The sequence below is a fragment of the Solea senegalensis genome, linkage group LG20, assembly GCF_019176455.1.
Source record: "Solea senegalensis isolate Sse05_10M linkage group LG20, IFAPA_SoseM_1, whole genome shotgun sequence".
In the NCBI taxonomy this organism is placed as follows: domain Eukaryota; kingdom Metazoa; phylum Chordata; class Actinopteri; order Pleuronectiformes; family Soleidae; genus Solea; species Solea senegalensis.
Window position 1 is genome coordinate 12,280,781 of NC_058039.1, and position 144,179 is coordinate 12,424,959.

Genomic DNA, 144,179 nt, shown 5'->3' on the forward strand with positions numbered 1-144,179 from the left:
TATTTTTAATGAACTGATCCTAATGATTCAATTACACTGAAAACAACTGCTTTACAAACTATTTACTAGTTTGTGTGTTTGTGTAGCATATAAAACAAAGTCACGGCAGTTTTGTGCAGCCGCGCTATGATGACTCCGCCCATGCTGAGGAGGTACTATACTGTAGTAATGGAAAACCATACAAAACTGAGTAGAGTTGAGCTGGAACTGTATAGTGGAAAAGCACCAATAGACCATTTTCATTTTTACATACAGACTGTAAATAAAAACCCTACTATAGCATTTCAGTTTCACATAACGTGTCCTTGTAGTAATCGTTAGTTTGCAGAAAGTATGTATAAAAAACTGGGCCTGAAACTGGGCTTCCCTTCTGTAACTGCCACTGGTTTCACAACAGTCCAGGGATTATTGTCCTTAACGGAGTCCTCCTTTTATACAAACATACACAAACAAACACTGAGACCACAGCAAACTGTGATAAACAGTGCGCTGAAAGGCGCTTCTGGTGTTTTTTGGACTCTCCAACTGTTGTTGAAAGTATGTCAGTGGGTTACACTGACACCAGTGCAGAGCTGTGGGGAAGAAGGGGGAGGAGCCACTGACGAAGTGGGTCACATGGTTACACACTGCTCTCTCTCTCCCTCTCTCTCTCTCTGCACAGACCACAGTCCTCGCCCTCAGTATAGTATCTTTGAATGGAACAGTCTGTGGAGTCAGACTGACCAACGGCTGCTTCCATTTAAAAAAATAATAACCAGGAGGAAAACGCTGCAGCTCTTTATTTGACAGCTGACTCCTTCATTTGACTTTATTGAAAAGCAAAACAAAAAAACGTTTCCGGTAAAACCGCATCTTGACACAGTTGAACCCTGTGTGCATTTTTTGGGGGGGGTTTTAACGTCAGCGGTAAAAATCGGTTTAAATGTTGTAGTTATTTCCCTGCTCGGTCTCATTCAGCGACTCTCCAGTTGCTGAAAACACTCCGGACAGAAACACGGCTTCTGCACTCAGGTGACAGGAGGAGGACACACACAAAAAACCTCGAAAAACTCACAGGACATGGAGTCGACCAAAGCTGGTGAGTCACAGAATTATCTGCTGCTTCATTAGTTCTCACTGACATTTGGTTCAGCCTGAATTAGCACGACTTAGCACAACGAGAAAATGGTCCCTATTCTTTCTTTTTTTCCCCTCTCCCCGCCATTTTAAGTGTTAATATTGTTTGTACAAAAATTTCCAAAATGGTGTCATTTTAGTGTCGTGTCGTGCCGTGTGAGTGTGTGTTAAAGTGGGTTAGCAGTACCACTGGGGTTGTTGTTGTTGCCCAGGCATTTTGGCTCCGGCAGCACTGCAGTCGCCTCAGCTCACATGGACCCGTCCGCCTAGCCATGTGCATCTGTGTTTACGCTCCTCGTGCGTCGCCGCTCATTGGCCGCGCGGCGCCGTGACGTCAGCGTTGCATAATTTGCCTCAGCCTGACGGCGTGGGGTCTGTCCGCGGATACACGTGAGGCATCTCGCGGCAGCTCGCGGTGACCCAGTTTTCCCGGGAAAGCGAATGCATGCTCCACGTGGGGGCGCTTTTTTTCTCCTTTTTTTTTCCCTCCCTTCTTTTTTTTCACTATTAAATATGTAAAATGGCGACGGTTTAACCAGTTTCTTTTTGTAGTGTTCCGCACGGGAAAAATTGTTCCAGATTCAATTAAAATGTAAATGTATATATTTATACAGCCCTTTACAACAACCCGCAGGTGACCAAAATGTTTATAAAACGAACAGTGTAAATTTCATAAAACATAAACTGAAGCATTAAAAAAGAATAAAAAATACTTTTAACTGGGTCAAAACTCTATTATTATTAAAATCATTTTTTGTAAAAAAAATTACATCAGTGCTTTTGTGTATTAGTGGAAATTATACATATATATACATATATATATATATAAAATAAAATGTATGTCTTTTTGAAGTAAATTCTAATGCTACTGTCTGCTGACTTGATATGACATGTATCAATTTATATTTATGATTGAAAAGTAAAATCAACCCATTTAGATGTATTTTGCTTTGCTGTTATTGTGTGTGTGTGTTGAGGGGGGCAGACTAGACTACCTAGTCCACACACCCGGTGGAGCTGTCTGGTTATGTAATGGCTGTTACCTAATCAGTGAGTGGTTGGAGACATCAGGTCAGCCCGTGTTCAGGCTCCGTCTGCCTGTTTCTTACTGGCTGTGGAGGCTTGTTGTCGTATGATGACCTGCCCTCTTTATGTTAAGCTTGTTGGTTTAAGCAGAAACCAGTTTGCAGCTTGAGGTGGTGGTGGGGAGGGGTTAATTTTCATGTAAAGGAAAAGAAGGCGGTGGGAGCATGAGCAGTGATGGCCACACACACACAAAATCACATTTCACAGTCTGATAGGCTGGTGGTTATTTGGAAATTATATGCTAAAAGAAACATTGAAACTGGACTGGAGTTAGTCATCCGTCTTTTGTAACTGGTTTGCAGCCTTTAGCACCAAACCCAGTCATGTCTACTGCACAGTCTGTCAAATGTTTCATTTTCTTTGTATTTCTTTTGAAACATCTCTTCTGTTGTTGTTGATGTTGCTGTAACAGCATGAGAAAATGCTTTTGCCAGGGTCTATTTTTAAAGAGCTGCAGTAATCAGTATTTTGGCGCTGGTGAGGATTTAAGAATGATGTAGCTTTGAGGATTAACACACACACACACACATACTGTACATGTGCATTTATCACAATATTTTTTTTTATAGTTGGAAATCTGACGCAAGGGGATGGAATTAACCTTGACCTCACAACAATTCACATCTTACATCTAGCTTGTAATATCTAACGAATATTTAAGTAGTTGGTCCTGAAAACGTTGAGATTTGTTGGTCGGTGTTTTCCAAACCTGCAATTAATGATGTTCTCAAATGTCTTGTTTTTTCCTAAAACCCAAAATGATTCAGTTTGAATGATTTCTTTGTTAAATGGAGCAAAGAAACCAGAAAATATTCACATTTAAGAAGCTAAAACTAACTTTACCTAGGACGTCACAAAAATAAGCCTGCGCTTTAATCTACAGTAGATTAGGCCTAACTGGGTCAGTTTTTGGCAAAAAACAAACAAACAGGACATACTGCAGTGTTTATAACTAATTTCTCCCTCTCTCTCTCTGTCATGTAACACCAGGGGGCGTAATAGCCTACATTAGCTCGGCCAGCTCTTCCTCCAGCCCGGAGTCCTTCCACAGCGACTCCTCCAACGGCAGCTACCAGTCATCCTCTCCGCCTCACGGCTCCTCATCCGGCCGCCGTCAGCTGGCTCAGCCCTCTGACCCCGCACTCATGGCCAGTGGTCAAAACCTTCCAGGGACCCAGAAAAGCGGACGCCAATCTTCCTCTGCTAAATGTGGAATCACAAGTAAGACGGCCACTGATTGCGTTCGTCCTCTCAGTGGCTATGTATGGGACAACAAAGCTGACAAAACTGATTTTTTAAAATAAACTTGTGTTACGTCCTTAAGACTCCTCTGCTCTTTAAAGTGTTTTTTTTTTTAAAAATCACTGAATTGAGATCACAGAGTAGAAAAACGTGTGATCAAGTATCAAAATTGTCACAGAGAAGCAGGAAAAGTATTTATTGTCATCATTTCCCCTGAGAGAACATGTGATGTTTTTTTGTAAATGCAAAAATCTGTGGTTTTCCTGCTTTTCAGTTGAACTGAAAGAATGTGTGTTTTTTCTTTTTTTCCTTTTTGTTTTAACCAGAAATCAATGGCCTGGTGCTGCTGTGTAAAGTCTGTGGAGACGTGGCTTCTGGTTTCCACTACGGCGTCCACGCCTGCGAGGGCTGCAAGGTGGACGGACACACACACACACACACACAGATTTACACAGCTATTCTTCTCAGGACTCTGCACTGACTTCCATTCATTTGTTCAACCTTAACAAACCACTATTAAACTGACATTAACTGTAGCCAAAGAATAATTAATAAATAAATAATTAAATAAATACAATTTCCAAACTGGGAATAATGAATAGGAAACATGAGTTTAAAAAAAATGTTTGACATCCTTCACTAATGGCGTATTTCCACCGGCTCCAGTGAAAAGCTCTTATCCCCAACTATAAATAGTTATTGCTCAACTACCTAATGACGTTCTACCTCATTAGGACCAGGTTTTGATCTCCATGTGGACTACTGGTCCTGACAAGGTCAGTGATTTTATCAGATAAGGTCCCGAGGAGGTAACAAAAATTAGTGCACACTAACTACACTAAAGAGACTCTGAGTAAAAATGTACTGCGACACACCAACGTGGACTTGGAGTGAAGTGGGTCACTGCGGGCAGAGCCATCTGCACGGCTACAAGCAGACACTGTGTGAAAGTAGCACACACTCCCCCCCCCCCAACACACACACTCAGCCATCCACCCACCACCTACCCATACTTCACATTGCTGCATGGCCTAGTTAACTGTGGGGAGCAGTTCACACTGACAGATGCAGCACAGTATGTACGAGAGCAGACAGACACACACACACACATTTATATATAATTGTACTTGTATAAAAAAACCTTTTAGTTAAGATTTATGTGTGTGTTTAATTGAAATAACGTGCATAAGTGAAGGTGTAGTTCCATCTTTAAAAGGTGTTTCGTGTTTGGGATATACTCACAGGCATTTGGTGGTGGTTTTGTAGCGTCTGACCCACAAGAATCAAACTTAAAAAGACTCTAAAATCTCAATATTTAACAGAGGAGTCTGGTGCATTTAGCGACAGCACTGCTGAGAGCCGGTGATCGCGAGCCAAATCACAGCCACGTCACGGCAGTTTTGTGTGCTACGACGACCCCGCCCATGTTGAGGGAAACTGAGCAGAATGGTTGTGCTTGAACTATATAATGGAAAAGCGCGAGTCCATGGATGTCAGTGCAGGGCCGTGTGAACGTCCTCTGAGGAAGAGAACTGAGCTGACCAGAGCAGACACACACAGGGAGTGGAGAGTTTGACACTGGTCTCCGGCGTCTGACACTGCGCTCTTTGTCTGTGTGAACACACAGGGCTTCTTCAGGAGGAGCATCCAACAGAACATCCAGTATAAGAAGTGCCTTAAGAACGAGAGCTGCCCCATCATGAGGATCAACAGGAACCGCTGCCAGCAGTGCCGCTTCAAGAAATGCCTGATGGTGGGGATGTCCAGAGACTGTGAGTATCACACACACACACACACACACACACACACACTACTTCTCTAATACACCGCTCACCCTTCTGCACCAAAGTCCATAGAGAAAATCAGCACTTTTAGCCTGCAGATACACAGGAACAACCCCTGTGTGTTAGGAGGTAAAGTCACTGTTTTTCTCAATGGACTTTGGTGGACGGGACTGAGAGCATGTCCACTTAGATATAGTGATTGTGATAAATCCAGCTCATCGTGAATCATATCCTCATCCAAAATCCTCTCTTCTCTGCTCAGCTGTGCGTTTCGGACGAATCCCCAAGCGTGAGAAACAGCGCATGCTTCTGGAGATGCAGAGCGCCATGAACAACATGATGAACAACAGCCAGCTGCACAACCAGCTGCAAAGCACCCAGATGCTGCCCATCGCCAAGCCGCTGCCTGTCAGTGCCACAGAAGCTACCTCCGAGGAAGCTGGCTCCGCCTCCTCCTCCTCGCCAAGCCCGTCAGACTCCAGCTCGGACCCCGAGCCCACCGTGGCGATGGACACCAGCCCCAGCTCGGCCTCGCCAAGCGCGTCCGACAGTGGGGAGGAGGAGGTGATCGGCTCGGTGACCAGGGCCCACCAGGAGACCTTCATGTACAACCAGGAGCAGAGCAGCCTGACTGCTGAGGCCCCGCCCACCGCAGGCCCTGTGGACAACGGTGCCGATCCAAACGCGGCCAAGCGCTGGAAGGAAGAGCAGCAGGACTCGTGGAACCACCACAACAACGTGGCCACCACCACCATGGTGGCACAGGACCCCACCCCCTCCTCCTCCTCCTCCTCCAGCCTGGGCCCACAGGGTCCACAGGACAACAGCGCCACCCACTGTCCTTTCAGACTGTCGCGCACCACTGCCAGCCACTGTCCGGCCTACACGCATGGAGCTTTCAGGGTGTCCACTGCGGAGGACGTCGCCACCACAGCCCACGGTGGGCACCAGTGGAGGGAAGGCAGGAGGATGCATCTGGTGAGAGGGGGGGGGTCAAACCTGCTCATCTACATCGCACAAAAACACAAAAGCTACACAATGACATTAAAATACAACGTTTAAGTCCAGGACAAAGAATAAGAGTCAAATGTAGTTACTTTGTTCATCAAATAATAATAATAAAACCCTGCATGCTAAAATTGGAAATAAAATGTATAAATACAACGTTTAGGTCATTTATGCTTAAATTTGACCACTTGGGGGCAGCAGAATAATTAGAAAAATAAACCAGAGTGATAGGATATGTGGGTTTTTTCTACAAGTATAAGATTTATCAAATTACGCATATTTTGAATTTGCAAAGATTAAAGACAATGTTGGACTTTTGACCTGAGAATGAGGAGACGTTTGATATTATCGCAGGTTTGCTCATAATTCTCCTCTCTATCTCGTGTCGTTAGGTTTGTCCGATGAACACGTCTCCCAGCGTGGACCCGCAGAAATCGGGCCACGAGGTGTGGGAGGAGTTTTCCCACAGCTTCACCCCGGCTGTCAGGGAGGTGGTGGAGTTCGCCAAGAAGATCCCGGGCTTCAGAGACCTGTCGCAGCACGACCAGGTCAGCCTGCTGAAGGCTGGAACCTTCGAGGTAAGACAGGCGTCACTTTTCTGGAATCACATTTGTTATATCATTATCAGCTTTGTGCAGCTGTTGAAGCCTCTGGTTTTTTTTTAACCACAGGTGCTCGTGGTGCGTTTTGCTTCACTCTTTGACGTGACTGACCGCACCGTCACCTTTCTGGGTGGGAACAAGTACAGCGTGGACACTCTGAGGTCCATGGGCGCCAGCGACCTCCTTAACTCCATGTTTGACTTCAGTGAGAAGCTCATTAACCTGGGACTGAGCGAGGAGGAGATGAGCCTGTTCACTGCTGTGGTGCTTGTCTCTGCAGGTGTGTTTTTTACTTCACATTTCATGTTTATAGTTTGTGTATTTTCACTCTCTACATTTTCTTTAGCTCTTTAACAGTGTTATATTATTTTTATTTTATATAGTGTTACATTTCTTTGTCTAAATCATTTTTGCCACGCCACGTTATTATTTATCTGCCTTTTGTTGTTTTTTTCGGACGTTGAGACCTAAAAGATCTAGAATCTTAATATATCGTTTACTGGCTCAAGCACTTCCGATATATTGGCAAAAAGTCCAATATCTTGCTTTCCTTAAAGATCTAGAATTTTGAATATATCAGTATCGCCTCAAGCAGTCCAATATTGTGGTTATTTTGACCACTTTTTGCTTTCATTTTGCACCAAAAATTGACTTAGTGTTTGGTGTTTTGCGCCACGAAGCTCACTGACCCCTCCCTCCCTCCCTCCCGTTGTTCCAGATCGCTCTGGCATCGAGAACGTGAACTCGGTGGAGGCCCTGCAGGAGACTCTGATCCGCGCGCTGCGCAGCCTCATCACCAGGAACCACCCGAACGAGTCGGCCATCTTCACCAAGCTGCTGCTCAAGCTGCCCGACCTGCGCTCGCTCAACAACATGCACTCGGAGCAGCTGCTGGCCTTCAAGGTCCATTCCTGAAGCCTCCTCCAGTACTTGACCCTCCTCGCCTCTGCGACACCAGCGCGACTGAACGCCGAGGCTGGAGACCCACAGCCACACTTCCCACCCAAACCTCAGAAAAAAAAAAACACACAAAAAAAACAAACAAACTCCACCTCCTTCCACTTACTCATCAAACTCTGAAACTCAAAACGTGACATTTGAAGGAAGGAGGTCGACCATGAAATGTTATTGTACTGTAATGTAGGGCCTAACAGCCTGTGTGTGTGTGTGTGTGTGTGAGAGACGGTCACGCTTGCGTACAGACACACTGATCGATGTACATGTTTCCTGTGTTTGTGTGTAGCATAACTGTGCGTTTGCGACCGTACAAACGTTAGAAGCACTTTTCTGTATAGCGTAGACTGGTATTTTTTTTCCTTTTTGCATTCATAGTGCAATATGTGACTGCTTTCTGTTGATTTGAGCTGTGCAGCGACGAGTCGACGAGCTCGTGGACATTCTCTCGGATTTGGAATGAAAAAAGTGCTGCGCTCGTGTCACAACCGAGAAGTTGTAAACCTAAAAAAAAACAAAACAACAAAAAAACTGAATAAGTGACGACGTGGAAACGACAATGTGGAAGAATGTGGTTTGATTTAAAATGATTTAAAAAAAAAAACGTCTTATTTAGAGGCTTTTTCATGCAATTGTGTTCTGTGTTTCTCTCAGTCGTGGGATATATATATTTTTTTCTAAATTATTTGGGCATTGTGACAAATCAAATGTATCCCGTATTGTTTTGACACACGGGTGGAAGTGGAAGTGTTGAGACACTGAACAGCTGAAGAGACATTTCCACCTCATTTACTCACATTTATGTGTTTCTTTTCTCTTTAAAAAAAACAAACAAAGTCTGACACCAGTGTCTGCTGTCTACTGCTGACTTGGTCATGCTGTTTCCTTATCGGCCACCTGATGGCGCTGTTGGGCACTGACCAGCAGGAAAAGAAACTGTCTCGCTTTCACCAGCAGCTTGAATGAACTTCATTTGTTTTCTCTAATTTCTTTCCATTGAATAGAACTGTACATATTTAAGCTTAGTTGAACTGAATAGATAAACTCTTGACTGTAATATCACACACGTGATTGTGACTTAAATAAGCTGAGTGGACGTGACACATGACACACGTGTGTGTGTGTGTGAGTGTGTGTGTGAGTCGCTGGTGTTTTTGATGCCATCGCTTCCTTTCAGAACGTCCATCTGTGTGCTGACGTGGCTAAAAACGTGGCTCTGTTCTCCGTGAAAAGGACTGCAGTTCGCATAGATTTCAGTATAAATATGAATATATATATATATATACATAAACACACACACATGCTATCATACATACATTACTGTATAGATGACTATATCTATATAAATAAATTTTCTAAACGCAGAGGTTTTGTTGTGTTGTTTCTCATTTGAGTTAATCACATCCTGCAGTGTGAAAAAATGTTGATTAATTGTCTCATTTCCATGGTTCTCAAACTAATGGTGGTACGTTGAGCTTCCTCTGGTGGCACTTGGAGGAAAATCAGAAATAATCTACTGTATATAAACCAGGGTTTGTGATCGAAATGAAGCTGAGAGAGTTTAGACCAGGGTGTGTAGAAAATTAAATCAAATAACAAAAAATTACTACTAAGAGATCAATATTTTCCTCAGGTCGTAGTTGGTGTAAAACGTTTGAGAACTGCTGATCTTCTTAACTTAGAAGAATCTACACAGGAGAGACTGAATGTGTCTAGTTAATTACTTAAAGTTTATAAAAACCTACTATAAAATATAGAACCAGATGAAGGTTCATTTTTAAGACAGAAGGAGAAATAAAAACACTTCACCCTCATTTACACGTATAACAACAGATCAGGGCCGGCCCAAGCCTTTATGGTGCTCCAAGCTGAATTTGATTGACAAAAAAAAAGTAAGCATTTGTAACTGCAGTTACAGATGTCTCGTCAGTCTCGTCACAGTCTCTGGTTCCAGGAGAAAACATGTTCATATCTCAGTGTTTTATGAGTCTCACCTGTGTCTGTGTCTGTGTCGCTTCACGTCATGTTGAAAAAACCTCCTTCAGTAGTTCAGGTAACAGTATCCATCTTTAGAGTGCAAGACAAGGGGGCGGGACTATAAACAGAGGCCAAATCACAGAGGAGCACACAAGAAGTCAGCAAAATAAAAGAACAAAAACAGACCATAATAGATTAAATCCATCGCCTATTTATCTAACTATTTTGATAATTGACACTGTTAATGTGTAAAAACACTGTTCTAACCTGAAGAGCTCGGCGTCACTTTCACTTCTAATGAAGCCACGTGCACGGCAGCCATTTTGTGTCAGCAGCTCAGGTGTTACTCGTTGTGTTGATTACGACCTTGAACACGAAGCTGAGGTCACGCCTGGTTTGGGCTCGGGAGGGGGACGACCATCTTCGAAGACCAGGTGCTGTAAACTCAACACCTCAGTGACGGAACCAGCACGAGGCAGCTAAATGGAACTCAGCCGCCATTAATTCAATTATTTACACCTGTGATTTTTTTTGGGGGTGGGAAAAGCATTCAGTATAGTTAAAGTAATACAATGATCACACACAGTGAGGAGAGAGTGGACCTTAACAGACAATAAATAAACAACAGTGTCATGGGAAAAAAGAGAAGCAAATTGACATCTAGAGATAAAAGTGAATATTACAACTATCCAAACACTTACATTACAGCTAAATTACAGCGTGTCAGTTTGCATTAAAACATGACACGTGTTTTATGTCCATTCCGGGCTACTGTACACAAGGGAGTATAACATGGTGGACTCTGTGGAGAGAATAGTTGAATAGTAAGCAACATTTATTCTTTTTCAGGGGATAACAAATTAATAGAAACACATTTGTAGATTGTAGATTATCCCTCTTGTTGATTAAAGAGGAAAAACACCCACAAACAATAAAAACATGAACGAATATCAAAATACAAAGAGAAAGAATAGGACAAAACCACGTTCTCTCAAAACCATCTTTATTCTCAAAAGCCAATTCACATTAGCTGCAATCATCGTTCAACCATGAGCTTGTGTCTTCACTCTTTAGTCGTCCACGCTCATGTCAAAAGTTCTCTGTCCACAGCTGGACGATGGATCACTGGAGCAGACCTCCAGTAAAATAATGCAGAGTGCAGGACAGCAAACCAGGACGAGACGCACCTGCGTCCTGCGGTTTAACTGCTACAGGTTCACTCCTGCGCCTAAAAACACTTTATTTACCTCTCCGACGTTTTTCCTGTAAGTGTTGAACAGATGAGTCGAACAAGAAAACACACTTAAACACACAAGGAGAAAAATCTGTGTCAAAGGTGGACGATTTTTTTCTCTGATGCTGGTTACACTCTGACCTCTACAGAAGAGGATTGTGACCATGTGAATTTTTTTTTTTTAAACAAAATAAAATATATATAAAAAAGCCACAATTCTGAGATTAAAGTCAAAATTCACAGGATTCAGACTTCAATCTCGGAATTCTGACTTTTGTTTTTCCAGAATTCAGACCCTTTTTTTTTATTTCAGAATTCTGACTTTAAATCTCAGAGGTCCTCAGCTGTGGTTTTGGTGGAACATTGAAGTCCAGCTAGTCTTTATTTTTTTTAAATCAACATAGTTTTTCTCAGAATTCAGACCTTTTTCTCTCTCAGAATTCTGACTTTAGTCTCACAATTCACACTGGTTTTCCTCAGAATTCTGAGAAAGGCCAGAATGTGGCCCCGATCCTCTTCCGTAGTACGACCTCAGCTGTGTTTTCGTGGAGCAGTGAAGTCCAGCTACAGTCTTTTGATTTTTTAAAATCGTAAATTAATGTTGCACTATTAATTTTTTTTGTTTTAATGATTCATAACGTCTTGCTGACACTTTCTTTTTTTTGCAGACATGGAAATGCATTCCAGAGCAAGAAACCTTATCTTTTTTTATGTTCATATTATGCTAACATCCGTAAAAAAAAAAAGTCTGAAAATATACATCCTTTTTCCTTTGTACTGTAAAATAGCTTTTCTATGGTGCAACTCTTGTTATAGGTTTATAACTGAGTAACGTTAAGGGTAACAATTCGTGGGAGAGATAACGGTGTACTGGCACTTCTCCAGGAACAGTAAACATGTTTTGAACCAGCGGTTAGCATTGACCATGTTTACACACACCAACAGTCACTTTGATCGTTCAAGTCGCTACGATTCTGTCATTCACGCCACTTTTCATACGTGTAAGTTAATGTTCTAATTCAGGTTTGTGTGTTTGATTTAAAGCTACGCTAACTGCATTTAATTCACATTTAAAATGAACAGCGTTCTTGCTCAGAGGAAAAATAATCAACCAATGGGGGAGGCTACTAAGTCCTAAAACTGGCCTGTAAATCTGCAGCCACTTTCAGACCGTAATGTGTCAGAAACTAGACGAAACAGGGAACAATATCATGTGTAAGAAATATATAATAGTGATAGTGAACTTTCAGCTTGTTACTGGAAATTAAAGCCTAGTAAAATGAAATAGGATTTTTTTTATTTTTTGAAAACCATTGTACATTTGCTTTAACACTCGACACTTGGTGCTAAAGGTGGCTAGCGGAGTTAGCAGAGCAAAATCTGTTGTGGCTGAGTTCGTAGCAAAAGTTGCTAAAGCGATAGCTATGAGGTGTCCACCGTGTCCAAATTTGACAAAAACACCAACAATGCGAACAGTCTTATCTTGTCCCAGAGCTTCATTTAGACGCTAAAATGCAAACAGCTTCTTCGCTTTCTTCGCTAACTGCCATTTTGTTTTGCAGCTCCTTTGTCTTTGATCTTTGAGCAAACACACACATTTTGTATTTTGTTTAGGTTACAAAGTAATCCAAATTAATAACTAGCTTTAAAAAAATGTTTTTGAGACTCCAATTTAGAGAGTCCAATTAACCCTGTTAATGGGGAGCAATAGGGAGTGGGAAACCCAGGCCTTGACCTGTCAGGATTCCAACCAGCAAACTCTCTGGTTACAAAAAAAATGAGGTCAGGTGTTTTCTCCAGGACTTGGTGGACACCAAAGAACTGCGGTGAATATTGCATTTCTTCCTCAAATCGAACTGCTTGCTAACACATGTTGACACCCCCTAGTGGCAAGAACCCCCAAAAAATGCTGTAAAATCACTCACTTTTTTTTCGTGGAATTGTCTTATAACTTAATCTCTTGTTGTGGCCTTTTCACCTGTGGAGGGATCCAGAAACTCAGGAACTGAACTTGCATTTGGACCAGAGGAATGTTGCTCCAGTTCCAGTTCCGGTTGCCAGGCCACAGTTACAGTTTGCGTCGTCTAAAAAAAAAAAAAAGGCCTCGCTCGTGAGGTAGAATGTGGTCTTAACAGTACTGTATGTCAGTGACCGGTCAAACACAAGTAGCACGTATACAACTGTCATCCAGACTGCGAGCAAACGAGCTATAGTTGCTGCTAGCATACTGGGGCGTTTTTTTCTTCTTCTTTTTTTAAAAAAAAAAAAAATGTTATTGATGTTGTTATGCAGCCAAATTCCTGAGACTAGTCTTGACGTCTAAAAAGTTTTAAAAAAAGAGGTAAGATAGCGCAGCTCGGCTTTTGATTCAGTGTTGTTACATACAAAACATTTAAACAGTCACGCAGTTAGACACGAAAGACAACCAGATTGTTATGATCTCACTGGATTTACAGAGAAAAGAAATGCAAGTCTCATACAAAGTTGTCACCTTTTTTCAGTCTAACTTGCTGATGTGATGATAGGGCTGTCACTTTTACCCACACTAATGCTTTGAAGATATTCGCAAACATTACCTCCGTACACGCAAACAAGTGTGACATGAGGCCTCCCCCGCTGAGCTAAGCTAACAGATAAGTCAGCATCTTTGCTTGTAAATTTGCTAAAAACCCGAAATACTACCATGCATTACTGTCGTTAATGTCCGCTCCAAAAAACAATTTATTTCATATTTTCCACTTCACATCAAGACGTCTAAATTTTCTGATGAGGCTAAGAGGGTTTTCAAAACAGGTCTACAGCCAAACTGCACACACGGCGCCCTCTACTGAACCATGTGATACTAGGCTGTATATTTTCAATTATTATTTTTTGGTTTTAGGTTTGAGTGTCATCCCTTCACCGCAAATCCAAATTTCAAACAAAAAGTGACAGCCCTATGTAATATTTCTGATCTTTACGGCTCTTCAGACGTGATTTAAATGCAACACAATGCAACAAAGGTACTTTTTAGGTCCTTCTTTAGTTCCTGAGTTTAGTTCCGGGGACTTGTCCGAGGATAAAGGCCGTTATGCTAATTCAGAATTAATTGCGATCTATCCAACTGAACCAAATTTCAAATGTAATATTCTCTCCTCGTCGCATTGTGGCGTGAACTTTGACAGGACTGTGGAGCTCATGGTGCGTGGAAACATGGCCAGCGTTGCGTTTTCCCTGGCTCAGAGTGGCCCGGCGCGACATGCTAACCGGACCACCTGAACCTCCGGGTGCCAGGTTCCCCCCGTTCATCTCTTTCCCTCTGATTGTCTGTGCATTTATATTGAGACTGTACAGTTTGCGAGGTGTGTGTGTGTGTGAGGTCCGGGTCATTCAAACACTGCAGCAAGTCTATTGCTTTGATAAAAGGCATCACTTCACAGAAAAGAGAGGAGAAGAAGGAAAAAACAACAACAACGACAACAAAAAAAAACACAAGCGGCTTTGAGGAGTAGTGTGAAGCTCGGAAAAAGCGAGATATACAAAGCAAATGTATGTCACGTTGCAAACAACAATACCATAGAGAAGCTTTTTTTCTTTTTAAAAACAGCAACAACAACAGGAGAGAACGATTATTGGCTAAAATAAAAGAACGGATCGAGCGCTACGTTTTTTCACAATCTCACCAGCTCCCTCAGTGTACCGTGCTGATGATGAATCACACTGTTTTTGGTCCAGCCAAAGGTCACTGGGCCTCAGATCCCACTGTTTGGTCACAGTGGAGGGTCTGACCTACATGTTATATAGGGCACATGCATATATATATATATATATATATATATATATATATATATATATATACATATACATATATATATATGCATATACATGTATGTGCATGTGTGTACTGCATATGTGCGTGTTTGTGTAAGTGTATATGCATGCCATCATTAGAGGGCGGTTGGCTTTTCCATCAGCCATTTCCCCGACCGTAGCACCATGACGTCACTGTTTAAACGTTCAGCCTCCAGCGTGCGGCGAGGCGTCAAACCACAAAACAAAAGAAGAACGCTTGAGAACACTGTGTGTGTGTGTGTGTGTGTGTGCTTGTATACATATCTTTGTGAGGACCAAAAAAAACCTACAAACCGGAACATTTTGTCTCTGTATGTGTTTAGACCTGGTTTGAGTGTTGGAACTGGTTTTTTTTTGTGATGGTTAAGGGCTAGTGTCCTCACTAAGACAGCTGTACAAGAGTGTGTGTGTGTCTCGAGTCTGGAGCGGGACTCTGCCGAGTGGTGAGCGCTAACGCTAACTAGCACAAGAGTCGGAGGGCATCATTCACTTGGGTTTGGCACAGCGTGTGGCATCGTTACACATTAATAAAAACAAAAATAAAAAACCCGACTACAACGTGATTGTCTTCTCATGACATTAGTGTCATTTGTGTGCTTTAGTTTAGTCCTGACCACTTTGCGGCGATGGCTGTCCGGTGCCTTTTTTAAATGCTACCACTGCATTCCTGTCAGTGTCTGAGTCTGAGTGGACAGCAGGTTTACGCAATGTTTATGTGCTGGCTAAGGACACAACTGCTGCTATTTTGATTACCGATTAACCTAATGATTATTTCCCCTGTTAAAAAGATATTCAGCTCACCATCACAGTGAACGCTCTGTAATTTGTTGCATAAAAAGGCCAAACTAATGTAATTAGCTTCAGGCTAATAAGACGCTCGTAAGACCATAGACTACATTAACCTCATGCAAAATAATTTCTCACTTTGTTAAAGTTTTTGTCATGAATTATTCTTGACATTGCTGCCACATTTACTGCCATTTGTGGGGTCCCAGAAAAAAGGGTGTAGATACATTCCTCTTGGCTTTGTTTTCTTTTTTGACTACTTGAAAAGCAAAAACATATACTGGCATGGGATCATGGTGTTATTTAAAAAAATTAAGGGATTTCTGACAAAATTGTACCTTCTTTGCGCTAACACCGTATTCCCATTGGTCAAAAAACCCATTTAAACCCCGAGTTAAATCAAATGCAGTGAGTGTAGGTTTCTATCGGCTTCAGCTCCGATAAGCCTTGGTGGGAACTCAAAACCCGGAAGAACAAGCTAATTTCTTCTTTGTCTTCTTAATTTTTGGCATCACGTTAGCATAGCTGTTAGCATAGCTGTTAGCATAACCATTATCCGTGAAAGCCTGTATTGAACCTGACTGAAGAGAAGAGGAGACGGATGTTGTTTTTCTTCTTCTCGACAAGTTTTCTGATTCACACAAAGTGAAAGACAAAATAACCACGACAATTGTTATGGTATAATTTGCATATTTTAACTGGGCTCTAGACTTGCTAATTATTGTGTAAAAGCTTAAATAATTATCCTTTCTCCAGGCTTTCTTTGTAAGGCGTCTCTGTTATGCTGCTGTTACACAGGCGCTAACGTTTTTTTCAGTTTGTAATGTTTCAAAAATCAAATTTTTTGACATCCCAGGAATGCAGCGTTAGCGTCGAGATCGGGCGTCGCTGATAACACGTCATGTCACAGTACAATGGCATAGAGCAGTTCACACACTCGCCACACGGATGACACACTACATGTCAGTTAATAAACTCAAGCCGGCAGGGGGCGGGGCTAAAAAAATAAATCACGAATAAAGTCCTATTTTTGTGGTTCGGGTGAGCAGCCGTTTTGAAACTTTTCAACATAAAAGGAAGGAAAACACAACATCTGCATGGTTGCTAATGATAAACAAGCGTCAGTAAAACCACCATTATGCCAACTGTACAATCATCAACACAAATCCGAGGTGAGAGGTTATATCCACAACAATAACAACAACAAAACAAACAAAAATCATAAAAAGTACCCGCACTGTAAAGGAATGGTTCCATCCAAAACTAGACCAGAGAGTTACTCCTAACCTATGGAATGAAGTGACACTCAGTAGTGCTCATAGAAAGTTCATGTGATGGCCCTTCTCCTGGTTCCACCCCTGAGACCACCAGGGTGCCCAGGCGCTGACGGATGCACACATACACACACATACACATAGATAAGACGCACGCTCACACACGCACACACACATACACTAAAATCCATCGGTCAGTCCTCGAAGACCTCCAGGAAGAGCGGAGGGAACAGCTCGGTGGGACACTCCACTTTCATGTGAAGGAATCGGCTGGCGTGGCAGGCGCCGATCATCCGCAGGTCCGTCACCTTCATTAGCAGCTTGGGCCAGAAATGAGCCACTTTGTGTTTGCGGTAGTTGATGTAATGTTCAAAGGCCAGCAGGAACTCCTCTTGGCAGCGTTCAATTTGCTCCACACTGCTGAGGCCTGGTCGATCTGATGGTGACAGAGGGAGCGTGTCGTTAGTTAGAGACCTGCAGGGGGAGGAGCCCATGTAGCTGCGTGTACACTTGCTACTGTATTTACGTTTATATCTAACAATTTGACCGCTTTATAATTCCGTTTGTGTGCTGCCTTAAACAGACTTTAAATGTGTTTCTTTAAGATCAGGTTTTTGAAATCCTTTGATGAGATTTTTAACGTTGAAAAAAGTGACAAAAACCTGCAAAACAAAGCCAAATTAAACCAGTGTAACAATGATCTAAAAACACTGGTGCAGGAGAGTGAACGGTTAACAATATTCTACCTTTTCTTCCTTCTCCTAAAGCTGTTTTCTTTTTGTGTTTACATGTATATTTTGCATTTATCTTATATTCAAAATCCATCCATCCACCCTTCGCTCACCAGATGAAAGCAGGATGACGGCCTGTAGCAGAGCCACCTCCGAGTCGTCCAAGTTAAAGGAGGACAGCGAGACGCCGAGGTCAAAGATGGCGTCCGAGACGACGCCCAGGCCTCCGTTCTTGAGTTGACCTCGCGTGACCGCCATCTCCCCGTTCAGCGTGAGCGTCTCGCTCTCGGGGTCGTAGCGAACGGCGGCTCGCAGCGACATGATCTCCATGCAGCAGCCTTTCAACAGAATGATCTGGTCTTCACAAGGCAGCTGAGCACCAGGAGACAGAGGGGACAGAGAGGACAGAGGGGACAGAGGACAAACAACGTCAGCCATGTTGTTATTTATCAGTTGAAAATTGATCGATTCAAACATAAATACTGTTCAAATTGAGATTGAGAAAAAAACAACATTATTAAAATCCTCATTTATTCACTTCAGGACTTGGAATTTCCGAGGTCATGGAAATCGGAAAACCGCTCTGAGCTCTAATGTAAACAGAACGCAGCATTATTCAGTGTATATCTATCAATAATCTATTATTAGGACATTTTGACGTAACATTTCTTTAAATTCTTTAGTCTGTTTACTCTGCGGTTTCACTTATTTTTCATGGCTTCATGGGTTGACCAATTAATAAAACAACAAAGAACACATTGATCAAAAATTAAAACAATACATACTAAAACCAGTTACATATTTTGTTGTTTTTAAAAAAATAATTTTAGTAATTACACATTTCTTTAAAGGGAAACTAAAATATAACAGGCCACTCCACTGATAATAATTTTTTTTTATCACATCTTGACACTTTTTTTTTAGATTTCTCCTTGTTTTATTAATTTAATCTGTACATATAATGTGTCATTGTACCTTTAAAAAGCAACACAATCTCTAAAATTAATTTAAACGAACAAAATGTTGAAAATCTACTTTTTTTTTTTTGAGTCCTACTTCATGTTACACTTCTGAGATCTGAGGGTGAATTTACATTAAAGAACATGTGGATTCTGTGACCAAATGACTTAAAATATGGCGTCGTGAATGAATGAATGAATGAATGACAGTCACGTGACTCACCTCACAGAACATAGGCAGTTTTTTGGCAAAGTCCACCACTCGGGTTATGGCAGGGGTGATAATTTTTGTAAACTGACTGAAGGCCTCTATGTCCACTTTGTTTCCTTCAGGTGTGTTTGCCATCGACGCATGACCAATATCCTCAGGCTGAGGAGACACAGAGCGAGGGAAGGAGCGGTCAGAGTCTGAAGGAAGTCGCCGTGTTTGTATAAAAACAATCAAACAGCACTTTGTTTTCTGTTAAAAAACGCGACCACGACATTTTCAAACCCTGACAAACACGTGTGAACACTTAAAATAACACTAATGGTTATTATATAACACTTCGGTTTTTTTACTTAGTTAAACCTGTGTTGTCTAATTTAAAAAAAAGCTGAAATAAAATGCCTCTATTTTAATTCTGGCACAAATTTCTAATTGTTTTTGTTTTGTTTTTTTTATTTCTAAGGCAAATTACAGTCTTAAGTTAAGAATTCATGCCAAGCTAAATTTGCTTCAATTAAAACAATTTCAATACATTTTAAGAATATGTGGCAACAAGGTTGTGCTTCTGACAAGCAAAGAAGTTCTGTCACTGGATAAATGTTAACTTTAAACGTGTATTACTTTTCTTTTCTTTAAGAATCCACACTTTAATTATTCTTAATTAACTTGTGTACAGTATATAGCTGTAGTCGTTTATCTCGTTTTCATCTTGTTTTTCTTATGTATATTTATACTTCTTATTATATTTCTTACCTTTGCTTCCTTCACCCCCGCTGCACTCTGGTCAGAAGTATAGAATAAATTACATGTTATTTCATTAAGAAGCATTGCTTCCTCGACCTGTTGGATAATCAACAGGAATCGTGAAGTTTTCAACGGAGAACTCGTGTCAAGGCGACTAAAAAGAAAACATGTTAAAAAACTGAAGACAGATGAAAGAGAGGAAAACAGTGGAGGACAGACGTCCAACATGGGTTTCTATGGCAGGATTCAGTCTGAGGACGCGGTGTCAAACCGCTCCTCACAAACACTCCTGCGGCCACGGCCACGCGGGATCTGATCGGCGTTTGAACAAAAACAGAGTTTCGGTTTTTTATCGTATCGACTTTTTATCCACACGGAAACAAGGCTTTGGGAAGAAGCTGGTCACAGAGTGTTGTGTTCTTGCGTTTCTGTCGTTGTCGCCGTCGTCTTTTTCTTGTGTGTAGAGTTTGTTTGTTTGTCCGTCCGTCCGCTTTATGACAACTTTTAATCGATTTTCAATTCTGACCAACTTTGACTGGATCGTCTTCAAGCTTAGACGATCCAGTCACGACGCAGCACCACACACTCACACGATTGCAGTTCTCACAGAAACTCGTGTGATTTAACGTGACTTCAGAACGCAAAGAGACATGGAGGCGGACTGTCTGCGTCGTCAGTTAATAGCTGTTGTGTGTGCGCAGCGTTAAAATCGTGTGTGTTAATCCCTCACATTTCAGGATAATTTGGCCAGATAATCCGTTCGAATTAGCCTTAAAATGGGAAGCACCCACGATTGTCGGAAGGACCCGATCTGGACCGAAATCTGAACAACTTTCCTCTAGTGTGGGGGGCGGGGCTTTAATGACTTTCTTCATTCTGTCTTTGTTTCTGTGTTTGTTTACATTACTCATTTGAATAAAGAATAAACTTTTTCTTCACTGTTTTTGTTGCAGCAGTGTTACAGCACCACATACAGGCCGGGCATATGTACTACAGTGTTTCATGTGTATAAAAAAGGTTTTAAAAGTGACACAGAAACACAAGATCGTCTGTTTCCGTGTGGATAAGACTGTGTGTGTGTGTGTGTGTGTGTGTGTGTGTGAGTGTGCTCTGATCACGCCATAGAAACCCAAAACAAAGTCGACAGCCGACAGACTCTCAATCAGCACAGAGCGATCAAACTTCACAGAAAAAGAAAACGAAATTAGTCAGAAAACAAAATGGCGGGTGAGAAATCGAACAAAAGCTCCAAACAGAAAGATAGAAAGAAAAGTGAAACAGCACCAAAAAAAATTAAAAAAGCAAGTCATTAGTATAAGGAGTTAGGGATCATTGCACGGTAAGACATAAAAAAACAACAAAAAAGATGTTCCATTTTAAATTAGTGCAGCTGCAGAACTGAGGAACACACTTTTCTCCATCGTCCAGCTAATTCTCTCCACTCTACAAGGAGATACAAAAAAACACATGGACATATTAACACAGGGAACAGTGGCACAGTGGAGGGGGGAGGAGGAGAGGGAGGTCAGGGGAGGGGTGGGAGGTGAAGGTGTGTGTGTGTGTGTGTGTGTGTGTGTGTGTGGACAGGATAAGGCAGAGTAATCAATACAGTAAAGGCTGGTGGTCAGGACGGACGCACGCACGGAGGGAGGGAGGACGATGTCTCACCAGGAACTTCCGCTTCTGTTTCCAGTGGTTGCCCTGGGCGTTGGTGGCCATGTGGGCATCAGTCACCATACGGATGAGGTCCCACTCCTCCTGCGTGGGCTCCAGCCGGTCCCACGCCGTCTTCTGCAGCTCCTCCCGCCGACGGCGCTCCCGGTTCTCCTCGATCAGCTTCCGCTTGGCCAGACGCTTGCTGTCGTCCAACACCACTGGAGCGGAAGAGGGGAAAAAGCGGAGACAATGAGAGAGGAGGAGGAGGAGGAGGAGGACACACGACAGGACAAACTGGGACATGTTGAACAAACACTTTCAGCGTGTACAGGCCTTAAACCCGGTTGTTTTATAGGGCTTCTCCCGTTGTCGACACGTCAACATATAAAGGTGCAGAAGAAAACATCAAGGTGCGAACACTGAAAAGACAGAACCTAAAGAAGCAGAAAAACAACAACAACAACTCACAGTCTGTGGCCATCCCCACAGCGATGCACTTCTTGAAGCGACATTCCTGACACTGGTTCCTCGTCACTTTGTCGATGACACATTTGGCCTCAAACTTGCAGGCGTAGGTCGGGTTCAGATTCTTCTGGATCGTCCTCCTGAAGAAACCCTGCAGAGCAGAGGGACAGCCACACTTCGTTCACAGCATGACGACGACAGACGATGAGAGGGTGAATTCACCGCGACTCTGTTGCCGTTTTTTTTACCTTACAACCTTCACAGGTGATGCAGCGATAGTGATAGCCTGTGGCTTTGTCCCCGCACACTACACATAACTCATCCTTGTCCAGGTAGCTTGGTATGTACCCTGCAGAGGAGAAGAAGAAGAAGAAGAAGAAGAAGAAGAAGAAGAAGAAGAAGAAGAAGGAGAAGAAGAAGGAGAAGAAGAAGGAGAAGAAGAAGAAGAAGAGGTTTTTAATGCAATAAAACAAAGAAAAAAGAAATTTTTACAGCATTTTTTCCACATGCTCAATTTTCTCTTGTTGAGCTGATGTTAAAATGACGCTAAGTATACAGGCTGACTCTTTGCTGACACCTAAAGGTCATACTTCCTACATCTAATGCAGTGTTTCCACCATGGTAAGGTGGTACATCAATTTGGTACAGCACAGTATGGTTTGGAACGGTAAAGTCCTTTGTTCCTGCTCGAGTTTGTGGCCGTTTGTCTCAATGAGACGCCAAACTTTGTACTAGAATAGACCGAAGGCGTTGGAGAAACACCGATCGCAAGGGACTCCCGTTTTTCTGTCGCACCCAATCACCTGACGGAAGGAAGGGTACCGTACTGTACCAAACCAAACTCGATGGCAACACGGCTTGCGTGAGCTTTAGATGTTTCTCAGTCCTGGTCCTCAGGGACCAACTGTCCTGCATCTTCAAGATGTTTCATGAAACCAAACCACAAATGATTATCAGACTCAGGTTCCTGGTCATTTCAGTATAAGATCAGTCTGAGAGCACAGAGCCTGAGCAGAACCTTCTAGATCTGTATAGAACTTTAGCTGCTTGTAGAAAACATCCCAATCTGTGAAGATGTTGAAGAGATACATCTGAACTTTGTTAGCTTTCAAAGCCGACCAGTTTTAGATTGGATTTCTTGAAAAGTGTTATTTTTTGGTGACGTCACCAGTGAGTAACCATGCCGACGACGACGGATGCGGCCGAACCTGACCTGAGATCATCGATCATTTATGCATTTTTGTCCGTGCCCAGCCTGACTCGGTAGGTCAAAGGTCGTAAATTTGGCCTAAGGGCATTTGAATATCGGGCAAAAACACTTCATTTGTTTTAAATTTAAGAGATATTTTGGTTTAAAAAATGTCTTAAAACTGCTCTTTGACTCAGTTTATTATCTTTTTATAAATCTCAGTTTTGAATTCATCTACAGGGCCGGATATTAACCGTGGTGCGTGGGCCAGTTTTGATTCCCGCTGATCACACTGCTGCGTCCAGATGACCCACTGACTTAACACCTGGCTTCTTTTTAGGCTTCAACTTAATCAGATCAGTGCTTTGACAACAGGTTTATAAACCGATCAATACTTTTTGGGGAGGAGGGTGGTTTGTGAAGAAAGCAACAATCCATCATTCATTCACTCATTCATTCAATGGCCTTCTGTTGCCTCAACATCAATCAATAATCAACCTGTCATCTGCCTCAAAACCTGCTCACAGACTCTGCTAAATCTTGGATTTATGCTCATTAGATTGAAATTATAAATCCCAGACATTGATCTATTGATTGAGGAGTGGTCGTCGTTAAAGAGAAACAAGGGCCACAACATTTAATAGATTCAGTAGTGAATTGTCAACTATTTCTGATTCAATTCATCAGTTTGAGTGTTTTTAATTTAAATAAAGCAATTTCTCTGATTTTTCAGCTTCTTAAATGCGAGTATTTCTTTGCTCCATATATCAAAGAAATCACTTTAAACTGAATCATTTTGGTTTGTAGACACAGTTTCTTGAGAGGTCTTGGAGACAGTGATCAACATGTTGTTTTTCTGACATTACAAATCAACAGATTATGGAAATAATCTTTAGTTGCAGCCCTAAAGACAACAAAGAGACATGTAAATGTGAGGGCTGTGAAAAAGGACCTTCAAGTCCAGGATTAACTGAAAATGAAAAAGGAAAAACGTCGGTTTAGACGTATTTTCAACGCAAACGATCCTGAAAAAATGCTATTACGACATACAACATCACGTACAACAAGAAATTATAGAGTTATAGATGAGTAAACATATAATAATATAAATAAATAGATAAAAATAGGAAACAAACAATGAAATAAATAATACAATGAATGTATGACTACAGTTTTAAAATAAATCAGCAGAAAATAATAAGCAGAATCAAAATAAACAATAATAAGTTGATGAATTAGTGACTGAAAGGCAACAATACAAATGATGTAAATATTCTAAGATATAAATCAAGGGAAAACTACACAGAAAAAAGATTTTTTGATATTTTCCTTTAGTTAAAAAAAGTTTGAAATAAATTACATTATAATAACTTCATTCATTTATTCAATAATACTCACAATCTGTGTTTTACGTCAGCACTGCAGTGAGCTGATATATTTTAAATAATGTATACATGAAATATTAAAAACATGAAACACGATTACGGACACACGCGACTTTGTCAAATCAACTTTTAGATGAATAAATAAGGTTTTAATGACTGTTTTTTTTTAGCGCTATTGTGTACCACAGTTGCACTTACAGTCTGAGAACCACGGTTCTCCAGGCTAAGGATGGAATAAAACTAGCACATCTTTCTGTCACAAACCTTGGAAATAGTATATGCATTGTTCTATTTTTTTTAGAAATAAGAAAGAGGCCTTATTTAGTTTGGTGATTTTCCTGTATCAAGTGTTTGGGTATCAAACAGTGACGCTGACTCTCCTGGCGTGGTACCTTTCTTGTGCGCCTCCTGCATCCACTGCAGGTGTGAGAAATCCGCTTTAATGTCGGGGAAGAACTCGGGCTGATGGAGGCAGTGACTCAGGGTGACGTCCATGTTGTAAAAGTCGTTCTTAAACACGGACGCTCCCCCGGCGTACGAGCACGAGTAGTTCTGAGGCGGCTGCCACGCTTGCTCCACGCAGGGCGGGTGGTGCAGGCGCTGCGGCTCGCAGTGTCCGAACCCCTGAGCCTCACCTGGACACATGCACTGATCCAGCGCGTAGCCTCCTCCCATGTTGACGTGAGGCATCTCGTACATGTCTGACACGCAGTAGTTCATCGTGGAGAGTCACAGAGGAGCAGCACGCAAAGAAGACTTCTCCAAAAAAAAGAGTTTCAATCCACGTCGGAGTCACTGTTGGACGTTTCCTGACGTGGGGAACATTTTCAGTCAACACAGTGACTTCACTCCTTCACTCCTTCACTCCCTCACTCCCTCGCTCCGACTCCTCCACCTGCCTCCATCCGGCTAATTTGAGAGGCAGAGATTTATGACGACGTCCAGCTCTAATCTTGTGCTCCACAAATCCCCGCGGTGCCACAGACAGCGGTGATGTCACAGATTAAGACGCTGAATGTTGGACATAGCATCCCATAAAATCCCCAGGAGTGAATTAACAAAGCAACGTTTAGTTCAGTTTAAAAATAAAGGAGGTAAAGAGTCTGAGGAGTGTTGTTGATGTTGCTGGTTGTCTTAGCGCCACTGCCATCCTCAGCCCGACCTTTGACCCCTGTGTGTGTGTTAAACCGTCTTGCTTATCCAGTGAGTGTTTCAAATGAGCTTGTTACGTTCGCTCACACAAAACTATCCAGTTATGACACTAAGACGATTTGAAGCAGGTGCTTGTGTTCACACGCAGACTCTTCACTGACACTAAACTGAGACATTTGCTGGTTTCTTTGCTCCATAAAACAAAGAAAACATTAAAACTGAATACATTTGGTTTCACATATTTGTAATATGTTAATACTTTCTCCCATATTTAAATTTGTTGTTCTTTTTAGATTACATTAATTCTTTTTTTTGGTATTTGTGATTTAGCTGTAATCTCATCTTTAATCTGTAGTTATGTAAAATAGACACCAGGGAAAATGAACCACTATTATGAAAAAATGCGAACATTTTAACGTTATCGCGACATACATCCTTATATAGAACATGCACTGTTTCACATTACAAGCACAACACAGTTTTCTATCATTCACTACAGTACAGTGATTATGAATTAATAAATTCATGGCCAAATATTTAGATAATTAATGAATTGTTTGGAGCGATTATTATTTATTTATCTTTTAAATAAGTGAAACACGTTCTCTGATAGTCTGGTTTCTTCGCTCCAAATAACAGTGTCTTTTTTGTCCGGCCTGAAATCATAATAACGTGAGTAATTCTGCAAAAATCAATGCCTTTTCCCGCGTCAGAGTCAGACGCTCGGGCGACATGTTGAGTGACACATGTTGAGCGACACATCGCGTGTTGTGTTTCAGATTATTCACAGATTATCTCACACACACTGGCTGAACTCAGCCGGATTGATTATTAGGCCTCCTGATCAATAAAGATCTGCCTGCAGAGATTCACTGTGACATCATCGACCACACTGGACCAGGTTTTGGTCTCAATGACAAAGTCAGTCTTCATAAAGACGTAACAAATACAAACACATACACACCATCATTAACTAATTGCGTTCCAAACCCCTTTACCCTAAACCTAACCATCACAACTAAGTGCCTAACCTTAATCCTAACCTAAACCCAATTCTAACCCTAACCCTAAAACCAGGTCTTAACCCTTGTGTTGTTGTGGGACCCAGACAAATGCAAAAGGTCCTAAAGGTCCTAATAAGGTTCTGCCTCATTAGGACCAGGTTTTGGTCTTAATGAGGACGATCGGTCAGTGTTTATAAAGAGTATACACACACACTACTTGTCCATGAGGTCCAGTAGTCCTCATGGGGACTGGTAGTCCTGATAAGTGTAGTGTTTATGATAGGAAAGGTAACAAACACACACACACCTGGATTTAAGAAGCTACAACTTCCTGTAATTGGGGACCTTAGGTAAATAAAATTTGGTGACAGAAAAAAACTGTGCAAATACAATACTAAAAGAATATTTGATCAGTGGAACCTTCATATTATTTACAATAGTTCATTTTTGGTCAAAAAACACCGCTGGGTTTAACAAACAATCACTAGTCACAGTCTGTAAGTACACATACTTTTTTTGTTTGTAGTTTTTCTGTAATATTTCATTATATTCTTCCCCTAGAATTTTGGTTTATTTGCTTATTGTAAACTTTCTATTTTTCTCTAACTAATGCAAACAGTAATATTGTATTATAAGACAGATATTACTAAGTTAGATATTCTTTTTTGAAACATTTTGATAATTTTTCTAGTTCACAATTTGGTTGACATTATTTTTATTTTTTTTTTAATCAAAAAAAGGATAATTATCCCAGAAACTAGGTTTATTTTACTTTATGTTGTTCACATGTGGCTCTGATCCTCTTCAGCCAACCAAATGCTTCTTCGCAATTAAAAACAAACTCTAAACTTATTGTATAGACACATATGTGGTATACTAATGTCTATCAACAGTCTCCTGAGATCACATGTGCTTAAAGGACCAGGCGTCACGAAAAGACGATGAACTTTTCGCCAGTTCGTTGACATCAAATCAGATTTTTTATCTTCTTACTAAACTGCCAGACGAAATGAAGACTCAGACACGCGAACATGTTGCTGGGTAACGCGTCGCAGTGAGGGGACATGTGAACAGATGAACACATGGCACAGTGGCAGCTGAGATGCGTGCAGTTTGGGCTTTAAAATCCCTGCTGCTTGCACTGGTGTGAACTCTGTGAATCACAGGTGGTCTGCACACCATCGATGCTCCTGCTGAACGGGATTATAAAGAAATGCAATTTATCACGCACAGGTTTTTTTTTTGTTTTTTAAAAAAAAAAACAACGTTAATGCGTTATTGATTCATGAGGATATTTCAAATCAGTCGTGCGACAGAACAAGTCTCTGTGTAAACTGTGGTAAATTGAGGAATTGAAGGTTTATGGAAAATGCCACAAAAAAACTGTAGTAAAGTTCACAGATGGTAAAAATTCCAAAATAAGGAACACCATCGCTTTTATGATGCTGCTTACACGCAGACAAATATTATTACATTAAAAAAATAAAAATAAAACAAGGAAAAACAGGACAAAATTTGAAGGAAGTTGAACTTTTTACACACTTGTTTACTTAATTTATCTTAATTTTAGAATTTATGCTTTAGAATTTCTTATATTTCCATTGTGATCGCTACTATACAAACACACCAATGTGTGATTGTGAATTTAACTTCTGTATTAAACACAAACTTACTTAATAACTTATTTACAAACTCTGGAAATTGAGGAATTGAAGGTTTTGTAAATGCCACAAAAGACAAAAATTGCAGTCAATTTCACAATAAGGAAGGGACTTAAGAACATAGTCTCTTTTACGACACTGCTTGCACACAGACAAATATTATTACATTAAAAAACTTTGGACATTACCTACCTAAATTAATTTTGTGTCAAACTCAAGGCCCGTGGGCCACATCTGGCCCGCCATACAATTAAATTTGGCCCCTCAATATAATATGTTACATCTTTCCTGTTTCTTTCCGACACTTAGTATACTGCTGATTTCTATATACTGTAGAAGTATTTCACTTAAACTTACCTGTTCAGACATTTCTTTGCTAAAATGTTGGAAATTAACGCACGTTTTCAGGATTTCTGAGTCTTTTTAACGGATCGACAGTTCAGCACACTCATGACTCATCAGTCTGCCGACATCACATATCAGAGAACAGATTCTGAGTCCAGTTACAATATGACACTTAACGTGACACGTCAACCCACTTATGCTGAAGTGACACTTGTGACTGTGGAGCAGCGGCTCTTTAATCCCATTAGTTGTGGAGAACCAGGTGAGCTGCGTGACAACGATACGTTTCTGCGGAAATGGATTGAGCAAAAATAGTATGACACTAAAAAAAAAAAGGAACAACAAAAAACTCAAAATAAAACACTGAGTCTTAACGGACCGTGGAGATGTCAAGGGATTCAAACGTTTCCTCATGTATTTCAAATTACAATAAGAAAAGAACACCTTTGTTTATTCTACTAAATTTAAATAAAGAGGCAGCACAATTTTAAATATTTAACTATTTGGAAGAAATTTACAGAAGAGGATTACAGCCAGGTCTGGTCAATACCGATATCGATACTGATACCAATAATCACGATACAACAATAATCAACGTATTGCAGGACAATCATGTAGCGTTAATTCCTGATATCTGTCTAATTGAGGAAAACGTTCATGTGAAAAGTGCAGGATTTCTCCATTTATTCACAACATAGAGAACCAAGTGCATAAAGTCTATGTATTGAGCATCTCTTAACGTATCTTTCTCCACTGTTATCCCGCTGTAAACTCCCTCTTCTACACACATGAAGTAGTGAAACTGGCAGGGACTGTTCATTTGTGCATTAAAATACCGATATCATTTACTCTGGCGTAACGATGATCGTATTGCACGAGGAAAGGACGAACCAGCCCGAGTAAGGAACGCTCAAAGACCTCGGATTTCCAACTCAGAAACCCGGAAAATAATCGTAAATGAAATGGTGCAATCCGGCCAATTAATGAGCAATCAATGCGTACGCGACATAATCTGTTCAGACGAACAGTTAAAAAGGCTTAAACGTGGATTAAGGACTTCATCCAATAATAAGTGTGAGTGTGTGACAAGTAGATGTGATCAACCTGCAGCAGCTGGTAAAGAGGCACTCGCTGCCCGGTAAATCTGCTGGTAAACCGGGGCCTGATACCAGTTTAACTTTTTGATGAGGTGACGTCCTCGCGCTGCACTAATCTCATCCCAAACAACTGCGGACAAAAAACGCCTCGGAAACAATCTGTTGTCTGAGTCGACACAACAAACACCTGCGCTTCTGTCTTTAGGAGGTCAGACGCACAACGATCAATTATATCTAATATAAATTATATCTAATATAATTATATCTAATATAAATAAAGTTATAAATGCGATTTATTTTAAACCAATTTAGCATTTTGTTCAGTAGCACTTTGTTTCTTCATTTGCATAAAAACTACACATTTGAATGTATTTTTTTTTTTACCATTTTAAAATCACTTACCTCAACTGTATTTTTCTTTAAAAACCCTTAAAACATAAATGTTGGAAAAGTACGTCCAGAAGAATATTTCACATTTCTTGGGCTAAAGTAAATTGGCTCCTGCAGCCTCAAGCGTGACATCCTTTTCTATTTAAAATCACCACGGTTACCACACTTCACAACACTCACCTGACTGACGGGAGCAGGCTTTTACACACACACACACACACACACACACACACACACACACACACACACACACACACACACACACACACACAATTTATGATTGATTATTTGAGGATTTGGGGTTCAAAACCGGTCATGAACAATGTGTGGACGTGTGTGAGGAGACGCTGTCCCTGAGACGCATGTCCCCGGCTACTCCGTGAGGACACATTTGTTGTGTATGGTGAACTTCGAGGGGAAAAGTTCAGCGTAAGCTCTGGGGAACAACAGGAGTTTAAAGGTTGAGAGGATAATCCTTCACTGAAGGAATGAATGAATGAATGAATGAATGAATGAACGAGAGATACGATGACAAAAACTGTAACTTTTTAATTCTCCTGCTACTGTGACATGTTTATTAACTCCACTAACAAGGTCATGTTTTCATAATTTTGTCCTTATCTTATCACAATATACCTTTTTACATCATTCGATATTTTTATTTAGTTATTTATTTATAAATTTAACCGAGAACCTTAATTTCCCGCGGAATCATAACAAACGTATGGACCGTACCACAATGTGAGGTTATTGTTTATCTAACTGATCTATCTCTAATAATCTACTGATAGAAGATAAATAACTTATATGTGCAGCTACTGAAATTAGGTTTAATCCTCCAGTATTTACAGTAAAATATTCCCCTGGGAGTAAAGTTTAGTGAGTGATGGATTAGGATTAGAAAACAACAAACTTGTCCAAATGAATCATAATAATAATCCACATTACCTGATGTAAACACAACCAATCACGTCATTCAAGGCGTTAAAAAACAAGATGACATTGGCAGGAGAGAGGAGGGAATAAATAAATAAATAAATAAATAAATATCTTACCATTTTGAAGGGCTTCATCTTTCCAGCGGGGGGAGCAACTTTCTGCTGGCTCTAAAAAAGACGGGAGAGGAAGTTTAAGAGACGAGCGACTCTGCTCAGTGAATCAGAGGCAAAAGTGACGCCTCAGTTCAAAGGTCAGTGTGAAGACAACCTTCATTACACCAAACGAGGTAAATTATTGGGATATCGAGGCTTGTTTTCTACAAAAAACAAGATCTCACAAGATAAGAAAAATGAGTGCGTTATTACAAGATATCAACAACCAGCGGGTCAGCAAGGCCCATGTTCTCGTGATAACGACATTTTATAGATAGAAAAACAACAAGTTTGTTCTATCAAGAACAGTTTTCTTGAGATATCGAGGCTCGTATCCTCGCGATGACGAGATCTCGTGAAGACGAGAAAAATAAGTGCGTTATCACACAGATATCATTATAATTGTTCTTCTCATGATAATAAGATAAATGAGAAACAAGGCTTGTTTATCGTTTTATTGAACGATTGCGTTATATCGGGATAACAAGGCAATTTATCCGGTTATAATGTGGTAAGCAAGGTAAAGTGAAATCATTGCCAGCGTTAGATTCCGTCGAGTCTCTGCTAGAAATCACTAGTAAACATGGAATAACCTTCAGTTTTCTGTTTTCCTGTAATCATGAGAAAATGAGCTTTGTTATCCTGCGACAAACGAGACGATTACTCCGTGATCTTGATAAGACAGAATGAAAAAAACAAAACAAAGTGGAGAGAAATGTTTCACATCTTCACGTTTAAACATGATCTTGGTTTATGCTGCTGCTTCACTTTTATATATATATATATATATATATATATATAAGAAAAAAACATATAAACCTGCTAAAACATGGGAGTATTTATTATTTTTGACATACAAGAGTCTGAATATGCACCGTGTGAGTGAGGCTTACCTGACATACTGGTGGGGTTTAAGGCCGAGGCGTCATCCTCAGAGCCTCCTCAGACGTCTGGGTACATACCTAACTGGAAACACATACACGTGCTCGTCACTCACTCACTCTCAACAGCAAGAGGAAAGTGACCTGTGCTCTCAGAGGAAACATCTGATGTAAATCAGCTGCTTCTTCACCTGATGAAAAACTACTTTTTTTTCCCCCTGCATCTTAGTTCAAGGATAACACACACACACACACACACACAGGCTCTCTCAAGTGTTTCATTGTTATGCCCGGGTGACATCTAGTGGTCACTTGTGAAACTTCACACAGTCTCACAGCAGACATGAGAACAGTTAAAGGTACAGTGTGCAGATCTTATAGTGGACTCATGAAAAACAGTGATTCCTACAATCGACGATATAAAATGTATTTCATCTCTTTTATCTGTATTTTAACATTTAAGACGATTCTATAACTGCAATGTGTCGTCTCTTCAGCTGTCTGTGGTTTCCTTTAATCAGACTCCTATATTCTATAGATCCTTGCTTCTCAAACTGTGGTGTGTGTACCACCAGTGGTACATGGGCTTCCTCTGGTGGTTCTTGGAGGACAATCAGAAATACTCTTCTACTGTATATACCAGGGTATATATATATGTTTATATATAGTATGATCTAAAAACATGAAGGCTTAAAATCTGAACAAATGTATTCATATTTGAGAATAACAATGATTAGGTGAAAAAAAGAAGCTAAATGAAAGTAGAATACATAATAATGTATCATATTTTCTATACATTTGCTTATAAAGAGTACTTTTGTGTGAGAAGCTTCTCAAAATCAAAATGATATTCCTGATCAGCTCCAGCACTTTCATCAACAATGCTGGATCTACTGAAGTGTGTCCACGATCAAATCAGGAGAATAATTGATTAGAATCATAAAAAAAAAGGGCCACAGCAGCGGATGCACAGTCCATTTACCAGGTAAATCTGTGACAGGATGGAGCAACGGGTGCGAAGACAGCTGAAGCATGACATCCGACTGTTACTGGTATGACAGCAGCAGCAGCAGCAGCAGCAGCAGCAGCAGCAGCAGCAGCAGCAGCCATGCTGTCCTCCTGTCTGTAGCGTAACAGTCTGCAGTAAACTGAGAAACCAGGAAGACGTCCTTGACCGACTGTCCGTCCTCCTGACTTCCTCCTCCTCCTCCTCCTCCTCCTCCTCCACAGACACACGAGATGACGCACACTCACACATGCAGACACTCACGCGACCTCTCACTGCTCAAGCTCCAGGTTCACGTTACACTCATCCCATTGTTGCTGCGGTGATGTGCAGGCGACGAGCCCGGTCCTGCTCGATCACACCGTTTCTTGTTTTTTGAGATCTCTTTTAGACCTCATCAACAGTGTGCACGTGTGTGAAAGACTAAAATAAACGTTATCGCTCACTGTGATTAAAAAAGGACTTACATTGAGATAATTGTGTTGAATTTCTATTATCGGGATAATCGTGAATAAAGTGAAACATTAAAACAGATTTTGTTTTGTGCCACAATTAGGTTCTAAAACTAACTATTTTCCCTTTAATCAGTTACTTGTTTGCTCCATAAAATGTCAGAAACGTTGAAAGATGTTGATTATGATGTTCTCATATTGTTTTGTCCCAAAACTTTAAAAAAATGCCAAAGAATTGCGCTTCTGGCTTGTAAACCTCCCCTGCACAACCTCTTTTATACAATGTGCTAATAAACTAAACCAATTACTGTAATTAACCACAAAAACTGATTTGATTATCAAGAAAGTGGACGATTAATCAAATAACCCTTGCAGCCCGAGACACAATGGGGAGCTGCATCTTTCCTCATGATTTATTATGATCTGATTAAATGAAATATGTATCCTATGTTTCACGTCGTCCCACGCCTAGTATCCGTGCTAAATAATGCTAAATATAACCGATCTTAGCATCTGTACATTGCAGAATAAACTGTATAAATGTATGTGGTTATTTTTAACTTGCTTTTTTTGCTGAAGCGGGAGGTATTTTCACCATGCTACAGATCTATACTGTCAGCTCGTTTCCCCACAGGTGAGACGAATGTTTAAATAAATCCACTTTTCTACAGAAACCATGTTATAGTCAGAGTCAGACAGAGAGAGAGTGTGGAGTGTAATTTGTCCTCGGGGGAACCAATTTGCCTTTCAGGATAGTTAAAGGAAAGAAAAACCAAGAGCCATGGAGTGTTGGCGTATAGTGAAATGATGCAACACACACCATTACATATGGAGTCATACGGGATAATGAATGCAGTGCTGAGGTCACACGTGGGAGAAGTCACACATTCATCTGTACGCATAGAAATGAGGCAATGAACGTTGTTGTTAAACGGGACTCATGAATATGGAAGATCTAATTCATTCATTTGAATTAATGATTTAGGAAGACTTGTTTTATGAAAACAGAGCTCTCTTTTTCCTTCTCTGCTCCTCCTCTTGGACTTCCATAGTCCCGAATCAGAGTTCCAAAAAGTAGGAGAGAGCTTCTGTGGTTCATATTGGTCCCAATAATTTGGGTCAAGTGGTTACACATGCAGCCAGATTTCGGTCCCGATTTCTGACACTTGTGGGTGTCTTCTGATTTGAGGCTGATTTGAACAGATTGAGGGATTAAGCGGTCGCCAAGGATAGTCATCCGAGCCTGAAGCTGGCGACCCACGGACCGGCTGACACCGCTGCCCCACGGGCCTTTCATCTGTGAACCAGACGCGTCTGAGGGAGCTGTAGCGTCGTTCTCTTCTTCTTTGGTAGGAATGCGTCCAAACTTGTACCGCTACCCGATGGTGAAGTGGGGTACTACAGGAGTGGAAAGGGAACTTGACTTGTAACCGGAGGGTCGCCGATTCAAATCCCCACCCGGCCAAAAAGGGCTGGGGTACCCCTGAGCAAGGTACCCAACCCCCAATGCTCCCCGGGCACCATTCAGTGTGGCAGCCCACTGCTCCTAATTCTAGGATGGGTCAAATGCAGAGGAATACTTTCCCTAAGGGGATTAATAAAATAAAAATTCTTTAGATGCGATGCGCATGTCTTGAGTATACCAAGGCCTTGACTCCCACTTGTTTGTTTTTGTATTTATTTTTTCTCTGTGTTCGTTTTACATCTGTATAAAGGAAAAAATGTTCAATAAAAACGAAATTCTTAGAAAATAAAGTTTAAATTCGAGGTTTGGGAACATTTTTTGGATGAAACAACTTATGGCTCAATCAAGAAAAGAATTAACAAATCAAATGATTATGAAAATAATCGTTACTTTTATGTCAGAAATCGGAAATAATCGTTAAACACAGTCTGTATGTGAACCTCGTGTCACATCAGCCATCATTGAATATACTGCATTTACTGTAGCGCGGCCTTTTCAGGTGAACATTCGCCGTACGCCATGACCTCGGCTCACTCCGCTCTCTTTAGCTGCTCTAACAATGAAAATGATATTCACTGCAAGTCTGAGAGAAATGAAACGCTGATTTATCAACTATTACAACAACCAACCACAGACTTCCAGCAAAGTCTTAATGAAAAAGTATTACAGCTGTCATAATTCCTCCATGCTGGAAGAACAGCTGGCTTGAAAAGCATTATGGGAAACTGTACTGCGGTTTTCTGCTTTTTTACCCACGAGGACATTTACTATCCAGACACATCCAGTTGGTGAAAGCCTGAACACTGGTTCAGCCACACAACAGTTTTCTGCAGCTCTAATGAGGACACAAGACTGATAGATGCTCAATGATCGTCTGGCAGGGACAAATGTGATAACAGGTGGAAGGAGGGAAGAAGAAAAAGAAGAAGAAGAAGAAGAAGCAAAGTGAACAGACAATGCTGTTACATACACACAGACTGAAGGGGGGGAAGAGAAGAAAGTCTGTAGGTCACAGTAGGGCGTTGGGATAACGAGATACATCAGATACTCAGCAAAGTGAAACTCCGCCAGGGAACATTATTAATAACCACCGATCTGATTTCTACATCACAGACAGCAGCGAGATCTTTTGTCTGGAGGAACTGAACAGTTGGTACTTGATATTATGAGTTTACAAAGCTCTTCCCTGGATCTGGTTTCAGGGTTTTGGTAAAATATCCAGACTTGAGAAAAAAACAAAAAAAACTCTGGTCCAACCCTCTTGGAAAATGTCTGACAGATAGACTAAATAGGAGAGTTTTTTTTTTTTTTATCACTGTGAATGTGTGACAGACAAATGCAGGAAACTTGAATGAGTAGAATAAAGAGTTTTACAAATCACATTAAAGACTACTTTGTCTACAAATATTCAGAGATTTTTTAGTAATTACATTTTAAAAGAGAACAGAGACATATTTTAAAAGAACCAAATTCATAACTATCAGTTAAGTTCATGTCCAGACTGAACAGAAGGAAAGGGAATCAGTCTGTGGAACAATCTTGACAGAAAAGCCAAAGAGTCTAAATCAAATACATAATGACATAGGTATGCCAAGGTTGTCTTCTCTTTTTGTGTAGAAGAATATGAAATGTATCTTCAGAACTAGGATCTGACGGTACAGGGTCGCACGGGAGCTGGAGCCAATCCCAGCGGACATACTATGATACTATCATTGAAGAGCTTTGAGCTGCGTTGAGGAACTTTGAACTGTTTTAAATAACTTCGAACGGCAGACAGCATTGGAATTATTGGTGTACAACCTTCACAAAATTATTATTAGAAGAACAACATTGAACCATTCCAAGAGGAAGTAGTTCCAGAAATGAAGAAGCCTCTTTGATGAGAGGTGAAACACTTTCAGAAATGAAGAAGTTCCAGAACTGAAGACACATCTTGGATGAGAAATGAAATGTCTTCAGAACTGAAGACGTGTCTTGTCTCCAGGTGATGTGTCTCCAAACTTAACTCGAGCAAGTCCAGTTGCCTACAGCTAACAACTGAAGAGGACAGAGAACCTTCACAGACAAACCTCTGGGACGAGAGGTAAAGTCCAGTTGTTACTGGTCCAATGTTTTTTATGACCTTGATGAAGGTCTACACAGACGTCGTTTCTAGAAAGCATAACAGTTTCCACTCACATTAGCAGTGGAAAGTGAACATTAAAGCTCGGAGACTGAAAAAGTCTTACTTGACAGTTGAATGGTAATTGAATTATGTCCTCACATTATCTTTCGTTTGTATCGTTGATAATTTGGACCCAGAGTGAAACCCTGGAGGCCCGGCACACCGTTTCACACAAACAGCATTAGTATTTTTTTTTTCTAATGCGAAGTTGACACTTTCTCCTCTGGAGATATGGTCCATCTAGAGTAAAACATGATTCAAATTGGGACAACCTGGCTCCATCACGTAGAAGGTCCACAGATGGCAATTTATTTTCAGAGGGGAGAAAGCAATCTTACAGCTGAGTGCTTTTTGTGGCTCTCTAATTGCCATTTCTGCACATTAGTGTCCCAAATAAACATCGGTGACAATAATGGACTTCCACCGCAGGCATAAATTAGCTGCAGAGGCAGAAAGCAGGGTTGTATCAGTCCACCCTTCCCATTCTCACTTTTAAATATAGCCTTTCTCTACTTCCTTCCCTGCTCCTGATCAGGTTGATCTTTGTTTAGCCTTTGCTGAGCAGGTCCAACACTGTCAGACTCTACTGCTGCTTTATGGTAATTAAAACTGCAGATTCATCCAGTCCAGGCCACTACATTTCCAAAGAAGGCGAGTGGACTCAGTGAAGAATCTCCACTCGTCCTCAGCTGAAAGCCTGTATATTTATTTGCCTCTGAGAGCACAGGCAGAGTTACAGTGTGTGTCCCACTTTTTCAGCTTGCACTGTGTGTGTGTGTGTGTTTATTGATTTCTACCCTTCACTTTCCTGGAACAGCCAGGAGTCCAAATGGAGTCCTGAAAGAATCCACATTTTTCCGTGATGACAGACTGCTGAGTTACTTTTGGTACTTTTGTGTCAATGCATCTACAAAAACTACAAAATCATAGTCTCGTCCACCGCAGGAAAAGGTCAGGGATAAGGTCACATCAACGAAACATCATACTGGTTGTTTGGAAGAGAACAGAATAGAATAGAGAGCCTTCATTGTCAGTTCCACAGAGTGGAGGGGTTCGGTTTGGTACATTATGGTACGTATTCCGTTACGAATAATACCAAAATAACCAGCCCCAACTGTTTTTTTGGCTCCCTTCCCTTGGGAACCAGAGTACAATGGTCAGGTACGGTCGAGGTGGAGCTAGACCTGCTCCACCCACGACAGTCAGCTGAGTGGGCGACAAGAAAATGTTGCAAAAAAGAGCTTCTGGACGTCCTCCATTGTTGTCCGTTGTACCACCCAATAAAAAAAACACCACATAAAATATCTAATATGAGAATAAAACTATACAAGAAGCAAGAAAGTCACCGGTGCGTGGGTTTTTCTCCAGGTTCTCCAGGTTCCTCCCACAGTCCAAAAACATACAGAGGTTAACTGGACACATCAGGAGTGAGTGTCCAATTTTTTTCACAAGACCTTTTTTAAACAGTAAAAATGACAAACAAACGCACCGTTTTATGATCATTTTCATTTTTAAATGGCAATGTAACCAAATCTAACCCACACAGGAGTGAACTAATGAAATGAATCTGCCTTTCTTTCACACCTGGACTCAGATAACTTAATAACATAATAAAAGGTAAATGCATGTACTTGTCTGTCATGGCTGGGTTGCAAACCCTGGACTCTGGTGTCAACTCCTAACCAGCTGAGCTAATGGGGAAAACTTTCTGTCCTGGTCCGTCCCTGGCCATAAATAATACATTAGAAAACAGCTGACCGAGGGCTGCGATTGGCCTGCGGGCCGGACTTTGGCCATGCCTGCTCTAAACTGACCACAGGTGTGAATGTGAGAGTGAATGGTTGTTTGTGTCTGTGTGTTGTTGATCCAGCGATGGACTAGCGTGGCCCTGCGTCAGCTGGGATTGACTCCAGACCCTCATGTGGCAAAGTGCTAAACTGGTCTTCAATTGTCCTTAAACAGCACCTGACCTTTATAGCACAAGACGGGGAAGACGGAGGTGATGGTCATTGTGTGTATGTGTGAGTGAGAGGTCAGTGTGGTTACCCTTTTATGTTTCTGTACCAGTGTGTAGAAGCTCTTTAACCGAAATTAGATTTTTAATGCTAAAATATGATTATTATTGTCGTTCAAGAGTAATGCACATTATTATTTCTCGATTAAGATGTCAAATTATAGTTATTTACTTGCATTCCTGAACAGAAAAATGTAGTTTTACTGGTTGAATGTTGAATATGCGACTTCTGACTCAGATTGGGGTATAAAAAAAAAGGTGATTTCAGTTTGTAGTTTGCCAAATAATTAAATAACAATAACATTTTATGATAGATATTCATGTTTTTCACTTCATATAATATCTCGTGTGGTTAATGCTCCATCGACCGATACAGAAGTGTGAAAGATTAGAACGCAGATTAAATTGCATGTCAGGGACAATTTAGGATTAGATATCTTCACCGATCTTTCAGCGCCGCTGAAATGTTTCACTTTGATTCCACTTGGCTGCACAGAGGGAATGTTTGAGAGCCGGCAGGCGCTCTGTGAGTCACGTCGACGGCATTGTCTGAGGAGATTTCTGATGTTTCTCTTCTGGCACAAAACGAGCTCAGACACTTCCACGTGGGAAACTGAAGAGGTCGCCAGAGTCGCCAGGTTCTACGCTGCAGATCCGCCGACAGATCACAACTCCTCCAACTCCACAACAAACGAGTCCCCCGTTCAAAAGGGATCAACCAAATCAAGCAGTTCATTTGACAAAAGCAAACACTAACACTTCCCTGTTCTTTGAGGTCAGACTCGCTCTGCTTTCAACTGTCTGGTGGGTGTTCAAAGCCTGTGATTGGAGACGCAGCAGCGCACTGTGTGTGTGTGTGTGTGAGCACTTCCTTCTCCACACAGAGAATCATAATTCCTCCACCACCGCAGTCACCACATCCTGTACGACAAGACACACAGGAACACTATGTACTGTACATCAGTGTAGCACACACACAACACACTTGTTGACACACTTATAAATCCACATAAACTTAAAAGCGACGCCCTGAACACTTTTAATACCTCGTCTGCTCCTGGTGCAAAAGTGTTCAACGCGACAGACGTCGTGTTTCAGGTGGAAACGGGACGTTGGTGCTGTCACGCTGCAGTGACACTCGCCGCGGTGGGATTCATGATCGATTCGTGTCGCTATTGATTCAGATTTGCATGTACATCAGTGTCATTTAGAGACTCACTGGTTTACCAGGAATTACACATGGGCACACACACACACACATGCGCATGCACACACAAAACCCTAAGTCAGCACAAACAAGATATTGATATTTGAAAAAAAACAGCAAGACATCGTAAACCACTAACACACCTTCAAACCTGAATGTTCTGCTTGTTGTCACCACAGAGCATCCTGTAAACCAGCAGAGACACACACACACACACACACACACACACAAGGACTGCACTGAATCACCATCTTTCCTGTACATGTGACGTTCAGTTACACAAGGACACACAACGAGTTTCCCCACAGTCTCACGTCAACTAGTGCCGGCCAGTGGTCGAGGAATTGAAAGCAACATGTGACTTAATTATGGAGTGAATTGTCAGACTGGTTTCACACGAGAGGTGAGTGCAGTGTGTGTGTGTGTGTGTGTGTCTGAGACGGCAGCGACACTGATCTGCTGAGACCCAGGTGTGTGTGTGTGTGTCTCCTGCTCACCTGCCGTGGACGAGACACTATGGAGCTTCTGCTATATTTTACATGGAGTTTGTACTTTGAAACACTTTCACTTGAACCAACCGTTAAAGCAAACCACGAGAAGACGTCTACTTTCTTGTTTCTGCCAAAAATAAGGTTGATAACGACGCTTGGACTTTCACATTTTACGCAATAATAATAAATAATCAATCAAAATGTAATTATGTGGACAATTATTGTTCATTTTTGTCTCTCTTTCAGTGGGTACATTTCTGTACCATGGGTAGAAAAACCTGACAGACAACCATTTGTACCCTTTTAAGTACACAAGCCAAGTGGAAGAGTACCAAAGTGACTAAGTTCCATTCTTTGGCTCCCTTCTCTTGGGCTACCAGAGCAGTAATGGTCAGGTAGACCAGCTCCACCAGTTTCTCCAGCGTCCGCAGTCTATTCTCATACAAAGTTTGACGTCTAGTTGAGACAAACAGCCCCAAACTGAGCAGGAAAAAAGAGCTGCAGGACGTCCTCCACGGTTGTGTCGCAGTTGAATGTCATCGTTCGTTGTCGCCACACTGGTACGACCATGGAACACAGCACTACACCAAGTAAAGCTACAGTTCTCAGTCGAAACCCGAGTCCAAAGAAAGGCACAAAGGTCTGTACCATGATGGAAACACAGCAACTGGTACTTTTTGTGTATATAATTGTGTCCACAAAGCGAGCTCGTAAACAGGAGCATGAGCAGCTGTGTTCACCTGTTGTAATAATAATAATAATAATAATAATAATAAAAAAAACCATGGCTGCAGATGTTTTGAAAACTCCTCAAAGGGCATCAGGACCTGATCTAAGTTTAAATGTCAGCGTCTTGCTACGGTAATCTCCCCGAACGCAGCAGCGTCTGCCTGCATCGTGAACCAACACTGACGGCACAGACAACAGTCCCAATATGCACCTTATTTATTCAGATAAGACCCAATCTTCATCAGGCGACCATTGTGCCCGCAGCGCTCTCTAATACTTAATTTACGAAGCTGCATCACACACAATGCAACGCGATACAGGCTCAGCATCATAGCAACTGGTGTCACAAAAAGGACAGCAGATGGTGTTTTCATTAAAGAATTCAAGCTGATAGAAGAATCAACCCAATGGCTTTGTTTGGGACTCTCCACTGCACTTATTATATTACATTAACTTCTAAAGCAGCCAGAGAGAAAACACACACACACACACACACACACTGACAGGCCAAAAAGGCTTGGTGTGTTCCTGTTACACTGCACACAGTCATGAGCATGATCCCTCACAGGAGACTGAGAGCTGAGAAAATAACACACTGGGAGTATTATGAGCAATAATCCATGCGCTGCTATAATGACCAGCAGTGAGAACAACAGGCGCGGTGCGTGACAAATGGCTGACAGCTGGCACCGGCAATCACCTGCAGACCCATTAATGATGTTCCGTGTCTCAAGTTATCACTTTTACATTTCACCCCTGACACGTTTATCCATTACACGAGACACTAGGGCTGTCGCGTCGCGCTTTATTTTGAAATGCGATATTATTTGGAACGTGGCAAGTAAAGTTCAAACGGTAATTACTTACTGTAAGAGACTATGTGAGAAGGACAGTATCTCTCAGCCACGAATTTAAAATACAAAATATTATATTCACGGCCTGAGCACTCACACAGTGATAGCGTGAAAAATCAGAACTGGCATTGTTTTCTTCTTCTATAGAATTAGGGATAATTAAAAGGCAGGCACAATGGCTCAATAGCGCCCCCAGAGGTGAAACCCAGTAGGACAATGTCAAAACTATGTTGCATCAAATTTCACAAAACTTGGTGGGATCATGTCTCAATCCAAGACACATTTTTTTCTAAGAAACTTGATAAATAAATGTTTTGTTCATGACCTGTTTCATGCATTTAATATTTGTTATATAATATAATTGCACTGCAGTGCAGACGTATGTCTGCAGACTGGAGAGACAGACCATTAGTGCTGTTTAGTGCTGCAACGTGTACTCCATTATCCCATTATTAACCTTTTGTGACTCGATAAATCGATGTGAGTGGGTTTTGTTTGACAATCAAAGGAAGTTTTCAGATTTCTCAGCTTCTTAAATGTGAATATTCCCTGGTTTCTTTGCTCCATACGACAAAGAAACCATTAAAACTGAATCATGTTGGTTTGAGGACAAAACATTTGAAAACATCATATCAACAACGAATAGAGTCATCGAGAAAATAATCGACAGAATAGTAAGTGTTGTTTCATAACTGGTAACTGAAATTAAAATATTTATGTTATCATCAGACAGTTACATCAGCAAAATACACGGAGCAAAAAAAAAAAAAATATCGTCCATCGTCCCTGGCATCTGCCTGAAAAATCCACATTGAACAGAAACACTTGTCATTCACTTTAAATGGGGCAAAATTCACCTGTTGATGAACTATTATGGTCTGTTGCTATTTGGACCAAACACAGGTGCAACTCTTGCAACAGTGGACCGCGATACTACAAAAACTCGCCGTCAACTCTTTGTGCCTTTCTTTTAATGAGCCGTTATTAGGTCAGTCACACTGAGGTTTTCATGCGGCTCATAAATGTGACAGCTGGTGCTGAGTGCAGGAGAATTTTCACTACTCTTATTAAGAGGCTGAATATGCCTGATGTGGACTGCACTGTGCTCGGGGCCTCAACGGACAACATATCCACTGATTAATTAACTCTAATGACATGTGCTTCATTAAAACTGCTTATTTAGTTGCTGGCTATTGTGAGTAAATATAAAAATATTCACACACACACACACACGCTCCAACAACGTCACAGCAGTTTCTCACAGCCGTGCCACGACGACCCCGTCCACGTTGAAGGGGGACAATGAAGTCATGGAAAACGGCGTGCCTGATACCCGGACTGAGGAGAGTCAAGTCGAGCTGAGTCGAGCTGAGTCGTGCACCAACTGTATAATGACCTTCACAAAAAGTCCTCAACTCTGATGGTTTATATGTGTTCTGGCCTCACAAAGACACACACACACACACACACACAGGAGGAAATCCATAATTCTGGAACTGGAGGTAGATATCAGACGACAGCAGAGCAGTGTCCTGCTAACCACGGCTAACCATGTGGCAAGAGTTGCTAATGTGCTCTGGATGACCACTCAAAGCTGCTTCATACCCATTCACACACACAGCCAACTACCACTGAGCTGCCCATTTAGCCAACTGCTGTAGTCCTGAGTCATATTATATGAATAGATCTTGCTGCTGATATCCCGATAATTCATCTTAAAGCCAATATTTTCCTTGGCACGCCGTAACCGCGCTGTAACGCGTGAGGCTACGTCGGAGCCCGACTCTTCCCCAGCGTCCAGCTCCGAACTGTGTACATAAAAGACGGCTGGATTACAAAATGTAATACCAGGAAAAATGTGAATTCACTTTAAATGTGCTTCAGTCTGTGAGTCACAGTTGTTCCTCTGCCGTCATCTGATATCTTAATCATCATGTGAACACGATGCTGGGGAGTCGGACTAAAAACCAGGGTTTTCTCCAGCTCTCGAGGAAATCTGACTTCTTATTATTACACGTGTTTTTTTTTTTTTTTTTGGGTGACGTTTTTACACACACATGTATGGCTTTCACACTTTAACTGAAAAACCAGCAGCACGTCCACATGTTCAACGCGATTATGTTTAAAATATTCTCAAACTGTGGTACGCGAGCTTCCTCTGGTGGTGCTTTATATCCACATATATATATATATATATATATATATATCGGGATGTAGGATAAATATGATATTGTTATTGAAATCACATCACACCGCGCAAACCCAGACAGGCAGCGCGGTACACGATGTGGAAGCGCAGACACAGAAGCTGCCGAGAGCGAGGCGTCGACGACGACGTGGAGATCTTACCAGAGGAAGTGGTGAAGTCTGACTCCGGGCAGCGCTGAGGAGCCGCCGAGCTCCCCGAGAGAAACACCTACGAAGACACAAATAAACACACGGGTCAGAAAAGACTCAGTATGAACATGTACCGACAGAAGTGGTTGAAGCATGACTTGTGAGCGTACAGAAAGAGTCTTAATGCAGTGGTTCTCGACCTTTTTATTAGAAAATAATAAAGTAACACCTTACATGTTTAAAACAAACACAGTGGTCTATAGAGACACACTTTTCACAGGAGGCAGATTTGCTCTCTCATCATCCTCCTCTTCCTCACACTTACTTCACACACTAATATAGTGACATTCGATTAAGATGGAGCGAGAGATGAGGTGACTCTAATTATTGTTATTTCATTTATTACCATTTACGCAGCTCCACTCTGATCACAGACCCTGGTATCTACTGGAGCTGCAACCAACGAATATCTTCATAATCGATTAATCGTTTGGTCCACAAAATATCAGAAAACCTTAAAAAAATGTTGATGTTCTCAAATGATTCACTTTTAAAGATTTCTTTGTTATCCAGAGCAAAGAAAATTAATCTGAATTGTCTCAGCTCTAGTATCTAAAGTAGAAGGAAGCTTGCGTACCACTGGTGGTACACGTACCACAGTCTGAGAACCATGCCTTTTGTGGGAAAGCAGTTCGCAAGCAATTATTCAATAGGGGCTGTAAATAAAACAAATTCTGACGATAGATATTTCAAAATAGAAGTGTCTGCATTAATATAGCACTATACTGTATAGTTAAAAATAAAAAAAAAGACCAATGCTGCCCAAACTGCGGCAGTGAGAGCTCTATTCATCTCTATTCTTTGCAAATGTGATGTTCTTATAATCTGTGCTGGGACGAGACATCTACTGCACATCTGTCCGTCTGTCTGTCCTGGGGGAGGGATCTCCTCTGTGGCTCTTTCTGAGGTTTCTCCCATTTCTTCCCCCTTCCTCACTTGATGTGAGGGTCCAGTCACTTGCTGCACAGACTGTAAAGCCCTTCGGGGGCTACTCCAAAAAGTTTGCTCACACCACAAGTCAAACGTGAACTCTTTGTGGCCAAAAACATCAACTCAGAGCACAATAATCCCTTTAAAGTCCCCACGAAGCATAAATACACACACTGCAGTGTACTCGCTTTACTTTAAAGGGATGTGAATGGCTCATTACTCTCGAGCGACAGCACAGGTCTTAACACCTATTTATGAGAACCGACTGTATGTGAGGCAGCAGTCAGTCAGTCACAGAGCTACATCTGGCAGAAATGACCTATAAGCAACATTTCCCTCAACAAAGCAGCTCCCACTGAGGCTTTTAAAAGAAGCGTTTAACCTCTGGTGTTTGCCACATGTGGTTACAGCCACAAATACTTCCTCCCACGCTGCAGTAAAGGCGGAGAAATCCCAGTATACATTTCTTCTCCCCTGCAGACTGTAGCCCGGCGCGGCCCCTCAAATGACTCAGTATGTCTTTCCATGTGTGTCAGACGCCCCCCTCCCCACCCCTTTTTCTTTAAGAGGTAAATGGCCATGAATAAAAACAGTGACCAAACAACATGTGCAGGGAAGCAGAAGCAGTCCAATTTGAAGTCATGTAAAGTTCATGGCTAAGAGGAAGAAAAAAGAAAGAAAGAAAGAAAGAAAGGGAACATCGGGGAAAACGCTCAACAATAAAGTCATCACTTGCTTAAGAGATCTGAAGAATATTTCCAACTGGAATCGGCCACACCGAAGTCCATCGAGTCCTGGTTTACAGTATACACTGTAAACCAGCAGCTCCTCCTTCCTGTGAGCTGAAATCGCTGACTTTCTCGACGGACCCTGGTGGGGGAGAGTGAGTGGCTGACAAACTTCAGCTTCCCGTCAGAAAAGGCTGTGAAACTGCTCCATAAAATGGCAAACCTTCACTTCACACAGCACACACACACTTAAGCTGACATACATTTTACTGATCGAGCCTTTTGGTAAATGGCTAAAAACACGGTGGTTTTCGCTCTGCCTGCTGTCGCTGCTTCCGTCCATGTCTCACCTCAGCTCACGTATGACAACTCCTCAGCACAGTCACTTAAAGCATATACATATATATATATATATACATATACATATATATACAGTTAATATTGAAACAGATCAGTAAAAATCCGACCAGAGTCACATTCGAAACCACCTGCCAAAAAAACTCCGATTTGTGCTTCAGTCTAAACAAGGCCTGAGACGCTCTCACTGAATATGCACCTCATCATTCAAGCCTCGTCCGAAAAACCCTGGACTATCTCTTTAATTCTGTGGCAGGAGACGACTGGTCATCTCCTCAGACAGATGGTAATCACTTGTAATCAGACTTAATGGACGCTCTAATGGTAATGCTTTTCCTCTTTCCACGGTCTGCAACACACACACACACACGTGTGTGACGCGTGAACATTTTACTGATGTGATGTGGGGAATGCGCCGCCCGCACGTCCAACGAGAGGAAAGAGAATAATTGTTTGAAAAATACAGTGCGGCCATAACAATGCGACATAATCACGGCCTCTTTGTGCGAGGCACTCATTTGCATATTCTGCTTGGGGTCGGGTTTGTTGTGCATCAAATGTAATTTATTGCTCTTAACTCTGCCCCCTCACTCCCTCCCCCCCACTAAAAAAACAACAAAAAAACAGTGTTAATGTTTATTTATTTATTTTTTTTACCCCCAAGTTATTGAGTTAGTCACAAAGGGAGAGTTTTTTTTAATCTGTAGTCGCTGGACATCTATATCTATATATAGATATATATATAGATATATACATATATATAACTGAAAGAATTTCAAAGATATGCATGTATGCAAAACACAATATAGACAAAGAATCAACCGGATTAACCACGTTCCATGTTTCTAAAAACAAAAACATTAAATTCCTTTGGCTGACACTTTCACACGCTGTAATACAGTTACATGGTGAACAGATTACATGATACCGAGAATGGAGCTGCATTTAATGCCGACAGTGATTCTTAATCACCGACTCAAAACAAATAAATAAATACTGCAACAAGTGTCTCTCTGTGCTGCACGGCGAGGAAGATGAGAGAAAGAGAAAGAACGTGTGTTTGTCTGGAGGAGAGACTGAGAATTAAAGAAAAAACAACAACAACACCCACTGATACACTCTGTTACCCAGTTTCCATGGTGATCCGAGTTATATTTGACAAAGTGATGCAAATTTTGCAGCATGTACTTTTGCTCTTCGAGCCTCGCCAGTGCAGCGAGGTGAACCATTCATGTGTTCACCTCGCTGCATCGTGAAGACACGCGAGGTCACGCGAGTGTGAGACCGGGGCGAGAAGACAAAAGGTGACACAAGCTCATCCGAGACGCTGTTTCTGGGGGGATTACGTGGATGTAAACGAGCGCCACGCGTGACGTATATACAATATTTGTGTATGCAGTGGTTATCAATTGGTGGGTTGTGGGCCAAAACGGGCCCGCCAGCATCAACATTTGGCCCGGTTACATTGTCTGCTTTTCTTCAAAGTTATGCAGAATTCAGATTCTTTGACTCTTGAACTGATACAAAGAGCAGTTTTAAGACACTAATAAGATTCAAGTGACTTTTTTTTTATTTAAACCAACACATCTCTTAAATGTTCTGAAAGAAAGAGAGTTTAAATTAGATGATGGATGGTATTATAAAATCCTGCCATTTAAAAAAAGTCAATAACGTGATTTCAATAACGTCAAGGTCAAAGCAGAACGATGCAGGGTTTTTACCCGGATTTAACAGCTTCTCAGAGTCATTGTGATGGTTCTATGTCTTGTTGTGGGGAGATTGGTGGCTGTGTCCACTGCCCCCTACTGTCTGTTAGTCGCCGAGCCGCAGACCTCAGAACCCGGAGGTCTTGTGAGAAACAATAATTGCAGTGATTGGCAGTGATGGGGTTATTTCAGAGGGTGAAAAAGAAGCAGAGAGAACTGTTGTCAGAGGAAGAAAGGAAGAGGAAACGACTGTCTGACCGAGCGAGAAATGAACGCTGAAACACGCAAATCGGATGTCTTATAAAAAAAAATATGTACTCCGAAACTGTGTGTGTGTGTGGGTGTGGGGGGGTGTTAAAAGCGTCCAGACTTTAATATTCTGTGCAAACACTGATGGAAAGTGACGTTCAGCTGCTTTGGTCCCCACTAAGATGTGTATTTATATATACATATATACATATACATATATTGGTATGTGTGTGTGTGTGTGTGTGTGTGTTACTGTAGAGCTTAGTGGGAGACATACAGTTTAATAGTGTGGTCGTACTGAGAGTGTGTAAAATAATGCGTCATTGGGAAGGTGTGGATGAATAAGAGGACAAAAATGCATCTTTTTGCACTTCAAACTTTACACACACACACACACACACAGAGAGAGAGAGAGAGAGGGAGAGAGAGCAGGGAGGGAGAGAGAGGGAGAGAGAGAGAGAGAGAGAGAGAGAGAGAGAGAGAGGTTTGTGCAGCTATTCCTCTGAGGACGCCGCATGTATATGTTTGCGACAAACTAAACCTTAACCATAACCAGTTAATCTCTACCCCTAACTTTAACCAAAACCACAATTCAAATCATATCTCTAAACTAAACCAACTCTCTGCCTCATTTGGAAACCAGTTTTTAGTCTCCACGAGGACTACTGGTCCTGACAAGGTCAGTGTTTATGAAAAATGTCTTAGTACACACACACACACACAGACACACACACACAGACGCACACACAGCTGCCTTCACCTCTCTGAGTGAGTGTGGGTCACATCAGGACAATGCACCGGCTCTCAGACTCTATTTGCATCAGTACAAGCTTTTTTTCCCCCTCTTTTTTTTTGCCTCATGGACAACATTACAGGGCCAGAATAAAAAAAGTGAAAAAATAATAAAAGGAGGAGAGGGAGGAGAGGGAGGAGAGGGAGGAGGGGGAGGTTTCAAATTGATGACAGCAGTAGACGCTGAGGGAAACCATTGAAGGGAGCGGAGGAAGAAGCATCGAGCATCTCTCTCTCTCTCTCTCTCCCCGTCTCCACCCCTCCTCCTCCTCCTCCTCCTCTTCTTCCCTGGCATCAAAAGCGCGTGCTCGTCCTGAGCTGACACACAGCTCCAGATCGCTGCTGCAGTGCATGCTGGGTAAGAGAGGACAACTCAGGACACGGGCAGGGACTTTAAGGATACTGCAGTAAGCTTTTCACACGGAGAGAGAGAGAGGGAGAGAGAGAGCGAGAGCCACAGAGAGACAGAGAGCGAGGATGCAGAGGGAGAGGAGGATGGGAGGGGCAGTGAGAGGAGGGGAGGGAGACAAAAATACTGACGAGACCAGTGAAGGATGGAGGAATTCAGTGAACATTTCATCTGAGAAAATATCATAAAAAAAAACCACGACACGTTTGACGCAGCTTTTGATTCTTCTCCTCTCGTCTGTGTCAGTTGTTGGAAATGAAAACGCGTCTTTAACACAAACGTATGTAATAAATAAAAAGGATTTTTATCACGTCCTGTATCACAGAGACCATCGTGATCCGTCTGCTTCTTTGTGAACGTGTCGCCATTTCCTTGATTTCGACCGGGGCGACATGAAATATTAGAGCAGCTTATTTTTAGTTCCAGGCAGGAAGTGATTACGTGAAATTAATATTTCACGTTATCACATTTTAACAAGATTGAATGAAGTGGAATTTGAATATAATTGTACTGATGCTGCAAGTAGTAGTACTTTACCTGATAAATTACTCTATTCATTATTAATTAGCACATTTGTGATGAATTGATGAATTTATCAAGTCTAATAGACAATTAAAAAAAATGCTTGGGATAATCAAGTGCAGATCTTTTGGTTAAACACTTTCAGGTGATATCAAGCAGAGCAAATAAGGAACTGTGGGTTATTCTCATGTTTAAATAATGAGCCACGTCAGTGAAAGAAGCAGAGAAATGATTCGATAAATCCCAGATTATGTTTGTATAAAGATAAAAACTGTTTGCTTTTTGTCGTCTTTAACATGTTCACTGCTTCACCTGACAGTTATTTTACACTCTTTTCTGAGTGAAAATGCACGAACATGCTTCCGCACCAAAGACAAAATCAACGTTTTTAGCTCACAGGGACACATGGAGCTGCTGCTGCCTCGTGTGGTCAGTTTGTGCCACTGACGTAAAAGTGAACAAAGAGTTACAAACATCAAAAGTCACCAAAATAACAAATTTGAACTGCGGAGACGGGGAGGCGCTACCTTGGTTGTGTGACGTCAGCGACCTGAGCGCTAATGCTAACCAACATCAACTGGAACGCGATGAACCGCGGTGACGCCACTCCCAGTTCTGACTTCCGTGTCCCAATGTAAGTGGAACGCAACACAGGGTTAGCAGGGTTCCCACACCTTGGTAGACATAAAATACAAGGATTTTCAAGGATTTGAATTCCCTCAAATTCAAGCACCAAATGTGCTGACACAGCTTAAGATGGGAGGGCAACTTTGTAAGCGTGTCTTTGTCCATGGCGTCCACTTTTATTGATTTGCGACACACTCTGGACAAGTGATTGTCTGTGGGATCTTGGCCCAAACATCACGTGGTCATTTGCGCTCTCTTGCTTAACTTTACTCGCTCATTGTTCTGCATGGAATCTGACATCAACGGCGGAGGGAGAGACAGAGGACAGTGTCCACAACACCGCTACCATTATAATGAGTCCACGTTTGTCCTGTGTCGGCCTCATCTACGTACATTGCAGGGCATGAAACAGTAGGTGGCGTCATATCAAACAAAACATTTACATAAAATCTCAACTTCACTTCTTTCTTGCATGACCCATGTCTGTTTAGGGAGATTTCCAAAAACTTTCACAAACTTACAAGGACTTCAAGGACCCATGGGAACCCTGGGTTAGGCATGTATTTGTGTGTCCTCACTTTGGCTACTGCATAAGAATGTGTGTGTGTGTGAATTAGCTTGTCCTGAGAGTGACAGCCTGCAGCAGACAGACAGACAGACAGACAGACAGACAGCACTGATCAGCCGCTGATCCCAACGGTGACACTGACCGAGGCCGGGCCACAGGGAAGCCGGCCGACACCAGACCACGGACCAGCTGTGCCGTCCGCCTCACCCCTGACCGCACCATCATCATCATCATCATCATCATCCTCATCATCAGATCAGTGTCACATTCATCTTCATACATTACTGTCACCACAGCAGTGACAGACTGAGGGCAAGAATGGGATGAAACAACAACCACGCTGCACTGAACCTAAGCTGCTGCTGCTGCTGCTGCTGCTGCTGCTCACGGTTGTTTTTGTATGTGTTTTCAACAAATCAAAGAGGATGTTTGAGGTTTCAAGTGTGGCTGTTTAACGAGGGAACCCGGCCTGAGACACGGACACCCGCTCTCATCACTGTAAACATGGCTGTAAACATGGCTGCCAGCAGGAGAAATAACTCACCTATAAGAATCTATAATTAATCTATAAAATGAAGTAAGCTTAATTTTCTTTAAAGTCTACATTCAACTGATTGTGTGAATTTTAGTTTTTAATTTTATATTAATATGCAGGAGCGGGGTCAGCTCTACAGAGGCGGCCATTTTGGTCCACCGTGTTTCTACAGAAGCCCACAGTGGACAAACTAAACATCATTTTGAGTTTTGCACACTGTGCCTGTAAGAATAATTAAACAGCCTTTCTGTCTGGAAAAGTTAGGTTTGTGGCGCTCACGTCTCTCACCAAAGCCCAGAGAAATCAATGAACACAGGAGTTGTTGATCCACTCTCGCCTCCGTCAGTAAGTTGCTTTGTGTTCTTTAGTTTCTCCAGTGTTTGGAATCCTTTGCTTGGATTCATAAAAGAAACAAAAACTCACTGAAGGAGGCAGCAGTAGAAGAGCCGCTCCTGCTAATTTTCACCATGGACACTAAAAAGCAGATAAAGCAACAAAATATATTCTGAAGACATTGTAGAGAGCAAACTCTGACCCAAATTTCAGTGGTTTAAATTCAGCCACAGTTCAGAAACGTTCAATTTCATGTGGTTGAACAAATCAATAATCAATGAAGCTTGTTCCATTATTTATAAGCAGCTGGTCACTGTTTTGATATCTAATGAAAAGGCAGAGCTCAGAGTAAACACACGGCGAGCGCTGCTTTCCTTTAGGTCATTTCAAGACATCGATCTGGACACGAGGACCAAGGCTACAGCAGGTGGTTTTTAAAAGTGCAATCCAGCGATTTTTAAGTACATTATACACAGAACGTCCACAAAGTCTTTCTTTTTACCTCTGGCTGAGGTGGAAAAGTTGGCGAATCAATAAAAAAAAAAAACCCCAGCAACAACAGATTTAGCGAATAAACCTTAAACATCCAATCAAGGAGACTCGCGATCGTCAAAGTCACACGGTGAAACAGCGACGTCATCGTGTTTTCCCCTGTTTGAGCTCTGCCTGATGCTTATAGTTATTGCATATATAATTATTTTATACTGTTGTGTGCTTTTAATGACACCAGATTGGAGGATAAACGGCAACCAGCTGTTCCTCTCATTACCCATTTCCCCCAACTTTGTTTAAAATGAACCCTGAATTCAAAGTAGCTCACAGGAAACTTTTAAAGGCACCTTCGACAACAGTTTCCGTGCTGACTGTGCTGTGAGCTGCCCCGGTTTGTCCTCTGCACCGAGACGAGCGAGGACAAACAGTACTTTTAGTTCATAGATGAAGGGAGCTTGGCACATTTATCTCACTTTGGTAAATCTGAACTTAGAATTTCAAACGCTGAATTCACAAAATAACACATTTTTAACTTCCTGATAGACAGCAGTGGAGCAATAACTCCTACATATAAAAATGTTGATTTTCTCTATGGGATTTGGTGTAAATAAACTATGGTTTTATTTCCTTATATTTAAATAAAGTGGTGGTAGCTTTTCTGTGTGTTGCAGGACAAAGACGTCACAGCTACTTGACAAAGTGTGGCAAAGTTAAAGGAATACTATAATACCGATTTGCATTTAACTTTGTATTACTAGAATAGGGGTAGTATTTTTGAAAGATTGGGCTTCCCAACCTCAGTATCTTCATTCTTTTCTTTGTTACGTGCCCACCAGTGACACTTGGAAACTGAGTTTGGAAAGCACAATTTTTCAAACTACCCCTATTCTAGTAATACAAAGCTAAATGCAAATCGGGGAAGTACTCCTTTAAAACGCTGAACTCTGTGAAAATCTACTTCTTAACTAGGTTTGATCCACGCGGATCGAACAGCCTTCTTTTCAGACTGCAACAAACTGCAGCTCATGCTGGGAAGTTTCCTTCCACAGCTGCCTCCTGGAAAAAAAAGGGAGGGACTGATAAATAACTGCATCACCAGATGGAAAAAACCCCCAAAACATTTGACATGATTTGTCACACATCTGAGCAACAGACAGGTCCTAAGTTTGGCACTTGGGATTTCTGAGCACTCAATTGTTAAGACAAACTGAATCCATAGCAACTCACGCCCTTCCTTTTCTTTCCGATGTCTTCCCCACAGCGTCAGCTGACCTGTCCCCGAGAGAGAGACGGAGATACAAACAGGGGGCGGGGCTACAAGTTGTCCAAAATCACAAAGACGTCACGTCAGAGGTCAGCGCGACAAGATGACAGAACAAAAACAATGACGTGATCACACTGAACTGTTATGAATGTTAATGATATCTATCCGATGACAATATTGTATCGGCTAATCCTCAAAACAGTTTTAATCAAATTTGAACTTAAATTGTGGAGCTGATGCTAACTTAACTGTGTGAGGATAAAGCAGAGTAGACAATGAATGAATGAATGAACATTATGATGTGCATTTTCTAAGGCGACTCAAATATCAAATATCTTCAAAGAAACAGGATATGATATAACATTTGCTCAAACCCTCATTTAAACCCAGTGATTTCAACAGCAACGGCGACAGCTGAGGTGACTCAGCGCATACACGTCTATAATTCAGCCGAATCATGTTCTCTTGTTATTAAGCACAATATGATAACACAATCCCTGAAAGCACAATGTGCACTATAATCCATCTGTGCTGTAGCACAGTGTAGTCTGGCAGAGACACGGCCCCTGTCCTTAATCTGAACCTGGAAAAGCTTGGTTCCTCGGCGCGACGCGGCCGTCGCTGCTTGTCGTGACTCCGACTGTGGTAAAGGCTTTTGCAGATGAAGGGATTTTGCAGGCTGGACACAGCAATAATGATTTCAGGAAATGTGACGTTTGGACCATGTGTCAGAGACTGTAAATGCTTGCCTGGTAAGAGTTAATTTAATCCATTTGTCTAAGCCATAATTGTTCGTATACTTGTCACAAACAAGCTGAGCCTATTCATAGAGCACACCGCACCGTAAAAGCTCCACTTTTTCTGAGGAACAAATGTTTTGCTCATTAGTCCCAGTGGTTGAACTCTTCCAGCTATTTTCTGCCTCTCACCATAAAGACAGTATGTCGAGCAGAGGGTAAGGCCTGCACTCACGATCTAAATTCGGACGGTTATAAACCAGTAAAGGCCGGGTCTGCAAGGCTCTCACTCCCACAGTGCTTTCGCAGAACTGCCCAGTTCAACTGCAGTAAACATTCGGTTTTCCCGGGACGGGAGGGAACCAGGACAGAAGCCAGATAAGAGCCAGCTTGCACTTATTCTCAATAATGAGTGATGAAGACGTGCTTTTTGGCCGGTTAGCTGCAGCAGACGGGCCAGCAAAATCAGAGGTATGAAGTACAGCGTGTGGTCTAAAATGACCAGGACCATCGCGCGCCAACACGTGGGTAGATTTTCCGCTTGGCAAGTGAACGTCAGAAGTCCGTCTGCCACACTGATGTGTAAATGTTTGTACGAAAATAGTCACGTCATAAAACATTATCCCGGGAGCCACACGCACATGCTCTGAGAAAAGAACTGCCCTTACTTTCTCTCTGCTCGTTCTTTTCTAGAAAGTGGGAGAAGAGCTGTGCTGTCCTTGACCCGCCTTTGGGGCAGCTCATGGCCAAGGAAGTGGGCTTGTAACCGGAGGGTCATTGGTTCAAACTCCAGGACTGTGGTGGTGCTCCTGAGCAAGCTGCCCAGGCACAGATACATGCATTTGGATTGACTTTTTAATGTAATCAGGGTTCAGGAACTTTTCAATGAATTTCCAGGACCAATTCCCTCAAACTCAAGGACTGAATGTGCTGACACAGCTTAAAATGGGAGGACAACTTGCAAGACTTGCTTTCGTCCGTGACGCCCTTGGGATCTTGGCCACATTGTCTTCATTGTCTTCATTTCCCAGCCATTGTGGACAGTGTCCACAACACCGCTACCAATTGCGACTCCAGGTCTGTTCTGCGTAGGCCTCGGCGACGTACATCAAGGATGAATCGGTAGGTGGCGTCGAAACAAAAGAAAATATCAACTTAACTTCTTTCTTGCCCAAAATTCAAACCCATCCAAAGACGATGTCGATTTAGTGGGATTTTCACAAGGATTTCAAGGACCCGTGGGAACCCTGTGTCATGTCACTGTACGAAAAATCCACTTGGCATTGGTGGGAACCTACTCCAGAACAAACTTATATAACTTAACAATACTTTGCCTCTTATGGAGTCATTTTACTGCTGCTCAATCTAATCCCCTCACTGTCTGACCACATCAGTAAACAGTCTGCGCTTGATGACCCTTCACTTGTCACCCATTCACTCTCCCCCCTAGAGGCAGAGTAAGGGCAGGTCTTTCCTGTTTGGCTATTCAACAACCATGTGTGTGTCTGTATGTGTGCGTGTGTCATTGTTCTACGCATGCGTACACAATCTCACATTCCAATCCCAGAAGCGGGGGGAGTCCTTCCAGCTTTGGGGCGATGGGTCGTAAATGTGCGAGCACCAGTGGACCTCACATAACCTCAGGCGGGTTTCCATGGTGACCATCTTCTCTGTGGTCTTCTCTGACCAAAACAAGGGCGCTCGCGTTTACGGCACAAGGACCATAACGGACGAGAAATTATGACCGACTTTAAGAGCAAAACGTATAAAGCAAATGTAACAGAGTTCAATGTGAATACTGATAATGATGTACTGTTGTCAAGTAGCGCATGACGAGAATCTCCACTTTTCCCTCTATCTTCATAAAAAATAAACCTTTTTTAAAATAGAATCTGAAGTAGAATTGAAAGAATGTATTATGGGTATTAAAATAATTAAGTCTCAAATGTTGTTTTATTTCAACCAAATAGAAAATAATTGACTGGATATATATCAGAAAACTAAGGGGGAAAAAAAAGAGAGGAACAAAGGATGAAATGATGAGAAACTCGTGTGACTAGAACATTGTATAATAGAAGAGCTGCTCCATGTAACTCAATAAGAGGAAGATGTATGTTGTTGTAACTCGATGTGACTCCTTGTGTGTGTGTGTGTGTGTTCTCTGGCAGTGATAGTTTGTACAGAGAGAGTAAAAAAAAAGAAAAAGGCTGTCAAACTGCAAATAGGTCAGTAATGGGTACTCTAGGATTTTCTACAAAGATGCTCTTTTGATTGGTCGCTTTCCACGTCTCTGGGGCAGAAACCTGGATACCACGCAGGCACAACCCTCACGAGCTGAAGGAAAACCGTCACACACACACACACACACAAACGCACACACACTAATGACGCCATATGGAACACAGTGCACGATTAAATTAAATTGTTCCTCATAAAAACAATTCCAAATGAGCGCTGACATCCAAGCACTCACACACACACACACACACACACAAACAGTAAACTGTAAACACACACACTGTGCGAGTGCAGGTTTGCACACGTTGTTTCATCTGTTGATGTGCAAATCAAATATTTATAATGCAGGCAATCGTTGCCCACGTTTAAAGAAAAAAGAAAAAAGAAAAAGGTGCAGCGTGTAACATTTAGAGTTTGTTCAAATATTGAAGATACGTACAATTGCGGTAGATGTTTGTATATTAGATCGAACAAAAACAGTGTCAGTCCTCCAAAAAGCTGCAACTGCAGGAGTTGCAAAAAGAACTGTGTTAATGGAAATTCACTCATTGGATTTATAATGTCAGTAAACATGTTCCTGATGAATCACTATAGATTCAGCTCTTATTTTATAAAGTTACCTGATTTTTCTTCTAAATGTCAAATGTGACTGTTGCGTTTCAAAGTGCAAACTTAAAAATCTGACGCATAAACCAACAAAGAAGAAGACGGAGGCAGTCTCATTTGACATTGAGTTTGGGTCTGGGAAGGGGCGGGGCCTGTGGACGTCATGCATTGGACGGACCTACAACCAATCAGACTGGTCAGGATGCAGAGGGACGGATAACGTGCTCGTTGTCGTTTTCTCGTAAAGACGTCAAACGACTTCGACGGAAGCGACAGCTGCTCTTCAGTGGAAGTATAGAAAAGCTGCTGGACGTCATTCGTGAAGTTCACCTCTTGCGTTGTTTTCCGAATGATTCCCTTCCCTTCTGAGTTCAACATTTAGAAAAAGCAGAAGCAGGCAACACATGTCCCGTTATATCCATGTTCAGTTAAGAATCCGACCTGTAATGGAAGACTCAATCAGAACTGCAACGATACTCAACCGTCACTAAAGCGGAGTCTGAATTCCTCCGATTCTGGATGCAGTCAGATGCAGCGGGTGGTCAGGCTGTCCTGTGTACACTGACCTCGTCTCCACCCAACAGCTGGGGCCCTGCAAGATTGATTTCTCTGACCCTGGACAACACACAGACTTTCTCAACAGCTGGATCAGCAACAGGCAGAGAGCTCTGCACGGTCACAGCTGTTCATTTACTTAGAAAAACTGTGGAAACTCAGTGAAAGTATCTACACTTTATGACAAGCAATGTATGTCATCGCTTTCAAACGATTACGTCGGTCAATAACCAGAGGATTGGTGAATACTTTTCCATTCAATCATGATGCGAACTGTTGCCTAACCTGCTCAATTTGTGTGTTTTTGTGTTTGAAGGGTTACTTTTATAATGACACAGGAAAAGTTCGAACAGGACCACAGATATTGAAATAATGACGCAAGTGGACTTTCACTGAAACTCACAAACACAAGACGAACGTATTATCTCGGGTATTTCTAATCCGAACAACATCAAAGTGGGCCACACGGTGTGGTGGTTAGCACTCTTGCCTTGCAGCGAGAAGACCCGGGTTCGAGCCCCGGTTGGAACAAGGGCCTTTCTGCATGGAGTTTGCATGTTCTACCCGCGTGTGCGTGGGTTCTCTCCGGGTTCTCCGGCTTCCTCCCACAGTCCAAAAACATGCAATGTGGGGATTAGGTGAATTGGACACTCTAAATTGACCATAGGAGTGAGTGTGAGAGTGGATGGTTGTTTGTCTCTATCTGTGTGTGTGGCCCAGCGATGGACTGGCGAACTGTCCAGGGTGTACCCCGCCTATCGCTCAATGTAGCTGAGATTGGCACAGCACCCCCCGCGACCCTCTGGCGGAGGATAAAGCGGTAGATGATGACTGACTGACAGACAACGTCAAAGTCAGTGCCGTCAAAGTCGTCGCTGCACACAGCGGTGCCCCGCCGAGTGAGTCAACTGCCGCGCCTGAAGCCTGGCAAAGGAACTGTTATGCGATTAATCGATGGATCAACTAAATATCTGTTCTTTTAGTGACCACCAAAGTTGGCACTGCACCTGCCGAGTCTGAAGCCTTTCATGCGACCCGCTGGACAGAGAGTTCCTTGCATTTACAGATTGATATAACCGGCCAGACCTTACGAGCGGAGAAGAACACTTCTTTGTGGAGTTTCCAAATTTCACAGATTCAATCCAATTTGAATCATTCTGAGTACTATTCGCTCACGTGTGTTTATATAAATAGTGAAAATGAGATGAATTTGATTTTTGGGCTGAAAAAAACACTCTATGTTGCACATTCTTATAGCCTCTGTATAAAATGTACGTTTGAACATACTAATGGAAAAAAGCAGCCGAAATGCTCTGTGCTCTAAGGGTTAATGACACCAAGATAAGCTTTGCAACAGCAAATGGAAAGAAAACCAATAAAAAGTCACAGCACAAACATCAAATCGAGGAATTTAATCGAGGGCTGGAGGACCAGCGGGCAAGTGCAGGCCAGCAAAAAATTGACCCCCACGATGGAGAGTCACTGTAGCGTTCCGTCTGCTGTCAGACGAACATGAGAGGATGAAGAAGTAGCAGAGCCCAGAGGGCAGGAAGCCAGATTTAGTGGCAAAGAAAGGAAGTGACAGAAATAGAAGCAGAACAAAAGATTCCTCAGCCTCGGCTTCCACTGCTGCAGACAGAACTCAAGAGGGTGAAGAATGAGGTTTTGACACTCGACACCCAGCTTTGAAGGTGTGTCACCTGGTGTGAACCAAAGTGCCCTCCCTCTATAACTAGAAATGAAACAGGTTGTCAAATAGAGGCACGGGTTTGTGCAGCTATTCTCCTGCGTTGACTTCCATTCAACTATTTAATGCCTCACACTAACCTTAACCTTAACCACAACTCAAATCTTAACTCTAAACTTAACCAGTTCCTCAGAAATGAAGTTCTGCCTCCATGAGGACTACCGGTCCTGACAGGGTCAGTGTTTTAACTGGAAAACCTCCTTAAATCCTAATAAAAATGTGTGCACACGCATGCACAATAGTTTGATTTTGACTAAAACTCACAAACACTTTTTTCTTGACCCCAAAACTAAGTAGAGAAGCAGATGTGAATGAATCACCTCCTGAGAAGAGTCCCAAACAAAGGCGCTACTTCACTACAGTCTATTGAATTTATTCTATTTAAATAAATTGCTGAGGCTTATTACATTTAGGGATGATACTGCTACTCCGATACTGGACGGATACACATTTTTAAATCCCATAATGTGACGAGCTCTACGACATAGGCTGTGAAAAGCAGCAGCATTTTAGCCAAGTCATGTTGCGGGCGGTTTATTTTCTCTTTGTGGGAGATAAAGAATATTTGAGACACAGTTTTCAGAGAAGTGAAATGTCGGTTGAAATTATTGGTGGTAAATGCATCAGCACAAATGTGCTGTTTGTTGCTTCATCGTTTAAAAGGTGCAAAAATATTGCATTGGACCGATATCGGACATGAAAAAGTGGTATAGTGCCATCCCCAATTAAAGTAAAACACCGTAACTCACAGCATGTTTGTGACCCATATTTTTCAAACTAAAATACGCTGCCTTCGTTTTAATGTCTAATCATGCCGACGCCACATGACCTCCTGCACTCGGTGTGATAAACCCACAAGAAAACTGCACAAAACACACATTTATGCAGAGTTTCTGGTGATCGAGGTGCTGTTCACACACAGATAAAACAACTGTCCACAACAGAAGTCACAACCGTTTTATTTAAATGCTTGTGTGTGCATACGCTGGAAAAACCATCCTGGGACGAGTCCCGACAAAGTTAAACATTACAGCTGCTTTCAGACATGTATATGTCCCAGAGATGCAAGTGAGAACACAGCAGGAAAAGCTCCGGATAATTCACCGTAGCTGTGTTTACGCGTACGAAATGTCTTCATCACGACTCGCAGGCGGACGCAAACTGAAACGACCGGTGCGCGTTCACGTGCATCAAGCGTTCAGTCGGAGGTAGAAGTAGAAGAAAAATTCATTCAGAATTACATTTGTTTCTGAATGGGCTGAATTGGATTTGGTTGGTTTACATGTTGGCTTTCAGTCCCGTCGCCTGGATGTTCCAGACATTCTTCTGCTGTTGTGTTGCTTTGTTTGTCATAAACTCTTGCGTCCAGTTAAATGGTTCCTGAAAGTCAGACTTTTCTATTATACAGTTCTAGCACTACTTGCCTCTACTCGACTAGACTCGGTTTGGTATCAGTCACGTGGTTTTCCATGACTCTATAGTCCCTCCTCAACGTGGGCTGTGTCTTCAAAGCAAACTGTGTGAAAACTGGTGACGAGCAAAGCGGTTGTTTTTTCGGTGTAACTGAATCATTAGAATCAGTTCATTTAAAAGATTTGTTCACAGAATCGTTCACACAGCTACTGAACTGAAATACGCCTGAACGGGTCGTGATTCGGCCCACGATCGCCGGTTTTCAGCAGTGCTGCCGCTCAAGACGCCAGACTCCGCTGTTAAATATTGAGATTTTAGATGTTTAGATTTTTAAATGTTGTAGATGAACGCATGTTTGCAGGATTTTTAAGTCTCTTTAACTCATCTACACTTCGGCATTGTTCGATCTGAACCTCCCCAGAGCAGGTACCAGGTACTATCTAGTAGAGTTGAGCCGAGTCGCAATCCCATTTGGCTGTAGCACTTAGTGAGTTCATGTGTAGGTGAAGCAGGTGAAGTGAAGGTAAAGAATTCACTGGCTGCTCGAACTAACAGCAACGAAACATGTTTGTCTTCGTCTGTTGCACGCGCACACACACACACACACACACACACACCATCATCTCAGTGTGTCCAGGCGTCAAAGACACTTCCTGACATGTCTTCACCCGGATAAGAACAATCTATAAATGCAAGAGACATCTGTCCGTGTGTCTGTTCATCTCGTCCAACTGTCCAACAGACAGGCTTCAAAACTTGGCAGGTGACTTACTCAGAGTGAGCAGTGCTGGGTAAGTTGCGGTGCTAAAAATAAAAAGGGAGAGGTCGACTAAAAAAAATGTTTGTTTGTTTTTTTAAGCCATGATGAAAATAATAATTAATAAAACAAAGGTATGCTTCACCTGTGCGTGGTGAGCGCGGAGCAACTCGATGGTGACAAACATGCACATCAAATACATACTGGCCACAGACAGTGTCTCTTTGGTTGTCGAGTGAAAGCGGAGAAGAGAGTGAGATTTGGCATCACTGCTGCGTAACTGTGGAAACATATTAGGAAGACAGCAGTGGTATTCACGGAGTCTGACACACCTCCACTCTTTCACAACAAACGTGTGTGCGAGCTCTCACATGTGCAAGCAACTCTGAAAAAAGAAACGGGGGGGAGGGGAGTTGAAGCTCAGTAAGATGAGGTCACAGTTTGATCCACATCTGGCAACAACATCTGTGCAACTCCTGAGTGTTTTAACCTCAGGCTGAGAACAGAAATAGACAGAAATCCACGGTCTCGCTCCCCTTATCCGTGTCACCGCTACTGCGACTTATTCATTCTCGCAGTTTAAGAGCCTTTAGCCATCATTAAGTCACTCACAGGCTCAACGTAACGTAGAACACCAAGGGATTAAAAAGAAAGGGAGACAAAAAAGAAATAAGATCAGCTGTGATGTCAATGATCTGGCTGAAAAACTACTCATGGCTCGTGGCTCACTTTGTATTTCCAGTGTTTTAGCTACAAAGCTGGGGCAGCGTCGGGAATTTGTCCCAAAACTTTTCAAACTTCATCAAAAATATTTTCGACATACAATATATACTGTGTATTTATATATCTATTTTAGCGGTTTCGTCAACATTGTAAGTACTGATATTGTGATATACTTAAAAATAAAATAAAAGTCATTTCAGTACGATAGCAGTTTATCAGCCGTATTACAAACTTAAAAAAAAGTCAAAAGTTGTTCCCTTTAATTCAGGATATTATCTGTGGAATTTCTTTGGCTTTTTGACGTTTAATAAAAGACGTGAAAGTAACACATAGCAGCCCCCTACAGTCCGTAAACGATGCTGTTTGTTACGACTGTTGCACTTTTCTGCCTCAGTCCTGTGGTGGATTTTGTGGATCTGCTCGTCGTGTGTTAGTTGCTTGGCGACATAGACCACTTTCACTTACTTGTACAATCAAAACACTATTACGTTTAGTATATTACAGCTATTGTTTTAGTTGATGAATTAATGTATAAATAGCTGGGTCTGAAATGAGCTTCTGCTGTTTCAAAGACCAGCGACCGCCACTGATTTATAGATAATGTTGGACGCCATTTTTCAGTCTGTGCATTGTGTGCTTTCAAAAAACCCCTCCTTTTCCTTCACTCTCCATCTTTAGTCTCTTCCACAGTTACTGTACATGACAACATCCCTTTGTGCTGTGTGTGTGTGTGTGTGTGTGTGTGTGTGTGTTAGATATACAGCGGATGACAGAGTATGTTACACAGCGACGACAGCTTTGGTTTCTTCCTTGCACTTGTGGAAACACATTCCGCACACAGTCACCACATAAGTCATCCAGTTACTGTCAACCAGTCAGCCGACGTGGCTTAAATTATTATTATGATTATCATTATTCACACAGTAACACTGAAAAATAAACACGTTTCTCTACAAGCACAATTTCACTCAATAAGCCGCAGTGTTTAAAAGGCTGACACTGTGCAAACACAAGTAATCATCAGGGTTTTGTGCTGAGCGACGACATCGCACTGCAAAGCCAACAACAGCGCTACCATTCAGCTGTGTGTGTGTGTGTGTGTGTGTGTGTGTGTGTGTGTCCTCTCTCATCCTAAGCTTCAGGCCTCATCCACACAGAAACACAACTTTCCCTGTCCACCTCATTCCTTCCGCCCATGATTCCTCGCGGAACCAGAGGAGCAGCATTTTCCACGGTAACTGTGGGAACTGGACGCCGATCACCGAGAGCTTCTTAAAAGACATGATGTCATCCTTCCTCTGTCGTCGTCTAAATCTCACAGTGTGAAAGTAACACTGAACGTGTCGAATTAACACCAATTGGGATGAGAGTTCTAAATATAAAGAGATAAACACGGGAAGTCTCTTTGACGGTGCAGACATATCACATTAGAACAACGTCTGTGTTTCCCAAATAATAATAAATGAATAAAACAATGAATTTGCCGTGATGAGCCCTATTTAGACATGGACATGGAGAGGTGAAGGTAAAGTCACTTTTACCTTGGGTGAAAAGGTCAAGATAAATGAACTCAGGTCATACTAACCCTGTGTGTGAAATTATTCTGTCATTTCTTTACATTGGGCCCCAAAAAACAGCCCAATCCGACCCCTGAACTGTAATCATGAGCCCGATTTAAACGCAACCCAGAGCGAGCGGACTTTACGAGCATCAGTGAACGCACAGCGGCCGAGCAGGAAAGTCGCTGCGAGTCACAGAGGAGATGAGAGAGCGAGGAAGAGCATGCAGGTGATACGCTACTCGAGGAAGGTGGCGGGAAATCTCGGCCCGACGACTATTCCGAACCAAAAATTAGGGCGGAAGCATTTCTTTCTGATTGAGTAAGGTCAATATATCTCTACCCAAATGTTGTGGTTATGCACCAACGTCTCAAAGTAACGCCGACGCTCTCCCCAAACTTAGATTAAACACAGAGTTTCTGCACTTGTGATATCAGGAAGCAGCAGCGGAGAAATAAGGTGGATGCTCTCATCACAGCTCCCATCGTGGGCATTTTGCAAATATTATTCACTAACTGATTTCTTGTGTTTTTGACCAGGAAGGACAAACAACTTGAACCACACGGGCTTCTTCTTTGGTTGAGAAAAGGCACAAAGCACAGTTTGCAGTGCTGACCAGAAGCAAAAAAAAAAAATCAACTCACATTTCCAATTTCGGTTCCCAGAGCAACCACATACAAAATGGAAAAAAAAATAAATGAAAGAGGGTGAAGACGGAGCCAGAACACACCAAGCCCCACATTAAAGCCATAAAACCAAAATAGGGAAGGACACACATCTCAGTAATGTGTTATTAGAAAGCTTCCTCTCCCTCTGTGACTATGGTTTCATTTGAAAGGGAATGACAACAAACATTTGGTCCCCCTCTCGTCTCGTCTGCCTCTCACAGCGCCGACATCACATGTGCATACTTGGTCTAATGGTGACGCTGAAGACTGGGATTCCAGTTTTTTGGAAAACAGTTTGACAATATGCTTCTCTGTCTTATTCACCCCTTACTTCCTTCTTTCTCTCGGCTTCCCCTATACACTCCGCCCCCCTCCTTCCCCCGCTGCTTGAAAACAATCCAGTTTTTGAAATGTTGAAAGCGATCCAGCCTTAAAGCAGTAAATATTTTGGCAGAGACTTTTGCTTTCTCCCCCCAAATACTCCATCCAAATTCTGCTTTTTTCTTCTTTTTTTTTTTTTGGTGCTCCTTTTGTTTTTGACACAACCCTTGGCATTTGCAGACAGACTGAGGGAATTCAGGGGTGACTGAAGCTTTTGTGCCATTACTTCACATAAAAATTCATCCGAGAGCATTTGAGGCAACTTTGCCTCAAAACAGACAGAAAGACGGCAAACAGTTGCCGGAGCTGGGGTGACAGCGAGGGGAGACATCTGACTGAGATGAGGACAGACAGGTCCTAAATCTGACTCCTTCACTCACATGTGGCACAGATTTCGCTTCTCTAATTTGAGCTTTTGGCGAAATCCATCTGGTCCACATACAGGACACGTGGTACAGGATAAGCTAAGGATATCGACAGCACTATATGACCCTGAACATGGTAGTAAAGGAATATAAATACACTCAACTGCAATCCTGACGATAGGGCGAAACCAAACTTTCTATACGGGGAATTCACTTTTTAAAGATGGCGACACTATCGTGACCTAAATGACTGAGAGAAATCATGACAAGAGCCAATTTTATGCATAATCTACCGACTCATTTACAGATATTTCATGTTATGACTCACTTAACTAAAAGGTTGAGAAAGGTATGCAATTTTGCAAATGTATTCATTTAGAATATAAAGAATCATAATTCAATTCTTCTCTTTTTGATTGTTCTATATTCTATGCACATTGAACATTTAAGTCACACATGGTGGAAACTATGGCTGCAACGATTCATCTATAATTGATTGATTACTAACTTAATCTTATTTTGATTATCGTTTGTTTTGATTTTTTTTTCTATAAGCCAAGATACGAGTTTAAAGAATCTATGAAATGGTACAGGCACACACACAGTATTTGTGAAGTTAGTTTCAGACTAGCTATTCCACACGCTGACAGACATCATCATAATCTGTCAATTTTTCACTTTGAGAAAACATAGAGAAAAAAACAAACAAACTCCCAACGCATGAGCGCTAATGTAAGTAACGCAGGTCCACAGTGTGTAGAGCTTAGAGGAGCAGCTACGATTGACTCACTTCTGCAAACACACACTACTACTCGTTCAGTATATTCTAACAATGTTAATATTTCTTAAAATATTGCGACACTGACTGGCTTTTTTTTCGTAAATGGGGGCTATCGGCTAATAAACCGGCTCTCAGCTTTTTCTTTTTAATGCCTCAAATTATCATTATTCTGTCGGCCATTAAACATCCACTGCTGGTCGACCTCTAATCCTGGCTGTAATGTGGTTTGATGGAGCCGGTATTCACGACGCAGTAACAGAACATTAGCATGAAAGTCCAAGTGCCGCCGCCGCCGCCGCTGCTGCTGCCAGTCTTAGTAAACCAGCAAACCCTTAATTAAACCGAAATGGGAACACACATGTCGGAATTCCACCACAGTGCTCCAAACCGTTTACTCGCTCTGCGCGTTGCTCATGAAATACTTCTAAAATCCGCACTGTGTGTGAAGTGTGTTCGAAGAGTTAAAGAGCACTAAACTCCACACACAATAATGCTCTGCTTAAGGCCTGTCTCTCATTAGTTCTCCTGAGGAGGAAAACGCTGATATCAGTGGTTTAACCATCACATTCCATCAATGAACAGCATCAGAGTTTGGAATCACCAAGTAATGAATAGTAAGACATCACATGTGCAGTCAGTAAGCTTTTCCTTCTTTGGTGAATATGATCATGTACGCGAGTGAAATGAACGACGGCAGGACGTGAAGACGTCAAGTCAGCAGTTTGTTTTGTCTGGAGAAGATTTCGGGTCTGATCAACACAGGCAAACTTTGAGGCCTTTTAAAGCAGAACTATGCGTTACCCTACGTTAAGAGTGTGACGTGACGGTCAAATGTCAGGATGCAGGGAGATTGGCGGGCTGTCTCCACTGCCCCCTACTGTCTGTGAGCGGACCCTCAGAATCAGGATTGTTGAGCGAGAAACACGAATGGCTTCACAGCTATAACATCAAGGCAGCGATAGTACTATTTTAGACGTTCTGTTGCCGGAGGAAGAGGAAACGACTGTCTGACCGAGCGAGGGGGCAAACGTGTGAGTACACATCGGAGCGGCTCTTTTTTTGTTTGGCGAGAACTGAAAAACACAGAAGCAGGTATAACGGACTTGTGTTCGGCGGCTACGTTGAAAACAAATGTACAGTTTTTACAACAGAGAGGATGAAGAGGCAGACGATGAACGGATGGACGTTTACAGTGGTGTCGTAAAAAAAAAATGCACTCCAGACTGTAGGGGGAGCTCTGTCGAGAAAAAGGCGAAAACCAGACTTGTGTAGTTTAACTTTAAAACGATGGCGTGTGACTTTTAAATATAAACTAGGGCTGTGACGATTAACTAATCTAATCAGCCAATCATCAATAACCAAATCCATCAAACAAAGAAATCACTCAAACAAGACATTTCAGAACACACAGATCAATCTAACACAACACAAACAACTAATCAATTCACAGAGAAAATATTCGACAGATTAATCGATTTTGAGAATAATTAGCTTTACTTTGCGACTCGAGGAGGAAACACAACAGCAACTTGAAGAAGTTTCAGAAGTGGATTCTAATGCTCGGAAACCTCTGGAGATTCTGCAGTTTGATCGAAAAACTTGGTAGCAGAGAGGTGGGCGTGGTGTGGGATCACTGAGGCATAAAGGAGCCGGCAGAGCACTGGAGCTTCAAAGTAATAGCTCAGGTTTTCTAAGGTGTAGCTGTATGAGGTACTAGGACACAGTCAGTGCTGATTTCACCAAACACCAGTCTAACACAGCCAGAACAAACACAGTCTTAAGATATTGTGGACTTAAGCTGACACAGAGACTCAGGTGAGTCTTTTGTTAAGTGACAAAATCATTTTTTCCTTGTGTTTCTTTTGGCAGCCAAGTTAAAAAAAAAAAAAAAACCTGAACTATCACTTTACCAGTGCAAGCTCTGAGCTGGAATGTGGACCGGTGTGAGAAAAGGGCCGGATCAAATTGCCAGACTTGTGAGGTAGATGATATAATGGCTGATAATAAGCAGTGCTGCAGTTTGAATTTCAGCCGGGTGTTAAAACTGGCTCGTGTCTCCAACAGGTTAGAGGCTGATACAGCGTTCTATGTCTGTCAAACCAGAGCAAAGTGCCAGCTGAAAATAGCCAGACCACCACGAGGGACATGTAACATGTGAAAAGCTCTCATTTCTGCCACAGTGGATATCAAAATGCTTCAAAAACAGAAGATGCAGTAAAGGAGCGTTCAGTGTCCACTGATCTTTCCAAGCATCTTTTTACACGAGCATCTTCACTGAGGGAGCGCTGCCATTGCTGAGGCTCAAACTGTGTTCACGTGGGACTCATCGTCACCCTAGAAACCAAGACAAGTGAAAAAGCTTGCTGTGGCTATATCTGTCAAGGCTGAGCTGCGTGTGTCGAAACAACAACCATCACCTCCAAGACAGAGAAGACAGGAAATGACTTTGCGACATAAAGGAAACTCTGATTCCGAGTTCACAGTTGGGAATATTGTCAGGAGCAGAATCATGCGCATGAGGAGAGTTTGTTCTGGTACTAGAGTGCGTTGGATAAATATCCCATGTCCAAGTGGACTACCTTCATATTATTGTCAAGTTATTGGAATTCAAGAGTAGCATCACTGTCAGATCTTGAATAAACATGAACTGCTAAGTGACTTACAAGAGAGGAATAAGCTACATAGAGGAAGTCTTGGAAAGAATGCCACTCGATAGGAAAGGTGGACTGATGGAGGGTGAGAGTGCCAAAGGAGATGGGCTAGGGGTTAGGCTAAGTGCTAGGACAGTAGATGCTCCTGGAAGAGCTTGGTTTTCAAGAGCTTCTTGAATTGATAGACAGGGATGCTTGGTAGGTCAAACGACACATGAAAAGAGTCTGGATTGTCTTGTGCGGGGTGTTGGCATATAACTTTTTCATGGTCTAACCATCACTTCCACTGCAACAACTTATTAAGAAGTAATCTGTAAATGAAATAGTTTTATGCGTCAAACTTATGAGGGACCATCGTCCAAAGGACGAAAGAAGAAAATTAGCCTTTGGCTATAATCTTGTACATTTGCATATTTAATGTTCATTGATATACGCTGTCCAATAAACTTCAAACCTGAATGAATTCCTTGCAGCACTATTATGTTTTAATTTAACCTATATTTTAACCTGAAACAACACACTGAGATGAACAGTGCACATAGAGGTTAGGGCACGGATACAACCAATTCAATCCTAAAGCAATACAATGTAAATAAAAACAATATAATATGCATTGAAATCTACCTCAAATACACAAGAGGGAGCCATGCATTTAAAAGCCTTTTTGCCAATTAGGAATAAGTCCTGGGATGGAAGACAGTAACTGTCTGTACTGTTCTGTTGAACGTTGGCCCGAGGACACGATGGGAGCCGACTCAGGATGGACTAACGATTTACAAGTGTTTGGATCAAGTCAGAGCGTCCAAATTAATGCTCTTTTATTGTCAAAAAACCCCCCACTTGTGAGGTTGTCAGCTCTGAACCGAGCGCATTCTCACGATTGATAGAATGTGAAACTCGAGGACATTTGAAATACTTTCACATCACTACCAACAAACAGGAGCCGCCTTCTTAGAAAATACTCTCTGACTTCTTGAAAGAGGCTTTTCATCGGGTTTCCTTTGGGCTCTGGTTCAAGTTAGAATCAGACAAACAAATGTGATATTATATTTAAAGCCCATCCTTTTCTCTCTGTCCTCGTCCCTCTCGGAAATGACTACAACCCAGTGAAATTCTTCAGGCACAGACCTTGTGCTGGTGCTACAACTCTTACAGCGGTGACAGAAACACGCAGCTTTAAAGTGAGGAGCCTCCGTGTACAAAGAATTATCCAGTGTGGGGAATCTGGGCCATATCAGAACAAAGAATAAAAGAGTATGACAACAAAGACAAGACTTGGTTTTCTTTCATTTGGTCACTGTGGAACCTCAGCTTTTTAGTACCACATACTGGTTTGCCTTCCGTGTCCATGTTCCCTGAGTGCACTGTCTGTCTCTTTCATCTTTGAATCCCCACTGCTGACAATAATCATGCTGTAAATCTTCGTGAGGACCAAAAAATGTATAATTCATCAGGAAAATTAGGACATTTTTGCCAGTTCTTGCAACTTTAGAGGGCTTTTTTAAGGCAATTGGGTTTAAGCTGGGGGTTAGGTTATGGGTTAGACGGTGGGGTAGGAAGTCTCGGCCAGGGTCATACTTTCACTTCTCATTAGCACATAGACATTCATGGCCACAGCTCCATTCACCTGGGCTTAATTGTGTGTCTTACTATGGTTGTGTGGACAATGTGTGGTTTGAGAAACAAATCGGAAAAGCTTTATGTCAATACATGTTCTAAAGATGCGTTCACACCCAACATGAAGATATTTATGGTGTCATGTTGCTCATGTGATTGTGTATGCCGGTGCCCCAGTTACAAACAACCTGCTTTGTCTGTGTTTGCAGCAACAGCTTGAATCAAAAGACATTACCAGGAAGTCCGTCTTCCACGCGCGCTGTGAAATTGGAAGAACGTTGACACTGGACATGTACAATTAATCTACCAAATTATTTTCTCGATTAATTGAGTAGTTGTCTGATTCATAAGATGTCAGAAAATGTCAAATGGAGCAAAGAAAGCAGAAAATATCCACATTTAAGAAGCTGAAAAATCAGATCAGTATGACATTTGAAAACAATTGTGCTGCATTCAGGTGTGACAGCACCATAACAAAGATAGAAAAACATACACGTGTGTGAGTGGGTGCTGTGGTTTTCACTCTTTGTACAAAAATCCAATATTCTTTCGAACGTGGGGGAGAAAGTTCAAACTCGTGCCTTGAAACTTCTCACTGCCGCAACTATCTAGAAAATTCAAAAACTATGGACCTGCGATCTGTTCAGGGTGTGACTCCGACTTTACCCTATGTCAGCTGAGATTGGCACAGCACCCCCCGCGACCCTAGACGACGGATGGAAGGATGGACACCGGAATGCAGAGAAATAGAGCTTTGCTCCCATATACTAGTCATTACGGTCAGCTTCTCAGCACCGTGTTCCTAAACGGTTAAATTACTGCCAGATATCGAAAGTGATTGTAACGCAACTTGACTATTGGACAACGAAATAGCTGGATTTTTTGGAAAAAGTGACCCACTGCCAAACAAAAGGGCACCGAGTCCAATTTAAGCCAAATGCCAAAGAGGCCATTTTGTTGATTTTGTTATTCATCATCCCGGGGAAACATGAAATTGTTAGTTGTTGCTTATGAAAGGCCATGGTCAGGAATAATGGATGTGTTTTGGATGTGTAAAGGTAAGAAGCTTTTCACTGGTGACAAAAAACATGTATTTCTCTCCTCATTAAAGCCTTAACTTATTCTACACCCATTAGTGCTGGGTCAGATTTCTGCATTGATTAATTCACCATTTTCCCTTTACTCTCTGCCGGGCTCCCCGCTCACACTCACACTCACAGCATCAACATCAACATCAACTGGAGTCCATTAATTTCTGATAAAGTGCAGCTAAGTGGCTAAGGCAAGACAACTGATGTGTGGACATGCAGCAAAAGCTGACCCCGACCGGTCTTTTTGCACTAATCAGCTGTCAACAGCAGCACACATTTGCATTCCTCCCCGGCTGGTCAGCATTACCGATGTTTTCATCTTTTACATTTGCATTTGAAAAAAAAAAGAAAGAATCTGAATAAAAACACCAGGGAATCGAGCGAGACGCGGCCAAAACAATGAGGCAGAAAAACTGCTCCATTATTTGCAGACAAGATTAAGATTTCAACTGCGTCCTGCTACCTCCACTAATCTTGTAAAGGAAGACGGTGACATGAGGAAGGACAATGAATGAAAACAGATCCCACAAGTCGAGAAAAATCCATTTAAAACCAGGTCTGAATCCGGCTGGACACCACCCATAATCAGACGAGAGGACGCATGGTCACATTTCTCTGGTTCCTAAAGCAGATGGTCTATTCAGTGGTCGAAAGCGAAGCGTGTGAAAACACACGCACACGCACACACACATTGAGCAACGTTAACAGCGAGAGTGTGAACTGTAAACTGACAAAATCACAGAAGAATCTTGTGCAGTAAAAACCTTGACCTGGATCCAAAGTTTCAAATTACCATGTGAAATGATTTCAAAGCGGCCCGAATGTTTTCTCCCCGTCTACCACGAACACACACACACATCTGCCATCAAAAGACCCTGCTGCCCTTGTTTCCTTAACCTAAACGAACAGAAAAACCCACGAGGTTTGGAAGAACACGCCTGATTTTCCACACAGTTAAGGACTTGATCGATGGATGGATGGACAGCAGATTAAGTTGTCTTTGCTTAGCTTAATGGTGGCACATGAGGTGTAAATAAGATTAAAGGGGGATTAATGGCCTGTCAATACAAGAAAGAGTTTAGAAAAACCTGCAAAAGGTTTTGCATTGTATCGGCTTTTTCATCCACATGGAACCGACGCTTTGGGAGCACTAAATATCTCAAAATGCCACCCTTGCGTTTGAGCGAGTAGAATCTGTCTGAGTCGGCGAGTTGGTGAGTTCAGGCTGCGACGACTCGTCGATAAAACTAAACGGAAAACTACGGTGGCCTTCAAATACCAGAAAGGACGTAAAAGCGCTTTCACAACTCTCTCTCCTCCTTCTTCTTCTTCGTTGGTTTATGCCATCTTTCATTCTTCTGCTACAAGGTAGAGGTTTCAATCGATTACAGAATTGATTACATCATTTACAGATTCATTTTGCATCACAAATACATATATTTATCGATCAGTTTCAAAATAAGCACTTTTATTTTGAAATTCTGTGACATATCATCACAAATGTCATTATTGCTATAATAAATATGTTGTTTTTTCCCCACTTCATTGGTCTCTCCTGACCAGAGAAGACACTCTGTGTCCCCCAGGTCATTTGAGTGTGAGACCCCTGTTCTCAGGCAACGACTAACTACACAGTTTTTATTTTAAAGTGATGATGCACTTTTACAAACACACGTAATTCTAGTCTATGAAATTTCCACCCAAATCTTAAACAAGGGAGCATTAAAAAATCATCTATTTCCTGATATGCAGTCGTGATAAAACACCAGGGAAGACGTCAGAGCAGTTTTATCGTTCATAAATCACACAGAATGTAAAAGCGTGTGAGTCATGTCGCCGAGTTCAGATGAGCCTGAGTAATTCAGCCAGGAGTGTGACTTATGATGCAAACTGTGGCACTCTCTCCATGAGCCGAGTGTCACCGCTGCGTTTGCATCGGTGGAGCCACAACAACTAACTTCCTGCTGTTGTTGTGACACCTGCTCCTCGATCCTCACTGAGAACCCACGACCTCACATCTCCAGCAAACTCTTCTCACCACCACATGAACTGGATTCAATTTGTGCTTTCATGGAATTTATTATACGTTCATTAACCACATGCTTACGATGAAGCAAAACCCAGTCTCCACAATCATATGTCACTGTTGTACATTTCAGGAAACGATTGTTGCGATGTTTTAAAGCAGAACTATGCAGGATTTTTAGCCTAATTTAATAGCTTCAGTCATTGGGATGGTTCAATGTCTTGTTGCCCCCTACTGTGGTGTCGTAAACCTATATACTATATGTTGTACTCAAAACTCTAGGGGGAGCTCCGGAGAGGAACAAGTCACCAGAATGTCACTGTCACAAACCACTTTGCTGAATTTGATCAAAAAAATGTGTGTTTAAAAATAAGACGCTGTGGGCGTGTCCACACACGTAAACACACTGGTTTCTATGCTTTAGCGGGGAAGTGACGTTCAAATGCTTTGGCTGAATCTAAAGCCCAATCTATGCTTAATGCACTGCCACACACACACATACGGGTCTGCTAATGTCGCCGTTTGTCCGAATTTGCTCAAAGGAAACTGCAATGTTTCCCCAAGATCAGTTATATATGACGATAGTATATAGTATATATATATATATACATATATATATGTCTGCATATCAATGTGTTTTAACAGCTTGTGGCCGAAATGAGGAAATGAGGGTGATGATTACATTAACTGGTTATGAATGGGGTTAGCTTTGGGCACAGGGAGTAACCTGGTTAGGGCTGGAAAAAGAGGAAGATAATGATTTTTCCTAATTGCATCAACATCCTCTCCGTTTAAAAAAAAAAACAACCCAACACAATGCATTGCAACAAAGCAACACAGTGTAACGTCCTGATAATAACACAGTGTAATTTCCATAAAAACACAAAGTTGCAGGGTTGAATTCCTGATATAAACACAAAACGTTTACACCGACACCGACTCCTGTACATAATCTATAAATGTGACATTTCCCATTACTGTTTGCAGCAAAGTACACAGCAACTTTTCTCTGAAGGCTGCAAACTTTATTTTCACAACTCATTAATCAATTCTTTGTTTGGTTCCTAAAATACCAGGAAATTGTTGTTGTTTTTTCTTGATATTCTCAAAATGTCTTCTTTTGTCCACAAACTAAAATGATTTCTTTGAAGATAGAAAATACTAGAAAATGGACAGAAAATACTCAAGAAGCTGAAAAATCTGAAAACTTAATAAACCAATAATGAAACATTGCTGACAGTCAATTTAGGTGAATGATGAAACAACAGCACTTCAGTCTGTGCATTAAAACATGTCAGTGGTTTCACTGACAAGTGATCTTCATCTAATCTTTAGTCACGGCTTCCTGTGAAGCACCGTCTCAGCGCCGTGGGAAACAGAGGAGAATCAGACACAAAAACAAAATGGAGCAATCAGGCCAATGTGAGCGAGCGAGCGAGAGAGAGAGAGAGAGAGAGAGAGAGTCAGCTATTTTGGTGTTTTATAATTTCAGGAAGCAGAGTGACTCAGCAAAAGCAAGCGAGAGTGAATAAAAGGGAAATGACGGTGGGTTTTTACGAGGACAGAGACTGTGACGAAGGATGACAGACGGCTGGTGTGAAGTAGACAAGAAGGAGAAAGTGACTTAGGTGAATCACTGAACAGCACTAAACCTGATCCTCAGTCCAAAGGGTCCTTTAAAACACTGGGCTGATAAAACCTCCTGTGCTCTTTGGCAGCGGGACAGAGCAGAGGCCACGCAGCTCTGAGCGCCGCTGCCAAATAAAACCTTACATAACCGACCACAGGACTGAACTCAGGACTGAACTCAGGACTGAACCGGGACCGAACTCAGGACTGAACTCAGGACTGAACTCAGGACTGAACTTACTGAACTTTCTTCCTTTACTACCAACTTCAGGACAACTCAGGAGGAACTGGGACTAGGAACCTCGAACTGAACTCAGGACTGAACTCGAACTGGGACTTCGGGACTAACTTCAGGAACTGAGACTGAAACTGAACGGACTGAACTATCAGGACCGAACTGGGATCAGGACTGAAGTTGACCCGGGACCGGGACTGAAGGACTGAACGGAACTCAGGACTCCGAACACAGGACCAAACTCAGGACGAACCAGGACCGAACTCAGGACCGAACTCGGACTGAACCGGGACCGAACTCGGACTGAACCGGGACTGAACTCGGACTGAACCGGGACTGAACTCAGGACCGAACACAAGACGGAACACAGGAGCATACACAGTCCAGCTCCCCTTCCTTAAAAGATAAACAAACACCGGCCAACCGCACTGACACATGTACGAGTGCAGACAAACAGGTAAAGGATGATATAACTGCAAAAATTTATTTTTTATAAAGAAAACTAAACTAAAATGAAGCTTTAATCACCAGCGTCAAACTAAAAAATATTGGTTTGCATGAAATATTTACATCTTCTGATGGACGAGACTCTGCTCTTCTCTGAAGGAGCAAATGCAAACATATGTTTTTTTACCCTCGTCTTTTTGCTGCTAATTACCATCCTGGCAGTTCACAGATGTAAATTCTTAAAGTCATCTTAATCCAACAAAAACACTCATTTAAAGTCAATATTTCTTCTAACAGGACAGAATTTGTTAGCTTGTTGATTTTTTTGACCAGTGAATTTCTAGTTTCAAGGCACATCGCCGTCTCAAAGTGGCCCTAGATTTACAAGTTACATTGGTTAGACAGGTAGTTCTTAGTTCTCTCTTAAAACAAGAATGTATAGCTCAATTTAAGGATGTTCAGCTCGTTTCTTCTAGGGCCGTTTTTTGCAGTGTAGTTCTGTGGCTCTGTGAGCTACTGACTCGCAGATGACGGCACAAACGCTGGATTTGACACATTTGCAGACCTGAGAATGTGACAAAGTCAGCGTGTGTGCACACGTGCAATTTACAGCTGCACGGGAAACGTTCGTAACCCGAGCAACGTTCTGTGTGGAGAGAGCGGAGGATGAGAAGCTGTAACACTTCTAATGAAATGTAACAGCTGAATTCAATTAGCCACTCGGATCCAATCATGGAGGAAGTTCGTAACGGGGGAAAGTCGAATGTTCTCGCCCGTGCCGAGTCGAAAAACTGTGGGAAGGGTTTTACAAGCTCCAAATCCTTGTTCTGATCCGCCTTGGAACAAAAACATACTAATGATTTGGCTTTCCTAAGAGCCCAACAGTGCGGTTATAAAGCTTCGCTCTCTTCTTCGTCCGTTTAGGAGCTGACAGTCGGGAGCGGAGACAGATGAAGAACAGGAACTGAAAAAGTACAGGGGTGTAAACACAGGTCCTTGGCTGTGTTTGCACTTAGGATTAAGCCTCTTTAGCGCTCACTCACCAGGATGATTGCCCCTGATTTTTCACTTTCAAAAACCAACGACGAGTGTACGATGGAAAACTAAATGCTACCGATACTCTAAGTCTGTTTTAAATGTGTAAAAATGATGCTGGTTAGTCACACGAGTCAGGGATGTATGTGTGAAAGGAAAGGATCTCGATATTTGGTGTCGACGTATGGATCAGGGCATGTGACAAATCAGGACTTGACGACTTTCAGGTTATATCAAGATATTTTCACGTAAATATGACATAGAAATAGAGGTCGACTGATACAGGGTTATACTGAAGATGATTTAGAGACATCAGGGCAGCTGAGGAAGACAACTTTCTTTTGTTTAACTGTTTAAGGACAACAAATATTATAGTACCAGTACAGTATTTTCACTTAGGACTGCAACAATTATATGACAAATCAATTATTAACTTATTAATTGAGGATTTGCTTTTTTCATTTTTGTTTTGTTTTTTCAGCTTTTTAAATGTGAATATTTGATTTTACACATCACAAAAAAATCACTGATCAACATTTACTGACATTTTATGGACCAAACAGTTACTCCATTAATTGAGAAAATAATTGCTAGTTGCTAAACTAAATATTAAAAACACAAAACATGTAAGTTATCAAGTTTCTGAGAACAACAACGTGTCATTTGTAATAATAATGGCGGATAAATAAATAAATAACAACTGGCCAGTCCCTATTGCTGAAAAATATCATATACAACCTTATTATGTGGTAACAGGAAAACGTAAATCATAACTTGATATATTATCTCGTTATAACGCTGCATTTATAACGAGTGAAACAAAGAAGAAATGTGATCGTGTTTCTCTCATGGCAGCAAAAACAACAACCCACAGCAGCTCATGACAAACTGTGTCGTCTTCTTTTACCGCCTCAAAATTTCAGCCTCGTCAAAGTGAAAAACAAAACAAAACTTGGCAACAGCAGAGAAACAGCGTCCGACACTAAAGCCAAAGAAATACTTGTGGAACTGCTCAGTAATCTTTTATCCTGCTGGATCGTAGAAAAGGACCAGCGTTCACATTCAAAACCAAACACCAAATTGTAAAATGACACCAAGTGTGCAATTTTCTCCAGCAACATTTTGTGGTTCTCCAAATAACCGTCATGTTGTAACTTCTGCCTTTTTCCTTTTTAAAAAAAAAAAAGAAAAAGAAAGGAAAAGAAAGCTTTCAATTTCTCTGCTTTTCTTTCTGCTAGATTGTAATAAACAATCCTCCAGTCTACACTTCGATCAGGGAAACCTCGAGTTTCACTCATCGTCGCACAGGGAAGATTTGATTTTTGCCGTCATCGGGCAAAAATAGAACACACACAGAGTAAAGGATAAATACATATACAATAATTCAGTTATTTTAAGGTCAATTCAAAATCTTTGGCAATAAATTCCATATACCGTCATCATTTGAAATAATGGTAATATTATTATTTTTTTCTCCATAATGGACAGATTGATTGCAGTCGCATGTTTTTTGTTTTTGTTTGTTTTGGCGAGTGAGTGGAGATATCATCGATAATGAATCGAATACAAAATGAATCGTAAACTATTTTAATAATTGATGAATTGGTTGTGACTGCTTTTTCCTTTAAAGTAATTAAAGTTTTGTTTTTTTTGATTTTTCAGCTTCTTAAATGTGGATATTTTCTCGATTCTTTGCTCCATTAAACAAAGAACTCATTCAAACCGAATCATTTCTGTTTGTGGACATAAATGACAGATTCATCAGCGATGAAAAGAATCGTTAGCTGCAGCTCCGGGACAGAAACACACACGCACACACAAACACACACACAGCCCATGACTAAATCCCTAATGTCAGCACTGCAACAGTTTGTCTCCACGCCTGCTTGCGTCCCACGTTTGGGAGCCGCTCCTCACTTTACAACCTGCTGACAACTATGACAACCTCACTGTCAACACAAGGGCCAGTGTGACGTGTGGACCCAAACACAAAACAAATGTATACACGCCGCTCAATGGCGTGCCACAAATGTGCGGTCTGGACGGGAGTCTTGGAGCCGACTCCGCCGGCCCTCCTGCTGCTGGTCAGTGAGGACTCACTGCTCTTGTGAGGACCGCCGCGTGTCTCTTACCCCAATTCACCCCATCACTCCACCGAGCTGAGCAGCCAGCGGTGGAAAAGTGAGGATGAACACTTTTACAGCTCCTCTCCTTCCATCGCCATGAATAATTTAACGGCATCCAAGCCTGAGAGTGTTTTTCAACTTCCCCCGAAGCATGAAAACACAGCTCAGCTCCACGCCGACTGCCAGCAGCTTCATAAGCTCCTCATACCAAACATAAATCCATTCACCATCATAATAGGATCACATTAGGCCACACAAATAGAGGTTCTGCTGAAGGCACAGGTACTGCCGCTCTCATGACAAGCGCTCATCGCTGCAATGCTTTGTTTTCTTTTTGTTATTTTGAACAAGATTAGCGGTGAGTGAGTGTGTGTCTGTTACAGCTGTGAACACCGTCTACCCAATCATCAACAATATCTGAAATATCAACCAAATGCTAAATTCAATTAAACAGTTGGAGTGTTTTCTGGTAAAAAAAAAACAAGAAAATCTTTCAAAAAAAAAATCCCCATGTTTTTATTGTTATTTATTTGGCAAATAACAAACTGAATTCACCTTTTAAACCCAAATCGCTGAAATTAAAAACTGATCAACCATACATACCAATCATCCACTAAAACTAAGTAAATAAATATCATCTAACATCTTAACCCAGGAATAACAATGTGCTTTACTATTTTTACAAGGTCTTTTTTACTCAGTAGTTCATTAAAATGTCCTTTAATGTATTGATTATGGTCTGTTGTGTGTCTTTTTCACACTGTGGATCTGAACTATTGTGATACTTCTGCTTCCATGTGACTCCACGTTCCTTTCCCACCCACTGTCTTCTTCATTAGTCTTTTCCTGAAAAAGTACAGTTTTGTTTTGTTGTTTTTTTTGGTAGCCGGACGTTTGTTTCAGCAGCCGCTGCGTCACTTACATTTGCAGGAAACACCAAACCCTTATGTAAAAACACGCAGGCATTAAAATGTGCTTCTTTTTTTTTTGTGCCACATTTGAACACTTCCCCCGTTAAATCCACAACCTCTTATCTGAAAGTCAGGATTTCCTGCCAACGATTACAAGTTCACATGTTCCACTTTGAACCTGAGCTGAACAATAGTGGAAAAATGTAGCACTTAGCGTCTGGCTGACGGTGAGTCAGCGGACTTCTGTTTAATTCAATTATACCAAATAATACCCAAGCTGATTTTTCAGCTTCTAAAATGTGAATATTTTCTGCTTTCTTTTCATTTGACATGGACATTTGAGAATATCATTAGTTCCGAGCTTTGGGGAAACAGTGACGGACATGTTCACGCATTTTATGAACCAAACAAGTGCTCGTTTATGAAAATATTCGTTTTTGCCCGCAGGTCATTTGAGTTTGACACCGCTGTACAACGAGTCATGAAAGCAACAGTTCTATGTTGAACAGAAACATGATGAATATAAGTGTGTCCAGCTTTTCTTTCAAACCAATTAAGAGAGAAATAACAGAGGACGGAGAAAAAAAAAACTCTGCTGAAACTTCAAAGGATTCCCTCACAGACATACACGTGTGTGTAAAATGTTAAATTAAACATTTATAATGACTCACCTGTTGATGATGTGATGTCAAAGGTTGGTTTTCATGATCCAGGTACATGGAAGAGAAAAAGACATGGTGCAACATTAGTGAATCAGCCATGCGATCAGTTCATTCACTCAGTCACCGGGCAGCACAGTCTGCTCCTGTTCAAACGCTCCGACTTTCTGCTTTTCATCTTACACATGAAACAGCCGTGCACAGGAACACGGGTAAAAAATATAAAGGGTCAACGTGACAAAACAACAGCTTTGATGTAAAACAAGTTTATTGGCACAGAGCGGGAACTGTTGGAATAAACTGTAATAAAGAACTTTGAACTGTGATCGAGAGTGAGGAGGAGAACCAACGACTACTTTGATCTGCAGCTTCGACCTGTGGAGTACGGCCGATCAGAAATGATTACAAGAAGAACAACAAGGAGGAGGAGGAGGAGGAGTAGAAGAATGGACGAACTTCAAAACTGTGGAGGGCAGCATTACACCTCTGAAGCCCCGTTTCCACCGAGTGGAACGGTACCAAACGGACCCGTTCCATTTTTGGTTCCTCTTGGGGTACCAGAGTAAAATAGAACTAGTGGTATAACTGGGTACAACTACCAACGATCAGCTGACTGACTCTGCTGCTGCCTGTATAAATGACATTGTAGCTCTATGAACATGCCAACATGCCGTCTTTCTTTCCTTTCACCCCAACCTGTCGAGGCAGATGGCCGCGTATCTTTGAGTCTGGTTCTGTCAGAGATTTCCTCTTTTCTCTCTCTCTCCACTGACGCCTCGTGTTTGCTCATTGTTTGAAACATAATAATATTGTAAAGGTTTCTGTCTTACTATGTACAGAGCCTTGAGCCCCTAAAATTGAATTTAATTGCAATCAATGAGCGACCGGCGTTTCTTAAAGCCCCGCAGTCCATTCTCATACAAAGTGTTGACGTAGTCGTTGAGACAAACAAAAAAAGAGCTGCTGGACGTCCTCCATTGTTGTCTGTTGTGTCGCGTTCAATGTCGTCGCACTGGTACAAAGCAGCCAGTGGGCACAGCGCCAGCGACCACGCAAAGATACTGTTCAGTACAGTTGAAAGTCAACGCTTTACCATTCCAAACTATACCACACTGCACCAAATATGTACTCAATTATGAGGAGAAGAAAAAGCCTGTCTTTTATTTTGAAAAAAAAACAAAAAACACTAGCTCCAGCTTACCTTGGAGCTGCAGCACAGTTTGCCCTCCTCATTGAACCTTACATCTGTATGCGGCACAATAACTTCAGTGATCAGCAGCAGAGTTTTTCACTCCACAGGAGTTCATCTTAGAAAAATGTCACAGAACATTTTTCTTACAAAAAAAAATCAAAATAAAAGCCTGAGTAGTTTCAGGCTGTTTTATTAAAAATAAAACCCATTAAATTAGAACTCAAGCCAACATTTGACCTTTTTTTGAACCGAACATGAAAGGCCAAGTGGAATTTATTGAAAGAATCGAGAACATTCCAAAAAGTGGGAAACACTGGTTTAATTGACTGTTGTCAGTTTGAGTTCCCACCAGGTCAAGCAAGGTGAGCAAGGTACCCAAACCCCCAGGTGAGTCCTCGTTTTTTGGTGTAGAACCTGAACTCCTTCCACGTTCCACCCCCCCCCAACAAAGTTTGAACAAATATCTGAATTTTTCTGACCTTTCAGACCTGGAAACTATGTCCATTCTTATGTGTCGTACAGTCAGAACTTGGGTACTAGCAGACTGAGGACGTCCAAGGGACCAGTTGACAAATCTGAGGACACAGACTCCGAATCCAAGAGTGTGAATTACAAACCTCTGCACACACACACACACACATATTTTTAAACCCAGCATCAGAATCAAAGCTAGAAGCAAATACCACATCTGTGTGATCCATCTGCTCCCAATACATGTGAGCATCCACAGTAAACCAGAACACAAAGGCATTAATGGGATTTGATACATTCAGTGCATTATGCTTTGTCATGGCTTTCTTAGAACCACTTGCATTTGAACACGGAGCCAACCACATGCGAACGAACCTCGCTTCAAAGTGTCGAGCTATTTCGACACATTCTCAGAAAAGCTGTAAACTGGTGCTGCGGAGGTTTCTTTATTTACGTTTGGCAGTTCAGAAATGAAACCAAATCTGCTCCAGTCTAAGACGACGGTGAGAGCAGCTAAAGGTCCGTGACAGAAGCATTTTGTTTACTTCTCAGCAGCCACTTCCTCCAAATTATTAATTCATGTCTTTGAATCCTAATGAGACTGAGATGCTTGCTGAAACTCCTGCAGTGTAAACAGTGGAGTGTTTATTTTTTTTGTGTTACCACATAATGAACATCCTGTGCAAATCACAGTATGTATGAACTTAAAAGAACAACCACTCACTTAGAATACAGTGGACTTGCAGGGTTCCCCTTTTTGCTGCTCTTCAAACCTAATGAAGAAATATGTCAAATGCTTTTTCCTGCACATTCATACATGTATACGACAGATTCATTCTTGCCTATAACGCTCCACAGTCACATCACTCCGTTAAAATGCCGCTTTCAAGCTGTGAGCTTTAACTACAAACTTTAAATCGACCGATATAGATGAACATATCGCTGAAACGGACTCTTACACTGCCCCCTGGTGCTTTCCACGAGTATGAAAGCGGATGTGGATGTTGTATCAGACCTGTAGCTTTTAAACAATCCTGAGAACGCTTACACACCACAATAAAAGCGAGTCAAATTTAAGCTAGCATTGGAGTCAGCCTTCAGGGGAAACTTATGCTGTGGCACTGCTCGGATTGGAATGGTAAAGTCCCAGGTCAGGTTTGCGTTTCCACTTTTACTTGGTAGGCGAGGTGTGGGCTGCGCCCGATAGCCGCGTAGCTTGACGTCGTACCGGTGCGACCACAGCGAACATAACAGAGAAGAATGGAGGATACAGTAGAGGACAGCTCTTTGTTTCCTGCTCGGTTTGTGGTTCTTTGCCTCAACAAGACGTCAAACTTTGTATTTGTTAAGATGGGAGGGCAACTGGTCGTAGCGTCTTCGACCATGGCGTCCACTTTTATTGATTTGAAGTGACTGACCTTGGGATCTGGGTCAAAGTCAGTCTTTTTCATGTCATTTTCTTTTGTGAGACAGAGATCTTGGAATTTTCATTTCCCAGGCATCATGTTGTCATTTTGCTGAACTTTACTCGCACATTGTTCTACAAGAAATCTCACGTCAACATTTACCTAAATAACAAGTGATTTTTAAAAAAACTTACAAGGCCACTGACAATTTTTTGTGCCTGTGCAGTTCTGGAAGGATTTGGTAAATCTGGTTGGGTTTGGATGAAAGTCTCTACAGTGTGACTCCGCCCCCTGCGTCATTTAGAGTAATTATTTCCCGACATTTCTTATCAGCACGTCTAATTTCACATGCTCAGCGAGTAGAAGCTGTGCTAACATACAATGTGTGATTCGTTAAAACTTGGTTCTGGTGTTTCCACAGTTTGTGTGAAAGACCAGACTGAAACTAAATAAAAGCCCACCCTACAATGGCTGGAAAAATGCAGGCCCTGAATTGGGACACAGCTATTATTTTTGCAATAACCCGTCTCTGATTGGTTTTCCTCGCCTTCATTGAAAGAAAAACTCAGTATTCCAGTCACTCAATACTGAAATTACAACACAGCTGTTTTCTTTCAGCGACATTCAGTTACCTGGTGACAAAACCACTCAAGTGAGGAATTATTCTTTGGCTAAAGAAAAAAAAAAAAAAAAGGGCTTTGAGTCCAGGAGATGAATGTAGCTTACAGCTCAGGCACAGCATGTTTTTTATTGATATATTTCCCCTTTTTTCACCCTACATCTGATAGAATATAACCACAAAATGACACAAAAAATGGCTTGAACCTTTTAAGAATCAATCACTTTATATAGCACTTTTCATACATAGAAATGCAACATGAAGTGCTTTACATATACGAACAGTAATTATGCATCATACTAATTTATTTTGAATAAAAACATTGATACGTATGTAAAGCTTAAGGTTGAGTGCGTACGCAATCATTGGACAAACTTGTTTTTACAGTAGCCCACGATGGACAAACAAAACATCTTTTGAAGTTTGATGCTAGCGGGCGGCTACGTAGGTTCTCGAAAACACTTGGACGTGAAGGGAGGAGTGAGGAATGTTCAGCTGCAACGTCGCCCATAAGCGCCGCTTAATTTTAAATACTGTAAAAAAAAAAAAAGGGTGATAAATTTATCTCAAAATAGCAAAAATTGCAATTCATTTCAACAGATTTCTCAGTCTTGATGTCAACAAACATAACTTTCCACAGAGGATGAACACAGTTTACATATTTATTTATTTTTACCACGAGGCTGATGATACTGAGAATAAGACGTGAGTTTGTTAGTGTTACCATGACAACAAAGGCAGCAGCTGCTGCAGTACAGGCTGATCACACAGAGCGGAAACACAGTCCTTGACAATGTGTGTTAATTTGTCAGAGTTTTTCTTTTGAAAACGACTTAATGATTCAAATAAATAAACAGACCCGTGAGTGAATCTGGAAAAGCATGAGCAGTGATCATCCAGCAGGAGCTTTAATACTGGATTCTTTCAGTCTGCTGGTAATGGAGGAGGACAGTTGTGTTCTTTTCTCATCAGGTTTTATTCCTCTTTAAGCTGACTTTGACAAAAAACGAATATATCTTCACAACATTTAATAATATTGACAAGGCTGTTGTCGTTCTGTGTTGTCACATGAGCATTCATTAGTACACATTCAACTTTGAGACTAATCCATGACATCAGTACAAGAGGCAAACAGAGACGCAGGTTATTGATTTCTCTGCACTGACTCATAACTGTTGACGAGAGAAATATGATACATGTAAGAACAGAGTTTTATTCCCAGCCATGAGACTGCAGTGGAAATCAATTCATGAGCATTTGATATGCCTGCAGGCAAGAGAAGCACTCTGAAGGGGAGCTCTGCCAAAACCCCATACAGGGTTTTCCACACCCTGCAAAACATCAAATTAAAGGATTATTTAGGACATTTTGGGGCCAATTCCCTCAAATTGAAGGACCCGAAATAGTCGGGGGACATGAATCAAGGTTATTTACGACACTGTGAATTATTAGAATGAAAGGTTTTTTTTAGGGATCCGTGTGAACGGCACGCAACAGTGACTTAAAGCTACAGTATGCATGTGATCAGTAATCAGCATTGTGCCGAGCGAGTTTCTTCTCTTCACGTGTCATAAACGTAAAGAAACAGCGGTTGACAGTTACCCGTTCACTCCTGAGTAAGTGCACCTGCTCCTACACTACGGTCTTGGCTTTGCCAGCGAGCTGTGACGTCTTTGTCCTGAAAATGTGTCTTACATGTGCCAAAAAACTTATATTTATGTTAATATTCTGTACAAACGCTGAACTTTAGTCTCAGAGTTTAGTTTAAGCGTAAACGTGTATGTGCATGCTTGGCTCCTGCAGTGGACACGCCCCCCTAACATCTTAGAACAGAGAATGTTGAAGTAACATATTTTCCTGTGGTGTGACAAAGTGGCGTGTTTCAAAGCCCTTGGCAGTTTGTGAAAGATCGCCCTAAATAGACATGGGTGCTTTTATTTTGTGCAGGAAAGAAGTAGAGTTGATATTTCGGTAAATGTCTCCCTTGTTTGTTTACGACGCCACCTACGTACGCAGACGAGGCCTACGCCGATCAAATGTGGAGTCATAACTAGTAGCGGTGTTGTGGACACTGTCCACTGTCGGCGTGTGATTCCATGCAGAACAATGAGCGAGTAACTTGAAGCAAGCGAGAGCAAATGACGACGTGATGCCTGTGAAATGAAAATTCCAAGATCTCTACCGACATCTACAACGAAAATTACAACTGACGTTGACCAAGATCCCAAGGACAATCACTTGTCCAGATGCAGAGCGTGCTGCAAGTCATGGACGAAGACGCTCTTACAAAGTTGCCCACCCATCTTAGGCTGTGTCAGAACATTCAGTCCTTGAATTTAAGGGAATTAGTCCTGGAAAGTCCTTGAATTTCATGTCACCCAAAGTTCCTCATCACCACTAATTTTCCCACAGTAGCATGTTGTTGCTCAAACATGGCTTGGACTTCTCAGCACCTGCAGACGCCTGCTGTTGCAGCTTTATCTCGGGAGTATTCAGGACGTTTCCCATGTCCAACAGCCAGACCAAATCTTTTTTCTTTTTTTTTTTTATGAATGGGATACTGTCAGGAGCTTGGCTCCTTTCAACAGCCAACTGTTTGTGTGAGGGACTGGATATTTTCAACAGGTGGGAGGTTCCCCTTCAGCCTTGGTCCCGCTTCATAACCTCAAAGCTTTGTTTCAAATAACGACCTCGCTTCCTGATTAAAGCAAACCCTGGACTGATACGATTATCACCAGTGACACTGAGTAAATGCAGAAACACCCCACCTTCAAGGCAAATTGAAATGACATTAAATAAGACACCTGTGCACATGCAGGAGACACTGTATTTGCTGCTCCATAATAAGTGTACAGTCAATCCAATATTTATTGCTCTTAAAGCTCTGGTTTGATCCCAAACGACTCGTGACATTAGACGTGTGTAAAGCAGCTTGGTGTAGCCGTACTGTTGAAACATAAACTGCACTGAGTTTCCCTGGTTATAGACACGTGCAGTGTCAATGGCCACTAATACAGAGTCTCCTCAACCTTCTCTGCCAATAAAGACACCGCAATTATCTGTCTTTATTTTTAAACTTTCACTCGGGAGCAAAGATTCATCCATAATGATCTGATATTATCAGTATTGACTGATTTAAATGCTAACTTCTGAGGCTAAAATGCCAAGAGGTGGGCTGAGAGCCTTCGAATAATTTCAAAACCTGATACTAAACTGTGAAGATTTGCACCTGGAACCAACAAATAACATTAACTAGATACACATACACACCTGCTGAAAGTGGTTTAGGGGTTTAAATATTCCAATTATTCCAATTTGCTTGATAATACTTTAATACTGTAATTAGCGTGCCTGTTCATTTCCTTCAGATCAGCTCCGCTGAACAGTTTGTAAACGTACGTCTCTGTCACGAGCGTCACAAACACATTTTAAAAAAAACTAAAAACACTACCATTTCTTGTTCCTGTTTCCACTCTTTTAAGGCTTTTATTGTGAAATACTTGTGAGAGTTAAAAGGTGACCAATATGAATGAAGTGGTCCATAATCTTTATGATACATAAAGATTTCTACACTACACTACTCTTTGACACTAGTCAAAGAGTATAGTTGATTTTAGATATTTTAATGCATAACTGTTACATATTGGATCTTAAATGTTGTTATTTTTGAATTCAACAGTGTCTAAACCAGACTCCAGTTGTGCTCTAAATAATCCCACATGTGCACAAAGATCACACAATACCTTTTGGCCTGGATAGCAACCACAACACAGTGGCAACAGTAACAGAGCTCACTCTACATCTGGAGACCACCTTTGTTGTTACACAGCAGTTCAAAGGCAGGATCCTTTTGCAAGGATGAGTCTTACAAGCAGTGAGAGTGTGTCAGGACTGAGGGCACGACGCAGTTCACGGAACCAAATACAGCGACACCGCAGCAGAACTCAGCTGCAGAGTGCACGCGGCCTCAGACGGGAAGAGCACGAGTAGCCAGGGCACCAGGCCAAGCCAGAGCTGGAGCGGCTTCAAATCCGAGCGTCCTCAAATGACCCAGCCAAAGTTTGAACTTGAACTCTGCGAAAACAAGCCGTACGCGGCCCTCGAAATTCAAACTGAACCAAGAACAATCGTCTCCAAGTCTAAGGAAACTATCTGCTCTGAAAGCTAAGTTTACAGCGCTCATAAAGGCCGAGTCTAAAAGCGTTTCAGCTCGAAAACTGCCGAGATGTGTTTTACTGTAGCTTTCTTTCTTTTTTTTAAAGCTGCCTTCACATTTTAGGGTCTTGATTTATGCCATAAAAATGTTTCTTTTTTTTCTTTTTCGACATTAACTGAAGACTGAAGCTTTGTCTGACTTTTGGCTTTTGCATCATCATCCTCAACATCTGACATCTTTTATCGGGGCAGAAAAGTTCAGTGACACAGTGGCTCAAGGACACAGCGGCATGATTCACGCCGAGTGTTTGCAGGGATGAAACATGAAAACCCTTGGTTTAAGGACAACGATCCAATCTGATCACTGAAATATTTTCACAAAAATAAAAGGCGTGGGTGCGCAATTAAGCCTTCTTTATTTGCACACATTAAATGGAAAACCTGACACTATTAGTCCCACTCATCCATTAACTACTACCGCTCATAATTTGGCTGGAATGTTACTGTCAGCATGAGCTACCTCTGAGATGAAGGTCATGGAATATTTAAAAAAATAGTCATTATAAAAATAATTTATTTCGCCTTTCAAAACCTTGTAAAAAAAAAAAAAAATTGACTCAATGTCATCACATTGAATTTTTAGTCTCACGGGTATTAAAGGTGCAATATGCAACATTCTGCCCCCACAGGATCTGAGGCAACACATATGTACAAGGAAACTAGAGCACTTTAGTCTTTTGAACTTTTGTGGCAGTGGCTACAAATACACCGACGTGATTGAAGCAGAAAACAGTGAAACGGCAGCGAGTCAGAGGATGTCAGCTGTGGAGGCAGAGTCTCTAATCCATCTTGGGGACAGATTGCGTTTATGCAGCTCAGGAATTTGGACACGTGTGTCCTCAAACCACCTCAGATCGGATCTGAGGACGCAGGGAGTGTTCAGACCTGAACTCAGCCCGATCTGGACGTTTGGTCCAGGTTTCATCTTGGAACTAGGACAACATAGAGATATTGAGCCATAACTAGGTATCAATCACACATATCAATCAAAGTCAGTGGACTAATTGGTCCGATTTTTACCATTTGAAATCTTCATTCATTTTTTGTTGCGTGCCCACCAGTGACACTTGGTCCGAGCCTTGAAACTGCAACGCTAATTCTGCACTTTTTTAGACCCACTCGTAGGGGGACGGGACCTCATTCCCAGGATGTAAACAGTGTCCGCCATCTTTGCTAACAGCTACGCTAACAGGACCAAGTGTCACTGGTGGGCACGTAACAAAGAAAAGAATGTAGATATTTCTCAACTCAAGGGAAACTGAGGTTGGGAAGCACTATTTTTCAAAAATACTAGCACTATTTTAGTAATACAAAGCTAAATGCAAATCGGTAAAGTAATATTTTAACAAATTAAGGCGCTCTAAATTAAACAGCCCCTGCCAGTTTCACTCGCGGGGCGTCGCTACTTCATGTGTCCTCACGGCGGCGCTGCTCAAATGAACGAGGGGAAACTCTGGTGGAAGTTACCTGGCTGAAGAAGAGGGAATTTACGGTGGGATAATGGTGGAGAAGAGAGGCTCCATCCGCGTTCAATACATAGACTTTATGCACTTTGTTGTGAATAAATAGAGAAATTCTGCACTTTCAACTTTTAGAACAGATATTGTATCGTATCGTGGAACATGCATAGTATCATATCAGGAGGTACCCTATGATTCCCACCCCTATTGCATTGTGTTTTAATTTCACTCACTCCTTGTCTACCACTTTATGAGGGTCACATGAGGGTCACGGGGGGGCGGAGCCAATCACAGCTGACTTGTGGTCAATTTAGTGTTCATATAACCTCAGTGTGAACATGCAAACTCCACACAGAAAGGCCCTTGGTCAAACCAGGATTTGAACCCCTGGTGCTGTGAGGCTGTCGTGCTAGTAGCCACTACTCATTAATTCCAGTAACTGGAACATTTGAGGAGTTGTCCTACTTTTGACTGGTGGTGAGTTTGTTCCAACAGTTCCTGTCAGCCCAACCCCTGACGATGCACGTGAGTACGACTGTTGTTTGAAAGGAGCCAGGGAAGTTAAAAAAAAAAGCACCTCAAGGCTAAAGAAATGTATGAAGATCTACAGCAACTGCCAGTTTCAACACCGTTTCTTTTCGCAGCTGAAGCCATGTGGTTGACAGGGGTGTGTGCGTGTTTTTCTGACCGCAGACCCACAGGTACACACAGTGAGTTTTTTTATGATGCCGTTTTGTGTTTGTGCTTAATGAGCTCACTCGGCCAAACACCCATTACTTCAGAGCACATGTGGGCAAAACTGATTTTGACTAACAATAAAAAAAAAAGAAAGAAAGAAGAAAAAAGGCGGATAGTTTGCAGTGAAGGAAGAAAGTCAGGGCAACATGCATAAACATAACGTGGTTTATATTCTTACAATCTTTTAACAGCTGACGTTTCTACGTAGCTCGACGTCAAACTTTCTTTGCGGTGAGCGTCACACCGTCATCGAGCAACACGATCCTGACACAGGTCACAGCGTTTAAAGGTTAATCACTTAAGTCCCTAATTAGCGGCGTTTAAAAAGTTCCACCACTCAACTCTTATCTGTGACAGCTGTAGAGTACAGTATGTACAGCCAAACACGCGTCACACCAACAGCCACAGTTTGTCGCCTGCTCTCTGCCTCGCTGGCTCCGTTCAGACCTGACTTTAAAGGCATAGTTCAGGTTTTATGAAGTGTGGACGTATGGGGCGACGGACACATAGTCGGCCGCTGGCCGCGCTGCGTGGTTCCTGCGGCACCAAGGACCAATTCAGTGTTCAGCTTTCAGAGTAAACATGGCTGGAATAAGTAAACACGGAGTTTAAAGGTAATAAAATACATGCCCGCTCAAATCTGTGACATAATAGGAATATGTTTAACCCTTTATCTCAACACTACACTGGAAACTTAAGTTTAGGACTGAAACTAGGGATTGTGTTGACAATCGTTTGGCCATAAAATGTCAGGAAATAAAACAGGAACTATTTACATTAAAGAAGCTTAAAACTCAGACAGCTTGTTTTAAAAACATTCAAACCTATTCATTATCAAACTAGTTGTTAATGATCGATCAAACACCTCACACTCCTTCAAGATCATCGAGAAAAATCTGTGTTTTCCGCCCGAGGAGACAAACGCTCAGTTTATAAATCTAAAAATATCAAACATCGCCGTCACAAAATAACACATATGAACTTTACTGCTGGAGGCAGCAGTGATGTGTCCTGTGACGTTAAAATCACTGACTTTCTCTTTGAAATTTGGTCAGAAAGTGACACGAAACCTGTCTTTTGGTGACATAAAGAAATCAGTTTTTCCTTGTGCAGTTTTCAGTGACGGCGATCGTCGGTGTCTCAAATCTGTTCACGGTGCAATGGTTTCTCAGCACTGAATAAGTCATAAAACCACATTTAAAGCACATGTTATGCTTTGGTGGATTTGACCTTTTCCCTTTAAAGCGGCAGCTTTATTGTGCGTGTAAATGCTGTGCTGTTCCTCAGACTGCCATGCACAGACGTTGCACTCATCAGCTGTATTTAAAGCAAAATTTTGCAAGTCTGGTCGCTTTTTTCATCTGACGCTGGTTTCAACCTAACTGACAATAGGGGGCAGTGGAGACACCAATCTACCCACAACAAGACAATGACTCTGAAGCTGTTAACGTAGGGTAAAAATCCAGCATAATTCTGCTTAAAGTGTAATATTTGAGCTTGGCTAAAATCTGTTTTCACGTCACACAGTGCGACCTGCTTAGTTGTCGGCACCAGGGCACAAAGTGTCACTTTAACATCCAGACAGACCTGATCCCGAGTGGAGCGCTCTGAAAGTATGCCGGTTCACACCTGGCGTAAGAATGCGCCTCCACATGTGTCCTGCTCCGTGTGCAAACAAACATCCATGTCCTCTGTGTTTACAAAAGACCAACCAGTGTTGTTTTTAATCCAGTCACACTGTACAGATGTGTGTGAAAGAGGAGGGAGAGAGAGTGCAGCTCTTCTATGAAATAACACTTTGCCCAGAAAATAGAAAATCAATACGTGGCAGTCGGTTAATACTGTCGCAGTGGCCACAGATAAATCAATGTGTGGGAGCTGAGAAGTGAAACACCTCCACTTCATTATCAATCTGTAGCAGCTACGGCTGGACAATAATATCCAGACATAAGATATCGTCTTAAGGTATCTGTGATGACTTTTCCTGCTGTTTCACTAAAAATTATCATCATTATTATGTAGTGAAATACACCAAATATTAAAAAAAATGACATAAGTCTAGTGTGTAGCTCTATGTTATGTTTCAGTAAAAGCCTTAAAAATGGTTAAAAAAAATAATTAAGGATAAGTGTTGCTGATATTGTGTGTTAATACATTAATTCATTCAATCAATCTTTTATCAATACTGATAATTGTTTTATAAAAAAAAGTCACTTCATAAAACACTTCTTTAATTTTAAGCAACCTGTGTGCAGCTTTATATCCACATATATCTCTTATATCCAGACATTATTTATAAGCCATATCACCCAGACTGACAGATTTGAGTTATATTGTGATAAATATCAATAAGGAATGATACAAAAAAGCCCCAATAGCATACTGTAAGTCTCCATATGTGGCAGGGCTAAGCATTGTTACTGATTTACTGAATATATGAGACTGTGATTCACACGGCCCTGATTCATCTTCATTTTCAATTTGATTTGATGTTGATTCATTTAGGTTTCATTAACAATTTCGCTTGGCTATGAAAGATATATTTACAGAACAATTGCTGCAAATGAAACAAAATCCGGATCTGTGTAACATCAGCAAAAATAATTAAGACTTCAACCGTAAGTAGGTGCAGTTTTTCTGTAATAAGAGCACAACGTGTAAGTACAGTTGAGAGTGATCATTCAAAGTTGAATGTTAAAACTAACCGAGAACACGTACAGTTCAAAATATGCAGCCTAGAAGTGCAGTCTGTTTTCCTCTCATAAACAGCTAATATTATTTTGAATGGGTAAAAGGCATATACAGGATATTATTAGTAAATGAATCACCTGACCCTGACCACGACAGGACGCTTGCGTACCAGTGGTGGTACACGCACCAGAGTTTGCATTCATATGTTACATGACACCATCCATGTTTTCCTTTGCCAAAATTCTCCACAGGGAGACAAGAAAACGCTGATCCCACGTCTCTCTCAATTATCTGATCCAAGTCGTCTTAGAGAGAGACGACAACAACGAAAACGACTGCGGGCGTCTCACACGAAGTCATCGAGCGAAGGAGCGGCGTCAAAACTTCTCGTAACTACAGAGGGAAAATACGGCAGCGGGTGAAGAAGAATTAGCATCAGCTTCAAATTTAAGACTTAAAAGGACACGAGAAATCCACAATCACCACGAAACCCGGTCCACAGCAGCAGGACCAGTACACAGTTATTAGCTGAACGTGACTTCACAGAGTTGCAGAGGAGTGTTTAGAGAATCGCTTGTGTAAATGATGCATCCTCGGGCTAAAGTGCAGAGCTTTATATTTCAAATAATAAAACAAGAAACGATGGCATTTCAAACAAAATCAAACACATGAGACTTGCGTTAACGGAGAATTCCTCAGCTGTAAACATGAGTGTGTGTGTGTGTGCTTGTTTTGTCTGTCTCTGGGACACATTTCTGTCATAAACACTGAATTCGTCAGGACCAGCTGTCCTCATGGAGACCAAAACCTGGTCCCAATGAGGCAGAAGTTAAAATCTAAGGAGCGGGTTAAGTTTAGAGCTGTAGTAACGTTAAGGTTAGGGTTCGTCATTAACTAGTTATGGTTAAGTCTTTGTTTAGGGAGTCCAAATGAACGGAAGTCAATGCCGAGTCCTAAGAAGACTCGCTGCACAAACTTGTGTGTGTGTGTGTGTGTGTGCACTCATGCATGGGGTCCACATGTATCTGTGATATACAGTGTATATATATCAAGTACAACAAAGACAGCACAATGTTTAGACTTGTTGAAAGGCTGTTACTGAGCCCCCGTAATCTCTTCACATCACATCAAATTATATTTGCAGTTAATCCATTTGTTTATCAAAGCCCTGGGGCAGGAATTATGCCCTGGTTAATAAGTACTGCATGTTACCGCTGCCACCAGGCATCATATTACCATGTTAAGTGCAGTGGCTTGATTAACCAATTGTTCAGTGGCGTAAGGTGATGAAAAACACAAAGACTGAGGCCGACAGTGTCTGACATCAGTGTCGCTTAAAGCACTGGGTCGTGACCCACAGGTGGCTCAGAGGAGGTTTTCTCCGGGTCCCCCAAAGACGTGTGCAGAACCTTTTAGCTAAGATTTATGTGTGTGAGTGTGTTAAAGAAAACAACTCAGGTCAGGTCACCGTCAGGCTGAGGGAAACACAGACATACAGTTATGAATCATCACTGACAAGCCTCTCATTAGGGAGCTTCATGTGATGTATGTCTTTAATAATCCAGTACGGCCCATGACGGATATAAAGACTGAAATGGCCTTGATGGGAAAACTTGACCTGAATCATCCACAGGATGTTGACTAAACAAAGATGTTCCTTTAAACTTTATTTAACAACGCGGGGTCTTCTCTTTAACTGGACACTCAAATCGAAACCGTTAAACATTTGTCGTTAAATGAAACGCGGGTCGCTCACCACTGACTGATTTTCAGGTTGTTAGTTTCACTTGAAAGACACATGGTACGTCTCATTTACATCGTGAGGCAGTTTTTAAATAAACTTTTTGTGAATCACCATGAAAAAAAATCAATTGACCTTTTCCCGTCGACTAGATCTAGAGCTTAATATCATGATGATATCGCAACGTGGCGTCTCCGGCGACTCCCACGAACCGTTTACTAAATGAATCGTTTTTAGTGTATTCTTCATTAGTTAATACACGTGTCTCTGATTTTTCAGCTTTGTAAATGTGAACATTTTCTCATTTCTTTGCTCCGTATGACAAAGACATCATTAAAACTGAAAACGTTTGGTTTGTGGACAAAACAAGACATTTGAGAACAGGTGGATAATATTATAATTATATGCAAAATTTGCACAATACTAATGGTATCTGCAGATATTAGCTTTAAAATGTATTATCAGATATCAACAAACACACTAAGATCCCCCCGATTAGACTAAAGACAAAAAGTGTACGCTGAATTCTATGTTTCTGATCCCTGCAATTATTTTTTTTTTATGTTTCTCTATTTTGCACAATGTAGAAAACTTGAGAGAACCTGAGAACAAAGATTATTTAGAATTAGAGACTAAACGTGTGCGGGGTAAAAAACATATCTATCTGTATCGGTAATTGGCAAAAAGTAAGATATCGTGCATTAAATTTGACTTAAAGAACACGGCTGTACCAAATTTCCAAGCATTTGATAAAAATGACGCAGAAAATGATCCAAAAATGTCCCTGAAACATACAAAACATGATTACTCTTCACCATGTCAATTAACTTCTTCTTAATGAACGGACTCTGGATCGTTCAGTTCTCCTGATCCATCGGAATTGTGCTCCAGCTGAAGTCCGACTCAGACAACACGAAATCAATACCGAATGTTAATGAAGCCGCCTCGTCTTAAAGCGAGTCATTCATTCATTTAATGAGCAGATACACAAATGAGGTTGCTCTACTTTATCGAGGTCAATAAAAACAGAAGTGTGAGGGCGTGTGTGTGTGTGTATCATAAGTTATATTTACTGCCCTCAAACTACCTGACAGTGGGGGGGTGCGTAATGAATCATCTGGTGCATCCACGCCCGGCTTATAAAAGAGATCAAATGAAAATCGTAAAGCTTTACATAGATTTGAATTTATGTCCTCTGGTTTCCACATTTTCAGAGGAACACCAGTGGTTTGGAATTAATGAGAAGACATTTCTGTGTGAGCCAAAGAAACTCAAAGAAAGCGCCTGATGCCACGGCTCTCACCGTCTCGTCTCGGAGTCGGGACTTGTTATGTGAAATTGACAACTGTCAACCCGCGGGTGGAGCGTCCGTGTCGACTGGAAACGTGTGCCAACGCGCCTCACATCGCTCACTGAGCTGAACATGATACAAATGCTTTGCTACTATTTGCCCACTCGCACAAACCGTTCTGACGTCGTTTCAAGAAAACCTGCAGTCTGCAGCCTGCCCTAATATAAAGCGTGCATTGTCCCCTTAACCTCGCCTCATGGTCATTAAACTAAAAATGCTGTTATATTCATAGACAATCCATCTCTGCCACAATTTGCATTTTATTTTATTGCTGAAGATTACACTGACCACGCTGCTACACTGATATATACAGACCATATACCTCCAACCATTAAATACTGCCCGTGTGTTGTTATTAGAACTATTAATATTAGTTTATTTAGACACTTGTAATTTCTTTGAAAGCTGTTCACATGTTTGTTGACAACTGTGCCTCTGAATTGCCCCCTTGGGACTTTAAAAATTTTTTTTAATTGCACTGAATTGGGTTGAGTTTTACGGCTGGGGAATCAGAGTAAAACAGGTCATACCAGTCACATGGAAACAGAATTTTCCTTGCCCTGTACAATCTTTTTATTTTTCGTTCGCAAAAAGATTTCTGTAAACACGGTATTGATTCAAGAAATGTCTCCATTCACATAAAATCCCCCCAAACGATTGAAAACGCTGCAGTATGCGGCGCGAGAGCGCTGCGACAACAGGACAAGACTTGCAACATACGCACATAAAGCATGTGCCCTTAATAAATAAATAAAAGGTATACATTACAATGTGTACAATCACAGGAGCAGAGGCATAATACGGGCACACACAAAAAATTCAGTGCAGATCAATAATCAGTTCACGTCACTTTATTTTCTGAACGTGCATATCTTACACATCGTATTACATGTAACATTTGAAAGTTTGAGCTTTACAACAAAGTGCTCACGTATCAAACAACATAAATAACAATGTTCGGGTTACAAATGAACATCAAGTGCAAAAATATTAGGCCTGTATGCTCATCAGCTGCCACTGAATAATAAAATGTCACAATATTGCTTTTTTTATACATATATACTGTATGCTCATCAGCTGCCACTGAATAATAAAATGTCACAATATTGCTTTTTTTATACATATATACAGTATATATATATGTATATATATATATATATATATATATATATATATATATATATATATATATGACCTGCTATTGTGCAGACAGAGAACACTGAACTAAAAGAAAAACAACACATCATTTAAACACGTATTTCTTAAAATGTATTGTGAGTATTTTACAGCAGGTCAAAACTGAAAATGAAAAAAACATCAATTTATTTATATTAGTATAGTACCGTCACGGCCCACTACGGAACTACGGTGGCCTTCATGTAGTAGGAGGGAGGACGTTCTTCTTAATTTGCGTTGTAAATGTCCGCTGATTAAAGTCGTCAGTGAGCAGCATCCACCATGTCCGACTATACAAACAAAAACAGAAAAACAAACAACAACAAAAAAAGCAGAGGACAAATTGTCTTTACTCCAAAAGAAAACAGCATGAATGGAATGATAAATTCATGGAAGTACCATGAGCACCACAATTTTTGTGGAAGGCCCCTTGTGTTCATATTGTAGGGTATACAGTTATATTTTTATATAAATTATAATTATTTTATTGGAACACATCCAGATAATGCGGGAAACATGGATGCAGTTTTAAAATATATTTTTTTAATAAAGAAAATAGACCAAACAATCTCCACACAAAAGAAGAAGAAGACACAAAACACACAGGTGGTGTTTTTGAAATGTTCCTACTCTGGCATTTCTGTGCTAGCAAAATGCTAATTCTGTGTAAGAGAACTTGTTTTCTAGTGTATGGCCCCTCAGTGTAATCTAATCATACACTTGAACAATATCACAACTGTGACTCTCTTAAAACCTGGAGTGAAAACCCAATTAATGTTAGTGTTTGTTCTACTGTTTCACTGTTGTTAAATATCTGCTGTTAAAAAACAAAAAACACACTGACAGCAGTTAATATACATCAACTGTCAGTCACATCATTCCACTCCAAATGTCAATGATCACAGTCTTTTGACAGACGTTAAAACAACAAAAGCGAGTGGTGACTTTTGCACAGTACTGTATGCAAGAGATAAACAAAATACAGAGCACTAATTACTTTAAAATGCTAAGTTGAGTGCTACAACTGCTCATTCAAATTGAGATGTGTGGTAAAACTGTTTAAATCTACACATGAAGGAAGCGACAACAGTATGTGATTCAAATCTTACCTTCTTTGGTTCCCTTCCATTGCCTTTGGTTTCCATAAAAACAAAGATGGTGAGATAGTGGTCCATAACGATGAGCACTGCAGCTAAACTGAGGCTCACTGGCGAGGGAACAACGTAACCTCTTTTTCTTCTGATACAGGATTTACAGCAGGTTGTAAGTCAAGAAGGAAATTATGGATGAGTCGATATGATACGGAGTACCCTGTCTGATTCTGGTCACATATCACTGGATCAGACATTGTAAGAAATCCGTTTTTTGATGCTTATTTATTTTGCACGGTGAAGATATTTGATATTTGCTGCGAAATGAGTATGAAACATATTATGCTATTTTCACGACAGAAGAGACTAAATGACCTCTGCAGTTGGGCAAAAGTAAAGATGTATATATCGGTGTCGGTTATCGGCCCAAACAATCCCGATATATCGGCAAAACGTCCAATATTGTGCATGTCTAATATCACATAAATGCATCACTTAGTGGAGAAATTAAAATAGAAAGTAGTGAGAGAAATTTAACTTTTTTAAAATGGTATTTATAGTTACAGGTGCTCAGCTCAAACAGCCTAGTAATTTCATTTAACTTAAACTATAGTAAAATAAAAAATTGTACTGGTGTCGTTATCCGTAGATTCTCAAGACTGTCATATCTGTATCAAACATGGGTGATGTCAAAACATCCCTAATGGCATTAGAAAAAAATAACCCAGGGGGCAGGGCCCAATATCAAACCCAGCCTCTTATCAAGCCCCGCCCCATTCCACAAGCTCTGCAGCGAGGACATTCTCTGTGGGTTTTGAGAGAGATATTTACAAACATGCTCGGAGACACTGACCAATCAGAGTGGACAGGGATTATTTTTGGGGAGAGGAAATGGGAATTTCATATTCAAATGCAGCACTACAGCATTCAAAACTATTCCAGTGGGGAAAAAAGAAAGAATATGCACACTTTAAATACCATCAGATGACAAATGATGCTGCCTTCAATAACTGCTAAGAAACTTCCATGATTTTTTCAGGGATTATTTTCTTTTATGTTTTATTTTATGTATAATATCACAGGTATGTACCATGTATCCCAACATTTTTTAGTCCAAACAATAATCCCCTGCATTGTACATTATATATACGGTATAATGTGCAGTATGTAGTATTACTATTACATTGTCTTTGTTTCCATTGTTTTGTCTGTTTTTTATTTATCTCTCATTACCTGTTGCTGCAGTGTCAATAAGAGCTTTATGACTCATCTTTTGCACATTTTGCAACTGGGGTTATTGAAAATAAAACAAATGGTAAAATAATCGTGATATTAATGAATGACACTGTCAATTGACTGGTTGACATTTTCTTAAATACACCTAAAATAAATCAATCCAATCAATCCCCCCTGCATCATATTATGATCGTTTTAATATATTCTGCCTTTTAGATTAATATTATGATTTCTTTGGAATAGCTATTTGTTATTTTTCTTTTGTTAAATGTGCTAATGCTTGACTTGGCCTGGACAATATTAATTTCAATTTCAATGAGGCAAAGTTGTAATAATATATTTATTTATTTTTATAAATCTACTAATTCCCGACACTTTCTGTTCCCTGAACGTCTCATGTTGACATCTGGACGAGGAAAAGCCTCCTACTGTCTGACAGACAGACAGACAGACAGACACCGTGGTGGAACGTGGGCAAAACTTGTATTTCCTGACAGCCAGTGAAGGCATCATGTAACCGTCATGTAACGTGCCACAGGCGCACAGTAACATCCATGCAAACAAGTTAATAAGCACAGTTAACATGTGTCTCTAAATACGGATTCAACACGCTGATAGTCCGACTTTCATCGAGCTAATGTTGACACTTCTTGACTGTTTTGTATAATGACGCAAGCACGTCACACTCATCAGTGACACACTCAACTTTAATGGTCACAAGCTGCCTTATTGTTATTATTATTATTGAAGAGCACTAACTAACAACACTGTCAAGACTGTCTCACATGCTGCCTCTGCATGCTAAGTGTTGAACGGTCGCTTCACTGAAGTTTGTGTTGCTAGAGCGAAAGCAATAGTTACGTCAGTGAGATGAAATATTTCTGACTTATTTTTAAGGCCACAGAAGTAAAAGTCAGGCACACGCTGCCAGAAGGGTATTAGCATAAGCTGCAGAAATGCCCTGTAGCTCTGCACTGTGGCGGAAACTATCATTTGGGCCCATAAACTCCTCTCTTTGAAAAAGCTAGCTCGGTATATGTTGCTGCTCCCTTGTACTCACAGAACCCCAAGCGAAAAATTACACATTCTACCTTCCCCGCGCATTTAACTCACACAAACAAGACCAAACGACAACTTGAGAGGGATTTTCCGACATGTGGCGAGCCCTTGTTGAATTCGGCGTGACTAAAAAACACCTGTTGTAGAATAAAAGTGAAACTTTTCTGCTAAATTCTCCCCTCTTCCTCTTCTGTTGTATCGACAGAAACACCACCGTGGGCGTTAAGGGGGTAGCGCCTAGCAGTCATGAACTTCAAATAACCAGTACTGAAGTGCTGCACGGTGGACACAATGTACTCCGAATTGTCAAAAAGACTCAATACGTTCTAGAAAACTCCAAGTCACGTCCACCCGTGCGTGAACCGCGTGCCGGTTGGCAAGGCAGCACTAAATTGCACAAAATGTGAACGGAGTTCGGCAACCACTGTCCCCCCGTATATGACATAGATGCACATTGAGAGCTATGTTGAAAGCGTCAACAGTGATATGGACATTTCGCTCCGGGAGCGTAATGAACGCTGTTATTGTGTCAACTACCCAGTTTGGAAGAGAAGCTGTCACTGGTCACAGTGTTGTCAAAAAAAAAAGAAAATCATAGCCAAAATATGTCACATACCGCACATAGAAGACGAAGCTCGTATCCAAGAATTATGTGGAGTCCCGGTGTGTGTGCATTCCTCCTCAGCAGGAACCAGTGTAGATTTCCGTCGGCTAAAGTGAACGGGACGCAGCGCCAGGGTTTAACCTGAAATGACCCGCGCTGGTGCAAATCAGGCGAGGGCTCTGCGTGTGTCTGCGTGTGTGTGTGTGTGTATGTGTGTACTGTATCTGCGTGGGTCACTGTGGGAGAGAGAGAGTGAGCGCAGTGTATGCGGCAGCGGAGACAGGAGGGGAAGAAAAAAAACTTCCAGCCGAAAACAAAGCTTAAACATTAAAAAAAGAGAGCGACACAGTGAAGTTGCAGCGCTGTGACTGATCGCTACGGGGAATCAGAGAGTCGAATCACGGACACGGACCGAGCAGCAGAAGCCTCGCCCTGATTACAAACTCTCAAGTTTTTTTTTTTGTTTTTTTTGTCTTCTGGTCGATGGTGGTTGGCTGGTTTTACAGTACAGGCCCTGGTTCATGCCAGCAAGACAGGAAACACTGTTCCAACTGTGAGTGTGTGTTCAGGGAAAGAAGGAATAATGAATCATAAATGATTATAATAACAAATAGCAGTAGTAGTAGTAGTAGTAGTATTTAATTATGGTTCTTAGTTTTCTTATCATCAGGGCCGGCCAAAGCTTTTATGGGGCCCAAAGATGAGTTAAATTTTGGGCTCCCTCCCACCACCCAGGAGTCACCTGTTCTTGACTATTATTGATGCATATGTAACATGTAGTGTAACACAATAAATTGCAGTATATTTTATAGTATAAATATAATTATATATTAACTGATCCATGCCCCAGGTGCAAATTGCTGTGGGAATAATATGCAACTCCTTAACCAGTTTAATCATAGCCTTAGTTTTTAAAACTTGCCCACATTTGCAATCTTCAACTACAAAATTAAACCAAATAAGTTACAATAAACACAATTTAGATATTAGATTCTAGATTTCCAAGCAGCCACTTAGTTTGCTCCTCGGGCCGGCTCTGCTTATCATTATAATAAAAACTTTATTATGATTATCAACTTTATTACTGTGCCTGTGGTGTACAACACATTTGCAAAAATTGGTGTGTGTTTTAAATTTCAGTAAATCTCTTTGTGTGAGTGTGTGTGTGAGAGAGAGAGAACATGTGTTTTACTTTTATAATTAGAATTAGTTATTTTTGCACACTCAGCAGTTAGTGATAGTGAATGTGTCCTCTCAGGAGCAGTTGGCATATTATCTGCGCCTGAGGAGCAGTGGGGAATTGAGTGCCTTGCCCAGGGTCACCACAGCCCTTTGACCCTTCGGTTACAAGCCAAATTCCCTTTCCTCTTGGCCACGGGCTACCTGTATGTAATGTGATGTATCAAGCGACTTATTTATTTATTTAAGTTCAGTGCAAGGTAATTTGCAATTTGCAATTTCAGAACCTTTAGGCCAGTGTTTCCCAAAGACTGGGGCGAGACCCACAGATGGGTTGCAGGCAATATTTTTTTGGGTGCCCGAGCAAATTTGCAGAATTTCCTCAACCTTTCACTCAAAATGTATGTGCATAAAATGTGTTTTAAATAAGACGCGTAAAATTAAGTTTCAATGAATTTCCCAAACATCTCGTGGGAATGATTTGTTTACCAATTCAAAATGATATTAGGTGTTACAGATATTTATTATTTATACTACATTTTCGTCTGTTTTTTGTCCATTCGTCCTAAACGTAATCTCCGACACTGCCCTTCATACCTCCATGTTACACAATACTTGTCCCAGTGCCAAGTTGCAAGCATCAACAAACATGAACATTGAATGTTTGTTGTTTTTTTTGGTTTTTTTTGCTTGATGACTGCTATTTCCAGTGTTATTGCTCCACTTGGTCCGTCAACGTAAGCACTCCTGCGACGGACACAATTAATGCGAAAGTCATTAGGCACAAATTTGCTCTCCATTTATCTTGTAATTTGGGTCACAATAGATTGCCATCTTTAAAAGGTGGGGTCCCCGCATAGAACGTTTGGGGAGTGTCTTATTTTCATCTCTAATTTGTTATTGTACTTTCTGGTAAATGTGCACTAAATTCAGCTGGATGAATTCCAGCGGGCAAGTCAATTATTTGTGCAAGGTTTCAAAGTCTTCAGGCAGGAATTTGGCAACCATCCCTGTCATGCTTACAGTACCTTGAATGACACCAATCACAAGCTGTGGGCCTGTTCTCTTACCCTATATCACCTTTGCCTCAGTGTACTGTATGTTTAACTTGGACCCTTTCCAAGTGTGTGGTTTGTCTGGGCCGCGCAGGAGTGGCACAGTGTCCTTGAACATCCAGTACATCAAGAAAGAGGCGTAATATGCATACATCTTCCACCCAGTCTCTTATATCTGCCGCGTTTGAGACGCTGCAACGCCAACAGACATCTCCTGGAAGCTGTAGTCCTGTGAGATGCAGCTGGGGGCAGAAGGCTGCTTTTGAAACGTTCTCATACTATCTACCTTTTATTACACCCATAGTGTTCCTGGGGTGAAAATTTGTTATAAAGTCTACTTTAATGTGTACTTCCACCTTTTTATTGACTTTTTAACAGCCGGCAAAGAATGTGCAAGAACATTTTGTATTCAAATAAAGAAGTGTGTCGGGGGAAGGGTGGCAAGTACGAGAACAAAGCATGAACTAGCATGAACTTTGGATAATGTCTAGAGTCGATTGCAGCGGGAGATTGTCTGGGTGACACACCTTCACGGAGGATTGTAGATCTGATGAGACTCTCGAGGTGGTGCGAGAATCTCCGGAGCAACGTTCTGCAGACATTTGCATTCAGACTCAATCTCTGGACTTCTTCTTCCTCCTTCGGCTTCGTCGCAGCGGATCATCTGCCTCCGTCTTGTCCTCTCCCTCGTGTCCTCAACTGTCCTCATGTGCCCACACACCAAACTGATAACTTTCTCCTCCATTATGAGCAGAGTCATCCGGGATGACTGGTCATCGCGTCAGCGCCATTCCTCGGCAAAGTTGAAAATGTTCAACGACTCACGTCTGCTCTAATGTCTGAACGTTGACTTTGTATGTAAACGTGCCGCGTGATGTGAACACAGCCATTACATTTAGGATTTGTTTCTTCCTTCCTTCCTTATGCTATCCTATCCTTCCTTAGTTATCTTGATGGGTTTTTTTAGTCGTCCACTCATGTTCTGCTGTACATCACAGTTGATGTTATATATATATATACATATATATATATATATATATACATATATATGTATATATATGTATATATACATATACATAGATGTTATATATATATATATAAAGTGCTGGAACAGGTAAGTTTTTATGTGGCACTTCATGACAACACAAGGTGTTCACATATAAACACATTCATTCAGCTTAGCTACACGCAGCACTATGGCTATCACACATACTCACACACACTCACTCTTTCCAACTACATTCCCCCAAAATATTGTTCATATTAAATGGAATTGCTGTTATTAAACATCTGAAAGGTCAAGGTGTGTGTGCAATACACACAGATTATAAAACAGAAGTCACGCCCCTGCTGCATATGCAAATCACCTGCTTTGTTACTGGTAGTGTGAAAAATGCAGAACCTGTTTGGCCCCGAGAAGAATATCAGGTTACTTATCTTGTGATCCCGGCAATTTAAATGTATATTGCATCAGAAATGATCGTTTTAGCCTCCCTGCGTATAACTTTGCGAGCTCTAAATTTATCAAGTCGAATGAATAGTGAGCTGAACATCCACATTGAGCTACCACACATTTTGGTACTCGACACCAAGGCTGTGATGGCTCCACCCACCCCAGCCAATCAGAGACGAGGATTACAGGAGTACAGGAATACTCAAAATCTAATAACCTAGTGAGTGGGGAAACTATTATTTTACTCCTCGTTTCTTCTTTTGTCTTTTTCTCGGCTCACATTTCCCCAAACAAAGAAAGAACTTCAAACATTCCAGAGCATCTTCAGGAGAAACTCCCCATCGATGCCTTTGATTACAGGTTTGTTTTCATCAGAGCAATAAGGAGCATCTCACATGAAATAAGGACGTCCCATAATCCTCTTCGTGGACGTCGGCGCAAGAGAGTGAGCGAGGAGAGAAAGGACGCCTCGTGTTAGCTCGTGCAGGACATGGTGGACATAAACCACAGCTGTAATCAGCTCAGGGAGCTAACCACAATCTATTAGTCACACTCCAATCATCGCTGCTCTCTCACCAGTGTGGTTTAGTTCAATAATTTGATTTGAAATATAATAGTTGGTTTGTCAGAGACAATGAGAAAAACATTACATCACATCAACGTAGTATGAAACACATGTTTCTCATGTAGGATTTCTCGCCAAAGCTAATTTGCAATCCCTGTCCCTGATTAGGCGTTTCTAAAAAGATAAAACATGCTTTTATATGCAATTGATATACAATTACACTGTTCTCAAAATGATTTCAGATCCATTAACACAGCGACTAAAAGTTTTTGTTTGTTTTTTTGCTGTTCCACCCTGCATTAGACTCCTCGCTCTTATTTGTTTAGAGTTCCATGTTTGGCTTAACGCGCTGCAGAGATTGTTCTTGACTGAACTTGGGCAGCGATGCTTTCGGTGTCTGTCGCTGGTTCTGCGGCTGCGACTAACAATAATTGATTCATCTGTCAGGGATTTTCTTGATTAACCAAAGAGTTGTTTGCTCCATGAAATGTTGATTTAATTGTTTAAAAAGAAAAACTCAAACTGATGCATTGATGATCAGAATAGCTGGCAATTCATTTAGTAATAAATTCAGCTCCAGTGTGTTCCCAGTGCAGGGAACACACAGCACAGTCAGTGATTAAAAAAACTGAACTGACAGTGTGTTCGTCTCTGAAATATTTTTTGAAGTTATTCTCTCTATGATTCATGTCTTATTGTTATTCTTAATCTTTTTCTTGGCTGCTGCAGTGACCCAGTTTTTCCACATGCATCATTTAAGTTTCATTTAAGTGAAATGGAACGTAAGCTGATCTGATATTAGTCCAACTTTGGCTTTGATGTTGTTGAACACAGAGAATTGTTGATATACAACTCGACTCGAACGCAGTTGTTAGCAGCGATTTGAACTGATCACTGGGACAAAAGTGAAGCGGCAGAGCAGAGACCTAGTTCTGTCATCATTCATCTGGTTTTTCACACGTTTCCACAGCGTGTGATGTCTGATGAAGCTCCTTCAACTGCACATCGCGCATACCTACGCTTTCGGCCGCACTTTAAAGTTGATAAAGTTACAGTTACCTGGTGGCCAGTGCAGGACGGATGCACGACCACCTACAGTCCTAACAGACAACAATGGAGGACGTCCAGCAGCTGGTTCTTTCCTGCTTGGTTTGTGTTGTGCTGTTTGTCTCAATGAGACGACGTTTTATATGAGAAGAGACTGCGGGCTTTTAAGAAACATCGCTTTTCTGTCGTACCGTACCGTTTTACTCTGGTGCCCCAAGGGAAAGGTGCCAAAGATGGAACCATTAAGTGGACGTACCACTTAATGGAGACACAGCTATTTTATACCCCGTACTCCTCAGGCTCCCCCTCTGTCCTCTTCCGTGACCCTTGAAACAAAGTAACCTAAGAGAAGTCATTGCCGTATTGAATGGCCTGACCCTAAACTTGTATTTTCTTCATTTATCTATACTTGTGTACAGTATTAATATTATGTATTCATTGCATTTATATTGTAATTATTCCCAAACGTATTGTACATTTATTCCTGCTGGACGGTTGAGCTCTATGACAACGTCTCCTCTCCTCCTCGTTTCTCTTTTATGTTCACAATGTGTTCGTCTGTTGCTGTGTTTTATTTTTAGCCCGTGAAACACTGTTGCACTGCTTTGTACGAAAGGTGAGTCATTAGAGCTCATGGCGTCTTAGAGCTGAACACATTGCAGTGATTCGATTGGCACCTGCACCTAGCACCTGTTGGTATATTTCCATATAGATACATGCTTTGGAAAGTCGCACATTTCTCAGAGTCCTCCGTACACGACACGAGCCAAGCAAAGCAACAGACCCACAATGCTAAGCTTTCAATTCCAGTCCGGTGGCATGTTTGTCCATGCCTTTGTGAGACGTCGCTAATTATTTAACAAGGAAGGAGGACTTGAATGAAAATTGCATCAATCTGCTCTGTAATCCCCCAGCGTTTGCTTCAAAGTGACTTCTTTTAGTTTTGTTGTGGTGCGTCTGAGGTGTGATGCAAAAACAACAAACGCTGATGTGTTGGCAGCTGACCCTGTCAACCTGCTCTCTCTCTCTCTCTCTCTGATCTTCTCCACCTATACAGAATTTTTTTTATTTTATTTTTTTTATATGTGTGTGTGTGTGTATGAATGTGTGTGCGTTTTCAGCTGAGTGGCCACTCCCTCTAGCCATTGGGGCATTTTGTTCTGGGAGCTGTCAAGACGTCTTTTGATCAACATCACACACATTAACCGAACACTAACTCCTACCCTGACCTTAATCTAAACTTGAATCTAACCAGTTCCTCTGAAATGAGCTTCTGCCTCATTAGGACCAGGTTTTGGTCTCCATGAGGACTGACAAGGTCGGTGTTTGTGCCAGTATCTCAGATGACACATCTTTGGGTGCAAATCCAGTGTTTTGGATCTGCTTTTTGGATCAAAAACAGTGTCTGAGTGTTTGCAGTAAGCATCACAAGCAGGTGAATGAATGAATCAAAAGTCAATAACATAATGTTACCTTTAAAATTAACAACATTAGTACCCCAAACTAAACACTGAGCCTGTGACTCATAATGATTTCTATGCAAATTTTCAGGTGACACAGTTAGGAAATTCTCAAATGGAACATCTCCAAAACCAAAACCTCAAACCTTTGTGGAGTTTGAAAAGCAGCAGCGTCGAACACACCCAGAAAAACGACACCATTATAAAATACAATATTAAGTGAAACCATGGGCGTTGAAATGTTGGGTAAGAACTGCCCCGCGGGCCCAAAGTGAGAGGGGCCCCAGACAACTGTTGATTGCTGCAGTGACTGTTGCGCTCAAAGCCCCTTCAAGTGATGGTTCAGTTTTATTTGTTTAACTTTGTTTAAATGAGGCGCTGACACACACACAGTCAGCCCTGACTTCACTGTGTGTGTCGTGCCTGAACCAGTCTGAGACACGGCGGCTCCTTCTGACTGGAAACATGATTTGAAACTGATCTTAGCCACTTAACTGAAGGCTCACCTATTAAAAAGTACACCTGCTTAAATCTTTAATATATTAAGAATAATATTAGTGCGAAGCCTGTGTTACTTTGTAAACCGCTCACACCACAAGCCCACAGAGAAAATCCGTGATTTTACACCACAGCACACGTGAGCTGTTGATCCACTGCTGCCTCCATCACTAAGTTCAAATGTCTTATTGTGTGACTCAGGTGGAATCCTTTGATGACACAAACTGACCACATGAGGCAGCAGTGGACCAGTGAGCTAAAACTGCGCGCCGAAAAATCACCTGAAACATCTCAGGTGCTGGGCGCTAGCTCATGCTAGGCCCACAGCTGGTGTAAATATTTAATATTTGCTGAGCTCTGCATACTTGCGAGTAAAAGTGGTGCAACCTATTTTAATTGAGGAGTGTTTAGTAAACAGTCAGAGGTGGTGCAACCGAGAAACCGCTGCTGTACTGGAATGGAATGTAGGATCCAGTGGAACGCTCAGACTGACGCAGACCCTCGTTTTCATATGAATGGAACCATGGGCATGTGCGCGCATGCGGAGATGCAAAGTGGCTGTCTGCTGTCACGGAAACATGGAAAGTATAACCCCGGCTTTACGCTCCAGGGGTCCAACGACGAAAGTGAAGGCAAAGCCAGGGAGAGAAGGAAACGTTAGACACTGGTAAATTTCATAAATGACTTATGCCATGAGTCGGGAAGATTCCCTCAGTCAGTTGAAATGTCCCTGTGCTGTAGATATACTGCATCATTTAGTAGCAGTGGAATAACACAGAGCACAGAGTGTTGCACAGAGTGTTGCACAGAGTGTTGCAGTGTGGGTTCATGTCAGGACACAGATTCAGTGGTGGAGAGTCTGTGCTGCTCTCTCACACACACACACACAGATTTCTGTGCACTCCCACTACTCAGCTCTCAAGTGTGTAATCCCAACAGCTGGTTAGACAGTTTAAACACCACCAATATCCTCCAAACTGTACGCACACACACACACACACACACACACACACACACACACACACACACACATTCTTGTACAGCATTGTTTGCCAGCACACACACTCATAGACATCATGCATTCCCTAGCCCTTTCCCCTTTTCCTTACCCTTAAAATGAACCTTATTAACCTAGCGACAATTTTTAAGGCGGACACTAAGACCAAGTCTTAACCCACAAACAGTCCATATAACATGAGGAGCAGCCAAAATGTCCTCACATTATACGCAATGTGGGTTATGAGGTTTTTGGTCCTCACAATGATGTATGTACCAGTCCTTGGACACACACACACACACACACCACATACACAGTCGTGGTGTGAGGCGTTTTGATGGTTTCATGTGACGGATGGAAAACATTATGGTCCCGTGCCAAATGTAAACAACAGTCTGCTGCTGCCATCCAGTGGCCATATCAAGGCACTACACATCTGCAAAAGATACATGAGAATTGACAGTGGACTCATTTTTAGAACTAGGATTTTGATATACAGTATATATGTATGTATATATACATACATATATATGTATATATATATATACATATATATATATATACATATATATGTATATATTATGTGAATAAAGCCACTCCGGTAATCATCTGGCTCAGCAGCAAACAGGATTTATATACATATACAGTATAGCTATATCTATATAGATATATATGTATATACATACATGTTTATATGTATATGTATAAAATATAATGTGTGTGTATCTATATTTTATATTTTTCTCTCTTTAGAGCTCTAAATACATCTTCTGTCTTTCCAAAACATCATCATATATTATATTTATTACATAGTATATTATATTTACACTTATATTAACAGAGTCAATCGGATTTGATGCAGTCATTTATCTTCTATTTTTAACTTTTAATTTTTTAATAAATAAATCCGCCTCGTTGTTGTCAACTAACGATTACCTGAATATTCATTGAATTTCTCAATTGATGTAATCAAAAACAAAACGTGGGAAAATGTTGATGAGCGTTTCTCAAATTTCTTTGATTATCAAAATGATCAAAATATCAATTATCAACAAAGTTACTCAAAGGTTGCTATATGCAAATATTTGACTTTGACACTTTGTGTACTTATGGAAGAAAATAAGACCCTACATCACATTCTACTGTGGTGGATGAATCATAATCCTTCACTAGGGGGAGCACTTGTTGTCCATATCACTGTCACCCAATCCCCTCGACATATGATATCCTTGATGATAAAAGCAGCCATTTTCAGGCGACTGTATTGTACCCGTGTCATTATCTGCTCTGTGTTATTGTTTCCTGTGCTGCCCTCACGTTGACCCCTTCACTGCTCCCCTGAGCTGTGCTGCTAACTCAAACACATGGTCGTCTGGAGCCTGGCGAGTTTACTGCACCGCCTGCTGACAGAGATAAGAAATCATCTACCATGGGGCATTTCTATCTGGGATGAGAAGTGTCGTCGTCAGCAGCAGAAGCTCCTCCGCGATATCCTTTAAACCGCGGCACCAGTGGAATGTGTGAGGAGCTCAGGAGAATCCAGGAGGAGGTCGGGAGGGGAAAAAAAGGGTGTTTTCTGATCAACCTCCACTGTCAGTGATATCACTTCTTCTTCTTCTGTCCCTGGGATGATACATTTAAAGGGATAGTTCAGGGAGGTAGGAATGTTTGAGGTATTGACAAACAGTCAGTACCAGTAAACACAGAAGAACAACCATGGCCTAGTGGACATGGAAACTTGAAACCTCTGAGCAAGGTACCAACAGAGGGTCCACCTCCAAAGCCTAGTGCTTGGACAAAGGGGCGGGGCATTTGGTGTAAAAATGTGGTGAAAAACTCCCAATAATGTATTTTGAAACAGCTGACAAAGGCCTGTTTGTTTGTTTGTTTGTTTTTAGTTCGACGTCATGTGCTGTTTTCTATTTTGTCATTCAAGTCTTCTACGTGTGTTTAAATTCCACAACCAAATGAAATAGTTTGAATAAAAACTCTCACTCGTTGGTCACGTTCAACCAATATCAAGTTTCAGGCATGTAGATATTTATATGTATCATATTTTCTATGATAAGATGAATGTCCAGATATATTTACACTGTCTGCACGTAAAAACAACCGATGGAAGCGGTGAGTGAAGCTCTAATGAACACGAAGACGAAGGTCTTAAAGCAAAGCGTCTCGTCAGTGAGTCTGCAGGAAGTGAGCTGGCTGCCGTCATCAAACATACTCTGAGAGGCGCGCTCATCCTACTGAAATATGACAAGCATTACACCCTCACTAGCTGACTTCACATTCTCCAAAAAAAAAAAAACCAAAAAAAAAAAATAATAATCCAATCCTGCACAGATAGGAATTTAAAACAGGCAAGTGACGCCGGTGTGTGAGTGGATGTTTTCATGCAAGGACACTGATCAAGAGCTGAGCCGTGCTGAGTCCCACGCTGTGCACACACTGTTGTGTTACTGCGGCTGTGATTGGAGGCAGTGGCATTTATCCCGTCTGCTCCCTGTAAACACAGCACAGTTGTCCTCTCCACTCTGAGACACACAGGTGAACGAGGACAGCGACTTCTCTCTCTGCTCGGTCTGAATGGAGCGCCGATGAGCTGCCATAAAGATTGAGATCTTAATTCTAAATCAGCCAAAGGTGAGCTGAGGCTTTCAGGAGCAGATGCAATTAGCTTCTTTAGAGGCACAGCTACCGATAATGATACGGTAATCTATCAGAATGTGTAGCTGATGATCGGACTGTCTGTAAACAAGCCAACGCTTTATGTGAACCTCTTTATCTGAGGGAAAAGCCTTATTTCACTGTAAAACCACACATTTACTACACTGTGCACGGGTCATTTGCCATTTCGTTTAAGAAGAAAAAACAAGGGTAAAGAGTTACTGTTAAACCCTCAGTTCCAGTTCCTGAATGTAAATAATTCATTTAGAACCTGGAACAAGTTTTACCAGATATTTACCAATGTGTCATCAGAACAAAGCAGAACAAAATGCCTGAAGAAAACAAGAAACAAGACTAAATGTTTGGTGGAGATTCGGGCGCCTCCTCAACGTAGAGTTTGTGGAACTTTTGGCCCAGAACTAAAGCCTGAACCGGAACTACCGGTGTTGGCTGGTGTGAATCAGAAAGGGAAGACACTCAAGAGGCTGAATTTCAAAGGTTTTGATCCCACAGACCAAGGACTGTTCCATTACTGTAAAAGTAAGAGGCAAATAACAATTACAATATATATATGTGGACGACAGAACAGACAGTTGTGCAACGGTTTGCTTAATGGCCTTCAAAATTGGCAGGTGACTTAGTAGCAGTTCTGTAACGAGTTATTTTACTCAGATTTTTAACTACACGTTTCTACACGTAGCGGTCTTCGATTTGTCGATGTGGGCGAACCCATCCGCAATCTTCCCGCTCTTATCTGTGCCGCGGTGCTTAATTCCCCCACTGAGCGCTAACAGAGCGAGTGGCTGTGGGAGACTAATTGAGTGTCGAGGTTATGTGAATAAAGCCACTCCGGTAATCGTCTGGCTCAGCAGCAAACGGGATGAGATAAGGAAGGTTGAGTTGATGTGGTGTCAAAAAGAGGAGTTTCCCGGCTCTCTGCCGCCATCACTCTCTCCTTTCTCTGGCTGTCGGCAGAGGAGGGCACAGATAATATCTTCAGGAAGAGGAATGCACACTCAGCCCTTCGTGCTGATAACAACATCATCTTTTGCCACTGAATGGGCATCGAAGCGGGGAGGGGTGGCTACATTACAAAGTCAATGACAAATTGTGCAATGTTTGAGGAGCACTGTGCGCCAGAGGAACAGCATGAGGCCCACTGCATGCAGGCAAAAGACAACCACTATAGCATATCTAGTGTTCTTCTACAGTGAGAATGAACAGCTGGGATGTTTGAACGCGAATGAACCTGCTAAGAAAAGGTCGTACCGTCTTCAGATGGTTGCAAAAGTAACAGCGAGGCTCTTAAAGCAGAACTCTGCAGGATGTTTCTCTAATTGAACAGCTTCAGAGTCATTGGGATGGTTAAATGGCTTGTGAAAAGCAGCCTTGCAAGATCAGGGGCCGCCGACCCGGAGGTCTCCCAAAGCCTTGGGTGTTGTCTACAAGATGGAGGCAGCGAGAACTTTAGTTTAGACCGTCCATCGTGGTAGAGCCGGCAAAAAAGGAAACGACTGAGGAAACGACTGAGGAAACACAGATGCCAGCAGTGAGGATAAAGAGGTAGACGATGGATGGATGTTTATGAAGAACTGGGAATCCAACCCACAACCCAATTGAAAGACAACTCGTTTAAATCGGTAGACATGCAAATATTCTATATGGATAAAAGTATTCGTCCACACCTTAGTTAAGTATAGAATTCAGATGTTTCGATCAGGCTTTGGTCTCGAGAGCCTTCAACTCCAATGAAGGACAATCTTAACTCTTCAGCAGACCACGATATTTTGGACATTTTCTAACAGTGCACAAAGCAAGGACTGTAAAAACATGGCTCGACTTTGAGTTTGGTGTGGAAGAAGTGGACTGACCCACACGGAGCCCTGATCTCAACGCCACGATCGAGCACCTGTGGCACCAACGGGAACAGCGACCGTGAGCCAGACCTTCTCATCCACCATCAGTGTCTGACCTCATCAGTGCTCTACAGAATGAACGGACACAAAACCACAGAGAAACACTTTAAAAATCTCGAGGGAAGTCTTCCAAGGCGTCCCAATACTTGTGTCCATAAGTGACATCATATACACGAGCTCACGCGCAGCTGTGGTTTGCGTCATTCCTTGTCGCCCGCTGTGAAATCTCTGGTTAAGTTTAATATTCTAAACTTACACGCAGCTCTGTTGGCGGTGGAAATGAATGTGTGAGGTGCCAGTAAGTGGGTCACTGCAAACATCACAACAGCAGTTGTTTTTTTTTAAACTGTATATTTTCAGCGGATGGAGGAGGAAAAAAACACCAATAATAAATAATGTATAAAATCATTCCTCCCATGACTCTATATGAAGCTATGATATGACACGAGCGTCTCCTGAAATAGGGTCCCAGCAGGGACAGGCAGAACGCACCTTTGTTGCCGTGGCAACAGAAATACACATGTGCTTAAACTGATGGAATGGTCACAGTCACAAGAGCTGGTTATTTAAGTAAAGGACCATCGACCATTAGATTTAACCTAAAGTTCATAATCTGTCTTTTTCTTATTTGTTGCTGTGGCTTTCACAGATACGGAAGAGAATTAGGGATTAGGATTAGACACATAATACTAATATTATTTTTATGTATTTATAAATTTGGCAACAAAAAGACTTCATTCTGTGAAAATAGGTGAGAACATTCTTAAATTAAAGTCAGTGTTTGTACAAACAGTCAAGGTGAAACGACAACAACAACAACTTTGAAATGAAACAGTGATTTGTGATGTTAAGGGAAAGCATTATTTATTTTGTCTCATATTTATTCTGTCATGAACGCTGACCTTGTCAGGACCAGTGGTCCTCATGGAGACCAAAACCTGGTCCTAATGAGGCAGAACCTCATTTCTCAGGAACTGTAAGGCTAATTTGAATTGTGGTTAGGTTAAGGTGGATAAGGTGGATAAGGCTTTGTTTAGTTTGGAAGTCAACGCAGAGGCTTAAGAAGAATAGCTGCGCAAACATGTGTGTGTGTGTGTCTGTGTGTGTGTGCGCGCGCGTGCCTGCTAAATGCTCGTGTCGCGTGGTTCACGGTGTCAGTGGAAGGATTTCTCCCTCCACTCTGGTTCACAGCCCCCTCCTCACTGAGCAGTGGCTGTGCGCGGTCGTGTCGCGTACCCGGTGCCAAAAGGACCTCACCTCAGGAAATATCGGCTGCTCCCTCTCTGTCTCTCTCTCTGTCTCTCTCTCTCTCTCTCCCCCTTTCCTTCTCAGTCTCTCCGTCTCTGTCTCTCTCTCCTCCTGCTCTCCCTGGCTCAGCTGAGTGCAAAAGGCAGCGGCGCCGCTGTTGAGGGCGCAGAGGATTTGAAATGAAGATGTCAGGAGGAGCAGCTGCGGGATGCGGGTGAGTGAAAGTGTCCTGACTGAACCAAAAAGCCCACGCCTCTGCTGCTGCACGTGTCCTCCCGTGGGAGGTGGAGGGGGAAAAAGTTGTGTGTGTGACTTTGTGGAGATGCTGGCATGTTGGGATGCCGGAGCTGCGGGAGCTCAGACGCGGCTCAGACGCGGCGGGTGGATGTGGGTCAGAGGGTGACGCGCGCTGGAGCTGGAGCTGAGCGCGCGTGCTCTGCTGTCTGCTGCTGATGAGGAGTTTGAGGTGTCATGATGATGATGATGATGGTGGTGAGGATGGTGACAGTGAGTGTGGTACCTGTTGCTGCTCTTCAGTGTCAGACACTTTTCTGACACACACTGATTTGATTTGTTCAACATTTACTGTTTCAGACTCTACATAAACTCTCATGCGTCAATAAATGCGTTATTTCTCACCTGTGTGTGTGTGTGTAAGAAATGTCACAGAACAAAGAACAATCAAACACTCAAGGACTAAACTGTGTTTGAAATAAGAGATTTAGGTGTTAATCCATGTCACAGTCACACTGGCTTATGTGTTTATCTGTTCCTCTGCAGCACGTGTTGTTAAAAACAAACCCAAACAAGGATTATTCATTTCAGACATTGGGGATTTTATGGAGGGAGATTAATTAAGAACATAAATAGTGTAACGTGACCTACAAACAAGATATTGTTGTTTATTCTGCCTCCATAATCTTCCTCATCATCTTCCTCCTCCTGCTGCCTGAGGGAATGAGAGTTTCACAGGAGTTTCTCTAACTGACTTCGTCCTCTCTCCTCTCCTCTCCTCACCTCTCAGCCTTGTTTGTTCAGTGTCCTTGTCTGTCATTATGATTTCAGACTGTGTTAGTGAAGACTGCTCTGTTACGTGTGTTCTATGGGGGAGGAAAGAGACTGAACCTTAGGGTTTTGGCTGAGTATAATGTGACGTATGAGACATTTGAATATTTCAGCATTTGTAAAAGTAACTTAAATTACACAAAAATAACTAACTGGTTTCTTTCATTCCTGAGAAAAATCTCTGTTAAATCAGCGGACATTCTTCATCATCATCATCATCATCATCATTATAGATATACTCATGTGAAGAATATTCAACTAGTGGTGACTGATGTGGGTTTTTAGAAATCAGTTCAGCCGATGACCAATAATTGATACAGATATTATATACTGTATATATATGTATATATTATTTATATTATAATATATTATATTTTACCTCCATCTGATAAAATAAACAGTTGTTTTTTTAAAAACACTAATGTTCTATGTCTCCAGTTTACATATTATATCTGCACTGCAGTGATATTATATAAAAATATAATCAATATTTTACTTTTTTTTTTGTTTGTTTTAGTGACATTTATCTAGTTTATGAACTGTCCAGGGTGTGATGTCAGCTGAGAAAATGGATGAGAACTAAAATGCAGTAGTAATCTGTGAAGGAAAATGGAAAATACGGATTAACTGGTTTTCTTTGGAAACTCTCCTCTCTTCTCTTCCTTGCCTCCTCTCCTCTCCTCATTGCTTTGTCTCCTCTTCTCTCCTACTTGCCTCGTCTCCTCTCCTCCTTGCCTTCTCTCCTCTCTTCCTTGCCTCATCTCCTCTCCTTCTCGTCTCCTCTCTTCCTTGCCTCGCCTCATCTCCTCTCCTCTCCTCTCCTCTCCCTCCTTGCCTCGTCTTGTCTCCTCTCCTTTTCATCCTTGCCTTCTCTCCTCTCCCTCTCTCTCCTCTCCTCTCCTCTCCTCTCTCCTCTCCTCCTCCTCCCTCGTCTTGTCTCCTCTCCTCCTTGCCTTGTCTCCCTCTCCTCCCCTTGCCTCTCTCTCTCCTCCCTGCCTCATCTCCTCTCCTCCTTGCCTCCCTCTCCTCTCCTCTCCTTCTTGCCTCGTCTTGTCTTCTCTCCTTTCTTCCTTGCCTCCTCCTCTCTCCTCCCCTCCCTCTCCTCCCTGCCTTCTCCCCTCTCTCCTCCTTGCCTCCCTCTCCTCTCCCTCCTTGCCTCCTCTCCCTCTCCCTCCCCTCGTCTCCTCTCTTCCTTGCCTCGCCTCATCTCCTCTCCTCTCCTTCTCTCTCCTCTCTTCCTTGCCTTTCTCTCTCTCTCTCTCCTCTCCTCCTTGCCTCGTCTTGTCTCCTCTCCTTTCCTCCTTGCCTTCTCTCCCTCTCCTCTCCTCCCTCCCTTGCCTCTTGTCCTCTCTCCTCTCTCCTTGCCTTCTCTCCTCTCCTCCTTGCCTCTCTCTCCTCTCCTCTCCTCTCCTCTCCTCTCCTCTCCTCTCCTCTCCTCTCTCTCCTCTCCTCTCCTCTCCTCTCCTCTCCCTCTCCCTCTCCTCTCCTCCTTGCCTCCTCTCCTCTCCCCTCCCCTCGTCTCCTCTGGAGCTCATTTCTCATGCGTTCCATGTCTTGCAGTTTAAAGGCTTTGATGTTTCCTGGCTGTTGAACCCTGTGCACTGAAGCTGCTCTCGAGTATGTTAATGTTCTCTGATTGACTTATGAATCTTTTAATTAAGCCACTTGTATGCGCTCGGCAGTGTTGTCCCCAGTGAAACGCTATCAGGGGGTCAAAATGGAATCGCAGCAGTGTGTGTGTGTGTGTGTGTGTGTGAGTGTGTGTGTGTGATGGTTTAGAGTCTGAATGATTCCTGGTGTGCATGTGTGACTTATTCTTTTTCCTCCTCTGTGAGACGTTCACGTCTTCGTCGCAGGTGTAAAGAAAACGCAGTTGTGTATGAGGGTGATTAAGACTTCAGCTACACTATATGCAATATTAATGACGTGGGAAAGATATCAAAGGATGAACCTCAGAGATGCAATAGCCTGAAGTGAGCCTACATTAATAATGTGCTTAATTCCACCAGTGATTAGAGTGTTTCTCCTCTGCTTTCATGTGGAGCCCTGCACTCAAATCAAAGCCTTTTTCAATTCTTCCATATACATTCTCATTTTCTTTTTTCATTATCCAAGTGTAGACCCCGCCCCCCACCTTTTTAAAGCTCAGTGTCAACAGTATTTCAAATGTCATTGAAATCAACTCAAAGCTGCAGGACACTGCAGCCCGTGACGAGCTTTAGGTGATTACCACGAACAGTCAGTAGGTGGCAAAATGCTCTCAGGGATAAGAGGAGATCTATCACAGAGCTGAGATGTGACAGATGATCAGCCAACATGAAACTCTGGCCTTTTGTGTCAGAGGGAGAATCAGGGTCACACTGTGAATACACAGCAAAAATAAAAGCCCAAACACAAATAACTCAAATGTTCTGAAATTCATTCAATTCATCCTGTGTAGAAGTTCATTTTGCTTAGAGCTAAGAAACTGCTACCAACAAAGAAAAACAGGCCAACATTGAAGAAACTGTAAACTGTAACATCTTTTTAAGACAAAGTTTGATATATTTCTAGTGTAAAACTTGCCCGCCAAAATTATTTTTACTTTTAGGCAAAAAAACAAGAACGATTTCCCAGTTTTAGTTATTTTTACTGTCATAAGTTGTATAGAAAAAAGAGTGTGCGCACACACGCGCACACACACACACACACACACACGAGAATAAGAATTAAATAAATGGGAAAATGATAATTTGTGCAGGATCAACAAAATCTCACTGAAAGTATGAAAGTATAAAAGACCAAGTTAAAACTGAACTGCTTGACCATATTTAGTATATCTTATTTTTTCCATCCTCTGTTAAAATTTTAAATACTACAGTACAATTATATACAATATTTTCTATAAATCAAAAAGCAACATGTTTTGGATCTTTCTTTCTTTTTTAGTGATTTAGTAACATTTATCACGAGGACAAAAATGTGGAATTCTTAATATTTGGCCGATGAATAAAGCCTGAACAATCTATTCGATAACTATTATATAAGTATAGTATATACTGTTCTGTTTATTAACATTATGATATATTGTACAGTATGTTATTAAACTCACTGGGTTGCCGGTTTGAATCCCGACAGGTTTATCTCCGCTACTCCCCATCGATTGTTTTAAATAATTCACTTTTTCACACATCCAGAGAAAGTAAAAGTTTACGTGTTGGTGAGGACATTGTCTCTCTTGGTTCTCTGCTGCTGTCAGTGCTGTCACGCACACACACGCATGCACACACACAGAACCAACTTAAAAAAATTGTCAAGAACAATCACTTGTGCAGATGCAGAGCGTGCTGCAAATCAATAAAAGTGGATAAAAGTGGACGCCATGGACGAAGACGTTCTTACTTAAGTTGCCCTCCCATCTTAAGCTGTGTCAGCACATTTGGTCTTTGAATTTTGAGGGAATTGGTCCTGGAAATGTCCTTAAATTTGATGTCAAGCAAGGTGTGCACAGGCCGTTAGGTATGACAGCTAATTATCCATTTGGTTCAAATGAAAGGATGTTTATCACATTGTTACTGAGAGGTCCAACAGACACTGATTTCTTTTTATTTTCAGACCATATTTTAGAAACACATTAGACACTGAGATAAAGTTGAGTTGTAAAGAATGTGCAGTGAATCAGCTCTTACTTTCCCTGACAGGCAAATCAATATAACAGCAGCCGGCCTGAAAGGAACGGCTCACGGTGCAGAGCAGACAGACACACACACACACACACACACAGAGAGACACACCATATTATTTTTTTAAATGCTCCAAATATTTGGCTGATAATGGCAGAAATAACAACTGTCTGCTCAATGAAAACACAATGTGTTGAGTCGGGTTTATGTAACATACCACATTTTCTTTACAGTATTGAGTTTGTCTCCAGTGGGGTGAGGACTGGAGTTTTACAGGTGTCTCTATTGTGACTATTGTGGTCTATGGGAGAATGGCTTTTTGAGCCACATGGGTGATATTTGTCGCAGTACAACGAGTGGCCACTGGAATTGTTTTTGTCGCTAGTCAGATACACATCCATGTCTCTGATCATGACTTCCTGGTTTGGTGCTATGACATGTTTCCATTTTTGTCACCGCTGTATTTATAGCCAAAAAAAATAAAGCGGGGGGGGGTGAACATATTCTCCTTCCTCGCACAATGCGATAATTGATACTCTGATAGTCCGTTTCACTTGTGGGCGTCACTGCTTCATGTCTCCACTTGGCGGCGCTGCTCAAATGAATGAGTGTAAATTGCGGTGGAAGTAACCTGGCTGAAGAAGGCGGGACAATGGTGGAGAAAAGCTACGCTAAGAGATGCTCCATCCACGTTCAATACATAGACTTTAACTTTTGATTATCACAATAGTTGCATCGTGATGTTATTGGTATCGCGGACCATGCGTCGCGTATCGTATCGTGACGTCCCACCTCTGTGCGGAGGTATCACACGTACTTCTGACGTGTGAAAACATATCTCATCAATCCCAGTCGGAACAAAGAAAGTTTGCACATGTAAACAGAGATCGCGATCCTTCCCTGCTAACCCGGTATCTACTACAAGTGATAACATAATTAAACACATATGGTGAGGGAGGGCAGAGAATGAGGAAGATGGAGCAGGGAGTAGACGAGTGCAGAAAGAAGTGAAGACAAGATTATAGAGCAGCCTTTGATGGCGAGTCTGTCTGTGGGAATCCTGGTGAGCCTTCAGGGGAAAAGCTCCTCTCACTAAACATCAATAATGAATGAAAGATATCTTGTTCAGTGGAAGGCTGAACATTACTGGCATACTGATTTGTAACCTTATGTAAAAATTGCATGTATGCTTCATTAGCCAGATAAGACGCTGTCACCGATAACAACAGGAGATGAACGGGTGGAGTGTATGAACGGTAATGAGCCGGAAGAGAGAGAGAGCGAGAGAGAGAAAATAAGAAAAAGCACAGTTACACAGTTACAATGAACTGCTTCTGTCTGTGAGGATGGTCACTAACAACAGCGGCTGAGTTTGGACCAAGCTTACGATACAACAGTGCCTGCATAACGTCTGCTTTCTCATGCACGCGGCGGCGACATGAAAAGACTGACGACACACTTTCTGTCCTTCACTGAAGTCAAGAGCACTGTGTAAGATATATCGTTTAAATGTCTTAACAAAACCACACTGAGAGAGACAATTAAAATCACACTTTTAAAGGATATCCGCTAATTATCATTATCTTCACATCTCCCCTAAAGCTCTGAGTACCTCTCCAGTAAATAAAAAAGATCATCTTTGCTCCTTTATTTCACAGTATTTTACAAACTTTACCGTGTGGAAACAGAAGTTTGTGTGACTTTGTAAAAGCACCTTCTCCCAGCACCGAAACCAAATCGTGCGGCACGCGTGGAGTTGTTGATCCACTGCTGCCTCCATCATTAGGTCCAATATGTCATATTGAAACTCCAGCGTTTGAAAACCTTCATGTTAAATTACCTCAGCGACACAAACAGCAGTGCACGAGGAGCTTCTGTGCCACGGTGGAGCTTAAAAAACGCTCATTTTCTCTATGGACTTTGGTGAGTTGAAGTCATTTTGTTAATCAACACCACTTTGGAGACAAAGGGTGAAGCAGCAAATATTAGAACTGTTCAGTAACTGCTGTAAACTTCCAGTGACCTCACATTAAAGGACGGTTACGTGTTTGTTTTTGAGTTGCCTGACTCGATGCCTTTCCGACTCACACCTCGCTCGTCTCCTCCTCCAACGCCTCTCACTCTCAGTACAGTATGTTCTCCCTTCTCTGTCATCATCCTCATCACCATCATCTTCATCATTCCACAGCCACAACAGCACAGACACCCACCGACAGAACACATCACTGTGCACCTCCACACTTTCCTCTCTCTCTCTCTCTGCAGTTTCAACACAAGCTCCAGCTCGAGCGCTTATTGATTCCTGCACACTGGAAAAAATAAAAATAAAAATTGATCTTCATGAAAGTAAAATAAGCCTCATATTTATTTTTTTAACTTCGGAAAAGTAATCTCGTTCTCAGACATAAATATCTAAAATAACTACAGCTAATTTAAGCTTTAATTTCCTGTGACATGCAGAAACAATGGTTTACATGAAACCCCAACTGGTTTGTTTGTTCTCTACTGTTAAAATTAATTAATTAAGGTACAAATCATCTTAATCAAGTAAAGGACGACTGATTTTAAGTAAATATTTCTTAGAATATTCTTAAAAGTTGGCTTTTTTTCCCCCCTCATTTTAAACATGAAGGCAGTTTGAAATATTCTCGACAAGCGGAATCTCGCTAACGACACTGACAGAGTCTTTTTCTGATAATTAAATGATGAATATTTCATCAGTTCACACGTTCGAATCCCGGTTTGACGGAGGGACTTCCTGTGTGGAGTTTGCCTGTTCTTCCTCCTCCAGTCCAAGCACATGCAGAGGTTATTTAAAGAGTGTAAATTGACTGTGAGTGTGAGTGGTTGTTTATCTTTGTTTGTTCGCCCTGTGATGGACGGGTGACCGGTCCAGGTTGAACCCCGCCTTTCGCCTTATCTCAGCTGGGATTGGCTCCCTCTCTTTCCCCGGTGACCCTCGTGTGAAGGCTAAATTGTTAGACAATGAGTGAGTGGATTATTTCCAGTGGGGCTGTCATTGCAGTGACTTTTTGTCGTGGATTAATCACTTGTTCAATTCCCTCACAAAGCTGTGCATGAAATGATTATTCCGCAGTCTGAGGCTGCGCTGATGATAATTCGGCGTGATGGTGACGTTCAGGGTTGAATCAGTGACTCTTTCATGTGCAGCACTCTCCTCTTTACAACTGTTTTAAACAGGGAGGAGAAGTGGGGATTCTCTGCGGCACAAGTTATTTCAAGGGCATGTTACTCCACTTTAAATACAGTTCTTTTTTTTTTAAATTTGCAATGCAAATGAGGCTCATTCTTGTCTGAATAATCCTCTTGGTTACCTAATACTCTGGTATCATGGTGCTCTGTGGTTTGTTTGTCTGTGGCTGAGTTAAATCACTCGTACCCTCAGTGCTGACCATTTGCAGCAGCCTGTGCTGAATCCCAGTGTCTGATTATTCCATGTTATTATTGTAAATCGATTACTAAAACTGTGTATTTGCAAGAATCGATTTGAACAACGTTTAAAAAATAACAACGTTACAGCATAAACAATACTATGATTTCTTTGCCTACCTACCTGCTATTTAAGTTTTGGTGATAAAACAGAAAAAATAAGACATGATTTAGGATCATAAATAAAAATGTAAACGTATAACTGCTCCTTAAGTGATGTTTGCTTGTAGCAACAAGAAAAAAACATAGTCAAATAAGTTAAATAGCTCTATATTCCACTTTGTGGAATGGCTGGCGACGTGGCTGACAGCAGCTTTAGTGATGTAAACCTTCATCCACACTCATTTTTCCAGAAAAGCGCTTCCCGTGCATCAGATCCATCACTTCAGTGATAAACTCACCTTCTTCTGCCGCGTCGACTCGGGAGTCTCACGTGTCAGGAGAGCAAACACCGTCTCCTTCAGTGAGGTCCTGAAAAAAACCAAAAACAAGAATATGATTTCATTTCATTATCGAGGTCCAATATACAATACTTGCACTGCTATTAGAAAAAAAAGTATTATTGTCTTTGCACTTCAAACCACGCGTTCTATGGGTTAGGGTTAGGAAAAGGTTTATGGAAATGCCAGGATCAACATATAACATTAACACTGGTTTAACCCTCAATTCCATCATGACAAAATACACAATATTGATTCATATAAATCTGGATCATATTGTCCGTCCAGTCTTTCTGCCTCGTGTTGTCGGCGCGTTGTCAGTTTCCTGTGCTGCAGCAAACGCAACAACAGGGCCGACACAGTTATCTGTTGAAGGTGGTTTTTATGTGCTGAACTTTCCCCTGCTGTCGTGAGAAGAGAACAGGTGGAGCTTCCTCCTTCCTTCCACTGCGGCACAGTTGCTGTCAAACTTTCTGGAATGTGGATTTATATTTGATGTAATAGTTGAGAGGTGCATTGCGGTAAACTTCTAACAGCGACTGTAACAAGAGACAAACCTTCCACTCTCTCCACTCTTTCTCTGCCGTGCTTCTTCTTCCCACTCTCATCTCACTCTCTCCCTCGCCTCCTTCCCTCTTCCTCATCCCTCTCTTCTAACGTGAGTTTATTTATTTCACTTCTGGAAACAACTGAAGCAGCCATGGTGGAAAACAATGTTCCGACACACTCGATGCTGTTTAATGCAGAAGGCAGGCAACTTTAACTTTACGTGCACTTTAGTGCGACAATGATATTTTAATTTTAATGCAAACAAAAGCAAGTTGTCTGCATATCATAAACTCAAGTCAATGATCAAGCTCTTTCTATTTCATGTCTCTTTCTGTCTTAATTAAGCTGAGTCTAAATTGATTTTTCAAAGTTTGATCTGTTAAATACCAAACTGTATTTCTTCAGATCAAAGATATTGGACTGGAGGACGATTCTGAACTCCAACATCAGAATGTAGAATCTCTAAGAAACTTGTAACTTTATCCTAAAAGATAATTAAAAGGTTATACAGTTACACAGATATATATCATCTAATCCAGTTTGTTTTCACAAGCTAGTGTATGGAAAAAGTAGGGATTGGTCCACAACCACGCGATTATCAGAAAGACAATCGAATAATCGCTTATACATCACATGCTTCCTGATGCACACATGGTAAAAATGTAAATAAAAATAATCATGTTGTGGGCTGTTTGTTTCTTCTTTATGGGAGAAAAATATTAGTCACACTGTTGGAGAATATTGTCTTTGAACATCAGCTCAAATGTGTTGTTTGTTTGAGTTCATTATTGGACTGATATTGGTATCAGACACAAAAGAAATCTATTATTTTGTGTGAAATCCTCTTCAGTCTGTGACTCTTTGGGTCTTTGCTCTAATTGCGTCTTTATTGTGGACTGAGTCCAGTTGTGGACAGTGTCCCTCTTCATCCTTTGGAGGTTCCACTGTTCACCAGTGTCACCCAAACAGTAGGGGTTCCCCAAAAGAACAGTTACAGGTATGGCTGTAAATGAGCTGCTACATCACAGTTCTTTAAAAAGTGAGTCCACACGTAGAAACGCTGCTGTGCATCTTTTCCCCCGTCATCCACATGTTTAAGCGTGTGGTTTGTATCTGTTCAAAAGCAGCATTTTTTTCCCCCCAGCTTTTGTCTTCATCTCTTTGATAGCAACTTTTAATAGTGTTGCGTTCAAGGTCACAAAGTCGCTTCATCGTCTAGAGAAAAACCTGGATAAACTTCTTTCTTGGAAGTCAAAGTAAACACAGTGGAATTGACTGTGACAAACTTTTTTTTTTTCGTCCTCCATTTAAGGAATTAGTTGTTGAGGGTACTTGGCAGGTAGCTTGTCCTCAGCATCACCATGAACCTGTCATAGTTATTTAGTGGATTTTGACCATTTCATCGTCCTTTTGTCTCTTCGTGTGATCCTGGTCATCAAGCGTCTGTTGGGGGAGGGACCTTCTGCCGCAGGACTCTTTTGACGCTTATCCACTGTACAGTTGTAGCACAGCCCGGAATGGCTCGACTGTACTTGGTTTTTGAATGGTCAGACCATTCGCCGCTACTTTAAAGGAAATTCTCGTAAGAGCATCATTTTGCTCGTAACAGAGCGTACGAGATGCATTCAAGAAACCTGCAAATTTAATCACTTCTGCAAACACACACGCTGTTCTCCGAGCACATGCTTGTTGCCCCCTTGTGGTGACAGATGCACCAGTTAATCATCAGTTGATCGGAGAAGTATGGAAATGTACTTTTTGTTTTTTTAATCAAAGCAATCATTAAAATACTATTTATCATTAATAAATGTTCTATTTCGTAGAACAGTGAGAGATTACAGAGTTATGTGGTGTCTATGTCGTTCACTTACACATTTACTGTATGTTTGACTGAATACGAGGTGACTGCCGTACATTTACAGTTGCCAGCTCCGAGAAAGAAAACGCACCATATCATGAACCATTATGTAGCATAACTCCATCGTCATCTGCGTCACTTTGCCTAGTAATTTGCAGCTGATGAAATCCGGGGCTGCAGGTTGCAGCGGGACGTTGTGTGGGGTGTTCGGTGTATTTCTGTGTTCACAGCCGGTGAGTGACGATTCACCTCTCACTGAACCTTCAGAGTCAACAGTTGCCAGAGTGGCTTTTGGAAAAATCCGCTGCCACACTCTGCCAAGTGTTTGTACCCATCCACTGTGTCTGTTGAGGGAGAAGTGTGTGTGTGTGTGTGTGGGGGTTGTTGTTGTTGTTCCTGGCATCTCACCGCTCCCCTCCCCCCAGCTTCTCAAAGGCAACAATGATAAGAGGAGGCAGGTGGGTTTGAGTGCTGTGGAAATCCTATCCACACCACCAGTTTGTGGAGTTCGAGCCATTCAGTATGTTCCTGAAAATCCTCCTCGGTGGAGACGGGCACAGGGAGCAGAGTGTCCACAAGCACGGCCCTGGTCCTTAAATGTCACTCAGGGTGAATTTGTCCTTCATGTACACGATTCCAGAGGTCAGTTAAGGGCACAAATGGAGGCTTGTTCAAGGCAAGGACACGACTCCGCTCACCTTGCAACTCTTGTCCTCTTGGGCAGTGGGTCAGACCATCTCTCTGTCTCTGTAGCAGTTCACACGATTTTCACAGACCATGAGGGTCGGGGGTACATCCTGGACAATCCATCACAGTTTAACGACCATTCACTCTCACACTCACACCTATGGTCAATTTAGAGTGTCCAATTAACCTCTAAATGCTGAAAATCCCTTGTTCCAATCAGGTTATAAACCTGGGTCTTTTTGGTGCAAGCGCCAACCATTACTATTACTACCATTAAATTATATGTATATAATAAATAATTATCAGTGGTTTTGTTGAGGGTTGTAACTGCACACATGTGATTTGCTGGTGTTTCCATTTTTAAACTCAGTCTCATTCACATGCAGCACTGTCATGTGTACTCTGGTTCAGGGATTCTTCAGGTTAATCTCTTTACCTGAACCCCTCTGTTGTCATGAATAAACCACTTAACTTAATATTCCCTCTGCCCCTGATTGAGCGCTGGTGTTCAGTTAATAAAGAGGAGAGAACATGAGAGCTTTCTCTTCTCACGGGCCGATAATCCAAAGTGAAAGTGACAAGATACCATGTTTTCTTTCTTAGTGTCATATTACAGTTCATAACCCAAGATGATTTAATGCCACTTAACCTGACTCCTGGCAAGGATACGCAGTGATTCAGGTAACCTCATCAGTGGATTTAGGAGCGCTGTTTTTAAGAGTGTAATCAACAAATTCACACAGGGAAGACACAGAGATTTCCTCAAACTACGAAATCAAGATTTGGAAGAAATGGAATATAGTGAATTTTGAGTGAATGACATAGACTGTAGTGTAAAGCTGCTTTGATTGGTCAGACCATTCACCGCTACTTTAAATGAAATTCTTTATAAGAGCATCATTTTGCTTGTAAGAGTTAGTGCGAGTATACGAGATGCATCCAAGAGACCCGTTAAAATAAATACAGTGGTGTATGTATAATTAGTATTATTTAATTTATTATTAATTGTTTATTTGTTTCATTCCACTCCGATCACATACCCTGGTATATACAGTATTTCTAATTTTTCTTTGAGTACCACCAGAGGAAGCTTGCATACCACTGGTGCTACGCGTACCACAGTTTGCGAACCACGACTTTAGCTTATAACCCTGTTCACACACGTTTTCCACCAGTGAAAGTGCTTCCACACTGCCGACATGACTCAAACGGCTCTCACCCGTTCACACCATGATTCTGTCTCTTTCACTCCTCATCCGCCTCACGTCAGGGCTGACAGAAGTCATCACCTCTTCTGAGGCTCCTGACCTGGTGTAAGCAGTCCAGTCACGTCCCGCAGGCCCTCAGCGCCGTCTTAAACACCGCGCAGATCATCTGGCCGCGGCCGCTTTGATCTCGCAGATGCGGCGCCGGGCTTCTCACAGGCAAAGTCCATACTAAAGCCTTTGGACTTCACAATGCCGAAGCAATCTTGCAAATGATGCCGGGATATGAGGAGCCTTTCAAATGGATGTTTGATTTCCACCTCTTTAGTAAGAGAGACTCCTGAGGCAGGCAGGAAAACACAGAGAATAAAAGGAGTGTATGGCTGACTGTGCAGCCCACAGAATACAAATGGCCACCTTCATATTTGGCCCTGGAGAAAAGTCTTGCATGTGCACCAAAGGCTCTGTGATGATCTGCTGTGAGCAGCTTTGGACAGCAGACTCAAGCTTGTCCTCTGGGTGTGTAACGTATGATGTGACTAATGATGAGCAAAAATGTTATTGATCCCCGTGAGCGCGTTGTCGTTGTGTTGTAACAGGATACAGCCGAGGAAAAACGGAGCGTAAAGAGGAGAAGACGGGATCATATGTAACCATTTATATGGAGCGGAATCACGGGCATCGCGATTTCTTATTGGTGCCAAACTGAAGGTAGCGGCGTAAATAAATGTATGAAGATCATATTTATGGATGTGAAAGGCATTAAAAGATGTATTCTGTTAAAAATGAGCCATTTCTCCTCTGGTACTGGAATAAAGCCATCATCACCACTCACACTCCTGCACCAAAGTCCATCAAGAAAGTGTTGTTTTTAGCTCACGAGGTTCTCTCACAAGAACTTAGTGATGGAGGCAGCAGTGGATCAACAGCTCCTGTATGCTGTGATGTAAAAATCACTGATTGTCTCTATAACTTTGGTGTGAGAGCGTCAAGACACATACACTTCAGGTTCCAGTTTGAAAAGGCTGTTTATCACTGAGGTAAAGCGGGAACATATCCCTGAGATAGTGTAGACTTTTACCAAAGAAACTGTGCATGCACCGGAAAAGCTATTTCTAAAACTAAAACTAAACAGTTAATTCAAGAATATAGCCAAGTGCATCAGCAGCACAGCACAGAATGGACTCAAGTAGACAAAAAACATTGTTCAAAGCACCAAATTACTAAAATATGAAGGGAATAGAAAGCAGTAAAGTGAACAAAAATAACATGTGAATGCAGAGAACAATGTGACTATTGTAACATATGAAGGAACAGGGCAAAACAGGCGGGTGCAGGCACTTAACTATATGACGCAGAATGAGATGAAATGATTTCATATCTGCTTTTGCCCAACGCTACACTCTAATGGTCACTTATTTGCCTCAAAACAAAATGAAGACGAGTATCAAAATTGCTGTATACAAAGTTGGGACATGTAATGGAAGTAATATCTTTGTGAGTCTAATGGTGTCCTCAAGAAATATGGCTGTAAACAACTGAAAAATGGGCAAATGGATATTGTGCAATACGTCAGAAAACAGAACGTTTTCAAGAAAGTAAAATCAGCCGCGTTTCTGGGAAGTTGTTAAAAAATGTTTTGCATTAGAAAATAATCTAATTTGTCTCAATAAGATATTACAGCTTACTTTAAGCTTTAATCACCAGTAACAAGATTAGTTTGTGTCCAAATATAAGCAATTCTAAGGTATAAAGTAAAGGAAGAGTATTTTCTCACATGACTGAATTTGAATTTTTTTTTCTCATTTCATGGCACATTACTGTGTGAAAGTAGCTGCAGCTTTACAGACCAGTTTTAGGAATTCAAGGCAGGAAAAATTTGCTTACTCCACTGGCAGATTTTTTTTTTCTCAAAATGAGAAAATTTAAGTCAATTTAAGAATATTTGGCTTATTTCTACTTGGGTGTTTTTGTGAGGGGTGTCATTATGTGACTGGGACAGTTTAAAATAGGCGTTTGTGGTGTCAGTGCGGGGACTGTTGGTCACCTTTACACCTGGCATTATGCGTTTTCTGTGATCAGATTACAGTCAGATAACGCCTGACCACTTGTAAGTACAGGTGTAAATACACCTGAGACACAGCGAGGACAGATCGTTATCTGATCTGACAAACCACTTTGAGAGGTGGTCGGAGATGCGCTGAAGTGTAAATGCAACAAGTCTCCGGTGCGTCAAGGTCAGGGTCAAGGTCATCTATGGTAGATTTGGTTTACAGTGAAGTGAGTTGGCTTCCTCCACACACACACCCACACACACGATGATAAAGTGACAACAGTGCTTCATACCAAAAAAACGTAGTATGGTTTGGTTTGGCCTGATACGAGAGGCTGAAATTCACTGTGTACTTGGTGGGAGCCATCATTCAAAATGTAACCAGCAATCCTCTGTAACTGGTAATCTGGTTTCTAGGGATTGTGGGCTAAGCCGTGGCTCTCCAATCAGTCTACTAGGATGACTTCTTCTCCTTCTTTGAGAAGCAGAGAGGAGTCCATGCCATAGTGTGATTTCCCGTGCGGTTGTTATGGCGACACAAAGGACGTGACACTGTAGTCTGCAGCTGGAACTCTTTGCAGAAGAAGGGAGGGAGGTGACATAAGGGGGCGGGATGACCGTGATCGGATAGTAATCGGATTGTGATGTGGAGACGCATTTTAATACCAGGTGTAAACGAGGCCAGTGTCACACTGTATGACTCTGTGTGTGTGTGTGTGTGTTGGAGGTGAATCAGGTCTTTTGATGTTGCTGGCGGTTCTTTGATTTTCAATACTTACACTGAGTCAGACAAATAGAATGTGGTGCATTGATCAAGTCAGGATTGAAAAGAAACCTCCCTCTCACACTCTCCTCACACACACACACACACACACACACACATAGAGAAATGCTGATTAATGGCATGTTGCAGCTGATGATAGATGAGGTGACCTCTGCTTGGCCTTTGCTGTTGTCACTGTGAAGGAAGCCATGAAGGCTACAAGGATTCACTGTGACGGATGGACAAAGGAACACAAACCAATGATCTTTTTTCCCATCCAGCCCAAAGCCTCTCAGTCTGAATAATTCAATTTGTATCCACCAAAGCTGCATTTGTCATAGCTGCTATATGCTCTCGGGCTTTTTACCCAGCATGCTTTGCTCACTCCGCTTTGATTCAAACCCTTCTCTGCAGGTTTGAAGAGATCAGTCTGCGCATGGTGAAACCAGGCTGGTGGTATTTTACAGCGTTTGTGTTAAAAAACGTGTTTTTCCTCATTTAATTCTGAATCAACCAGATTGTGGAGGAGGTTTGAGCATCTGTGTCACAGCAGGTCTCAGTTTATTGCACATCGACTATCAAAGGCCAAACCCGAACGTTCATTCATTAATGTGGAAGTAGCAGGATGACAGACTTTGTCAGCTTTTATTTTACCAAAACAAATGAGTAATGGAAGCGGTTCTGAAGAGGGTGAAAGATTTTCTACTAATGTTCCACGGTAAATTTTTCTGAAGGATTAAAATGAACATGAACATATTGAAGCTCCGGTACAGAATTGGTATGATGAAAAACAGGGACGCATTATCGGTTTTTACATTGCAGGGAACATACATGGGAATAGAGTTTAAAAGGAACAGCCACAAGTTGCATTCAAGGAACCGTGTTACTATCATCACTTCAACAAACAGATAAGCCTGCTACTGATGCTTGTGCTGCCTCCTTAGGGTAAAAATATGCACTACTATTTTGTAATGATATGCTGAAATGAAAAATAAATAAGGTTGCAGTGCTCACCTGGTGGTCGAGCAGTGATTTGAACCTGTCACTTAGGACCCACACGTGCTAAATCATCAGCATGTTACACAATGTAAATGGAATCATTTCTCCTCTATGCCAAGTGTAAAAAAACAAAAAGAGCAACACAGTATCCAGGTATCCAGACCATGGAGCTCAAACTGCCGCAGACTCCATTCATCGTTTCAATCAATGGCAGCGGTCGAGGTGATGTGTCCTCGGGGTGTGACTTTAGGTGTCATTATACGAGCCTTAAAACAAAATCAGAGTCTTATTCGGACTGAATGACTGACTCTCACAACAGCTGGTGTTCGGAGCTAACTGTCACTCATTCATTTTTATAGCGGCGATGATCACAGTGAAGCAGTAACAGTGTGTTTAGAAGAACACAGCGGATCAGACTGAGGCAGTTCATTCTACAGCTCTACAAGGGCTAGTTGTCTTTTTACGGCCTCCAGTGTTGCTGTGTTTACAGCCAGGTTAATTGGCAAAACAGCCCATTTGTGCGTGTTAGTGTGATTTAGCACCTCGGGTGAGCCACAATGGCGCGGCTTGAGAAGCGGCAGAATCTATCACGGCTCGGACTCGGTCGGACTCAGAGACAAACACTCGGTTAAATGCAGGAAAAGTAAAGGAGGATAAAGATGAGTGTTAGTGAAGCACAATTTTAAGTTTTAGCTTTATGAATCTGTAACGCCACACTCACTCAATTTTCACCAGACCGAGGACGGTCCCCTGGTCTCCCTGATGTCCAAACCTCTGCGCTACAATCCCGACAAAGCTCTTCTTCTATTAAAATCTGCTTTTTTAATCCTTTTTTTGTGTGAGATGAACCGCACTTACAGCAGCAGAGCGGGCGCGTGTAGATACTGTGTGCACTTACTAAATTGATGTTGGTTTTATATAAATCTACAAGTCACTACATGGAGCATATCCGCACGTCAGTTTAATCTACAGCTGCGTTCTTTTTCCGTGGAAACTCCTGCGTGACGCTCTTGCTCCGGTTCCATGCTGTTGCAGACGTCCTGCTGCGGAGCCATTTGTCTTCAGAGATGATTCCTGTGCCATTTAAATGAGCATTAAGGCGTGAGGTTTGCCGAGAGACCGGCGACGGCGGCAGATGGATTGCGCCTCAGAAGTGGCTGGAACACTGTTCCGCCTGCCTGGATTTGTCAATGTGAAGGAACCTTTCAAAGTGAATCAATGGAGAGAGGAGGGATTGCTCTCGCTGAGCAATCACTGCGCCGTAATTGATAAATCTCCTATTTTTCAAACCAAATGTCAGCCATGGATTTATTTCCATATTATGATCAGTCTTTCATTTGGTATATGAATGATTAACAAATTATATTATGATGGTGATGGTGATGACAAAAAAAATGGCTTATTCATTGTGGGAAAGTTTGCTTTTCAAGGAGCCTGACATTCATACAGCACTAACTCAAAAACCTTGTTTGTGAACGTGTCAATTTCTTCTTTGTCTGCTTCATTTTTGGCAGTGACGCACATTCCTGTGTCTGGTCCGGCAGAGGCGCAGGCGAACTAATGGCACCTTTCCATGAAACAGTTCTAGCACGGCTCGAATCAACGTTCTTTTTGTCCTTGGTGGATTTATTTAGTACGTGCTCCGGCGAGGTTCTGTAGACCAGATAAAAAGACTTAAAAATCATGAAAACACGTGTTAATCTCCAACATTAAGCAAAGGAAATGTCTAAAATCTCAAATCTGGTGTATTCAGCGACAATTTCAGTTCAGTGACTGTGTCTGACGTCGACATGTTTGTGCGTCTCTGCGTGAGTTACTGAGAAATCGTGACTATTGAGTCCGTGGCTACAAATGAATTGCTGTATGGGCCTCGATTTGTGTAAAACAAACGGATCAGAGGACATCAGCTGAGGAGGCCGTCTCCAAAACTCACTGAGGACAGGTTTGATCAGGAATGTGGACACACGTGTCCTCGATTAACCTCCGTATGTGGTTTCTGTGATTGTGAGGACGCGTTTCAGGACCTGAACTTCATGATCTGCATGTCAGCAGAGCACTCAGGACGGATGCTAATTCCCGCATATTCCCACGATGAAGAGCGTTTCAAAATTCGGATTCCCTTCCAAACCCACTGTTTATACACATATACATTATTTAGTCATTCTCCACCACCTCAACGAGACTAAAGTCTCTTTTCAGAAGCCAGAAGTCTCCTCTCAGGCTATGTGGAGGAGAAAGTTTCACAGACTGCATTGATTCAGTGACTTTTTAATCTTCTGACGGAGTGAAGCCGCGGTCAGCGGAGGAAGCGAAGGAGCAAGAGATAAACAGAGAGGAGAAGATAGATAATAGAAACAGATGAAAGCGATGTTGTGTGTTTATGCATCTGCGCTGCACTTCTAATAGATACATTCATATCGCCGTGCCAAAACCACTAATTCTCTGAGGGCTGAACTTAACTGGAAAAACTAAATCCACGATTCTATGCGCGCTTTAGATGATGCAGACTAAGAAGTATATAAGTGAGATGATATTCAACGTGAGGTAAATAGAAGTTCACAGTAATATCCTGCTGAGCCACGACTGGGATTTCATCCCTCTGAGGTGTTTTCACGGTATTTATGAGCGTCTTCACCCGTGCAGCCACGTTTCCTCACACATCAAGGACACAGCGGTGCGGAAGAAATAAACAACAAAACAAAACACCATAAATAACAAAGAGATTTGTGATCCAGAAGTTTCACAAAGCTCGGCCCGGGAAATATTCTCTTTAGATTTGACATCAAACTGTTCCCAAAGAAAAGCGGCGGCCATTTTGTTCATACTGTACATTCTCTACAGAAATGTTTTAACATAATATACATTTTAATTTAATATAAACACAGAAAACTCTGTTACCGCGAGATCTTAGAAACACAGCGGAGGCCTGCGACCCAAGGCACTTCAGTGCCGGTCTGGAAGGCAAAAAGTACCGACCCATACGGCTCAGTCTTTTTGGATATTTCTTTTTACCACAGAAAGGTATGGAACCTATATGGTAGCTTCATGGACCTTCATTTTCTATATCCATCCATCCATCCATTCATCTTTGACCGCTTTATCCTCCACATGGGGGTTGCGGGGCACGCCGTGCCAATCGTCACTGACTGGGAAAGGCGTGTTACACCCTGGACAGACCGGGAGTCCATCGCAGACAAACAGCCATCCACTCTTCACATCTACAGTGTCCAATTTACCTAATCCCCATATTGCATGCTTTTGGACTGTGGGAGGAAGAGCCCCCGTCATCCATAATCTCTGCCATCAGTCACACGTTGGACAGTCGTGTCCTTCTGTCCACGCTCGTCCGCATCACCCGGTTAATGCTGTGACTCCCTGACATCCTAAATCCAACGCTAATCACCAACGCTGTCATCAGTGGCCGCTTAATGACTTCAGTTATCAGCGCCATAGATTAGGCCGTGCAGTTATTCACCTAATGAGTTGTACAGGCGGTGCATAAATATGTGCTGCGCGGAGTATTAGCTGCTCTCAGCGCAGTTGTTCTGATTCCGTAATGAATTGTTAATGACATGATTACTCTGAAAATAGAACAGCGGTGGGCAACGGTCCCGGCCTGATGGCTCCATCACTTTCTCTCCCCTCGTGGTTATTTCTGTGTGTCAATAATTCCACCGTCCATTTGTCTCATGACACAAAAGTGTGAAACCTACAGTGTTCTCTTCTCACTTATTGGCACAGAAGTTTTTTGCTTGATTATATTGTTGTTGTTTATTTCATGCATTCATAAAGTCTCACATTTCCCTCACTATAGAGTAACGTTTGCCAGCCCGGCGTGGCGTAAATCGTTTGTTTATTGTGTGACGCCCAATTACATTAGAGTGACACCTAGTGGACATATTGAAACTAGACACAAAATAACTGAATAACCACAACTGACACTGGTCGCGGGGTTTTAGCCTGAAATTGGCTGTAAAAAGTGACTAAACAGCCTCTTTGGACACCTGTGAGACCTGCTGGATTTCAGGAGCACAGAAGTGACCCAGGACGCAAAAAAGACGTGCATTAATCAACCACATGAGCTCAGGGTGACGTTGATAAGTGACAGCCTCTGAAACACAACATCAAATTAAAACGATAGATCGTCTTCCTTCCTCTGCGCTTGCTTCACCTGACGCTCTATTATCATGAATGTCTCTCCCTGTTCTCTCTGGAGGAGCTGACGCTATAAAACGTCTCCGTCTTGACACGGCAGCGTGTATTTGTGTCTTAAGCTCTCATCATCGGCTTATGAGGTGCTAGTCCTTCACAACAAAACAAGTTCTCAACAAGTTTTGGCACAAGCCTTCCTTACTTTGTCTGCTGTCTTCATTTAAAGCAATCTTAAATAATAAAATGATATGTATGTGATTAATTAGATGAATCAATCACACAGTTGCTTATAGCTGTAACTCATTCACTTTATTAGGAACACTCCACTGAAAGTCCTGCATCTCACGACGCGGGCACCAAGAAGCAGGCACGATCCAAATTTCACCATGAAATTTTCTGGGTTAATATTGTTGTAACTTTACACTATTAATAATCTGACACAGGGTCATGTCATTGCTCTGTGTTATGCAAAAAAATAGTCATTTTTTTCATATAAATGCAAACAGAGTCTGAAGAACAAAGCCTGGGTTGACAAAGCCAGTTGATAACCACATCATCATCAGATGAGGGGCACCACAAACAGATAAGATGACATTATTTACCAAATGTACTACAGCTGTTAAGTTTCTAGTCCACACGATGCCCTCTAAGACAGTGGGACAGGTCCTGACTGAGATGGTCAAACATAGCTTGTGTTTTTGGTGGGTCGGGCAGTGTTGGTGATGCAGACTGTAGAAAAACACCTCACAATCATTAAAGTTTTACAGTGCGCCGTGCCATTTGGTCACTCTCCCCCGACACATACCAGTCCGTGTCTTTAAACCCTCGACTGGTCAGAGCCAGCTGAGCAGCCTCCAGGCTCTCTGCACTGGTAAGCCTTCTCAATGAGCTGTGATGGAAGTGGAGCTGAGGGGCTGACAGCACAACCGCTCACCTGAGCCTCCATTTGACAGCGGCGTCTTAATATTTCAGAGATTTCCGCAGAAAGCCGTCCCCAGCAGTTTCTCACTGCAGGCAGCTCCGGCGTGGGCTTACTTGGCTTTAATTAGAGAGGGAGGGAACCTTATCACAGGAGCCAGCAGAACCCAGCAGCAGCAGCAGCAGCAGCAGCAGCAGCAGCAGCAGCAGCAGCAGCAGGAGCAGCAGGAGCAGCAGCAGCAGCAGGCACTTAAGGATCCTGCTCTGAATGTTTTATCAGACCCTCAGCTGCTGGGAAGCACTTGACTAGAAGTGTCAAACAGACTGTGGAACAGTCCTGAGGTGTTGTGTGTATCAGCACTGGAGGATGTTTGTATTTGTGGCTTTGTTTGACGGGCGTGGTGGCGAGAAAGAAGGCAGTTTTTTTTGGGCTGGCGTGCGTCCAATTACACAGTCGGATTATGTACATGTGTGGAAGTGTGTCAGTGAAGCAGTCTCTCCCATTCACGCTGCATTTTCAGCGTAGGGAGTCTCGCTGCTCTCAGGAATAATTTGGCAGCTGCTTCAGTCATTTCTCCATCATCAGAGGAGTATGGCCCAAAAATGTCAAAAAAAAAAAAGAAAGACACAACATTGAGTTTGTGATTAAGACAAAAACTATTACATATTTATCCTTTTTTAATTTATTCAGCACAAGCTATGACACTGTCATTGGCTGGCATTTGTAAGGGAAATATTACAGGCATAGGACGGTCGAATCAATTATTTAGGGCTAAAATGAAAAGTCCAAAGCAGCAGTATCGCTGCCTGCAGCGAGCTCACAAAATTAGGTCAGTTTCACAATATTCTAGTGGGACTGAAGCGTCACTGCTGCTGCTGCTGCTGCTGAACTGGGAAACAGAGAAAAAACACTGCTGGGCTTTAGATAGATTGGATAAAATATAATCTGCAGATGTAATTTGTATAATGGCGGGGAAAAAACAGGGAATAAGAGACTCTGTTTACTAGATTATTAATTATTATGTCGTGGCAGAAGGATAATGATCATGTGGAGTCATGCAGAAAAAAGCATTTAATGCAAATGATTTGAAATGTTGCATTAGTGCATTCTGTACTGACAAATATGTCTCACCACTACATTTACAGCACGTGTATTGTTCTGTATATTATATATATATATATATATATATATATATATATATATATATATATATATATATATGTATATACATATATATATAGATACGCTGAGAAACTGGATGTAAAACATGTTTTTTTTTTTAAAGTTTGTTTTTAAACTCTTTTGCAGATTCAGCATTCAGATTCAAGGCCACAGGAACCCATGACGTGGCAGACTTTGGTTGTGGCACAGGAAGTTCACATCTTTGTTTTTTTGTTTGCCTCTCCACTGTAACCCCCCCCACACACACACACACACACACAAACCAGTCATGTTCTCCCAGAAGCACTTTTTCAAAACATCAACAAAAACACACACACAATGATGAGCCTCCGCCCTGCAGGACAATGCTTGACATTTTTAGAATGTCATTTCAGAAAGACCTTGGTCGACAAAGAAACTCAGCAGCGGATTAAGTTGTTATTGCGCTTTAATGAAGGATCGCACAAAAGAGCATCATCAGTGTTTGCTCTTGTATTTTGCAATTACACCGGGCAGCTGAGGCTCGTGTGCTGCTGACTGTGCACGTCCACAATACTTCGGCTCGTGATAATGTACAGCCGCTCCCATGTCTCATCTTTCTCAGGAGTTATCTTCCGTATTTTCCCTCTTTGACCAGTTTATGTCTGTATTGATTTGCCTCCGAGCCTCGACGCGGCTCATAATGAGGATCAGTGCTCAGTCTCATCTACATGATGTTAAATGATGCTGCGCCGCTCCAGCACTGTATCGGTGATGTCACGACAGACTCACTGGCCTTTCACGACTCCTTGTTCTTGGCATTTTATGGCTCAATAACACGCAGTCAGCACTTCTGAAGTGTTAGGACGACGTGTGTGTGTGTGTGTGTGTCAGTGGAGGCTTTGTGGCTGCAGTCAGGGGCATAAACAAGATTTTCAGAATAGACTTTCAGCCCCAGTCAATGCCCCCATTACACAACTCCAAAATATGGTTGCATATTTCTGGGGAAAATTTTAAAATTGGAAACTTTCCATGGGAATGAACAGGGATTATTCATAATCTTTAGCTAAAACAATCAGATTTGATGTAAAAACAGTTGAATATTGATGTGAGTCCTCAGTCACACACAGCACACACTGCTTACTGCAGGGCTATTGAGGCCACGCCCCCTACATGCACTGTGCATCATCACATGACATCGCAGGTGATTTCTATTCTACAAACCTGAACTATTGAAGCCACACATTCATTTTGAGCTCAAGGACTAAACAAAGTAAAGCAAGTTTCGATGATATCATGACGACGATATTTAAATGACATCAACATTTCCACACTAAAGTTCCCACGGACAGTTTCTGGAAATTTACAAGGAATTTTCCACCCCTTTGCAACCCGGTCCTAAATAATAATAAAAGAGTTTATTTTACTGGCCCTGCATATAATCACATTGACCCTAATTGTTATTTCCTTTTTATATTCCAAACGTCAAATATCTCAACAAAACCTTGGTACAGAAGGACAGATAACGGCACCAATACAGAGATACACAGAGAAAAAGAAGAATAGAGATGTAGATACAGATGTTATTTTGTCCCTTAGAGGAAACTACTGTATTAACATTATAGTTATGGTTATAATTAAAGTGCATATTTTTCTCTATGACATTATTTTCGTTCTAGACCATAAAAAACCATCACAACAACATCTAACACCACAACCTACTCATTTTCCAACATACGAAAATATTAGAGTCGCCCCCTAATGGCCATTCATGATAAACAGCTCAGGCCTCTTTACTGAAGTCCCGTCGCGTGGCTCCTGCACAGCACAGCGCTTCATCACGTTTATTTTTCAGAGATGGAAAAGAAAAGAAAAACCCCACTGGTTTCTATATTTACCACACATTTTTCTTTGCTTCCAAATGTCTGCCACTTCCTCCTTAAATAACCAAAAGCGATGGTGAAACGTTAAATGAGTAGCGATGGGTGTATTTCGACTCATTTAGCCGTGACCTGCCCCCGCCCCCCCTGCATCACTTCTTCCCCCCTCTGTCCTGACGCTGCAGTTGAGTGACAGGAGAAGTGGAGGTGTCTCTGCACTCGTGTCTGCAACTCCTGACAACACTGAGCATCTCTCCAGGCGTTGTGATGCAGTGTCAGCCTGGTGTGTCCCAAAAACAATCACACTCCACCCACCACCATGAAGCATGGAAATAAGCTGGAGAGGGATATTTGTGAAAGGCCAGGACAGAGTGTGACGGGGGATTGTGACGTCAGGCCTAAGAAGCAAAAGTGCATAATTGCTTTCAAACATCCAACTTTCTGCTGAAGTCCCTGATCAAAAATGAAGTCGACGGCGTCTTTTTGAATCGCTTCATTGTCTGCGGCGTTTACATTCCATCACAGAACAAAAACAAACACAGCGAACGATGGCGAAGGAGGCGGAGACGTGAAGGCAATGAGAGGAAGTGCCACAAAACACTGGAAGATGTAAACTCACTGGACACCTGAGACACGAGGGGGGAACTCATGGAATGAAACACACGGGCAGAAGTGAAGTTGGAAGAAGACAAACATGTCAGAGGCAGATAAAGAGGAAAAGAACGACTCAAGGCGATATCATAACAGAAATATGAATCAATAACTGGAAAACAAAGTCAAAGAACTCGTTTAAAATACAGACTCAAGAGGAAAACCATTTGCAGAACAAACAAAAATGCTCAACAAGTCAACGTTCGAGTTCAACGTTGTGTACAGTAATACAGCAAACATGTTGAAAAACATTTCACCACCAAAGAGTGAAACTAAACGTCAGGCATGTTTGTTTAGCTTCTCCCTCTCTACGAGTCGCCACATGGAACCCCAGCCCTTGACCTGGCAGGGACTCAAACTGGCAACCCTTTAGTCACAAGCCAAGTTCTCTTTCCGACTCGACTATCGGCTGCCTCCACTAAATGTCAGACAAACACGGTAGAAATCCCACGGTGTCAAAGGTCGAGGAGAATAAAACACAGAGCATTCAGGCTGCTTTAGGCTCCGCGACCATGTTCGAGCATATACTGTATACAGAGGTGATAAGAATGTGCAGTGTAGAGTTTCTTATATCCTTTCTTTTTTCATTTCCAACACATATAAACAGATTGAATTCATGAAACTTGCAAATATGTGACAGTTCAAAGTTCATTTGGTTCGTTTTTATGAACATAAATTAAATAAAAAACGGTTTATTCTGTGACTTCTGCACAATTATCACTTCTCCTGGGGTTTTCTTTTAACATGAGATATAATAGGATGTCCATATAAGGAGTTGTGGGTTATTCCCACGGTAATTGACCAAGGGTGCACCTGTGTAAAAACAGGAAGTGAGGAGGCCTGTCTCACAGCTGTTTCCTCAAAGGTCCGACTCATGAGCTTCGGCATCTTTGTCTGGACGACCTAAAGCAGCCGATCAGCTAACGTTAGGGACCGTAATCAGTTACACTGTCCACTGTGGCAGTAGCTGCCTTTCCTGTCTGACCAAACGACCCCTGACAACTTTATTCATTGATGGCTGTCAGGACATGAAGTAACGAGATAAAACCTGTCAACGACAGAGTCAAGATTTGGATGAAAAACTCACTCAGAACAGTCAGTAGATCCTAGATCAATTATATCATTATTGTGAATGAGCTGCAGCAAGAAATCTAACACTTTCTAATTAATGGAAGTCAGAAATTCTAATCATCAGTTTATCCCTCGTAATGAGACTGAAGCCTGAAGATTAGTACGCAGATAAAACGACCAGTGTCAGGATTCTGCTCATTCCAGCAGTCAGAAAACACACTTTCCCATTCTCACCGGCATGAGAGGATGAGCTCATAAATATCTGAATCTGAAACTCGTCCACTGCTCTCTGAGAAACACCCCACCTCCGACCACAGACCTCAGACCCCAGACCAGTCCAATCAGCTGGTCAGAGCTCAGGAGGAGACGAGAGCATCAGGAGTCAGTCAGGTAGATACAGCTGAGCCTGCAGGGATCCCAGGAATCTGTACGCCGTGTGTCAGTATGAAATTTTAATGATGGCGGGCGGCTGGGCAGGAGTGCTGAAATGTCTGTATTAGGAGCTGCAGCTCTTGGCAGGATTGAGTCCTTGGAGAGGGAGGGAGGGAGAGAGAGAGAGAGGGAGAGAGATGCAGAGTGCATCCAGGGGAGGAGAGCTTTGATCAGCTCCTCTTATTTCCATATCGCAATATGCCAAATGGTCTTCCTGCTAAATGAAAGACAACATGAATTATGAGTCGCTGGGCTCAAGTGGCAGAGCCGCATGTGCCTCTTTGTTAAACAACAAAAAAAGAAATAAAAATGAATGATGACCCATTGTGCTGTTGGACTCATCCTGTGCCATGTGTAGCATTATGTTCCCCAACACTGATGCTTTTCCCCTGCACTTCACTTATAAGTGACTTAAAGACCATGAACATAGATCAAAAGACTTTTCACATCCGTGGTTGTCACGCAACACAGTTTAAAACACTACAAAATAAAATGCACCATTCTGGATTCATTCTTTTGTTGTTTTGTGTCCCAACTTCATGAATTATTTCTATCCATCAAACTGTAATATATATCTGCTCCTGGTCTCTCTCCTCTGTCCCCCATTTCTCCTTTCACCCCAACCGGTCGAGGCAGATGCTGCACATCTTTATGTGTGATTTGGTGCGACGCAACCAAATTGAATTGAACTGAATATTTCTGGGTCTTAGAGTCCATGGTTCTAGACCAGCGTGGGTCCGGAACCACACAAGCAATCACGTCACCATTTTAGTGTAAATTATTGTGATCCTTCTCTTTTTTGATTAATCTGTAAAAAGTGGGTTTTGGGGAATTTGCTGAAATATGATATCAAATGACAACACATTCTTCTTTTATTTAGGTGATAAACAGGAAGTGGCGATGCCGAGTCAGTACCGCAAAAGTGTTGAAGTTTGATATTCAGGCCGCAGAATAGTGTGTGCCTATTT

General features: G+C 41.8%; 2 protein-coding genes across 6 annotated transcripts; one reads left to right on the plus strand and one right to left on the minus strand.

The window, feature by feature from the left end:
* The first annotated feature begins 657 nt into the window (after positions 1 to 657).
* On the plus strand, positions 658 to 21,114 carry nr1d2b (nuclear receptor subfamily 1, group D, member 2b). Of its 3 annotated transcripts, none has more exons than XR_006362449.1 (9): positions 658 to 1,078; positions 3,193 to 3,423; positions 3,771 to 3,859; positions 5,072 to 5,216; positions 5,491 to 6,206; positions 6,629 to 6,814; positions 6,908 to 7,118; positions 7,557 to 8,013; positions 21,086 to 21,114. XR_006362449.1 is itself a non-coding variant. In XM_044052834.1 (8 exons), the coding sequence occupies exons 1-8, from the start codon at positions 1,060 to 1,062 to the stop codon at positions 7,751 to 7,753; spliced, it is 1,794 nt and encodes a 597-aa protein (XP_043908769.1). In that variant the 5' UTR covers positions 658 to 1,059; the 3' UTR covers positions 7,754 to 9,158. The 3 variants fall into 3 exon arrangements, 1 of the variants encoding a protein (XP_043908769.1); XR_006362450.1 differs by lacking the exon at positions 21,086 to 21,114 and adding an exon at positions 14,345 to 14,362; XM_044052834.1 differs by lacking the exon at positions 21,086 to 21,114 and having other exon boundaries at positions 7,557 to 9,158.
* Positions 16,715 to 102,569, minus strand: thrb (thyroid hormone receptor beta). 3 transcript variants are annotated; one of them, XM_044052837.1, is made up of 11 exons: positions 102,163 to 102,569; positions 44,584 to 44,650; positions 31,865 to 31,937; positions 30,936 to 30,986; positions 21,906 to 22,006; positions 21,661 to 21,808; positions 21,205 to 21,410; positions 19,546 to 19,572; positions 18,808 to 18,954; positions 17,739 to 17,997; positions 16,715 to 17,330 (listed from the first exon to the last, which is right to left on the minus strand). In XM_044052837.1, exons 3-11 carry the CDS (start codon positions 31,869 to 31,871, stop codon positions 17,089 to 17,091), a joined length of 1,188 nt encoding a protein of 395 aa, XP_043908772.1. In that variant the 5' UTR covers positions 31,872 to 31,937; positions 44,584 to 44,650; positions 102,163 to 102,569; the 3' UTR covers positions 16,715 to 17,088. The 3 variants fall into 3 exon arrangements, with proteins under 3 accessions (XP_043908772.1, XP_043908771.1, XP_043908773.1); XM_044052836.1 differs by lacking the exons at positions 30,936 to 30,986; positions 31,865 to 31,937; positions 44,584 to 44,650; positions 102,163 to 102,569 and adding an exon at positions 24,624 to 25,102; XM_044052838.1 differs by lacking the exons at positions 30,936 to 30,986; positions 31,865 to 31,937; positions 44,584 to 44,650; positions 102,163 to 102,569 and adding an exon at positions 24,624 to 25,102 and having other exon boundaries at positions 19,546 to 19,632.
* Between the last annotated feature and the right edge of the window lie 41,610 nt (positions 102,570 to 144,179).

What these genes read in the sequence shown, in the direction of transcription:
- thrb (XM_044052838.1), bottom strand. Translation starts at nt 24,951, where the DNA reads ATGAACTACTGCGTGTCAGACATGTACGAGATGCCTCACGTCAACATG. An exon ending in GCAGGAGGCGCACAAGAAAG is followed by an intron (nt 22,007 to 24,623) that starts GTACCACGCCAG and finishes TCTCCTCTGCAG; the next exon opens with GGTACATACCAAGCTACCTG. An exon ending in AACAGAAGCGGAAGTTCCTG is followed by an intron (nt 19,633 to 21,204) that starts GTGAGACATCGT and finishes ATTATCCAACAG; the next exon opens with GTCGAGGAAGCAATGCTTCT.
- nr1d2b (XM_044052834.1), top strand. An exon ending in AAGGCAGGAGGATGCATCTG is followed by an intron (nt 6,207 to 6,628) that starts GTGAGAGGGGGG and finishes TCGTGTCGTTAG; the next exon opens with GTTTGTCCGATGAACACGTC. An exon ending in TGAAGGCTGGAACCTTCGAG is followed by an intron (nt 6,815 to 6,907) that starts GTAAGACAGGCG and finishes TTTTAACCACAG; the next exon opens with GTGCTCGTGGTGCGTTTTGC.